The sequence below is a fragment of the Loxodonta africana genome, chromosome 10 (assembly GCF_030014295.1).
Source record: "Loxodonta africana isolate mLoxAfr1 chromosome 10, mLoxAfr1.hap2, whole genome shotgun sequence".
Lineage (NCBI taxonomy): Eukaryota > Metazoa > Chordata > Mammalia > Proboscidea > Elephantidae > Loxodonta > Loxodonta africana.
The window spans coordinates 30146844-30291022 of record NC_087351.1 but is presented as its reverse complement, the minus strand read 5'-3'; the positions used below and the strand labels follow the sequence as shown (position 1 = coordinate 30291022).

At 42.2% G+C, this 144179-nt stretch overlaps 5 protein-coding genes, 3 non-coding genes and 2 pseudogenes across 10 annotated transcripts; 2 read left to right on the top strand and 8 right to left on the bottom strand.

Annotated features, from left to right (window-relative positions):
- LOC100672674 (ribonuclease pancreatic-like) overlaps positions 1-228 on the top strand; it is a 1244-nt pseudogene extending 1016 nt beyond the window's left edge.
- Positions 229-22740: 22512 nt separating this feature from the next.
- LOC100672957 (ribonuclease K6) lies at positions 22741-23854 on the bottom strand. The gene is made up of 2 exons (XM_003421603.4): positions 23647-23854; positions 22741-23268 (listed from the first exon to the last, which is right to left on the bottom strand). Exon 2 carries the CDS (start codon positions 23261-23263, stop codon positions 22799-22801), a length of 465 nt encoding a protein of 154 aa, XP_003421651.1. The 5' UTR covers positions 23264-23268; positions 23647-23854; the 3' UTR covers positions 22741-22798.
- Positions 23855-49561: 25707 nt separating this feature from the next.
- On the top strand, positions 49562-51690 carry LOC135232594 (ribonuclease pancreatic-like; annotated as a pseudogene).
- A 27053-nt stretch (positions 51691-78743) lies between these two features.
- Positions 78744-80066, bottom strand: RNASE6 (ribonuclease A family member k6). The gene is made up of 2 exons (XM_023540619.2): positions 79935-80066; positions 78744-79559 (listed from the first exon to the last, which is right to left on the bottom strand). The coding sequence occupies exon 2, from the start codon at positions 79552-79554 to the stop codon at positions 79096-79098; it is 459 nt and encodes a 152-aa protein (XP_023396387.2). The 5' UTR covers positions 79555-79559; positions 79935-80066; the 3' UTR covers positions 78744-79095.
- A 6044-nt stretch (positions 80067-86110) lies between these two features.
- EDDM3B (epididymal protein 3B) lies at positions 86111-99317 on the bottom strand. The gene is made up of 2 exons (XM_064292265.1): positions 97539-99317; positions 86111-87490 (listed from the first exon to the last, which is right to left on the bottom strand). The coding sequence occupies exons 1-2, from the start codon at positions 97545-97547 to the stop codon at positions 87032-87034; spliced, it is 468 nt and encodes a 155-aa protein (XP_064148335.1). The 5' UTR covers positions 97548-99317; the 3' UTR covers positions 86111-87031.
- Positions 99318-99436: 119 nt separating this feature from the next.
- RNASE4 (ribonuclease A family member 4) lies at positions 99437-118574 on the bottom strand. 3 transcript variants are annotated; one of them, XM_023540654.2, is made up of 2 exons: positions 118467-118574; positions 99437-100028 (listed from the first exon to the last, which is right to left on the bottom strand). In XM_023540654.2, exon 2 carries the CDS (start codon positions 100009-100011, stop codon positions 99568-99570), a length of 444 nt encoding a protein of 147 aa, XP_023396422.1. In that variant the 5' UTR covers positions 100012-100028; positions 118467-118574; the 3' UTR covers positions 99437-99567. The 3 variants fall into 3 exon arrangements, with proteins under 3 accessions (XP_023396422.1, XP_023396421.1, XP_064148336.1); XM_023540653.2 differs by having other exon boundaries at positions 118406-118506; XM_064292266.1 differs by lacking the exon at positions 118467-118574 and adding an exon at positions 100701-100870.
- ANG (angiogenin) lies at positions 100918-118551 on the bottom strand. Its single transcript, XM_023540655.2, is given in 3 exon segments — positions 100918-106630; positions 107373-107652; positions 118467-118551. Coding segments are annotated over 2 exon segments (591 nt in total). The 5' UTR covers positions 107635-107652; positions 118467-118551; the 3' UTR covers positions 100918-106301.
- A 430-nt stretch (positions 118575-119004) lies between the features above and the next one.
- Positions 119005-119076, bottom strand: TRNAP-UGG (transfer RNA proline (anticodon UGG)). Its single transcript has one exon. It is a non-coding gene; the product is annotated as a tRNA-Pro (tRNA).
- A 1270-nt stretch (positions 119077-120346) lies between these two features.
- Positions 120347-120436, bottom strand: TRNAY-GUA (transfer RNA tyrosine (anticodon GUA)). Its single transcript is given in 2 exon segments — positions 120347-120382; positions 120400-120436. It is a non-coding gene; the product is annotated as a tRNA-Tyr (tRNA).
- A 1137-nt stretch (positions 120437-121573) lies between these two features.
- TRNAT-UGU (transfer RNA threonine (anticodon UGU)) lies at positions 121574-121646 on the bottom strand. The gene has a single exon. It is a non-coding gene; the product is annotated as a tRNA-Thr (tRNA).
- Between the last annotated feature and the right edge of the window lie 22533 nt (positions 121647-144179).

Sequence of the window (144179 nt, the reverse complement as noted above, 5' to 3'; positions counted from 1 at the left end):
GATAGGATCCCTGAGCCCTAAGGCTCAGATGGAGCTTCCTGGTTGGTGACCATGCATGGGAGAGGACAGGGCATCCCTCTTTGGGATATGGAAGCTTCACTCTGTGACCCCTCCCGGACCTCACCCTATATGTCTTTTTGTTTGTATCCTTTTTGGTTGTAATAAAGTTGTAGCCATAAGTATGGTATACTCTCCTGAAGGTTCTAAGATTAGTTCTAGCAAATTAACAAACCCACAGGGGTGGGAGCCAGGTGGTGTCTGCCTATTTGGCAATCTGAAAGACGGTGTCCTTCTAACCTTTAATTTCATACCTAGCTCTGAATGGCTAGAGTCCAAGACATGTTGCATGGGCAGCTGGTCTCAAAGATGATGTCCATTTAACTTGTGAGTTCTGACCCAGCTCTGGGTGGCTAGCATTGGAGAGGGAGTGTGCTATATGAGCTACTGGTGATGAGGATGGGGAAGTGGGATGGTGAGAATTGGACCCATTTCCACATTTGGGGGATTGGATTCATGTTAATCCTTACCACTCAGTTAGCAACAAAGGTGGGAGTTTCCCACTGTACCCCTTGCTTAGGGCAGTAGTGAATGGAATAATTAAATGCCTACGCTTCTTACTCTTAGTTTTTAGTGACCTGAAAGAATCCAATCTCTTTTGGATTCCTTGGTTTCAAGCATAACGCTGTTCAGGGTGGATGTTTTTGATAAAAGGGGGCATGGCCAAGACTCTGGCATGGAGGGAAGGATAGCATGACTTCGGGAAGACCCTGCCAGTCTCAGGGTGGGGAGGTAGAGTCTATAAAATTATGTTCCTCTTTTTAAATAAGCTATTACTGAATCAGAAAAATGGGCATATTGGCTCTAGTACGTGGAAAGTCAGAACCATACATTTTGGAGCTAGAGGAAACGTTAGAGAATTACGAGACAGCAAGTAGGTTTCAGCTTGTGTGTCAACCGATTGACAGGGCTGCTTAGAATGTTGCAGAAAAAAATTCTAAGCAGTAGTATGATCCAACGGTGGCCTCTACTGAAGGCACAAGAAGGGAAAGAGTGTGTGCGCCATATGTTTGCCATCCCTGAACCCTCACCTTACTCAGAAAGGTTGAGATTTGCTCACGGCCCACTGCTAGTGAATTGCACACCTGGGACTAGAACCCACTTTTCCTGAATTCCCAGTCATTCTTCTTTCTGCTACCAGAGTCTAAGTCTGATACGAAAATGCCCTAGTCTACCTCCATCAAGTTCTGTGGGTCCGTGGCTCTCTCCCTAAGCTCCTTGGTACTATCTCAGAGGTTCTCAGAATACTTGGCCTGTGGCTCTGTTTTTGGCTACCCTTCATTAAATCTGTTTAGAGGACTAGACGTAGGGCTTCAGTCATCACATAATCATTTCATTTGACCCCTTGTTCATAGTTGCTTCTGGCTCTAGACAAGGTCCCAAAACTAAAGAAAGGCCCTACTTTTAGCCAGTTTGATCAGCTCTGTCATTACAAGCCCTGGTGGTGCAGCGGTTAAGTGCTCGCCTGCTATCTGTGGGAGAAAAATGTGATAATCTCCATAAGGATTCAAACAAAAAGACCAAACCAATTGCTGTCAGGTCGAGTTCCTACTCAGAGCGACACTGTAGGAGAACAGAATAGAACTGCTCCATAGTTAGGGTTCCAAGGCTGTGAATTTTTACAGAAGGAGACTGCTACATCTTTCTCCTGCAGTGACTGGTGGGTTTAAAACACTGACCTTTGAGTTAGCAGCCAAGTGCTTAACCGTTATGCCATTGAGGTTCCTTTCTATAAAAGATTAGAACCTTAGAAAATTTATGGGGCAGTTCTACTCTGCCCTGTAGGGTCACTATGAGTCAGAATCAATTCAAAGGTAGAGGGTGATTTCCTTTTGTAAAGTGAACCCTTAGCCTGGGGACTTCCAGCTGAGGAAGGAGGCTTATAGATGATAGAGGGCTCAGAAATCCTTACATTTCTGTGGCAATGGAAATCTGATTCCTTATCAGGAAGTGAGGATGAAGAAGAAAAAAAGGAAACCTTAAGTTCTCAGTTAAGTCTCCTTTAGTCAAATTTTTCCTGTGTTCACTTCGATATTGTTCCCAGACCCAAAGCTCTTAACTTTCCCTCCAGCCACAGCTGCTAGCCAAAAGCTTGGCAGTTCAAATCCACCAGCCAGCCCTTGGAAACTGTATGGGGTAGTTCTACTCTATCCTATAGGGTCGCTATGAGTTGGAATCAACTCCACGGAAATTTTTTTTGGGGGGGAGGGGGTTTAGTGCCAAGTGAACACTTTGCATAAAACAGTTCTCAGGTGTGGGACAGCTGGACGTCTATCTTGGGAATAAGGTGAGAGGTGAAGATGGATAGTCTAGGTGCAGACTGTACACAACCAGGGAGCCCATGTGAAGGGAAAGTGCCCTAAATAGGAGGAAACAGGGAGAGGAAAGACTAAGGTTTGTGTCTTAATTACCTAGTGCTACTACAAATACCACAAGTAGGTGGCTTTAAAAAACAGAAAGTTATTTTTTCTCAGTTCTGGAGGCTAAAAGTCCAGGTCAGGGTCTTGACCAAGTCAATTCCTTCCTTGTTGGTGGCCCAGGGTATTCCTTGAATCCTTGCATCTCTTGCCTTGTGGCAACACTCACATGGCATCAGTCATACCTCATGTGTCTCTGTATCCATTCTGCTCTTTTTATAACTCACAAGTGTTAAGATTTAGAATGCACCCCAATTCCACCACACCTAGATGATGCCTACCTACCATGACTGACTGCTCTGACAGGTATCACAGTAGAGGGTCCTGGACAGAGCTAGAGAAAATATAGAGCAAAATTGAAACTCACAGAAAAAAGACCAAACTTACTGGTCTGACAGAGACTGGAGAAACCATAAGAGTATGGCCCCTGGACACCCTTTTACTCAGTACCAAAGTCTCCCCTGAGGCTCACTTTTCAGCCAAAGGTTAGGCAGGCCCATAAAACACAATGTACATTTAGCTCAACCAGGAATACAAGACTAAATGGGTACCAGTCAGGGGCAAGGACGAGAAGGCAGGAGGTGGCAGGAAAGCTGGTGGAATGGAAGCGGGGAACCCAAGGTCAAGAAGGGGAGAGTGTGAACACATAGCTGGGTTGGTGACCAGTGTCACTGAACAATATGTGTATTAATTGTTTAACAAGTGTCTTAGTCATCTACTTCTGCTATAACAAAAATACAAGTGGATGGCTTCAACAGACAGAAGCTTATTCTCTCACAGTCTAGTAGGCTAGAAGTCCAAATTCAGGGCGTCAGCTCCAGGGGAAGGCTTTCTCTGTCAGCTCTGATCCTTGTCATCAATCTTCCCCTGGACTAGGAGCTCCTCCGCACAGGAACCCTGTGTCCAAAGGACATGGTCTGCTCCTGGCACTGCTTTCTTGGTGGTATGAGGTCCCACTGTCTCTCTGCTTGCTTCTCCCCTTCATATCCCAAGAGAAAATGGCTCAAGACACAATCCAATCTTATAGATGAAGTCCTGCCTCATTAACATAACTGCCACCTATCCCACCTCATTAACATGATAGAGGGAGGATTTACAACACAGAGGAAAATCACATCAGATGACAAAATGGTACACAATCACACAATACTGGGTATCCTGGCCTAGCCAAATTGATTCACATATTTTGGGGGAGACATAATTCAATCCATGACAATAAGAAACTAATTTGTTCTGTAAAACTTCATCAAAAGCAAAATAAAAAAAAAAAGTAATTCTAACGCCTATGGGGAAGAAAAAGAATCCACCCTACTCAGGGATGTGCCCTGGTGGAGCAGTGGTTAAGCGTTTGGATACCAACCAAAAGTTTGGCAGTTTTAGTCCACAAGCTGCTCCTTGGAAACTCTATGGGGCTGTTCTACTGGGTCCTACAGGGTCAGTCTGAGTCAAAATCGACTCAGTGGCAACGAGTTCGGTTTTTTTTTTATATTCAGGTGTTATCTACTATAACAAAGAAAACCTTATTTCCAAACAGGATTGTATTTACAGGAATAATAAAAAAAAACGGCTGCAATCAAGTGGATTCCCACTCATGGTGCCCCTATGCATATCAGAATAAAACTGTGCTCCATAAGGTTTTCAATGGCTGTTTTTTTCAGAAATAAATCACCAGGCATTTCTTCTGAGGTATCTCTGGGTGAACTTGAACCTCCAACCTTTCAGTTAGCTGTTGAACATCTTAATCATTTGAAACCAGGGACTCCATTTACAGGTGTAGGACCCAGGATTTCAGTACATATTTTTAGGGGACACAATTCAATCCATGAAGATGGTTATCTACTTAAAGACAGAAATGCCTGTATCCAGTAATTCTTCTAAGAAGGTGTCTTAGGCTGTGTTCTCTAGAGAAGTGAAACCAGTAAAGTATATAAATGTATATATTCAGAGAGAGATTTATATCAAGGCAATGGCTCATGTGGTTGTAGAGGCTAGAACTTCCCAAGTCTGGGTCAGGATAGAGACTTCTCCTCATTCACATAGACACAGGGGCTGGCGATCCCAAAATCAGCAGGTTAGAGAGCAGGGCTCTTACAGACTGAAGACTGATTGATCCCAAGATCAGCAGGCAAGACCAAAGGTAAGCTGCTAGTTCCAGTCCCAAGAACCAGAGGTCAGGTGAACAGGAGCCAGCCAGTGGATCCAGCGTGAGCTAAAAGCGCCCAAGCCTTGCCAGAATGTCCACTTATATTCAATGCAGTCCACATGGCCAAGGAAACTCCATTTCAACTGATTGGCTATTCATAGCAGATCCCATCACGGGGGTGATCACACATCAAATCTCAGCGTGGAAGTGATCACAACATTATGCAACTGCCAAAACACTGAGAATCATGGCCCAGCCAAGTTGACATACAATCTTAACCATCACAAAAGGATAGTGTTAACTTTCAAGAATCCTCAAAGCAAATGAGCTTCAAGAATTATGCATTCTCAATGGACATGTAAACACATCTCCGCATCCCAGCTCCTCACCGTTAACAGCTTTAAGTGTACTGATAAAATTATACTGTCTTCTGCTTCTTCTCTCCTCACTCTTCTCATCCCTCCTCCTCCCCTCCTCCTCTGTGTTGTGAATTCTTCCTTCAACTCTGGCAGCCAATAGACCCCCAGCCAAGCATTATCCCACATCAAAACTGATCAGTCATCTACATCTAAAATGAACCCCTCAGTTAACAGGGTACCTGATAATCACATCCAGCTCTTTCTATGTGCTGCTTCAGTCAGGATTTGCACTTTACTTTGACTGTTCTAATTAGGAAATGAAAGGCTGTTCCCAGTCTCCACTCTTGCCTGCTTAGTCTGATCCAGACCTCACAGAGCAAACGGGAACACTAAGGTGGCTCATGGTTGGCATCTCTGGCGAAGCCAACTTCAACACTGCTTTAGCGGATCATCATGAATGTGGGAAAGCTCTCCATGCGTGATGACTCATGATGGAGGTCCTAATAGAGGGAAAAAAAATGAAAGTGTACCTGTCTGCAACTAGCCAGTGACATACCTGGCAGCATCTCAAATCTGTTTCCCAGGAGCAACTTTCTAGAGGAACAAATTGCACAGTACTTCTGTAAATCGTTCAATAATTCTGCATGGACTAGGGGTTTCTTTGTGGCTCGCGGTAAGTATAGGTAGGAAGATGCCTTCTCAGCTTCTTCCATGCTTACCTATTTTTCCCACTCCCTTACTATCTTCTTAATTAACAACAACAAAAAAAGAGTTGCTAATCTGAATGGACAGAGAGTCATGGGGCAAGTTTTACCAGTGAGCATAGTGACTTCCTTAAAGCTCATCACTCCCATTGTCATTCTTTCTATGGTTTCTTCTTGCTACAAGCCTGGGGATCACCTACACTCAGGATCAGTTTCCTTCTTCCCTTTCCTCCTTCCCTGAGTATGCATCGGGGTGGATAACTGGACCAAGAAATCCTTGTTTAGTCGTAGCCCTACTATTAGCTCACTGAAGTAAATCTTTTTTTCCCCTCTGGACCCCAGCTTCCTAACCTATAAAACCAGGGCGATAGGCTTGGTCATCCCGAAGTCCCTTTACATTTATGACTGTCTCAACGAGTTTTCACCCTGTTCAGCGGTGTTAGGCAGTGGGATGAAGTTTCCGGCTATGTGTGGGTGGGCACCCCTAAGAAAGTCATGTCACTGAGATCTGATTTAGCTCACATCTATCCTCTCAACACAAAACTATGTTTGGACATCTGGCTCATCCTATCGGACTTCAAACACACTTCTAGGGCAGATTTTCCTCTTGAAACTTTAGGCAGCCTCTGAGAAGCAATGCTGGCAACTAGCCTCCACCAGGCCTTCTTCTGCTTCCTTGCCCCAGAGAGCTCATGGGATTTTTATCTTGGCTTAGAACCCACAGAGGGGAGAAGCTGATGTGGAGGCAAGAACAGGCCAGCAAGGAGAGAATGCAGGAGTGGGTCAGAAATTTTCTTAGTTTCCTTGGAAACAGATGCGTAATGTAGGTGAAGGGCTAGGTTCTGCATCAGGCCTGCATGTTTGGCAGCCTCTCTTCCTCAGCACCCTCAGACTTCCTCTTCCCCTCCCACAAGCATCATGGAACAATTATGATAGTGCACTCTTATCTGCAGGGGATGCTTCTAAGAATTCCAGTGGATGCCTGAAACCACATATAACACTGAACCTTACATCAACCCAAAACAAAAAAACCCATTGCCCTCAATTCTAATGCATAGCAACCCTACATATACAATGTTTTTTCAATACATACATATCTATGATAAAGTTTAATTTATAAGTTAGAGACAGTAAGAGATTAACAATTGTAACTAAGAACAAAATAGAATGATTATGAAGTAAAATAAGGGTTATGTGAACACAAGCACACGAGGACATTCAATCTGATAACCAAGATGGCTGCTAAATGACTGATGGGCTTGGTAGTGTATACAGCGTGGATACTGGATTAAGGGATGATTCACCTGCTTGGCGGGAGGGAAAGGGACACTGCAAGATTCATCACACTATTCAGAACTGCATGCAATTTAAAAGTTATGAATTGTTTATTTCTGGAATTTTCCATTTAATATTTTCAGACCACAGTTGATGGTGGGTAACTGAAACCAGAGAACATGACACCATGGATAAGGAGGGACTAGGCTGTACTTATAGCCTCCAAGTACCCTTGTGATTCCTTCTGTCAATGAAGACACTGGGAGATGTAAGACCATCAATTCTTCCCTCAATAAAGCATTTCTTTTTCTAGTTATTGTCTGTAAAATCCCCAAGACTACTGGTAGACACTGAAATTCTTGTCATAAGAGTAGGTTGCAGGTTAACTTTCTCTGTTGTATCCTCACCTGAGAAAAGTAGCCAACTGGAAATTACAGAGACTCATGTGTATGGATGGCCCACACCATTGCTTGGGTCATTGGACCTCTTACAAACCTTCTCATTATACTCTCTAACTAATTCTTTCACATCTCTTGAATGGAGTCTTCTCAGTTATTAAATCAATGCTGTATGTGCCATGCCTCATCTCCTAGACCCCAAAATCACTCAGCATCCCATCGCACATCTTGGACTAGTGCATTGGAGTTTGGTATTAGTGAAGGTAGAAGGGAAGCCTCCATCCTTTACCTCTTCATTCCACGAATGGAAAGAAACTGATCAGGACCACTTATTTTACGACTTTCAGAATAGAATTATTGCAATCTCAATGAAAAGGGAAGAAAGGTGTGGATCCAGTTTCCTGGAATCAGGAAATGAGGGAGACTCAGTGCTCCAAGTGCCCTATAAGTATCATTGAGGCGAATCTCCCACAATTCCCTGCAATAAACAGTTTAGTTCATCATTTTAAAGTTTACCATTGTTGCCACTGTCATTACAGGCTTGTCTAGATGAGTGTTTTTCCCTCTGCTATTTTTGAGACTTTCAGAGAACTAACGATCAGGAAGATGGCACAGGACCGGGCAATGTTTCATTTTGCTATCCATAAAGTCACCATGAGTCAGAGTCAATTCATCAGCAACTATAAACAAGAGAAGTCTTCTGTAAATATCCAGCTGTCCCACATTGTATTACTAACCTTCCTTCATGCCCAAACTTTAGTTCAAGAGTCTTGGACCATATCTGGTAACTCTGTCTTTTCCTCCTAGTGGTAGGATGGGTAAAATGGAATAAGATAAAAACCAAGGAATTATGAAAATGTGTCATGGCAAAATAAAGGATAGAAAAAATAGCTTTTACATTTTATCCTACTGTTAATTGTGTCTGATTTTCTCCAGGGCTTTTAAGAAGCATAATCTTCAAGTTAGAGATCAATATTGTCAGTTGTGAAAAAACAGTGTGGGGACGGCATCTGACCTCAGCTTAGTTCATAAGGGGGAGGGAGAATCAAGAACCCAAGGCTGATTCTATGAGGCGAAGATCAGACATGCCTCCTCTCTCCATCATCTTTACCAATTCTGATACCAACCATCCCTCCCGTGACACTCTGCTTCTCTGCTGGGTTCGATCATTCATTTCAATGGCTACATAAAACTTACAGATAATACTCAGGATTATGGGATTTATTACGGAAGTAACAAGTTACAATTCAGGTTCAGGATATAGTTCTCCCATCAGGACAGGTTCTTCTTAGCTGTGCCTGCAGGGCACACCTCTCTCTGGCCCTCGGCCTCTGCCCTGCTCAGGCAAATGTTACAAAGCTCTTTAATCTGTGCCCATTAAGTGCCCAAATACACCCCACTCTGCCAGTAAGCTTCGGCCCAAGGGCACTCACCTTTCTCGCTCCTGGCAGATCTCTTTTGCGGGTTTCTTTGCCACCCGTTCTCAATATCTTGTGTTAAAGCTCTCTCTCCCTTTCTCAGTCTCCTGGTTCCTGAAGCTTCTCAGTGCAGGGATCCTAGGCCCAGAGGACTCGCTCTACTCTTGGCTGTCCTTCCTTGGTGATGGTGGGATTCTCTCTTTCCCGCCTCTGGGATGGCTCATTTTAAGCCCAATGGAATGGAAAACTGACCAATCCCCTTGGTGGGCCACAGTTACCCTATTCACACAGTCCCATCGAATCGCTTGCACAAGAGCCACAAGACCATTTCGAGAAAGCTCATATAAAAGCTATCCATCGCCCTGCACACTAGAACAGAAAAACCATCAGAAGTCAAGAAAATAAATGAAAAATGGGGGGAAATTTTAGTCCTAGATTTATTGAAGGCGGTGGGTACCTCACATTCCCAGTGTTAATGGCTATATTGAGCCATTAATAAAATGTGCCTGTGACTGAGCACAAGCTTGTTTCTGGGGCCCTCTGGCTGCACAGTAGAGACACCCTGAGGAACGCTAAGGGTCTCTACTGGTTCTGTCTGAGGATGGGGTTAGATGCATAGAGTGGAGGGGCAGAAAAGGAAGAGCAGGGAAAATGCCTTCTGCTTTATTGGCAGAAAGGAGCCCTCGTGGCGCAGTGGTTAAGGGCTTGGCTGTTAAAGGAAAGGTCGGTGGTTCAAACCCACCAGCAGCTCCAGGGGAGAAAGATGTGGCAGTCTGCTTCCGTATAGATTATAGCCTTGGAAACCCTATGGGGCAATTCTACTGTGAGTCAACAACTAGCACAGAGCTACAGCTCTTGCTCTTTCTGGCCTTACAGAAGCTGGTCCAGAGTTATGAATCAGCAGTTATATTGCCCTGTGGCTTAAGCTCTTGGTTTCAAAGGCTAAGGCTGAAGCTGAAGAGCAGATTTTGGCTGAATTCTGGGTCTGTAGCTACACTTTTATGCTTCCCTGTGGAGGTCTGACCTCCACTGGATGCCACAGTGGGGGGGACTGGGAGACTGCAGAAAGAAAAGGAGGGTTTGAGTGCACAGCCGGGCGTCTGCCCTCCCTGGGACACCTGGGAAGGATGAAGGACTTCAGAAACTGTAAACAGAGCTGAGGAAGTTGGTCCTGCCTCCCTGCGGAGGTTCTTGTGGAGAAAACCAGGTGAGTCACTTGCAAGTATCAAATCAAGATTGCAGCTAAAGGGAGCAGTATTAACCATGTGTCACTGCAGGGTCAAGTGGTCTTAGTTATCTAGTACTGCTATAACAGATTACACCTCGAATGAGTGACTTTAACCATTAGCAATTTATTTTCTCACCACTTAGAAGTCCAAATTCAGGGTGATGGCTATAGAGGAAGACTTTCTCTCTCTGATAGCTCTGGAGGAAGGTCCTTGTCATCTTCTAGTCCTTGGCTATAATGTGCCTTGACATCTATCTTCTCCCATCTCTGCTTGTGTAATCCTTACTTAATCTGCTCTTTTATAGCTTGATTTAAGGCATATTTTTTTTTCTACACTAATACAGCCTCATTAACACAACAAAGAAAACCCCTTTCGGAACTGAGATTATAACCACAGGTACAAACCCATTGCTAAGGAGTTGATTCCAACTCATAGTGACCGTATAGGACAGAGTGGAACTGCCCCATAGGGTTTCTAAGCCTGTAATCTTTACAGAAGCAGACTGCTACATCTCTCTCCCATGGAGCTGCTGGTGGGTTCCAACTGCCTACCTTTCAGTTAGCAGCCAAGTACTTAAACCACTGCCCCACTAGGGCTCCACCACAGGTATAGAGGTTAGGATTTATAACACATATTTTTGGAGGACACAATTCAATGCATAACACCAGTGTTTATAATTCAGTGTGCCAACATATGATCTTCGTTTTCCTGAGGGCTGTACATGAAAGGGGCCATGAACATTAGAACAGAAGCTGGAAGAGTGTGTGTTCTGTCAGCTCTAGAGAGGGCAGAATCTGAAATCTAGACAGCCTAGAAGATCAGGCAGAGGCCTCTGCATGATTTCACGAACATGGTCAAAGAAGTGAGTACAGAATCAGAGTAAAGGCCAAGTACAAATCTGAAAAGGATGGATTTGAAGACAGAAGGGACCATCAGGATGCTGAAGTAGAGATGATCAAGTTAGGGCCCTTGAAATGTGTATTTTATTTTATGTCAATTCTACTTCAACAAAGCTTTTAAAATGTGCTTCGTCCTCTCCCTTGATCGGGGGCAGTGTTGGGGGTGGGGTGTTCCTCTATATGTATGAAGGCCTTTCACAGTTGCCCTGAGTTGGGCCAACAGCAAAACTACAAATGATCATAAATAAATGTGGAGAACTCCATTTTTCTAGTTAAGAGGAACTTTTAAATGCCCTTAGTCACCACAAAGGGTTTCCTTAGGTGATGCCAATGGTTTGCACTCGACTACTAACCTAAAAGTTGGCAGTACTAACTCACTGAACAGTACCCTGGAAGAAAAACCTGGCATTTGCTTCCGTTAGAATTACAGCCAAGAAAGATCTATGGAGCAGTTCTACCCTGTAACACATGGAGTCACCATGAGTCAGAATCACCTCAGTGGCAACTGGTTTGGTTAGTCACCACTGCAGTTTTGTCAAAGGCACAGTAGATCAAACTCAGGGAGAAGGGGCCTGCAATTACTGGCTGAAAAGCCTGACCTTCTCCTCTTCCCTCTTTTCAAATGACTCTGGCTGACTCCCCAGCCCTATACCCTGGCTCCATACCTGCCACACCAGGATCCCCAGTGTTGTCATTCAGCTCTCTGCTTGAAGACAGGGCAGGAATTGTTGTGGTACCTTGGCATCCAGTCAGCATCCAGGGCATGGAACTGTTCTAATCCCTCTTGAAGGGCGTAAAACAACAATTGCAACCCCAGTATTCAATAAATATCTACTGAAGGACTGTTGTGGCCAGTTACTGTCCCAGGATGAAAGACAGGAAATTGGGAGCAAGCCAATAGAGGGGCTCTTAGAGGAGGCCTTGTTTTAGAGGAAGAAAAAAAAGATTCTTAAAGTTTTTAAATAATTACCTGGCGACACGGAGAGAACTAACCGTATTCTGTACCAGAAATTTTATTAAGCCTTGTTTATATGCATGTTTATATTTATTCTATTTTATTTAGGAGATGAAACCACTCTGAAAGTAACACTAATCACCTTGTATTGCAAAATCTGGTTTTTTTGTGTGTCTTTCCCACTCAACTGAGTGGGAAGGCAAAGGGCAGAAACCAGTTCTTGTTTACCTTTGTATCTGTGGTGGCTTGCAGAGTAGCAAACAAAACAGAGCTCGGTAGGTTTTTTAGATGAATGTGAGCAGGTATAACTTCCTGAGCTTAGTACATAAGGCAACTGAGTATCTGCAAAGCTAAGCATCTTGCATAGGTAGAATATGAATGTACTGAAATTGCCTTTTTAGTTTTTTATTTTGGCATAATTTCACATACACAGAACACTTGGAAAAATTGTACAAAAAAATTCCCATGTATGCTTCATTCAGATTCTCTAGGTTTCCACATTTGCTTTATTATTGTGTGTGTGTGTGTGTGTGAGAGAGAGAGAGAGAGTGTGTGTATTGTTGACTCTGCTTGCTACACAACTCACAGTGCCAAACTGGCAAGCCAAGGTCCAAGGTCCAGGATCATGAGCAAAAGCACAATTTACATACAGACATTGGATGGAACAACACTTTACTCACATAGAGAAGGAACAGAACAAGGTCAGCTTCGATGGCAGATAGTGGTGTTGGTCCCCCATGGCCAGTGGATCACTCCCTGCAGCCAACACAAGGCTGGTGTTCTGCTTGCACCCCTCTCATGCTGCAGGCAAGGGACCTCATTCCCTTCCTGCCAGGAACATATGTAGAAATGGGGCTGGCCAGGTGCCATATAACACACGCACTTAGCTATTAGACATTTATTTCAATTTCTATTGAAACAAAATTGTTATCTAATCAACAGGCCATATTTATATGTTGGCAGTTGTTTCATTAACATCCTTTATAACAGCAGAGGAAACCCTGGTGGTGTAGTGGTTAAGTGCTAGGACTGCTAACCAAAGGGTAAAAAAAAAGGGTAGGCAGTTCAAATTCCCTAGGCGTTCCTTGGAAACTCTATGGGGCAGTTGTACTCTGTCTTATAGGGTAGCTATGAGTCGGAATCGACCTGACGGCACTGGGTTTTGTTTTTTTTTTTTCTCTGTATAACAACAGAAAAAGAATTTTTTTTTTCTGGTCCAATAGCCAATCAGAATCACACAAGCCATTTAGTCATGTCTCTTTAGTCTCCCTTAATCGGGAAAAATCGGTCTTTCTGTGCTTTCATGATCTTGATACTATTGATGAGTATTGGCCTGTTACTTTGTGGAATGTTCCTCAGTTTGGATTTGTCTGGATTGTTTTTCCTCCTGATTAGGTTTAGGTTATGCATTTTTAGCAAGAATGCCACAGAAACAATGCAGAATCCTTCTCAGTGCATCATATCAAGAGGCACCTGATGTCTGTTTCCTTACTGGAGCTGTTAAACTTCAACTACTCGGTTAAAAAGGTGGTGTCTATTAGGTTTCTCCACTATAAATTTTTATGTTTCCATTTGTAATTAATGAATTCCTTGGGGGTGTGCTAGAATTTTTACCATTACACCACTTGATTGTCTTAAAATGTATTCCAATACTTACTTTTTCACCATCCTTCTGGATTCCTGTTATGTGATGATATAGTCAGCATGCCGTCAATGTCCTCAATTAAGTCACACACAAAAACATTGACCTGGACAAGAGGGTGTAACAGACATGTCCTTCGTCATACCTCCTGCCTAGAATTCACTAGTTTTTTCATACACATATCCAGCTTTTATTGCATAATTCTCATGGGAAATTCATGTTTTTATGTGCTTCCAATACAAAAATGAATTAGACATAATCTAGTCCTCCAAGTACCTTGCATTCTAATTGGAAACATGTATACATGTCTTAGTCATTTAGTGCTGCTGTAACAGAAATACTACAAGTGGATGGCTTTAACAAAGAGAAATTTATTTCCAAATTCAGGGTGACAGCTCTAGGAGAAGGCTTTCTGTTTTTGTCGTCTCTGGAGGAAGGTCCTTGTCATCAAGCTTCCCCCAGGAAGGAGCTTCTCGGCACAGGAACCCCGGGACCAGGGGACACACTCTATTCCGGCACTGCTTTCTTGGTGGTATGAGGTCCCCTACTCTCTGCTGGCCTCCCTATCCTTTTATATCTTCTAAGATAAAAGGTTTTGCAGGCCAAACCCCAGGGAAACTCCATTTACATAGAATCAAGGCTGTAAACTGAGCAAGGGTGTTACATCCCAGGCTAATCCTCTTCAGCATAACCCAATCTTGTCTCATTAACCACAGGCAGAGGTTAGGATTTACAATATATACATTTTTTGCTTTTTAAGAAAATTATATTAATTGCAAAATAGAAGACAACCACGCAAAACTGGGAATCATGGCCTAACCAAGTTGACACATATTTTTGGGGAACACAAGTCAATCCATGACAATATACAAGCATCTATAGTGTAAATGCTGACGATTGATTCTAAAGATAGATCAAGATCACATGCAGCCTAGTTACTGTTGTTTCTCCCGCTTCTACTAAGTAAATGTATCTCAATGTTTTTTTCCTTAATGCCTCCCCTAAGGAGCCACTTTAGATATTTTTTTCAAATTCTATCCTTCTCCCATGAATTCAAATACTGAGAAATAAGATTTTGTCCAATGGGTTGAGTTTTGAAAGGCCACAAGAACCAGTAGTGCTCCTGTTGAGAATGCACGCACAAAACACAGTTCCAAGAAAGTGCTCTTGTTATTCCTACTGCATATCTTCTCACCACAATAGTCAACTACTCCCCCATAACCTCGGGATAAATTCTGAATGCCTGGGCCTAACAGTTAATACCCCTGCTGAAGGAGAAGTTGATTGAAAAATACAGCAATTACATTCTACTAAATGCCTGACCGGTACTCCTCAAAACTACTAAGGTCATCAGAAACAAGAATAGTTGAGAAACTATCACAGCCAAGCGGAACCTAAGAAGATGTGACAACAAAATGTTATGTGATGTCCTTTTTGGGACACTGGAACAGAAAAAGTAAATTAGGTACAAAGTAAGGAAATCTGAATAAAGTATGGATTTCAGTTAATAATAACCAAAAATAAAAGAGAACACTCTCTGCCCTATGTCCTTGGGAGTGAACACTCTGGGATTCTCTCATGGTGAGTTCCTTTGATTAAAAGAGTTAGTAGCTCAAGCCACAGCCTTAGTGATTCCAGAAAGAACTTATTTACTTAGCACAACAACCTGTACTGAGATAGGGGCTAATGTTATTTCATCAACTGTCATGAGCTGTCGTTAAGAGGGCGTTTTAAAACACAACCCCAGAACGGGAAAAATTTCTCCATCTGTCATAAAAACTGTTATTTGTTATGTTGCTCAATATCTCCCTTCTAAAAATTTGTGTGAGAAGCTTCTTTCCCTTGGGATTTTTATGTCGTAAACTCGAAAAATATTTGAATTTTTAAATCATTCTGATTAGGTTTCAAATCATGGGTCTGCCCTTTACCAGTTTTGTTCTTCAGGTAAATTCATTTCTGAATCTCAGTGTCTTCATTGTCTTAGTCAGGATTCTCTAGAAACATAACCTGTGGTATACATATTGCCTGAGTTATCTAGTGCTGCTATAACAGGAATACCAGAGGTGGGTGGCTTTAACAATCATAAATTTATTTTCTCACAGTTTAGGAGGCTAGAAGTCCCAAATTCAGGGCACCAGCTCTAGGAGAAGTCTTCATCGCTCTGTTGGCTCTGGGGAAGGGTCTTATCTCTTTATAGCTTCTGTTTGTTCTTTGGTCATCTTCATGTGCTATGGCATCTATCTTTCTCCGACTCTGCTTCCTTGTTTAGTCTACTCTTTTATATCTCAAAATAGATTGATTTAAGATAGATGTTACACTGATACTGCCTTATTAACGTATCTAAGAAAACAATTTCCAAATGAGAGTCTCACAACAGGTATAGGGGTTTGGATTTACAACACATAATTTTCGGGGACACAATTCAATGCATAATAGTCCAGCCTTTGGATTCCCAAAATATATGTCCTTCCCACATACAAAACACCTTTACCCTATCAGAAAATCCCAGACGTCTTAAATCAACTCCAAGTCCAAAATTTCATTTTCTGAATCATCTAAATCAAATATGGATGAGACTTTTGGCTTATTACACCCTGGGGCAAAATTTCTTTTCATCTGTGAACCTGTGAAATCTAAAAGTTATCTGCTTCCAAATTACAATGGTGGAAAAAGCACAAGTTAGACATTTCTATTACAAATGGGAGAAATTGGAGGAAAAGAACAACTAACAGGCACCATGCAAGTCTAAAACCCAGCAGAACAAATAACATTAGCTCTCAAGTCTTGAAAATAATCCTCTATACTCTGAGACCATCTAGGCAATGATTCTGCCCTCCAGGCTCCGGGTGTTGGCAGTGCTCTCCGGATTCTGGGTGTAGGCCCTTTGGCCTGGGGGAAGGCCCTACCTTCTAGGCCCAGGGCATGGAAACCTCACCCCCTTGGCTTTAGGTAGCCCAGTTCTCCTCGTGCATTTCACTGGCGACTCCACATCCTCAGCTTTGGGTGGGAACCCCATTATCTTGGCCTTTGGGCATGGCAGCCCCACCCCCTCAGCTTTGGGTGACAGTCGCATCCTATTGGCTCACCTGAACGGCAGCCAAACACTCTGGAACCAAGTTGGTGGAATTCTGACTTTTTGAAACATGGGAGGCTGTGACTCCCCGCTTTGAAATCCAGGAGGCTCCACTCTTTGAGACCTAGGAGGCTGTGGCTTTCCCTTTAAAACCTAGTCAGCCCTGCTTCCAGTGTTTCTTCCAACATTTCTGCTGATCTCCAGGCTGTTCCTGGGATAGTTCTTTACTTTTCTTGGAGGGAAACAGATATAGCTTCTTTGACCTGTTTCCTGCCTGTAGAATTCCAAGACATAGACAGCTTTCCTTCCTTTTGTCCTGTCTGTTCCCTTCAGTCTGATTTTTCTGGTGTGATAGCTGGTTAGATCCATTGGTCACAGGCTTAATCTCTTTAACAAAAAATTGAGTCACCGAGTCCTTGGTGGGAGTTTTAGGGCACATGTTCTTAGTTTGTACAGCTCTGATTTCATCGTGCACAGTTCATTTTTAAATCCATCTCTTTCCTCCCACATTTTACTCTAAGCATCAAGGAGAAACCATGCTGTTCCTTTAAGATCTTGCTTAGAAATCTCCTCAGTCAAATACCTGAGTTGATCACTTACAAGTTCTATTTTACACCAGATATTTGAACATAATTCAGACAAGTTCTTTGCCACTGCATAAAAAGCACCATCTTCCTTCCAATGTCCAATCACCTGTTCACCATTTCCTTTTCAAGTCTCACCAGAAGCACATTTAACATCCACATGCCTAGCAACATTCTGTTGATGATAGAAAGTCTCATCACAACTCCCAATTCTTTCTGACCCCTCATCAGAATCGCCTTTGACGTCCTCAATTCTACAAACAGTCCCTTCAAGGTGAGCTAGGATTTACTAATTTTCACCTTAAAACTCTTCCAGCCTCCACCCATTACTCAATTCCAAAACCACTTCCACATTTTAGGTATTTGTTAGAGTAGCATCCCACTCTCTGGATCTTAGTGATCTAGCTCTGCTATAACAGAAATGCCACAAGTGGGTGACTTTAAGAAATAGACATTTATTTTCCCACAGCATAGGAGGCTGGAATTCCAAATTCAGGGCACCGGCTTTAAGAGACTGCTTTCTTTCTCTGTCAACTCTGGGGGAAGGTCCTTGTCTATTTACAGCTTCTATTCCCTGGCTCATTGGTGATCTTCATGTGACCTGGCAGCCATTTGCCTCCATTTCTGCTTACTTTCTTAATCTGATTTTATATCTCAAAAAACATTGACTTAATATACACTCTACATTAATACATGCTTATTAGCAAAACAAAGAAAACCCATTCCCAAATGGCGTTATGGGACTATAACCACAGGTAAGCATGGGGTTAGGATTTACAAAATGTATTTTGGGGGACACTTTTCAACCCATGGATACACGCATAGTGGTTACTTGGTACAGCTGCTAACCAAAAGGTCAGCAGTTCGAATCCACCAGCCGATCCTTAAAAACTCTATGGGGCAGCTCCACTCTGTCCTATAGGGAAGCTAGGAGTCAGAATCGACTGGAAGGAATGTTTTTGTCTTTTATTCAACCTATAGTATATATATACATATGTATGTACACAGAGAGAGAGAAGAGATGTTTACTTCAAGGCATTGGCTCACAAGATTCTAGGGGATTGGCAAGTCCAAGATCCATAGATCAGGCAAAAGGTGGAGACTTCTGCAGGCTTGTGCCCAAAAATCCAAAGGTTAGGCAACAAGAAGAATGAATAATAAGAGTGTTCTGACAAAGTATCTATTTATAGTCTGAAGGCAGAATATACCGAAGAGAAACATTCTTTTTGCTTTTAAGGTTTTCAACTGTTTCATCGTGATTGTGATGCCATTGATATATAGAAGACGATCTGCTTTGAGGCCAACTCATTTAATCATATGTCGTTACAATCACATGTAATTACTTTGGAACAGCAACCAGGTTCATGTTTTACCAAAAAACCCTGAACCATAGGCTAGCCAAGTTGATGCATAAAATTAACCATCACATTTGTCTATAAATTGATAATAATTACCTTGCAACAGTGCTGATTCTTTACTTCTCAATTAATCAGCATGATTTCCTCAGTAAAATCATCCCTTATCCCCTAAACTTACTCAAATTTCTTGTTAATAGTCTTATAACTCTGTATGCTCTTTATTGATAGCATTAAACTAGTTTGTCATTATACATCAAATCAGGTGATTATTTGATTACTATCTGTTCCCTGAATTAAGCCTTAGATTCTCCTACTTCTCCTTTCCAGTGAGGGCTTTTTGGTCACGCAACTGCCATCCCCACACTGGGGGTTTCCTTTGTAACCTTACCTCAAATATGAAAAAACAAGACTTCCCCTATTTTAATTAACACTGACTTAGGTAGGCTGGATTTTGAAAAAGAACTTGACAAAAATATGATTATTAGTTAAAAAAAAAATATTCACAGTATTAAAAGAGTCAATAGAATTGTTTTTAGATTGTATAATTTTTTTCTTCAGAAGGAACTAAGCAAATATAAATCTAAGACAATAAGTAAAGCTGTAAGAATAATATGATGTTCTACTGGCCCTATGTCTTAGGCTGAATTCTCTAGAAAAGCAAAACCAGTGAAGTGTCTGTCTCTATGTATATATACATAGAGACAGAGAGAGAAAGAGACATTTATATTAAGGAAATGGCTCACAAGGTTGTAGGGGCTAGAAAGTCCCAAGTCTGTGGGTCAGGCCAAAAGCTTCTCCTGACTCATGTAGCTGCAAGGGCAAGATCTGCAGGTTAGACAACAGGCCTTTGGATTATAGGCAGCGGAGGCTAACAAATCCCAAAATCTGCAGGTAAGTTGCTAGCTCAAGTTCCAAGAACCAGAGGTCATAGGAACATCCCAGAGGCCTCCAGGACAGGAGTCATCTTGGAAAGCTGCTGCATGGGCACTGCAGTTAATATATCCCCACCTATGTCTGTGAATTAACATGAATCTTTTCCCACCCAAGAACTTTTAAAATCCGAGGCTAGTCTTTTGTTCTGTAAGCTGGGGGTAAGCATTGCCTTAGGCCCTCCTCCTCTCCCCTTGGAAGCCTCTTCAATAAAGCTTTGCTCCTGTGAAAAATTCTGCTTGCCTTACCTACTCGGTCCTGTCCAGTGCGAGACAAGAACATTATTCCAGTAACAAAAGCTCCCCAGGAATGCCAGTTGCCTTATATGTCTTAGTTTGCTGGTATTGATGTCACACAAATACCCCAGGTAGATGGTCTTAAAGAAAAGAAACATGTTTTCTCACAGTTGTGGAGACTAAAATTTCAAATCAGAGTCTCAGCTGTGTTGATTCCTTCCTTGTAGGTGGTCTTGGGTCTTCTCTGGTTCTGTGACTTGCAGACAATCCTTACATGGTTTCTGTCTCCCCCCGCCTCTGTGTGTATGAGTTTCTGTGTCTAATCTGCTCTTTTTATAACATCAAATTAACCACAGTTCAATCTATAACAGACGGGATTGAAGCACTGGTGTTTTCTCAAAACTCCTGTCAAAGAAAAAATTGCACCACACAATGTTAAAACAGTCAAGGACACTTTCATTCAAAAGGATTATTTCACAGGAAGGGAAAGGACTAAGGAAAGGGAGAGAAGTAGCACTACAGTATGATGTGGGGAGAAAAACCAACTCCTACTCTGCTGGTGACAGCCAAGGCAGCCAGGAGCTGCTCCCCTGCTCCTCCTGTCCATCAGCAAATAAAACCTTAGGTGATGGCAATGGGTGTGGCTCAGCTGGGAGCTGTTCAGACCAAGCAGAATTTGCCCCTTCCTGACCATCCTCCTCAAAGTGCTGGGCGTGGTTCAAGCCAGTCAAACCCAGGTTACTAGCCTAAATGCCAAAGAAAAAAAATGCAATTGTCTTATGGTGTGCACAATGTTTGTATGTACTTCCTTGTGAGAACCCAGTGCCCTCGAGTGGATTCCGACTCATAGGGAGAAGTGAGAGAAGGTATAAAAGGTTCTGCCTCCCTTTGTTTGGGGAGTTTTATTTGAGGTATACGCCTCCTTGCTCCTTGCCTGTGCAGTTTTGATGCTCTTCCTCCTCACAGTCTGTGTGTCTTTGTTGATAGAGGAATCACACTGAGCAGGACCAGCTTTGGGTAACACTGGGGAAAAAACTTGGAGGTTTTGAAAAGAAAGTTAAGGGGGATCAGTTACTGGAATGACAGAGTGATTTACTAAGATTATCATCGGGGCCATTTTGTTTGGAATGCTTTCTTTTCTTATGATAAGTCTGTGTGAATCATGGGAGACTCAGGGCAAGGAGTGGGTGGGGATAGGGATCAAGCCCTGGAATGTGAAGATTGAAGGAGAGAGGAAGGTTGGGGAGATAACAAAGGAAAAGCCTATCTAAAGTTTTATTATACAAAAGAGATCTTAAAGCTTTCTAGGTCAGTAGTTTATTGTAAACCATTCTCTGCAACAAAAGGGTTCTGGGGGTGGGGGAGGCTCAAACAATTGTTGCTCTCCAGGATCCTAGGGCTCCAGTAAAATTTCACTTTGCCATTCCCATGTAAATCTAGTACGAAGCTAAAGTTAAGAACACCTGGATCATTTTCTGAATCCATTTCTAAGCTTAGACTACTTTTGAATCATCTATAATGATGCCAGATGATTAAAAAAAAAAAAAAAAATTTTTTTTTTTTTTAGGGATATCCAACACCACAGGGATATATCTAAGGAACTTTGGACTTAGTGGATCATCTTGGCTTCTTCCACAATAGATAATTGCATGCAGAACAGGAAAAGAAAACCGGGGGAGTTCCCACCTCAGACTAGTCCACTTCTAAGGATTTGGGCATAAAGGATGGTCCAAAAGTTATGCCCATCCTTGTTTCCTCCCTGATCAGAGACAAAAAAATGACTCAAATTGTTTGGAGGGCATTGGTGTGGGAAGGTGAGAGAAGGATTAGGTATTGTTGCTACAATCCTTGCCTAAAGATGGCACTAATATTTGTATTTTTTGTCTTTAACCTTCTGTATTGACAAAATACTTACAATTTTAAGGTCATAGGAAAAAAATGAGATAGAATGCACACCTCAGAATTTATCTAGCTAATTTTAAGTAATATTTCATATTTCTTACTATTTCTGACTGTTCAAAAATTTCTGTAGCCCAGATCCAGCAGATTCTTCAACCCATGAGGCCCCTTGAGTGTCCAAATGTAGTCGTTTGGGCAACTGAGTTATTGACTAACAGAAGTACAATCATTTATTAGGTTGCCTTCTCCAAGAGTTTCTGGAAATTTCCAGGTACTACTTAAATGCTACATAAATCTATTCTGGAGGCCAATGCATGTTATCTGAAGATCCCCTTCCCTGAGGCTTCTGCTACTTTCCTACCCTGGTTCATACCAAATGCTATCACAGACCCTTCCCTTCACTCCCCCACAGACTTTACTTCAAGACTTTGACACTATAAAATGTAAATGCAACACAGTTTAAAGCTGAATAGTATTGAGATCCTCTGGGTGAGTTTGAACTACCCACCTTTCGGTTATTCCCGAGTGTTGAATCGTTGCACCACCAGGGTTCCCTTGGTGCTACTTCTGCCTTCTATTTAAAATAATACCTGATTAAATATAGAAACAAACAGAAAAGATCTGGGACCCTTTGGTTGCCAGTGGCAGAATCTGTGTGAAAATTTTCATCAGATCCCTATAAGGGATCAGTGCCACCTCCATACAAAGACAGTGGTTTCAAGGGAAATGTGTAAATCTGTGAGCAGAGTTGAAGGAGCAGAGGACTGTCTTGCTCCAAAGTCCCAGAAGAGGCAGGGGTGAGGAAGTGGCAGAGACCCCGGGGAATTAATGAAATTCAAAATTTGTCTAAGGACCTAAGACCAAAATAGTTTCTCTTTGAGTATTGGCAAATGCAAGCCTAGATAAGAAAGTAGCAGCATGAAAAGATTCCAAACACACTCTCGCTCCTTAGAATGCAGCAGAAAAAGGTTTTATTGCTGTGAATACAGTGTAACAAAGCTTGCCCTCTTTCTATTGCCTTCCTTCAAAACACACAGAGATCCAAAAGAGAGAGAAATTATTTCTCTTGGTCCCAACTTTGGTCTGGTATCCTGAGCACTCTAATTCTTCCAATACATTTCTTCTTCTTCTGTAGGAACCAGGGAAAGAGAGAGAAGAAAAGAAAAAGCAGAAGAGATCCTAAGAGCACCTGTGCCAAGTGAGAGGAAAACTGATAGAAAACTTAAATGATCTTATCTAAGTGCACAGGAACTAACGGATAGGGAGGGTCTCCCGTCTGAGGGGGATCACAGGCAACAATGAAGGACTTGTATAGGGCAGCATTCTTGTAGGTGCATTTAGGATACTTTCCTGCAGTGAGTCTGCAATGAGTAATGTTAACAGGGTTTTGGCTCTGGTGACAGTTGTTCAGTCCATTCTTGCAGGTGATGTTTGTCAAGTTACAGACAGCAGTCACGTTCTGGAAGGAGTCATGCAGAAAGGTATTTACAGGCTTACAGTGCTGGATATAATTGTTTACACCCCGCATTCCTTGATTGCATAGGAGAGGACTTGGCTGTAAATGCTGGATTTCAAACCATTCAGCCTTGGTCAAATTCTGAGGTACAGCAAAAAGCGGATGCATCGGCCCCCATAATCCCAGCAGCAATAGGAGGTGAGGAAAGTGTCCCAGAAGATCTAGCACCATCTTTCCTGGGTAGAGAAAAGGAAGATAATATTAATAGTAGAAGTAATAAGAGGAAAACGATTAATTGTAACCACTTGGATGTTAGTATTTGTCTTTAAGATTTTATAGCTCTTTTTTTTCTAAGCCATCTTCTTTCTCACTTGAGTCTCACAATACTATGAAGAACCTGAAGCCCAGTGAGGAGGAATAGGAGATAAACAGACCTTTCCTCTGATTGGCAGACTCCCTTTTTCTCTTTGTCCTGTATTCACATATTCAGTGGCCTCTGTGCCAAAACCCTGGTCCCTTCCCTCTTCACGTTCTGAGGTGTTCACCTTTGATCTAGCTGACCTTGATCGCCCACCTTGCCTTTCTCTCCCCAGCCTAGAGCCTTCTCCACTCACCAGGTCTCTGTGTTGGGGTCCTACTGAGGATGGAAGCAGTCCTTAGTCTCAGGCTCAGAGGCCTTTGTGTGTCTTTCTTCTCTACGACCTGTCAGAGCTACCCATGTAGGGCAGAGGAAGAAGGGTTTTAAGCCTCTGGAAAGAGAAACCCAGGGCGTGGCAGAGGAACTTCTTGTGCAGAGCATAGAAAAGACTTTCCGACTTTCAAAACTGCTTTCTTAAGTGGTATCAACATTACTGTAACATCAGAAAAATAAGCCCATTTTAAGAAACCACATGACCCAAAACTCACAATTTTAAGGAACAAATGACTTCCTGATATCGGTTGAGTGCTTCCTTCATAACATCAGGCTTTTGTTCTTTAAAGCTCTATGATTTCACTTCCTTAGGAGAAAATATACCATGCTACTCTTATGTAATAACTGCCACCTCCTTGTCAATGTTGTGAGTTCAACAATAGACTTGAGTGAGTTATTCATTTATGCATACATTTATTGGGTCTGGTACTGGCCTACTCAGATTTAGGCATTCAAGATTTGATGAGACAGGTAAGTAGACAATTACAATGTACACGAATAAATATAGATAGAAGGTACAGTCATGATAGAGGAAATCCCAGGTGACGAGGTGGAGGGGAAGGCTTATCAGAGGGCACACAACACCTGCACTAAGTTTTGAGGAAATCAGAAAGAAGCTAGCCAGTGAAGAGGGTGATGAGTGCACTCTAAAACGAAGGGACTATATGTGAAGAGACCCAGAAACATGAAGAAGAGCAAATTTAAGGGATGTGGCTCTTGAACCTGTTCCTAACTTTCCATTAATACTGCTAATCCTTGTATTTAGAACCTCATCACCTCATGAGGGGTCCCTGGTACCTCAGTGCTTAAGTCTTTGGCTGCTAACCAAAAGGTCAGCAGTTCTAATCCACCAGCCGCTCCTTGGAAACTCTATGGGGCAGTTTTACTCTGTCCTTTTTTTTTTATAGAGTAGCTCGGAGTTGGAATCCACTCACTGGCAAACTTTTTTTTTTTTTGCTGGAGGTACCTCATGAGAGCTCACATAAAAGTCTCCTATGTGGACTCCCTGACTCTAGCCTTTTTGCTTCCAATCCATTTTACATATTACTTCAAGACTAGTCTTCCCAGAGCATAGATTTGAACATAGGACAAAGTGGAGACTTTATCCCAGGTATCAGGTAGAAGCCTAGCCTTGGAAATTAGGGCATTTTGCCAAAATGCTTTTAATGGCTCCAATTATCTACAGGATAAAAGTTGATGGCTGTTAGCCTGGCACTCATATACCCTATGCTACAGTCACAGTCAGGTGTAGTAGGTCAGTCCCTCCTCTCTGCAGTTCCACAACTTGATAGTACCTCAAGTCCGCTACAACAGAAAAACATTATCAAGTTTGCCATGCCCCTGGGCAAGGATCCTCAACCCTGGTCTCACACCAGAAATTGCCTACGGAACTTAGAAAATGTCAGTATGCCTCCCAGACCTACTGAATCAGAATCTTGGGGAGCGAGGTATTTGCATGTCTCTGTATAATAAGCTCCACAGGTGATTCTGTGGTTGAGAACCATTGTTCTTGGCTGACACTGGCTATCACTAGATGCCCTAGTTTCCAAGGGTGGGCTTCTACCTGATACCTGGGATAAAGTCTCCACTTTGTCCTGGTTCAAGTAGGTGGATTCCTGCTTTGTTTCCCTGAGTTAGGAGTAGGGCAGATGGAGGAGGGCATGAACAAGGGAGCCTATCTCTCATCTCTCTCTGAAATTTTCCCCAACTCAGAATCTCCTGAGTAGGGAATGGACTCTGTTGGTTGACTTGGTCCTTGTTCTAGCACTACAGTACTGAAGCAAGTTAAGGGCATCTGGGATGTGTGTCTTATAGGATATCTGTTCAGACACACTGCTTCCCTTCCAAATCCTGTTAAGGATTTAGGCCTAAGTCCTACTTTTTGATCTATACCTTTTCCTAGACCTTTTATATGTTTGCTGACTGCATATCAGAATATACCCTTTTCTGGCCTGCTGAGCTTCTTCTGTGTCTAGCAGCTGGCCAGTGAGTGGCCAGAACAGTGACTCAGAGGCTGGCACTATGTGATGAACTACAAGTTTCTTTGTGAGGTTTAGTTTCTGCAGAGCTGAAGCACTGATACTCCAAAGGGCCCCACTGGTCAATTTAGGAATGGGATATCTTTGTGTATGTGTGTGTGTGTGTGTGCGCGCGCTTTAGGTGAAAGTTACAGCTGAAGTTAATTTCTCCTAGAAAAATATATACGCATGCTCTTCTGTGACACTAGTTGCAATCTCCGGATTTCTCCCCCTTTCCAATCTGGGCTTCCTGTGTCCATCCAACCAGTTGCTGTCCCTTCCTGCCTTCTCATCCTGCCTCTGGACCGGAGCTGCCCCTTTGGTCTTCTGTATAAGCTTGAACTAAGAAGCACACTCTTTATGAGTATTATTTTATGTTTTATAGTCCTGTCTGATCTTTGTGAAGAGCGGGCTTTGGGAATGATTTTAGTTCTGTGTTGACAGAGCATCCATCTTCTAGGGTTCTTACAGTCTCAGCCAGACCATTAAGTCTAGTCTTTTTATGTGAATTTGAGTTCTCCTCCACGGTTTTCTTCTGCTCCTTCAGGGACTCTCTGTTGTGTTCCCTGTCACGGCAGTCATTGGTGGTAGCTGGGCACCAGATTGTTCTTCTCGTGTCAGGCCAATGGAGTCTCTGGTTTATGTGGCCCTTTTGTCTCTTGGGCTAAGATTTTCCTTGTGTCTTTGGTGTTCTTCATTCTCCTTTGCTCCAAGTGGGTTGGGACAAATTCATGCATCTTAGACGGCCTTTCACAAGCTTTTAAGACTCCAGATGCCAATCACCAAAGTGGGATGTAGAACATTTTCTTCATAAACTTTGGTATTCCAATTGACCTAGATGTGCCCTGTGATAATCATTTTTTGTCCAATTGCTAGGTCATGCTAATTCTTACCACTCCCTCCTTCCTTTCCACAATAATCTTGAGAAGCTACATGTAGTTCCTTGTAGAAATCATAATTTTCCATCTTCTGAGGGGAAAAATTATCCAAGACTTGTAAATGAGGAAAAGTAATTACCAGTTGTCCTTTCATCTGGAGTGCTGGGGGTAGTCTAGCAGACCACTGGGGATTAACAGACTCTGTAGAGGTATGCATCCTTTTTTTTTTTAAATTGCGGTAAATATATACGTAACAAAACATTTGTCGTTTCAACATTCTTTACATGTACAATTCAGTGACATTAATGATGCTTACCATGTTCTTCAACCATCACCAATACCTGTTTCCAATTTTTTTTTATCACCCTTAACAGAAGCTCAGTATCTCCTAAGCAATAAGTCCTCCTTTCCCCTTCCTCCTCCTCACCCCTGGAAACCATTAATAAACTTAAGTCTCTTTACCAAAAAAAAAAAAAAATCCATTGCAGTCGAATCAATTCCGACTGATAGTGACCCTAGAGGACAGAGTAGGACTGTCCCATAGGGTTTTCAAGGAGCTGCTGGTAGATTCAAACTGCCCACCTTCTTGTTAGCAGCCATAGCTCTTAACTACTGTGCCACCAGAGCTCTGAGTCTCTATACACTTGTCTATTCTAGGTATTTCATAGAAGTGGGATCATACAATATTTGCCCCTTTCTGACTGAATTATTTCACTCAGCATAATGTTTTAAAGGTTTATCCATGTTGTAACATGTATCAGGGTTTCATGTGTGTTTTATGGCTAATATTCCATTGTCATGCTGAATAGGCTTAGTGGAGCTTCCAGGAGATGGAGTAGGAAGAAAGGCTTGGTGATCTACTTCTGAAAATTATTCATTGAAAACCCTATGACTCACAACTGTCTGATGAGCAACTGATTATGGGGATGGCACAGGACCAGGCAGGGATCATTCCATTATGCATGGGGTTGCCATGATTTGGGGACAACTTGACAGCAACTGGTTAAAGAACTTTCATGTTTCATTTAGAATAGGCACCTAGTGTGGATTGCAGATCTCAAAAAATTGGATGGTGTCATTTTTTGGCATGATCATACTGCTCATCCTGAGAATCACAAACATTGCAATTATATTAGGGAATGTTGGTCGCAAGCAACCCACGCTAGTTTGAGTTAATTTAAGGAGAAAAATTTTAAGTGGTTCTGGAAGTGGGAGAGATTACACTATGAAAAAATAGAGATGAATAATCAGTTTCTCGAAATAAGTGAAAGTCAAGAAGCTTGGGCACTTGAGCTGAAGAGCAGGGCCTCATGGGCATGAATCTGCTTGAACTGTTATTTTTGGGTTTGTTTGCTTATTTTTTTGTCTATCCTTGCATCACTGCTTCGGATTCAGACTCCCAGGAGTGAGTCTAGTTAGTCCCTCTTGGGTCTCTTGGCCACCGCTTGGCTCAGTAGACCAGACTGAGAACCTTGACGGCAGCCCCCCCAATACTGCACACAAAAAAGGAAAGAAAGATGGTTCCTCAAGTGAAACAAATAGGTATCTGAATAAGTGGAAGTGGATGCTGGGAAGGTCGCGGTAACACAAAGCTATTACATGGATTGTCCTTGAAATACGTACATCCTCCTATACTGTTTTGAGCCACCTGCTAACCCTGTAATAAAAAACAACTTTTAAAAAGTTTTCAAAATGAGCTATTTTTGGAAACCTACATTTTGAAGCAATATTTGCTAAGTGAGAAAAACAGTCAGTATTCCCTACATGTAAATTGATAATTGATGGAAAATTACTGGATTATCATCAATCTCTTGTGAGTTTGTTTGGTTATAGATGACTTCTGCTTATCCCCAGGTGCTCTAAGAAATCTCAAAGCTGAGGAACCATCCTTGGAATGTGATGGCCCAACCTAGATTCACTGGCCAGAGTTTTATAAAGATGTGCCACCACCTAAATGCAAGTATTAATATTTTGGTCCTGTTTGTAATTATTTCAAGGCTAGAGTCATTCAACATTGCAGGAGGCTGAAGAACACAAGGGATTTTAATGTTTAACATTTTCCCGCCCCCTACCTGCCCTGCCCTAGGCAAAATTATAAGAATCGAGTGTTTCTCTGAATTCTCCACTCTCTTGATCCTTCTCTCCGCCCATCGTTATGGGTTAATTTTTGTCCCTAAAAAGATACATTCAAGTCCTAAGCTCTGGTACCTGTGAATGTAACCTTATTTGGAAATAGTCTTTGCAGAGGCAATTAGCTAACATGAAGTCACAGTAGAGAGTGCCTGAATCCAAAATGCCGGGTGTCCTTATAAAAAGAAGAGAGGAGGACTGACACACAGAGACAGACAGACAGAGAAGACAGCCATGTGAAGGCAGAAGACAGAAGCCATGGAACGCCCGGGACCACTAGAAGCTAAAGAGGCAAGAAAGGATTCTTCCTCTAGAGCCTACAGAGAGATCATATCCTTGCAGGCACCTTGTTTTCAGACTGCTATCCTCCAGAACTAAGAGAGAATAAATTTCTACTGTTTTCAACCACCCAGTTTGTGGTACTATGTTATGGTAACCCAAGGAAACGAATACAACCACTTAGCAAACAAAATTTTCGCTATCTCTATTTAATTGCCTTCAGAGCCTTTCCTTCTATTTAGTTCCTCTTCCCTCCAACAATATTAACAACTTGAAGTCCCATTCTTGAGGAGTGTTGAATTGTAAAGTACTCCCACCCTACAATATTGCCCTCCCAAGTGAAAATGGATATTACCAGATGAATTCATTTGTGCTCTTGACTTCTACTTTATGTTTTCACCCCCAGAAAACATAATGCCTTAAATCATCTAAAATGCATGTGGCTCCTTAGAGAGGTTTTAATGAAACAGTTCAGTAGGGAGCTCTGCCCTTCTGTGGCTGCTGGAAAAGGGGCTCTTTTTGACTCTGGAAGTTTATAGCTTCCTCACAGAATAACAGCCTACTGTTTTTTATATTAGAAATTCCTACGCTCTTAAACCAGAGAGAACAGATGAGGGGTGGACACTTGCCATGTTTCTTTTTTCAAAAGCCAAAATTAAAGTATCAAGTCAAAGGATGGGAAAAGAAGAAAACCAATTTTGACTAAGCACCTACTATGAACCAGGAACTAAGCTACATATTGCACACTCGATCAGCTCTGCCCAATCCCAACCTCAATCTAAATGGAACTCAGCATGTCCCCACAATCTATGCCTAGCACACTACCTGGTCACAACTTGTGCCCAGCTTAGCACATAAACATTCACATACTCGTCATAAACATAAAATATATCACACACAGTAGAAACACGCATATAACACACCTTAAAGCTACACAGAGCACAACTCACATCCAAGCATAATCTATAGCACACCCATAGCACCTATACCAATAACACAACACATACTCTCACTTATCACATACAAATGTCACACATATTGGGATGGTAAAGTTTTTACAAGGAAGAGAAGATTATGTGACTTGGGTAGGCATAAGTAGAGTTAACATTAGGAAATGTCCTGGGCTAGTCAAGAAGAGATGCCATGAGTTGAATCTTGAAAAAAAATGTAGGACTAAATCAGGCCAAAGAGGACAGAAGGGTATTTCAGGGAAATTTATGCTGTAAAGAAACAGTGTGATGCATAACTCTAAGTACTTTGAAAATGTTGATAAGTAAATCACAAAGTGGAGAGTGGCAAGGGCTATTGGTGTAGGCAGGGCCCACCACTTGGGCCCAGATCCACTTACTAAAACCTAGGGAGGTGGGTAGACTTTCTAGGGATCAATAAACTCTAGCACCCGCATGTCCTCTATGCTGTCAACACACCCTTTCATGCTACAATGGAATTCAATGTGGCTGTAGCTCCTTTTCACTCTGTAGCTATAACTGAAATTCTTCCTTTTACAACTGAGTATTTTGAAGGGTTGCTGGGTCCAAAAATACACATTTCCGTACTCTTCTCTCCAGGTCTTAAAACAAGTATTCTCACTTTTGTGCTATGTGTGTAGAGGAAGATGTGAGGGTTCTTTTCTTTCAGGCCCTCTATTTCCCTCATGAGGACATCACATCTGTAATGCTTGAATTCCAGGCTTGGCCTCAGGTGGTGCTGTTTCATGAACTGCTTCCGGGAGAGGTTCTGGCCATGCATGAGCTGCCCCCACAGAAGGAATAGTAGGAGCAAGATAGGGCCCACGATGTTTACAGAAGATGCCATCTCAGTCACCAGGGCCACCTGCAGGTGTACAAGGAAGAGAGAAGAAAGCATTATCTAGACACTGCCCTGAGAGCCCAGCTCCACCTTAAAATCCCTTTCCCTGCCAAGACAGACCCTTGGGCCCAATTCCACTATTTGGTTCCCAGCCTAGAACATGCAAAGTCTCATTAGAAAGTCAAGTCTTTGAGAACTGAAAGCAGGCTGTAGTCTGAGTCAGCCAAGCACAACATTGTAAAAAACAGATATTTATTTTGAGAATTGCAAACATTTCCTGCCTGTCCTCTCTTGCACCTGACCAATTGCCCTCCAGCTAGCGCCTTTTAACCCTCCAGATCAACTCCCAGCAGAGTGTGTGTCCAAAAGAGAATGGCATTTTAAGCTTTGTGTTTTTGAAGTGCAAAGGCTTGTCAACTTTTAAGGGAAACAGCCCACTAAACCCACTGCCCTCAAGTAGATTCCAACTTATACCGAGCCTATAGGACAGAGTAGAACTGCCCTATAGAGTTTTCAAGGAGCGCGTGGTGGATTCGAACAGCTGATCTGTTGGTTAGCAGCCATAGCACTTAACTACTATGCCACCAGGGTTTCCAAGGGAAATAGAAGATGAGTAAATGTTTGGTATATGTTTTCTGGGCCAGAAGATTTCAGTTCCCTGCAATCACATCCCAGGTTGCAATTACACTACTCTGCATAATTGTGGTTAGCCACTCTCAACTTCCTTCTATCACTTCCCCAAAGCATATGAATAATGAAACACAGTGTCACTTCTAACTACTCACATCCCTTCTCAGGGTCCATTTTCCCTGATTATCATCGTTATAAATGATCTTGGCTTCTCGGAGGTGTCTGTTGAGAATGCCTTCATGAAAGACTGTAGTTTTGGAATATCACTCTGACCAGTCAAGTGCCAAGACTGCAACTGCCCTCACAGGAGCTGCTCTAGCAGAAGTGTGGCCTGTAAAGTTGTTGCCAAAAGCCTTCCCTTAGACCAGCCCCTCTGTGCTACTATGTGAAGTGTACCGAGCTCTAGGGAAACTCTAACCTGAGTCTCAAATCTCTGAGCATCAGTGCCCTCAAATGGGCCTAATCATCGCTCCCTCAGAGACCTGTGAGAATCTAATGAGATGCATCTATGTCAGGCACAGAAACAGGGGTAGGCACTTTCTCCTTTGTGAAATCCTGCCCCTGGTCATTAAGGGCCCAAACAGGAAGAGGACAACAGAATTCAGGCTGCTCCACTGAAGGCTGTAGGGAGTGCCTGTACCAGTAGGATTAATGCTGGATTACATTCAGTCCTTTGCTTCCTACCAGTTGGATTATTTTCCATTCTTAAGTTTACCATCTAAAAGTTAAGTCAAGACCCTGGTTGCTTTCCAGTATTCCTGAGTCTTTCCCTCAAGCATCTTTAGCATCAAATTTTCCAACTTACCCTATTCAGATTTTCAAGTCACTGATCCTTGTGGGGATTAGTACATAAATCTGAAGAATAGAGTCTTTTTCTGTTTCCTCTTTTTAGAACCCAAGAGGTCTGCAGAAGTGAAGAAAGGAATAACAGTGGGAGCAGAGAGCTCCAGCTGATTGAAGTGAGTGCCTGGGAAATGGAGAGAGCAGTCTCCCTATGTGAACCCATTCCTATACCTTCTCATGTAGAACAGGTCTGTTCACTCTGATAATAGCCCGGGGCAAGGGTGTCAGACATCAAAGATTGACTCCTGGGCACAAAAGAGTTGCAACACTTTAGGAAATGGTGATCCTGAAGAGGGCCTATCTGGACTTGTTAGGAGAGAATTAAAGATCTGGCTGCTAAGCTTACTTCCTGACAAAATTCTCCAAGTCCATCTGAGTGGCAACTCCACCCTTGAGACCAAGGTAGCTCTGCTTTCTGTGTTCCTTGTCTCTTCAGCTTCTGTTTCCTACCTCCTTGGCCTCTAGGCCCCTCAGGCCTCTCCACCTGTCTGCCCTGCTGGGGCAAGTGTTCCAAAGCTCTGTAGCTCTGCCAATAAGTGCCTGGAGGCACCCACTCTGCCAGTGAACTTTGGCTGAAAGGCACTCACTTTCCTTCTCCATAGGCTGGCAATCCCAGCTCTACCAATAAGTGCCCAGAGGTATGCCACTCTGCCAGGAAGCCTCCTGCTCAAAGGCATTCAGCCCTCTTGCTCCTGGATCTGCTCCAGCACTGTCTGGTGCTGGTCTCCTGGTTCTGCTGACTTGGCTGGTGCCTATTATCCCTTTTTTCCCTCCAGTTTCTTCCATTTCTAATGGAAATGTCTAGCTTCTGCCTGTTCCAACATTGTACTTTGAAAGCAGATAACTTGTATTCTATATTTGACAGATGAAGAGGAAGTTTTGGATTTTGGACTTGGCGTTAAGACTTCTGCTATGATATGATGAGGTGAATAGTTTTTACATTATTCAAGGACATGAATTTTGTGAGGCCAAGGGGTGGAATATCATGGATTGAATTGTATTCCCCCAAAATATGTGTCAAATTGGCTAGTCCATGATTCCCAGTATTTTGTGACTCTCCACCCTTTTGTCACCTGAGGTGATTTTCCTATGTGTTGTAAATCCTGCCTCTATGATGTTAACGAGGGGGGATTGGCAGCAGTTATGTTAATGAGGCAGGGCTCAATCTACAAGATTAGGTTCTGTTTTAAACAGATCTTTTCTGAGATATCAAAGACAGAAGCAAGCAGAGAGGCTGGGTGTGGGGGGAAGGCAGGAGGGCAAACTTCATTACCAGGAAGAAAGCAGGGCCAGTGTTTCCTGAGCCAAGAAGCCCCCAGAGAAGGGGAAGATTGATGACAAGATCTTCCTCCAGAGCTCACAGAGAGAGAAAGCCTTCTGCTAGAGATAGCACCCTCAGTTTGGACTTCTAGACTAGATAGTATAAATTTGTTTCTTTGAGCCATTCACTTATGGTAATTTTGTTATAGCAGCAATAGATGACTAAGACAGGGCCATACTCTAGTCTCTTAGAACCTTTTCCTTTTTTTTATCTGTCACCCAAAATTGAGCACAGCAGTCACAGAACTCTAGGAGTTAGTGGTTCTGAACAATTTATTTAGAGTAAATAAATTTCTTATTATCGCTTCACCCCTATTGGCCATTGGTCTTTTCCTTCCTTCTGAAAAGTAAAACTTTACAGTGCAAAGGTTCAAAAAATCATGGCTAGGCCATGATTCCCAGTATTGTGTGATTGTCCACCATTTTGTCATCTGATGTCACTTTCTTATGTGCTGTAAAACCTACCTCTAGGTATATTGATACATGTAAGCTGGGCTTATAAAAACTTCACATTTTCCACCACATCAAAGATTCTGCTTTAGGTATGGCTAACATCTGTCTCTCTCCCAACCCCACAGCATCTTCCTACAGAGTCAAATTCCCTTTTCAAATTTAGAATTCCTGACAGGGGCAGATTACCCAGTAAGAAAGGGAAGCACAGGCTTATTTGTGCTTACTCATTAACATGTAGTGCACAACTTCACATGGATTTCACCATATTTTCAATGATCTTTGATGTGGTAAACCCATGTGAAACTGTTTGCTACAGGTTAGCAAATAAGTACAATAAGCCCATGCCTATCTTCTTTATTGGATAATGCACCCCTGCCTTGTGCGAACCAAGAAGACATATAGGCATGAGTAAAAGTAAGTTTAGCCTTGGGCATTAGGGAGCAGCAGAAAGTCCTGGAAGCTCTCAAAATTAGTGAGATATATCCCCATCTCCTTTCACATGGAAGCTAGTTAGCTGTTTATAATTAAGAAAACTAGATGGATAAGGTTGACTGTACTTTGAGGAGGCAGCGCTTCCCCAGTCATCTTTTCAGTGCCTTCCATCCTGGGGGGGCTCATCTTCCACCACTATATCAGACAAAGTTCTGCTGCTATTCATAAGGTTTTCACTGGCTAATGCTTTTCAGAAGTAGGCTGCCAGGTCCTTCTTCCTAGTCTGTCTTAGTCTGCCTCCTAAAAGTAGAGTTGACCTTAATGAGATGGATGGAGTAAGCTTTCAGGATCTTCATTTGCTGATGCGGCATGACTCAAAATGAGAAGAAACAGCTGCAAACATCCATTAATAATCGGAACCTGGAATGTAGGAAGTATGAACCTAGAAAAATTGGAAATCGTCAAAAATGAAATGGAAAGCATAAACATCAATATCTTAGGCATTAGTGAGCTGAAATGGACTAATATTGGCCATTTTGAATAGGACAATCATATAGTCTACTATGCTGGGAATGACAGCTTGAAGAGGTATGGTGTATTCATCCTCAAAAAGAACTTTTCAAGGTCTGTCCTGAAGTACAAAGCTGTCAGTGATAGGATAATATCTCTAGGCCCACAAGGAAGACCAGTTAATACGACTATTATTCAAATTTACACACCAAACACTAGGGCCAAAGATGAAGAAATAGAAGATTTTTATCAGCAGCTACAGTCTGAAATTGACCGAACATGCAGTCAAGATGCATTGATAATTACTGGTGATTGGAATGCGAAAGTTGCAAACAAAGAAGAAGGATCAGTAGTTGGATAATATGCCCATGGTGATAGAAACAATGAGGGAGATCCAAGGATAGAATTTTGCAAGACCAATGACTTCTTCATTGCAAATACCTTCTTTCACGAGCAGAAATGGCAACTATACACGTGGACCTCGCCAGATGGAACACACAGAACTCAAATTGACTACGTCTGTGGAAAGAAACGATAGAAAAGCTCAATATCATCAGTCAGAACAAGGCCAGGGGCCAACTGTGGAGCAGACCATCAATTGCTCATATGCAAGTTCAAGCTGAAACTGAAGAAAATCAGAGCAAGTCCACGAGAGCCAAAATATGACCTTGAGTATATCCCACCTGGATTTACATACCATTTCAAGAACATATTTGACGCATTGAACACGAGTGACCGAAGACCAGACAAGTTGTGGAATGACATCAAGTACATCATACATGAAGAAAGCAAGAGGTCACTGAAAAGAAAGGAAAGAAAGAAAAGACCAAGATGGATGGCAGAGGAGACTCTGAAACTTGCTCTTGAGCATCGAGCAGCGAAACCAAAAGGAAGAACTGATGAAGTAAAAGAACCGAACAGAAGATTTCAAAGGGTATCTCCAGAAGATAAAGTAAAGTTTTATAATGACATATGCAAAGAGCTGGAGATGGAAAACCAAAAGGGAAGAACACGCTCGGAGTTTCTCAAGCTGAAAGAACTGAAGACAAAATTCAAGCCTAGAGTTGCAATAGTGAAGGATTCCGTGGGGAAAATATTAAAGGACGCAGGAAGCATCGGAAAAAAAAGGAAGGAATACACAGAGTCATTATACCATAAAGAATTAGTCGATGTTCAACCATTTCAAGAGGTGGCATATGATCAGGAACCGATGGTGCTGAAGGAAGAAGTCCAAGCTGCTCTGAAGACATTGGTGAAAAACAAGGCTCCAGGAATTGATGGAGTATCCACTGAGATGTTTCAACAAACAGATGCAGCACTGGAGGTACTCACTTGTCTATGCCAAGAAATATGGAAGACAGCTTCCTGGCCAACTGACTGGAAGAGATCCATATTTATGCCTATTCCCAAGAAAGGTGATCCAACCGAATGTGGAAACTATAGAACAATATCATTAATATCATGCACAAGCAAAATTTTGTGAAGATCATTCAAAATCTGCTGCAACAGTATATCAACAGGGAACTGCCAGAAATTCAGGCCAGTTTCAGAAGAGGATGTGGAACCAGGGATATCATTGCTGATGTCAGATGGATCCTGGCTCAAAGCAGAGAATACCACAAGGATGTTTACCTGCATTTTATTGACTATGCAAAGGCATTTGACGGTGTGGATCGTAACAAACTATGAATAACATTGCGAAGAATGGGAATTCCAGAACACTTAATTGTGGTCATGAGGAATCTTTCCACAGATCAAGAGGCAGTTGTTCAGACAGAACAAGGGCATACTGATTGGTTTGAAGTCAGGAAAGGTGTGCGTCAGGGTTGTGTTCTTTCACCGTACCTATTCAATCTGTATGCTGAGGAAATAATCCAAGAAGCTGGACTATAAGAAGAAGAACGGGGGATCAGGATCGGGTGAAGATTCATTAACAACCTGAGTTATGCAGATGACACAACCTCGCTTGCTGAAAATGAAGAGGACTCGAAGCACTTACTAATGAAGATGAAAGACCATCGCCTTAAGTATGGATTGTACCTTGACATAAAGAAAACAAAAGCCCTCACAACTGGACCAATGAGCAACATCATTAGAAGCAGAGAAAAGATGGAAGTTGTCAAGGGTTTCATTTTACTTGGATCCAAAATCAACAGCCATAGAAACAGCAGTCAAGAAATCAAAAGAAGCATTGCTTTGGGTAAATCTGATGCAAAGGACCTCTTGAAAGTGTTGAAGAGCCAAGATGTCACCCTGAAGACTAAGGTGTACCTGACTCAAGCCATGGTATTTTCAATGGCATCATATGCGTGTGAAGGCTGGACAATGAATAAGGAAGACCGAAGACTGGACGCTTTTGAATTGTGGTCTTGCTGAAGAATATTGAATATACCACGGACTGCCAAAAGAACAAACAAACCTGTCTTAGAAGAAGGGCATTGAGAATGCTCCTTAGAGGCAAGGATGGCGAGACTGCGTCTTACATACTTTGGACATGCTGTCAGCAGGGATCAGTCCCTGGAGAAGGACATCATGCTGGGCAGAGTACAGGGTCAGCGGAAAAAAGAAAGACCCTCAAGGAGGTGGATTGACCCAGTAACTTCAACAATGAGCTCAAGCATAACAACAATTGTAAGGATGGCCCAGGACCAAGCAGTGTTTCGTTCTGTTGTGCATACGGTCGCTATGAGTCGGAAGGAACTGGAGGGCACCTAACAACAACAACAACAACAGATGGGTAAGATGCCTAGAAGCTGTGAGAGCTCTTTGTAGAAGCTGTGTGCTGTTGTGAAATGTTAAAAAGAAAAAATAAAACAAAACAAAAAGACCAACCTTATCACTTACTACTTGTGTGATTCAGAGCAAATTACTTATGCTCTGTCTGGGCTCAGATTCTCCACTGATACACCAGAAATAGGTTCTCACTCCAGGTTTTGTAGATGTATGTAAAGCTCTGGCAGCACAGTAGATGCTCACTACTCACCCAACCCCCATATCTTCCTTGGCAGCTACTACAACATAAGCACCTCAACGTAACAGGTGAAATTGACCCAAGGATCTAAGGGTCAGAAACCTTGATTTTTTTGTAAGCTGACAATTTTATAGTGATTATATCCCTCATGTTTATTACCTTGTTGTTTCCTCAGCAGTTATAGCAGTCTTGGAAAGAGCCAGCCCTTCTCAGCTTTGTCAAGAAGAATCAAGAGAAAAAAATCTCCTGTCATTTCGGCCCCCTGAGTCTAGGCGGCCCAGCGCCCTCTGCCGGCCAGTGTGATGGAGGCCAGGGGAACCGGGCCCAGGAGGCAAAGCCGCCAAGGCAGGAGGGTGGTGGAGGGAGCGGGGGTCCTGGATTTGCCCCTCCTCCGTGACCCCAACCTCCCGAAAGCAGCTCCTTCCCACAAGGATCTACATAACGACCTTCTTTCCTCCATCCCCGGTCGTACCCGTGTGTTTTTCCAACTAATTACTTTAGAATTCTGCTAATCACCTAGCTCTTTCTTGCCTAGAGGTATGGGTTGCCTTGTAGTGAAAACCCAGAGCCCTCTGGTATATGAAAGTTAAATAGTCTGAGCTCTTCAAAGCAAAATGCCAAACTCTTTCCAAAACTCTGGGTCTGAAGTGGGCAGATGTAATAAGCAATGACTATAAAATAGAAGAGAAGATAAAAAGGATGACAGGACCCCAGGAAAAGCTTTCCTCCTGCGGAGAGGAGGGATTTCTGTACAAACCAGCACCAAATGTCATACTTTGAGATGAGGTTACCTTGTTCTGAGTTTGCCTTTGTTTTTTAGGAAGTTCCTGGGACTTCCTAAAGGCTAAAGAATTGGTAGATAATGTATGTTAATCAGATGCTACTTGCATTATTTTTATCAAGGGGGGACCTCATACCAAGTGTCATCAACACCATTTAGCCCTACGCAGTGAGAATACAATTTCAGACACCGTTATCAAGCTATTGTCTCAAAGGAGGAGGACAATCAATATTTAGACTGATCGAAGCCAAAGCTTTCTCCCACTACATTTCACAACAGGAAGAGCTGCGGGAGAACTCCAGGAAGAAAGCCAGAGCTAGAAGAAGAGGAGACAATTTCAGCATGAGAGATGCAACCCTTTGGGTGCAGTATCAGAGCCATGGTTTCCCCAACCGTGGCACACCTGGCAGTACCTTGAACACTGCACTGGAAGTGGGAGACCTGAGGCTGCTTTCTGCTTCTGCAACCAATACTGTCTGACCTTGGGACCGCTTTGGTCCTCAGTCTCCTCATGTGTGTAATGGGAGGACTGGACAAAGATGGAAGCTCTTCTCCATTGCTTGTGTCCTTCCATTCCCTGAGTTCAAGGAAAATATCTATATCTTTTCCATGTTGATGTTCCATGTCGTTTGCGTGACATTCAAAGCACTTCTATTCTGGCCAAAATTTTTCTGTGTCGTCCTCTGCCTCTTCCTAGTAAAAGCCACATAAAGAAACTTGATGTTTTCCAAACACACAATGCTTTGTGATGTGTCTGGTTCTCCTATGGATTGCCCTTTCTCCATCCAGAATGGGGGAAAAAAACTATTTAGCCTTATATGTCGTCCGCAAGGTGATTTTTTTCTGTGAAAACTCTGATTTCCCCCATCCCACACCTTTCCGCCTATTGTTTCCTAACAGTTCTGTCTTTTCCTCTAAAACCTAACCAAACCCACTGCTGTCGAGTCGATTCCAACTCATAGCGAGCCTATAGGACAGAGTAGAACTGCCCAACAGGGTTTCCAAGGAGCGCCTGGGGGATTTGAACTGCTGGCCCTTTGGTTAGCAGCTGTAGCACTTAACCAGTATGCTACCAGGCTTTCCATTTCATGCTACCCAGTGCCGTGGAGTTGATTCCGACTCATAACGACCCTAAAAGACAGAGGTGAACTGCCCCATAGAGTTTCCAAGGAGTGCCTGGTGGATTCAAACTGCCAACTCTTTGGTTAGCAGCTGTAGCACTTAACCAGTCTGCCACCAGGGTTTCCATTTGCATGCTAGAGGGTGGGAAATTAGCCTAATAAAAAATCAGGCACTTGCTACTTCGGTTTAGTGGCTGTGTTAAATATGGCCCCTCCTATAACTAAAAAAGAGGCAAAATGCCCGGTTTGCCTCTGGATTTTGGAGGCAACATATCCCTCATTTGAGTGTGCTACTCTGGCCTGTTTTTCAAGTGACTGGAAAAGCTGCTAATTTTGAGTGAATCCTAGAACAAGAGAAGGCTCTGCAATAGGTTCATGCTTCTGTGCAAGACTCTTGGCCACTTAGGCCATACGATCAGGCTGATCCAATGGCTCCTGAAGTGTCAGTGACAATAAATATGCAGTTTGGAGTCCTTGGCAGGCCCCTATTGGTGAATCATAGTGCAAACCGTCACAGTTTGGGAGAAAAGCTCTGCCATCCTCTGAAGATAACTAGTCTGCTTCTGAGAAAGAGGTTTTGGCTTGTTCCTGGGCCTTAGTAGAGATTGAACGCTTAACCATGGGATACCATGTCACTATGCGGTCTGGGCTGCCCATCATGAACTGGGTGTTGTCTGATCCACAGAGTCACAAAGGTGGATGTGCAGAGCACAACTCCATTATTAAATGGAAGTGGTATATACAAGATCAAGCTGGAGCAGGCCCTGAATGCACAAGTAAGTTACATTATGAAGTGGCCCAAATGCCCATGGTCCCCACTCCTGTCACATTACCTTCTGTCATGGGTTGAATTGTGTCCTCCAAAAATATCCGTCAACTGAGTTGTATCAAGATTCTCAGTATTGTGTGGTTGTCCACCATTTCATGTGCTTGTCCACCGTTTTATGTGATTTGTCTATGTGTTGTAAATCCTATTGCTATGATGAAATGAGATGGATGAGTGGCAGTTATATTGATGATATATATAAGATTAGATAGTGTCTTAAGCCAATCTCTTTGAGATATAAAAGAAAGAAGAGAGCAGAGAGACAGAGGGTCCTCATACCACCAAGAAAGCAGTGCCAGGAGCAGAGGGCATCCTTCGGACCTGAGGTTCCTGTGATGAGATGCTCCCAGACCAAGGGAAGACTAATGACAAGGACCTTCCTTCAAAGCCAACAGAGAAAGCATTCCCCTGGAGCTGACAGCCTGAATTTGGGCTTGTAGCCTATGACATTATGAGAGAGTAAACTTCTCTTTGTTAAAGGCATCCACTTGTGGGATTTGTGTTATAGCGGCAGTAGATGATTCAGACACCTTCTTTCAGTCTGCACCTGTGACCTCATGGGGACTTCCTTAATATCAGTTGGCTGAGGAGGACAACACTCATGCCCGTTTTACAGGCGGTTCTGCATGCTATGCAAACACCACTCAGAAGTGTACAGTGACAGCAAAGCAGCCCTATCCTGGTATCTCCCTGAAGGAAAGTGGTGAAGCGAAATCCTCCCAACGGGCAGAACTTCAAGCAGAGTGCCTAGTTGTTTCTTTTGCTTGGAAGGTGAGATGACCAGATGTGGGATTGTGTACTGATTCATGGGCTGTGGCCAAAGATCTGGCTGGATGATCAAGGACTTGGGTGGAACATAATTGGAAAATTGGTGATGAGGAGGTATGGGAAGAGGAATGTGGATAGAGCTCTCTGAATGGGCCATAGACGTGAAGATATTTGTGTCTCATGTGAAAGCTCACCAAAGGATGACCTCAGCAGACAAGGGTTTTAACAATCGAGTGGTTAGGAAGACAAGCTCTGTGGATACTAGTAAGCATTATTCTCCTGCCACTCCCGTCATTGCCCAATGGGCTCATGAACAAAGTGGCCATGGTGCCAGGCACATAGGTTATGCATGCACTCAACAACATGGACTTCCACTCACCAAGGCCAGCTTGGCTACAGCTGCTGCTGTGTGCCCAATGTGCCAGCACCAGAGGCTAACACTGAGTCTTCGATATAGTAGTAATCCTAGAGGGAACCATCCAGCAACCTGGTAGAAGGTTGATTTTACTGGATCACTTCCATTATGGAAAGGGCAGTGTTTTGTTCTTCCTGGAATAGACACTTACTCTGGATACAAAGTTGCCTTCCTGCATGCAATGCTTCTGTCAAAACTGCCATCTGTGGGTTTGTAGAATGCCTTATCCATCGTCAATGTATGCTACACATCATTGCCTCAGATCAAGAAACTTAGTTCACAGCCAACGAAGTGCAGCAATGGGTCCATATCATGGAATTCACTGGTTGTACCATGTTCCGCATCATCCTGAAGCAGCTGGGTTGATAGAACAATGGAATGGCTTCCTGAAGATACAATTACACTGCGCCGTAGGTGGCAATACCTTCCAGGGTTGGAGAAATGTTGTCCTGGAGGCTCTATATGCTCTAAACCAGTGTCCAACATATGGTACTGTTTCTCACATAGCCAGAATTCAGAGTTCCAGAAATCAAGTGGTATAAATGGGAGTGGCACCACTCACTACTACCCCTAGTGACCTGTTCACAAGATTTTTGCTTCCTGTCCCCTTGACCTTATGCTCTTCAGGTCTAGAGGTCTTAGCACCAAAGGGAGGAATGCTCCCACCAGAAGACACAACACTGATTCCGTTGAAATGGAAGTTAAGAACACTACCCAGCCGCTTTGGGCTCCTCATGCCTCTGGCAAAGAAGGGAGTTACTGTATTGGCTGGTGTGATTGATCCTGATAAGCGAGGGGAAATTGGGTTGATATTTCCTAAGGGAGGTAAAGAAAGTATGTGTGCAATGCAGGAGGTCCCTTATGACATCTCTTAGTACTACCATGCCCTGTGATTAAAGTCAGTGAAAAATTACAACAACTCAATTCTGACATGACTACTAATGGCCCAGTCTCTTTAGGAATGAAGGCTTGGGTCACCCCACTAGGCAAACAACCATGACCTGCTGAAATGGCTGCTGAGGGCAAAGGGAATATGGAATGTGTGTTGGAAGATAGTGTGAATACAGGGTATGATCACGTGACCAGCAGCAGAAACAAGAATTGTGATTTTTTTTATTTCTTCCATGTTTTTGTATATGTGTATGAATGCATGTATATATATGAATGCATGTTATATACTATATATACAGCAAATATCTTTGTTTTCTTCCTTCCTTTATTTCATTACTTAGTATAAAATATGTTAACACAGTTAGTACATTTGCGGTTGTATGCATGTTAGTTGTGTCATATTGGGCACAAGTATGACTTTATAGTTGTCTTTATTTAGAGATTATGTACAGTTCAAGGAGATGTGCACATATGCCAAGTTGACAAAGGGTGTACTGTGATGATTAGGGCTATGTATAACTTGGCTAGGCCATGATTCCCAGTGGTTGGGCAGATATGCAATCATCCTTCATTTTGCAATATCATGTGAGCAGCCAATCAGTTGAAAAAGGCATTTCCTTGGGTGTGTGGTCTGCATCCAATATATGCAAATGTTCTGGCAGAGCTCGCCCTCTCTGGGTCCTGTTTTGGACTCGTCATCCTCTGACCTCCAGTTCATGGGACTTGAGATAGGAGCCTGCCTTCTGACCCCCACAACCACATGATTTGGGAGAAGCCTCCAGCTTGATGTCTGACCCACAAATTTGAGACTTCTCAGCCTCCATAACTGAGTGAGCCATTTCCTTGAAATCTCTCTCTCTCTCTGTTTCACTGGTATTGCTTCTCTGGGGAACTCAGCCTAAGACAACCTGTAATAGGTCAGTTTTAACCAGGGAGTGGCCTAAGTGCAGGAAAGCAGTAGGCCAACTATGAGCTGCTTGCAAGGAAGGAAGAGCTAGAGGTGGTGAAAAGTGGTGTTCATTTCTTCAGCTTAACCATTGCCCTGGCCCCTTTCACTTCCTATATAAATCAGACTTTAAAAGTTTATCTTATTAAAAAAAAATTGGAACCGTCCTCCATTGCTGGTGAGATTGTGAAATGGCACAACTACCATGGAAAACAATTTGGCAGTTCCTCAAAAAGTTAAATATAGATTTACTGTATGATCCAGCAATTCCACTCCTAGGTATATATCCAAAAGAACTGAAAGCAAGAATGCAAACAGAACCTTGTATACCAAGGTTCGTTGTAGCAGTATTCACAATAGCCAAAAGCTAAAAACTACCTAAATGTTCATCAATGAGTGAATGGATAAAGAAAATGTGGTACGTTTTACTCAGACATAAAGAGAAATGAAGCCCTACTACATGCTACATCATGGATGAACCCTGAAAACATTATGCTGATTGAAATAAGTCAGTCATAATGGGACAAATAGCATATGGTTCCATTTATATGAAACATCTAGCATCAGCAAGGGTATAGAGACCAAATTTTTTAGTGGTTACCAGAGGCAGGGAGAAGGGGCGGGAAAAGGGGACTCATGGCTTAGGGGACACTGAACTTCTGTTAAGGGTAATGGGAAATTTGGGGAATGGTGATGGTTGGACAACATGATAAACATAACTAATTCCACTAAATTGTACGCCTGAACAATGTTGAAACTGCAAATGATTTATTACATATATATTTACAACAATAACAAAAAAAATTGCAAAAAGAAAAGTCTATCTTATATACTGGGTTTAGATTCACATTTTGGATTTCTGGATGGAAATGGGAGTCCTTGTGGTGCAGTGGTAAGAGCTCAGCTGCTAACTGAAGGAGTGGCAGTTCAAATCCACCAGTTGCTCCTTGGAAACCCTATGAGGGCAGTTCTTTCTCTGTCCTGTAGGGTCCTTATGAGTTTGGTTTTTTGTTTTTGGAGGAAATGGATGTGTTGAGAGATGTTGTCCTGCCTTTTACCCTATTTCAGGAGGAGGAGGAAGTCAGGGCAGCACTGACTTTGGATAATCCTCTTGGCTGTTTCATCCTTTCCCCTCTCTTCTCTCCTCTTTCAATCACTGCTCACCTTAAGGCAGGGCTAGAGCCACAGAGCCAGTTTTTCTTAGCCTCAAGACAGCCCCTCACCCTGCCCATTTCCTGGAGTTCTCTCTTTTCCTCCTTAGAACTTCTTCGAAGAGAAACAACCATAAAAAAAAAAAAAAAAATAGGCTGGCCAAAACCAGCTAAAACCGGTCCTGCCCCCATCTTGGCATTTTAGATCACCTTTAGCTCATTAACTGCCTTGTGCATGGTAGCTATGAGTCAGAATCCACTCCACAGCAATCTTGGTTTATGTTTTAAGGTGGAGAGCTAACATACTACTGACCAAAAAGGGCTAACTTCCTCCTGCACTGAGAATGGAACCCAGGCCTTAGAAAATATTTACTCATTCTGAAATGCCCTGCACCTGCCCACATGCCGTTTTGTATTCTGAAACTGATCCTGCCTATACAAACCAGGCTCAACAAGCTGCCTTCAAGGCAGTCTTGGATAGCACGCAGCCCTACTGTCTTCTTGCTTGGGTCTACCAATAAAGTTGCCTTTCGTTCTTCCCAGCCCGGTCTCTGTCTTTTTGGCTCTGGTGGAGTTGCACTGAGCAGAACCTGGAGTTCCCAGCAACAACCTCGCTCTGCCTGACTCACATTTCTTTTTCTGTTCTAATTTGCTCTGCTTGCTCACTTTCTCAGTTTGACAAGGGACCACAGAATACTATTTTGTGTGTGTGTGTGTGTGTTTGAGGGGCCGTGCTGGGCTTTTGGAGTCCACCTAATGACTGGTCATCCCTAGATGTAAAACATAAGACAAAAAAAAAAATCCTTAGTCTGTACATTCCTCCCGTCCTTGTTCTTTTAAAGATCTGAACTGTGATCCTGAAATCTTCTTGTTGGACCAGATCCTTGAAATTCTTCTTGCTCTGGGAAGGTACCAAAAGAATGACCACTTTCATGCAGTCATGCTCACCGCCTTGGTGGAATCTTATGGACTAAATCAGACCATTCCACCAGGCACCTTTATATCAGACCCTGTGCCATAATTATCCCTGCCCCACTCCTGCTGTTTAATGAACTAATTCTAAATTGGCCCCCCAAGATGATCTAAGTATTATCTAGGCACCCTGAGCCAAATAAAACTTGGTTGGGTTTGGAGTGTTGGACAAATTAGGATAACATGAAACTAATCTCATGGGACATCAGCTCTACCTTACCTCCACTTCCTCGTCCAAATTCATACCCATCAGCAAGTACGTCTATTTTAATAATGATTACTTGAATACTACGTGGCAAAGATTGTAAGGATGGCACAGGACCCGCCAGTGTTTCGTTCTGTTGTACCTAGGGTCGCTGGGAGTTGGAACCTGTTCGATGGCACCTAATGACAACAACATTGCAAAAACAATTTAAAATTCTTAAAGAATTTGTTCTTCCCATCCAATTTCCTCTCTGCTTCCCCCTTCTTTCTTTCCCTCCCCAGGGCTTCAAAACTGCCAGCTATGTTAAGCCCAAGTTTTTAGCGAAACAAAAATCTGGCAGATGGTTGAGTCCATTCCCCTTAGACAGCAATTCAGAGGTCATCTGGTATTATTTCACCGTGCTCCTTGGGGAGAGGGAGCCTCAACCCCACCCTGAGTGAACAAGAGCTAACATTTCTTAAAGTTGTCCTTATGCCAGATGGTGCTCTACTTCTTGTACACATCTTACCTTATTTTGTCCTAAAAACAAATCTAAGAGGTACATACTATTATTATCCCCATTTTAGAGAGGAGCAAACCAAGGAACAGGGAAATTAAATTCTATAACTTGTGTAAGGCCAAATACAAACTGAAAAGGAGGGAAGAGGAACCACTCCCCTGTTCTTTCAGGATTCACTATATATAACTTCTAAGGTTATCTCAACTTTGCCTCTTTGAAAAGTCTCTAAATCAAGGATGTTTCCTGGAGGACCTGGGAAGTAACACTTTTGCAATGTAATCTCCTGGAAGGAGATTAGCATAATTTTGGGTATCTTGCCCAAAAGATACAAGAAAATTAGCAATTTTATCTTGAAAACATGAATGTAGTGAGTTGTACTCACTTAGCTCTATAAAGGGTCAGATTCCTTCCTGTCTTTGGGATCTCTTTAGCTCATTGCCAGTGATGTATCACATTCTGGTTTTATGTTTATTGAATAATAAAACTTTTCTTTCTCTTCTCTTTTAGTGCAGAGGTTTTCTGGGTTGGGAGTAGATTTTGTTTTAAGTAACTTTTCTCCAACACTTGCCCAGCTCTTCAGGTGCTGAGCCAGGCTTTTGGCTGAGGCAGTCTGCATCCAGAGCGTGGATGAATATTTTGGTGATTCTCACTCTAGAGAGATCAGTTATTGCCCAGCAAAAGCAAGTCTCTTTCCAGGAGGGAATTCTGCTGTTAAGAAAGATAATGTTCTCTGCATTTTGTCTTCTCCAAAAAGCATTCTGGGTGCTTTAGTTTTCTTTAGTTCCTCTACTCAACTTTTACCTACATGATGAGTTTTCACTGTGGATAAGCACACACCCTAATTACTCCAGGATTAAGGTCGACGGTGGGCAGGAAGTCACCCGAATTGGGTGAGGTCATTGTAGAGGCCTTCTTCTCTTCCCAACCCAGGCCCTTTCTCTCTCCTTCTCCATAGCCAGGAAGTCTGCCTGCTGGGGACATCAGAAGCCCCCACCCAGGAGGTGTGCACTTGGGAGATGTGGAATTCTGGCCAGGGCACTCCAGAACTCCTGGGGAGAGAAAGGGAGAGCCCTCTCCTGAGATCCCTTTACCTGCTGTTCTAGGGGACAAAAATCTCCAAGTTTAGTAAAGCAAAAAGAAAGTTTTATTAGGCATATATTCAAAAGGACAAAAGCTGAGAAGCAGACAAGCATGTTCCCAGAGCTTTGTCTGCCTGAGTCCAAGGAAATATTACAGGGTAAGCAAGAATGGCAAATCAGAGAAGCATGCTGCCACAGCCATGTCTGCCCGAGTCCAAGGAAATTATAGACAAAAGTGGGAAAACGGACAAGCATACTGCCACAGCCATGTCTGACTGAGTCCACCCACGGAAGGTTACAGAGTCCTCAGTATATATTAATATTACAAATGGGCAAAACCATTGAAAACTTCACCTTTTCACAGATTGGCTAGAAACTGTTATCCTGCATTTTGAATTATCTTTCTTAACAATCGTTGGTACAGGTTTCAGTAAGGACAGTCAGGAGGGTCTTCGTTAGTCCAACAAATTTCTATTCACTAAATGTTAATAGAAAGATAAAAGTAGAAAATCTTTTGTGTTCTGGCTTAAGTGACAGTTTCCCTAGAAGAAAGATATTTTCCAAGATTATTCTATCTATTGTCTTTATACCTAAGGGCCCAGTTGATGTGTCCTTGTGAGCCCTTGTGAGCCCAGCTCCAGCTGGGTCACACTCTCTGTACTCAAGGACAGGAAATAATGACTCCAATATAATTTCCTAAAGCAGTGCCCTTGTTAAGCTCCAAAGGGTACTTGGTGAAAATTAGCCCCTAAGTGATAACAAAGGTTTTGCTGTGATTCATGAAGTCTGGGTGCCAGCAGCCCGAGTGACTTTCTCCACTGTTCCAAGGGAATCAGTAGAGAGATGAGGCTCACAAGGTAAGAAAGACTCCTAGAAGCAAAGACACACTTTCCCCAGCAACACTGAGATGGGGGTGGTCTGAGTGATTCCCCATCTTTTTCACTCAGTCCTTGCTTCTGTGTGGACTGATCCCAACAGACTCCTCCACCTTTCGCTTCTTGTAAGCCAAGCCCCTTTGCAATTTGTATAAGGTTCACATCCTGGGGACAAGTGATAGCAGAAACTCCATCTGCTCTCTCCTGGAGACCAAGGTAAGCTGCTCAAAAGATATTCTCAGAATGTGCTTCTGCTCAGTGGTTGGAGAAGAGGTAGGCAACGGTGGGTAAGGCTATCAAAGAGAAAGCTTGGGCCAGGTAATCATCACTCAGGGGAAGAGCTGGGGTGGGGAGTGGAAAATTAGGGCTCTAGAGAACCTACAGGCTGGAGAAGGGGGAGCCTCCAAGTTAGGAAAGGGAGCATATCTCTTTAGAATACCGTGGAACCGCTTTTTCAGTGCCTGTATCAGGCAGTGCGTTGAGGTTCCCTTGTGTTGTAGGGCAACAAGGCTCCATCAACCATGATCCTAAACATCATGGTGGACCTCAGGGATATAACTGGGCTCATGGTTTATTCAAAATGATCTTCTAATGAGCCAGTTGAGCACTAGGTACAAATGTTTATTTTTCAAATATATTTTAGAGCAAAAAAACTATAGGATCCAGACAGGACTGCCAGGATTTTATGTCGCTTCTTAAATTTTTGTTAGTACTGTGAAGTAGCGCCAGGGTTAGGTCAGGTTAGAGGAGAAGAAGGCCTTCCTCTACCTCGTTGTTGTTGATAGTGGCTGTTGAGACAATTCCGACTCATGGAGACCCTATGTGTGCAGAGTAGAGCTCTTCCACAGGGCTTTCAAGGCTGTGAACTTTTGGAAGCAGATTGTCAGGCCTGTCTTCTGAAGTACCTCTGGGTGGGTTCAAACCACCAACTTTTGTACTAGTACTTAGGCACTTTACCATTTGTACCACTCAGGAGCTCTTTCTCTATCTAGTGAGATTAAAATGCTCCTGAAGAGGAATATATGTAAGTGTCTTTTTACTTGCAAAATCAGGAAGAGTGGCTTCTATCTGGCTGACCTAAAAGGGAGACTATAAGCCAGGGAAGCCACAAGAGGAAGCTGGGGTTCTTTCTAAGAGGTTACTTTTCCATCTCTCTGCCTTTCTTGGGCAGGCTCCCCCAGGTAAGTGAGACAAGCATGACTCTGGAGAAGTCCTTTGTCTTGTTCCCCCTGCTAGCCCTGATACTGTTTGTGCTGGGGTAGGCCCACCTTCCCTGGGCAAGGAATCCCCAGCCAGGAAGTTCCAGCAGCAACACATGGATTCAGACAGCAATCCTAGCAACAGCTCTAGCTACTGCAACCTAATGATGAGGCGCCATAATATGATGAAGGGATATTGCAAGTCAGTGAACACATTTGTGCACAATCCCCTAGTAGATGTCCAGGCCATCTGCCTCCAGGAGAACATCATCTATAAGAATGGGCAGCCCAACTGCCACCGGAGCAACTCAAGCATTCGTATCACAGACTGCTGCCTGACAGGCAGCTCCAGTACCCCAACTGTGCGTACCAGACCAGCAACAAGATGAGACATATCATCGTGGCCTGTAAGGGGAACCCCTATGTGCCTGTTCAATCTGATGGTTGAGTGGAGGTCTCCTCCTTAGGTCAGAGCACAGATGCCCCCACCACCTCATGATTGTGACATCTAGGTCACAACACACATATGGGTCTGGGTCTTGCCCCTCAGTGGTTTTGGTGGTTAGGGGTGGAGATTTGGGGATTCTGTTAACATCTTTAATGCTTCTGTTTATATAATATAGTTGCAAACACTTGGATTCCTGAAGCTGTCCCTACCCAGGCAGTGTTTCTGTAATTGCTTTCCTGCAAAGGGCAAGAAGTATAAAATTAACTAAATCTGTGAGCAGTTGTGAGGTGTGAGATCACTTTGCAGAAAGCAACTTTGGCCTTCCTTATCTGTTCTTTTGAGCCATACTAAAACCTGAGGCTAATGAATGGGGGGCTGACCAGCACAAGAGGGATCAACCTGGGAGCCTGATGCTAACTAAGCCTCAGGAGGCCTTATGTAATCTATCCTGGCCATGGGATGAAGCTGATAAGAGCCCTGAGCTCTAAGGCTCAGATGGAGCTTCCTGGTTGGTGACCATGCATGGGAGGGAATAGTGCATCCCTCTTTGGGATATGGAAGCTTCAATCTGACCCCTCCCAGACCTCACCCTATATGCCCTTTTGTTTGTATACTTTTTGGTTGTAATAAAGTTGTAGCCATAAATATGGTATACTCTCCTGAAGTTTCTAAGATTAGTTCTAGCAAATTAACAAACCCACAGGGGTAGTGAGAGCCAGGAGGGGCTGGTGTCTGCCTATTTGGCAATCTGAAAGATGGTGTCCTTCTAACTTTTAATCTCATACCTAGCTCTGAATGGCTAGAGTCCAAGAAATGTTGCACGGGCAGCTGGTCTGAAAGATGATGTCCTTTTAACTTGTGAGTTCTGACCCAGCTCTGGGTGGCTAGCATTGGAGAGGAAGTGGGCTATAGGAGCTACTGGTGATGAGGATTGAGAAGTGGGGTGGTGAGGATTGGACCCATTTCCACATTTGGGAGATTGGATTCATGCTAATCCTTACCACTCAGTTAGCAATGAAGGTGAGAGTTTCCCACTGTACCCCTTGCTTAGGGCAGTAGTGAATGGAATAATTAAATGCCTACACTTCTTACTTTTAGTTTTTAGTGACCTGAAAGGATCCCATCTCTTTTGGATTCCTTGATTTCAAGCATAACGCTGTTCAGCGTGGATGTTTTTGATAAAAGGGGGCCATGGCCAAGACTCTGGCACGGAGGGAAGGATAGCATGACTTCAGGAAGACCCTGTCAGTCTCAGGGTGGGGAGATAGAGGCTATAAAATTATGATCCTCTTTTTAAATAAGGTATTACTGAATCAGAAAAATGGGCACACTGGCTCTATTACTTGAAAAGTCAGAACCATACATTTTAGAACTGGAAGAAACATTAGAGAATTGCGAGATAGGAAGCAGGTTTCAGCTTGTGTGTCAAAGGATTAATTGACAGGGCTGCTTAGAATGTCGCAGAAAAAAAATTCTTAGTAGTGATGTGATTGAACAGTAGCCTCTACTGAAGGCACAAGAAGGGAAGGAGTGTGTGTGCAATATGTTTGCCATCCCTGAACCCTCGCCTTACTCAGAAAGGTTGAGATTTGCTCACGGCCCACTGCTAGTGAATTGCACACCTGGGACTAGAACCCACTTTTCCTGAATTCCCAGTCATTGTTCTTTCTGCTACCAGAGAGTCTAAGTCTGATAGGAAAATGCCCCAGTCTACTTCCATCAAGTTCTGTGGATCCATGGCTGTCTCGCTGAGCTCTTTGGTACTCTCTATCTCAGAGGTTCTCAGAATACTTGGCCTGTGGCTCAGTTTTTGGCTACCCTTCATTAAAACTGTTTAAAGGACTAGACGTAGGGCTTCAGTCATCACATAATCATTTCATTTGACCCCTTGTTCGTAGTTGCTTCTGGCTCTAGGCAAGGTCACAGAACTAAAGAAAGGCCGTGCTTCTAGCCAGTTTGACCAGTTCTGTCATTACAAGCCCTGGTGGTGCAGCAGTTAAGTGCTCAGTTGCTATCTGAAAGGTCGGTGTTTCCAATCCACCAGCCCCTCTGCAGGCGAAAAATGTGATAATGTCCACGGAGATTGAAACAAAAAAACCAAATCCATTGATGTCAAGTCGAATTCCTACTCATAGCAACACTATAGGAGAACAGAATAGAACTGCTCCATAGTTAGGGTTCCAAGGCTGTGAATTTTTACAGAAGGAGACTGCTACATCTTTCTCCTGCAGTGACTGGTGGGTTTGAAACACTGGCCTTTCAGTTAGCAGCCAAGTGCTTAACCATTACGCCATTGAGGTTCCTTTCTATAAAAGATTATAACCTTGGAAACTTCATGGGGCAGTTCTACTCTGCCCTATAGGGTCCCTATGAGTCAGAATCAACTCAAGGGTAGAGGGTGATTTCCTTTTGAAAAGTGAACCCTTACCCTGGGGACTTCCAGCTGTGGAAGGAGGCTTATAGATGATAGAGGGCCCAGAAATCCTTGCATTTCTGTGGTAATGGAAATCTCATTCCTTACCAGGAAGTGAGGATAAGGAAGAAAAAAAGGAAACCTTAAGTTCTCAGGTAAGTCTCCTTTAGTCAAATTTTTCTTGTGTTCACCACGACATTGTCCCCAGACCCAAAGCTCCTAACTTTCCCTTCAGCTACAGCTGCTAGCCAAAAGCTTGGCAGTTCAAATCCACCAGCCACCCCTTGGAAACTATGGGGCAGTTCTACTCTGTCCTATAAGGTCGCTATGAGTTGGAATCGACGCCACAGAAATTTTTATTTTTGGGGCGGAGGGGGCTTAGTGCCAAGTGAACACTACATAAAATAGTTCCTAGGTGTGGGACAGCTGGACCTCTATCTTGGGAATAAAGTGAGAGGTGAAGATGGATAGTCCAGGTGCAGATCGTGCACAGTCAGGGAGCCTGAGGGAAGGGAAAGTGCCCTAAATAGGAGGAAAAAGGGAGAGGAAAGACTAAGCCTTGTATTGGAGAAGATCAGGTACAATCAAGTAGAGACACAGCCATCTAGGGGCAAATAAGAGGTCTTGTTCCTTGGGGCAAATGTTGGGAGAGCATTGCCATCCCACAAATAAAGGCTTTGTAGGAGAAGAGTCTGTGCAGATTAATCTTCACTATTTCCCTCTTCGGTTCTGTGCCCTGGAGCAGTCAGGCCAGCAAAATGTACTCTAAGTCAGAAAGAGAGAGAAAGTTTATTTAGGAGGTGGCACGAACAAAAAGTCTGACAGCAATGTAGGCTGTCTTTATGGAGTCCCGAAAGGTACTTTTACATTAGAGCTTATATATGGCTCTTGCAAGTGTTAGAAGTGACTTTTTGGCACATGGCCTATAGATAGCATGACTAGATGAGTTATTCATTATAAGATATTTACAAGAGACTCTTTATCAGACTAAAGAGATACATACCAGACATCTCCTTATCAGGCTAAAGATACACATCTGGACTCTAATCTTCATGTGGGCGGTAGTAAGTTACAAGTGGCCAGACAGAACAAAATAAAGTTGTTAACAAAGACATCTGGAAAGGAGAAGGCAGGCAGAAAAAAACTTACAGGTTCATCACAACATTAGTTATGTCAAGCTCTTAAAGGCCCATTTTGAAAAAGAGAAAACATGTGGACTATTAGGGTTACATTAACCCTCAGGAGCTAGACTGTTAAGATGTTAATTACCTAGTGCTACTGTAACACAAATACCACAAGTAGGTGGCTTTAAAAAACAGAAAGTTATTTTTTCTCAGTTCTGGAGGCTAAAAGTCCAAATCAGGGTCTAGACCAAGTCAATTCCTTCCTTGTTGATGGCCCCGGGTATTCCTTGGATCCTTGGCATCCCTTACCTTGTGGCAACCCTCACATGGCATCAGTCTTACCTCATGTGTCTCTGTATCCATTCTGCTCTTTTTATAACTCACAAGTGTTAAGATTTAGAATCCACCCCAATTCCAGCACAACTAGATGATGCCTAGCTACCATCACTGACTGCTCTGACAGGGATCACAATAGAGGGTCCCGGACAGAGCTGGAGAAAATATAGAGCAAAATTGAAACTCACAGAAAAAAGACCAAACTTATTGGTCTGACAGAGACTGGAGAAACCATAAGAGTATGGCCCCTGGACACCCTTTTACTCAGTACCGAAGTCATTCCTGAGGCTCACTTTTCAGCCAAAGGTTAGGCAGGCCCATAAAACAATAATACACTTAGCTCAACCAGGTATACAAGACTCACTGGGCACCAGTCAGGGGCAAGGACGAGAAGGCAGGAGATGGCAGGAAAGCTGGAGGAATGGAAGTGGGGAACCCAAGGTCAAGAAGGGGAGGGTGTGAACACATAGCTGGGTTGGTGGCCAATGTCACTGAACAATATGTGTATTAATTGTTTAATGAGTTTCTTAGTGGTCTAGTTCTGCTATAACAAAAATACAACAGGTGCATGGCTTCACAGAAGCTTATTCTCTCACAGTCTAGTAGGCTAGAAGTCCAAATTCAGGCTGTCAGCTCCAGGGGAAGGCTTTCTCTGTCAGCTCTGATCCTTGTCATCAATCTTCCCGTGGACTAGGAGCTCCTCCACACAGGAACCCTGTGTCCAAAGGACAGGGTCTGCTCCTGGCACTACTTTCTTGGTGGCATGATAAAGATTTCCTTTATGCAGTCCCACTGTCTCTCTGCTTGCTTCTCCCCTTCATATCCCAAGAGAAAATGTCTCAAGACACAATCCAATCTTATAGATGAAGTCCTGCCTCATTAACATAACTGCCACCTATCTCACCTCATTAACATCATAGAGGGAGGATTTACAACACACAGGAAAATCACATCAGATGACAAAATGGTGCACAATCACCCAATACTGGGTATCCTGGCCTAGGCAAATTGATTCACATATTTTGGGGGGGACACAATTCAACCCATGACAATGAGAAACTAATTTGTTCTGTAAACCTTCACCAAAAGCAAAATTGAAAAAAAGAAAAGTAATCCTAAAGCCTAGGGGGAAGAAAAAGAACCCACCCTACACAGGGGGGTGCCCTGGTGGAACAATGTTTAAGCCCTTGGATACTAACCAAAAGTTCGGCAGGTTTAGTCCACAAGCTGCTCCTTGGAAACTCTATGGGGCAGTTCTACTGAGTCCTACAGGGTCAGTATGAGTCAAAATCGACTCAGTGGCAACGAGTTTGGTTTTTGTTTTTTTATACTCAGGTGTTATCTAATATAAAAAAGAAAACCCTATTTCCAAACGGATTGTATTTACAGGAATAAAAAAACCAGCTGTAGTCAAGTGGATTCCCACTCATGGTGCCCCTATGCATATCAGAATAAAACTGGACTCCATAAGGTTTTCAATGGCTGTTTTTTCAGAAATAGATCACCAGGCATTTCTTCTGAGGTACCTCTGGGTGAACTTGAACCTCCAACCTTTCAGTTAGCTGTTGAATATATTAATCATTTGCACCCAGGGTCTCCATTTACAGGTGTAGGACCCAGGATTTCAATACCTATTTTTAGGGGACACAATTCAATCCATAAAGATGGTTATCTGCTTGAAGACAGAAATGACCGTATCCAGTAATTCTTCTAAGAAGGTGTCTTAGGCTGTGTTCTCTAGAGAAGTGAAACCAGTAAAGTATATAAATGTAAATATTCAGAGAGAGATTTATATCAAGGCAATGGTTCATGTGGTTGTAGAGGCTAGAACGTCCCAAGTCTGGGTCAGGATAGAGACTTCTCATTCACATAGACACAGGGGCTGGCAAGCCCAAGATCAGTAGTTTAGAGAGCAGGGCTCTTACAGACTGTGAAGACTGATAGATCCCAGACCAGCAGGCAAGACCAAAGGTAAGCTGCTAGTTCCAGTCCCAAGAACCAGAGGTCAGGTGAACAGGGGCCAGCCAGTGGATCCAGCGTGAGCTAAAAGCGCCCAAGCCTTGCCAGAATGTCCACTTATATTCAGTGCAGTCCACATGGCCAAGGAAACTCCACTGCAACTGATTGGCAGATCCCAACACGGGGTTGATCACACATCAGATCTCAACATGGAAGTGATCACAACATTATGTAACTGCCAAAACACTGAGAATCATGGCCCAGCCAAGTTGACATACAATCTTAACCATCACAAAAGGATAGTGTTAACTTTCAAGAATCCTCAAAGCAAATGAGCTTCAAGAATTATGCATTCTCAATGGACATGTAAACACATCTCAGCATCCCACCTCCTTCTCACCACTAGCAGCTTTAAGTGTACTAATAAAATTATAGTGTTATCTGCTTCTTCTCTCTTCACTCTTCTCATCCCTCCGCCTCCCCTCCTCCTCACTATTGTGAATTCTTCCTTCAACTCTGGGAACCAATAGTCCCCCAGCCAAGCATTATCCCACATCAAAACTGATCAGTCATCTACATCTGAAATGAACCCCTCAATTAACAGGGTAACTGATAATCACATCCAGCTCTTTCTATGTGCTGCTTCAGTCAGGATTTGCACTTTACTTTGACTTTTCTAATTATGAAATGAAAGGCTGTTCCCAGTCTCCACTCTTGCCTGCTTAGTCTGATCCAGACCTCACAGAGCAAACGGGAACACTAAGGTGGCTCATGGTTGGCATCTCTGGGGAAGCCGACTTCAATACTGCTTTAGCGGATCATCATGAATGTGGGAAAGCTCTCCATGCGTGATGACTCATGATGGAGGTCCTAAATAGGGGGGAAAAAATGAAACTGTACCTGTCTGCAACTAGCCAGTGACATACCTGGGATCATCTCAAATCTGTTTCCCAGGAGCAACTTTCTAGGGGAACAAATTGCACAGTACTTCTGTAAATCGTTCAATAATTCTGCATGGACTAGGCATTTCTTTGTGGCTGGCAGTAAGTGTAGGTAGGAAGAGACCTTCTCAGCTTCTTCCTTCCATGCTCACCTGTCCTTCCCACTCCCTTACTATCTTCTTAATTAACAATTAACAACAACAACAAAAAAGAGTTGCTAATCTGAATGGACAGAGAGTCATGGGGTAAATTTTACTAGTGAGCATGGTGACTTCCTTAAAGCTCATCACTCCCATTGTCATTCTTTCTCTGGTTTCTTCTTGCTACAAGCTTGGGGAGCACCTACACTCAGGTTCACTTTCCTTCTTCCCTTTCCTCCTTCCCTGAGTATGCATCGGGGTGGATAACTGGACCAAGGCATCCTTGGTTAGTCGTAGCCCTACTATGAGCTCACTGAAGTAAATCTTTTTCTCTCTGGACCCCAGCTTCCTAACCTATAAAACCAGGGAGATAGGCTTGGTCATCCCAGAGTCCCTTTACATTTATGACTATCTCAATAAGTTTTCACCCTGTTTAATGGTGTTCGGCAGTGGCACGCAGTTTCTTTCTATGTGTGGGTGGGCACCCCTAAAAAAGTCACGTCACTGAGATCTGATTTAGCTCAGATCTATCCTCTCAACACAAAACCATGTTTGGAGATCTGGTTCAACCTATCAGACTTCAAACACACTTCTAGGGCAGATTTTCCTCTTGAAACTTTAGGCTGCCTCTGAGAATCAAAGCTGGCAACTAGCCTCCACCAGGGCTTGTTCTGCTTCCTGGCCTCTGAGAGCCCATGGGATTTTTATCTTGGCTTAGAACCCACAGAGGGGAGAAGCTGATGTGGAGGCAAGAACAGGCCAGCAAGGAGAGAATGCAGGAGTGGGTCAGAAATTTCCTTAGTTTCTTTGGAAACATATGCGTAATATAGGTGAAGGGCTAGGTGCTGCTTCAGGCCAGCATGTTTGGCAGCCTCTCTTCCCCAACACCCTCAGACTTCCTCTTCCCCTCCCACAAGCATCATGGAACAATTATGATAGCGCACTCTTATCTGCAGGGGATACTTCCAAGAAGTCCAGTGGATGCCTGAAGCCACATATAATACTGAACCTTACATAAACCAAAAACAAAAAAACCCATTGCCGTCAGTTCCAATGCATAGCAACCCTACATATACAATGTTTTTTCTTATACATACATATCTATGATCAAGTTTAATTTATATGTTAGAGAAAGTAAGAGATTAACAATTATAACTAAGAACAAAATAGAATGATTATGAAGTAAAATAAGGGTTACTTGAACACAAGCGCACAAGGACATTCGATCTGATAACCAACATGGCTCCTAAGTGACTGATGGGCCGGTAGTATATATAGCGTGGATACTGGATTAAGGGATCATTCACCCCGTCGGCGGGAGGAAGTGTGACACTGCAAGATTCATCACACTATTCAGAACTGTATGAAATTTAAAAGTTATGAATCGTTTATTTCTGGAATTTTCCATTTAATATTTTCAGACCACAGTTGATGGTGGGTAACTGAAACCGGAGACCATGGAACCATGGATAAGGAGGGACTAGGCTGTACTTATAGCCCCCAAGTACCCTTGTGATTCATTCTGTCAATGAAGACACTGGGAGATGTAAGACCGTCAATTCTTCCCTCAATGAAGCATTTCTTTATCTAGTTATTGTCTATAAAATCCCCAAGACTACTGGTAGACACTAAAGATTCTTGTCATAAGAGTAGGTTGCAGGTTAACTTCATCTGTTGTATGCTCACCTGAGAAAAGTAGCCAACTGGAAATTACAGAGACTTATGTGTATGGATGGCCCACACCATTGCTTGGGTCATTGGACCTCTTATGAACCTTCTCATTATGCTAATTCTTCCACATCTCTTGAATGGAGTCTTCTCAGTTATTAAATCAATGCTGTATGTGCCATCCCTCACCTCCTAGACCCCAAAATCACACATCATCCCATCGTACATCTTGGACTAGTGCATTGGATTTGGTGTTAGTGAAGGTAGAAGGGAAGCCTCCATCCTTTACTTCTTCATTCCAGGAATGGAAACAAACTGATCAGGACCACTTATTTTACGGCTTTCAGTGTAGAATTCTGGCAATCTCAATGGAAAGGGAAGAAAGGTGTGGATCCAGTTTCCTGGAATCAGGAAATGATGGAGACTCAGTGCTCCAAGTGCCCTGTAAGTATCATTGAGGCGAATCTCCCACAATTCCCTGCAATAAACAGTTTAGTTCATCATTTTAAAGTTTACCATTGTTGCCACTGTCATTACAGGCTGGTCTAGATGAGTGTTTTTCCCTCTGCTATTTTTGAGATTTCAAGAGAACTAATGATCAGGAAGAAGACACAGGACCAGGCAACGTTTCATTTTGCTATCCATAAAGTCACCATGACTCAGAGTCAATTCATCAGTAACTATAAACAAGAGAAGTCTTCTGTAAATACCCAGCTGTCCCACATTGTATTACTAACCTTCCTTCATGCCCAAACTTTAGTTCAAGAGTCTTGGACCATATCTGGTAACTCTGTCTTTCCCTCCTAGTGGTAGGATGGGTAAAATGGAATAAGATGAAAAGCAAGGAATTATGAAAATGTGTCATGGCAAAATAAAGGATAGAAAAAAGTACTTTTACATTTTATCCTACTGTTAATTGTGTCTGATTTTCTCCAGGGCTTTTAAGAATCATAATCTTCAAGTTAGAAAGAGATCAATATTGTCAGTTGTGAAAAAATGGCGCGGGGACGGCATCTGACCTCAGCTTACTTTACGAGAGGGAAGGAGAATCAACAGCCCAAACCTGATTCTACGAGGGGAAGATCAGACATGCCTCCTCTCTCCATCGTCTTTATCAATTCTGACACCAACCATCCGTCCCGTGGCACTCTACTTCTCTACTCGATTCGATCATTCATTTCAATGGCTACATAAAACTTACAGATAATACTCAGGATTGTGGGATTTATTAGGGAAGAACAAGTTACAATTCAGGTTCAGGATATAGTTCTTCCATCAGCACAGGCTCTTCTCAGCCGAGCCTGCAGGGCACACCTTGCTCTGGCCCTAGGCCTCTGCCCTGCTCAGGCAAATGTTACAAAGCTATTTTATCTCTGCCCATTAAGTGCCCAAATACACCCCACTCTGCCAGTAAGCTTCAGCCCCAAGGTACTCAGCTCCTGGCAGGTCTCTTTTGCAGGTTTATTTGCCACCCCTAATTACCACCTTGTGTTAAAGCTCTCTCCCTTTCTCAGTCTCCTGGTTCCTGAAGCTTCTCAGTGCAGGGATCCTAGGTCCAGAGGACACACTCTACTCTTGGCCGTCCTTCCTGGGTGATGGTGGGATCCTCTCTTTCTTGCCTCCGGGATGGCTCATTTTAAGCCCAGTGGAATGGAAAACTGACCAATCCCCTTGGTGGGCCACAGTTACCCTATTCACACAGTCCCACCCAATCACTTGCACAAGAGCCACAAGACCATTTCGAGAAAGCTCATATAAAAGCTATCCATCACCCTGCACACTAGAAGAGAAAAACCATCAGAAGTCAGAAAAGCAAATGAGAAAGGGGGGAAATTTTAGTCCTAGATTTATTGAAGGTGGTGGGTACCTCACATTCCCAGTGTTAATGGCTATTTTGAGCCATTAATAAAATGTGCCTGTGACTGAGCACAAGCTTGTTTCTGGGGCCCTCTGGCTGCATAGTAGAGACGCCCTGAGGAACGCTAAGGGTCTCTAATGGTTCTGTCTGAGGATGGGGTTAGATGCATAGAGTGGAGGGGCAGAAAAGGAAGAGCAGGGAAAATGCATTCTCCTTTATTGGCAGAAAGGAGCCCTCATGGTGCAATGGTTAAGGGCTTGGCTGTAAAAGGAAAGGTCGGTGGTTCAAACCCACCAGCAGCTTCAGGGGAGGAAGATGTGGCAGTCTGCTTCCATATAGATTATAGCCTTGAAAATCCTGTGGGGCAATTCTATTGTGAGTCAACAACTAGCACAGAGCTACAGCTCTTGCTCTTTCTGGCCTTAGAGAAGCTGGTCCAGAGTTATGAATCAGCAGCTACATTGCCCTGTGGCTTAAGCTCTTGGTTTCAAAGGCTAAGGCTGAAGCTGAAGAGCAGATTTTGGCTGAATTCTGGGTCTGTTAGCTACACTTTTGTGCTTCCCTGTGGAGGTCTGACCTAGATTGGATGCCACAGTGCTGGGAACTGGGAGATTGTAGAAAGAAAAGGAGGGTCTGAGTAAACAGCTGGGTATCTGCCATCCCTGGGCAGGATGGGGGAGTTCAGAAAGTGTAAACATGGCTAAGGAAATTGGCTGGGCCTCCCTTGCAGAGGTTCTTGTAGAACAAACCAGGGGAGGCAATTGCAAGTATCAAATCAAGTTTGCAGCTAAAGGGAGCAGTATTAACCATGTCTCTCTACAGTGTCAAGATGTCTTAGTTATAACACATATACCACAAGTGAGTGACTTTAACAACTAGCAATTTATTTTCTCACCACTTAGAAGTCCAATTTCAGAGTGCTGGCTATAGAGGAAGACTTTCTCTCTTTGGTAGCTCTGGGGGAAGGTCCTCATCATCTTCTAGTCCTTGGCTATAATGTGCCTTGACATCTATCTTCTCCCATCTCTACTTGTATAATCCTTGCTTAATCTGCTCTTTTATAGCTTGATTTAAGGCATACCCTACACTAATACAGCCTCATTAACACAACAAAGAAAACCCATTCCCAAATGAGATTGTAACCACAGGTACAAACCCATTGCCAAGGAGTTGATTCCAACTCATAGTGACCGTATAGGACAGAGTGGAACTGCCCCATAGGGTTTCTAAGCCTTTAATCTTTACAGAAGCAGACTGCTACATCTCTCTCCCATGGAGGTGCTGGTGGGTTCCAACTATCTACCTTTCAGTTAGCAGCCAAGTTCTTAAACCTCTGCCCTACTAGGGCTCCACCACAGGTATAGGGGTTAGGATTTATAACACCTATTTTTGGAGCACTCAATTCAATCCATAACACCAGTGTTTATAATTCAATGTACCAACATATGATCTTCTTTTTCCTGAGGGCTGTACATGAAAGGGTCTATGAAGATTAGAACAGAAGCTGGAGGAGTATGTGTTCTGTCAGCTCAAGAGAGGGCAGAATCAGAAATATAAACAGCCTAGAAAATCAGGCAGAGGCCTGAGCATGATTTCATGAACATGGTCAAAGAAGTGAATACAGAATCAGAGTAAAGGCCAGTGTAAATCTGAAAAGGATGGATTTGAAGACAGCAGGGACCATCAGGATGCTGAAGTAAAGATGATCAAGTTAGGGCACTTGAAATGTGTATTTTATTGTATGTCAATCATACTTCAAGAAAACTTTTAAAAATGTGCTTCCTCCTCTCCCTTGATCGGGGACAGTGTTGGGGGATGGGGTGTTCCTCTATATATATGAAGGCCTTTCACAGTTGCCCTGAGTTGGGCCAAGAGCAAAACTAGAATTGATCATAAGTAAATGTGGAGAATTCCATTTTTCTAGTTAAGAGGAAAACATTCTTTAGGAGGAACTTATTAAATGCCCTTAGTCACCACAAAGTGTTTCCTTAGGTGAGGCCAATGGTTTGCACTCAACTACTAACGTAAAAGTTGGCAGTTCTAACCCATCCAAGAGTACCCTTGAAGAAAAGCCTGGCATTTTCTTCCATTAGAATTACAGCCAAGAAATATCTATGCAACAGTTCTACCGTGTAAAACACATGGAGTCACCATGATTCGGAATCACACCAATGGCAACTGGTTTGGTTAGTCACCACTGCAGTTTTGGTGACTAAGTAGATCAAACTCAGGCAGAAGGGGCCTGCAATTACTGGCTAAAATGCCTGACCTTCTCCTCTTCCTTCTTTTCAAATGACTCTGGCTGACTCCCCAGCCTTATACCCTGGCTCCATGCTTGCCACACCAGGATCCCCAGTGTTGTCATTCAGCTCTCTGCTTGAAGACAGGGCAGGAATTGTTGTGGTACATTGGCATCCAGTCAGCATCCAGGGCACGGAACTGTTCTAATCCCTCTTGAAGGGTGTAAAACAACAATTGCAACCCCAGTATTCAATAAATATCTACTGAAGGACTGTTGTGGCCAGTTACTGTCCCAGGATGAAAGACAGGAAATTGGGAGGGAGCCAATAGACGGGCTCTTCGAGGAGGCCTTGTTTTAGAGGAAGAAAAATATTTTTTCTTGAAGTTTTTAATAATTCACCGGCAACACAGAGGGAACTAACTTTATTTCTGTACCAGAAATTTTATTAAGCCTTGTGTATATGCATGTTTATATTTATTTTATTTGGGTGTTGAAATCACCCTTAGAAGTAACACTAATCACCTTTTATTGCAAAATCTGGTTTTCTTGTGTGTTTTTCCCACTCAACTGAGTGGGAAGTCAAAGGGCAGAAACAAGTTCTTGTTTACCTTTGTATCTCTGACTTGCAGTGCACCAAATAAAACAGAGCTCAGTAGGTTTTATAGATGAATGCGAGCAGGTATAACTCCCTGAACATAGTACATAAGACAACTGAATATGTGCAAAGCTAAGCATCTTGCATAGGTAGAATATGAATGTACTGAAATTGCTTTTGTAATTTTTTATTTTGACATAATTCCAGATACACAGAACACTTGCAAAAATTGTACAAAAAATTCCCATGTATCCTTCATTCAGATTCTCCAGCTTTCCACATTTGCTTTATTATTGTGTGTGTGTGTGAGAGAGAGCGTGTGTATTGTTGACCCTGCTTGCTACACCAACTCACAGTGCCAAACTGTCAAGCCAAGGTCCAAGGTTCAGGATCATGAACAAAAGCACAATTTTCATGCAGATGTTGGATGGAACAACACTTTACTCACGTAGAACAGGAACAGAACAAGGTCAGCTTCAATACCAGATAGTGGTGTTGGTCCCCCATGGCCAGGGGATCACTCCCTGCAGCCAACACAAGGCTGGTGTTCTGCTTGCACCCCTCTCATGCTGCAGGTGAGGGACCTGCCAGGAGCATATGTAGAAATGGGGCTGGCTAGGTGCACTTAGCTGTTATACGCCTATTTCACTTTTTATTGAAACAAAATTGTTATCTAATCTATAGACCATATTTAAATATTGGCAGTTGTTTCATTAACATCCTTTATAACAGCAGAGGAAACCCTGGTGGTGTAGTGGTTAAGTACTACGGCTGCTAACCAAAGGGTCTGCAGTTTAAATCTCCTAGGCACTCCTTGGAAACTCTATGGGGCACTGCTACTCTGTCCTATAGGGTCGCTATGAGTCGGAATCCACTTGACGGCACTCGGTTTGGTTTTTTTTTCTGGGTATAACAACAGAAAAAAAAAATTTTTTCTTGTCCAATAGCCAATCAGAATCACACAAGGCATTTAATTATGTGTCTTTTGTCTTCCTTAATTCTTCAGTCTTTCTGGGTCTTTCCTGATCTTGATACTGTTGATGAGTATTGGCCTGTTCCTCTGTGGAATGTTCCTTAATTTGGATTTGTCTGGATTGTTTTTCCTTCTGATTAGGTTTAGGTTATGCATTTTTAGCAAGAATGCCTCAGAAACCATGTAGTAGCCTTCTCAGTGCATCATATCAAGAGGCACCTGATGTCTGTTTCATTGCTGGAGCTGTTAAACTTCAACTACTCGGTTAAGGTGATGTCCGTTAGGTTTCTCCACTATAAATTTTTATGTTGCCATTTGTAATTAATGAATTCCTTGGGGGTGTGCTAGAATTCTTACTATTACAACACTTCATTGTCTTAAAATGTATTCCAATACTCACTTTTTCACCAACCTTCTGGATTCCTGTTTTATGATAATATAGTCATTATGCTGTCAATGTCCTCAGTTCAGTCACACACAAAAACATTGACCTGGACAAGAGGCTGTAAAAGAGATGTCCCTTGTCATACCTCCTGCCTAGAATTCACTAGTTTTGCATACACATATCCAGCTTTTATTGCATAATTCTCATGGAAAATGCATGTTTTTATGTGCTTCCAATACAAAAATGAATTAGACATAATCTAGTCCTCCATGTACCTTGCATTCTAACTGGAAAGATGTATATGTGTCTTAGTCATCTAGTGTACCATAACAGAAATACTACAAGTGGATGCCTTTAACAAAGAGAAATTTAATCTCTCATAGTCTAGAAGTCCAAATTCAGGGTGACAGCTCTAGGAGAAGGCTTTCTGTTGCTGTCGTCTCTGGAGGGAGGTCCTTGTCATCAAGCTTCCCCCAGGAAGGAGCTTCTTGACACAGGAACCCCGGATCCAAGGGACACACTCTGGTCCCGGCACTGCTTTCTTGGTGGTATGAGGTCCCGTACTCTCTGCTGGCTTCCCTATCCTTTTATATCTTATAAAATAAAGGGTGGTGCAGACCACACCCCAGGGAAACTCCCTTTACCTTGAATCAAGGGTGTGACCTGAACAAGGGTGTTACATCCGAGCCCAATCCTCTTCAGCATAACCCAATCTTGTCTCATTAACCACAGGCAGCGGTTAGGACTTACAACATATAAGAAAATCATATTAACTGCAAAATGGAAGACAACCACTCAGTACTGGGAATCATGGCCTAACAAATTGACACATATTTTTGGGGGACACAAGTCAATACATGACAATATACAAGCATCTATAGCATAAATGCTGATGAAAAATTTCTAAAGAGAGATCAAGATTACATGCAGCCTATTTACTGTTGTTTTTCCTGCTTCTACTAAGTAAATGTGTCTCAATGTTTTTTTCCTTATTGCCTCTCCTAAGGAGCCATTTTAGATACTTTTTTCAAATTCTGTCCCTCTCCTATGAATTTGAAGACTGAGGAATAACATTCTGTCAGGATGGGTTGAGCTTTGAAGTGCCACAAGAACCAGTATTGCTCCTGTTGAGAATGCACGCACAAAACACAGTTCCAAGAAGATGTTCTTGTTATTCCTACTGCATATCTTCTCACCACAATCGTCAACTACTCCCTTTTAACCTCAGGATAAATTCTGAATGCCTGGGCCTAACAGTTAATACCCCTGTTGAAGGGGAAGTTGATCGAAAAATACAGCAATTACATTCTACTAAATGCCTGACCGGTACTCCTCAAAACTACTAAGGTCATCAGAAACAGGAATGGTTGAGAAACTATCACAGCCAAGCGGAACCTAAGAAGATGTGACAACAAAATGTTATGTGATGTCCTTTTTGGGACACTGGAAGAGAAAAAGTAAATTAGGTACAAAGTAAGGAAATCTGAATAAAGTATGGATTTCAGTTAATAATAACCAAAAATAAAAGAGAACACTCTCTGCCCTATGTCCTTGGGAGTGAACACTCTGGGATTCTCTCATGGTGAGTTCCTTTGATTAAAAGAGTTAGTAGCTCAAGCCACAGCCTTAGTGATTCCAGAAAGAACTTATTTACTTAGCACAACAACCTGTACTGAGATAGGGGCTAATGTTATTTCATCAACTGTCATGAGCTGTCGTTAAGAGGACATTTTGAAACACAACCCCAGAACGGGAAAAATTTCTCCATCTGTCGTAAAAACTGTTATTTGTTATGCTGCTCAATATCTCCCTTCTAAAAATTTGTGTGAGAAGCTTCTTTCCCTTGGGATTTTTATGTCGTAAACTCGAAAAATATTTGAGTTTTTAAATCATTCTGATTAGGTTTCAAATCATGGGTCTGCCCTTTACCAGTTTTGTTCTTCAGGTAAATTCATTTCTGAATCTCAGTGTCTTCATTGTCTTAGTCAGGATTCTCTAGAAACATAACCTGTGGTATACATATTGCCTGAGTTATCTAGTGCTGCTATAACAGGAATACCACAGGTGGGTGGATTTAACAAACAGAAATTTATTTTCTCACAGTTTAGGAGGCTAGAAGTCCAAATTCAGGGCACCAGCTCTAGGAGAAGTCTTCATTGCTCTGTTGGCTCTGGGGAAGGGTCTTATCTCTTTATAGCTTCTGCTTGTTCCTTGGTGATCTTCATGTGCTATGGCATCTATCTTTCTCCGACTCTGCTTCCTTGTTTAGTCTACTCTTTTATATCTCAAAATAGATTGATTTAAGATAGACCCTACACTAACACTACCTTATTAACATATCAAAGAGAGCCATTTCCAAATTGGAGTCTCGCAAGAGGTACAGGGGTTAGGATTTACAACACATATTTTTGGGGTACAAAATTCAATGCATAATAGTCCACCCTTTCGATTCCCAAAATATATGTCCTTCCCACACACAAAACACCTTTACCCTGTCATAAAATCCCAAACATCTTAAACCAACTCCAAGTCAAAAATTTCATCTTTTGAATCGTCTAAATCAAATACGGGTGAGACTTTCGGCTTATTACACCCTGGGGCAAAATCCCCCTTCGTCTGTAAACCTGTGAAATCTAAAACTTATCTGCTTCGAAATTACAGTGGTGGAACAAGTGCAAGTTAGACATTTCCATTACAATATGGAGAAATTGGAGAAAAAGAACAACTAACAGGCACCAAGCTAGTCTAAAACGCAGCAGTACAAATTACATTAGCTCTCAAGTCTTGAAAATAATCTTCTATTCTCTGAGACCATCTAAGCAATGATTCTGCCCTCCAGACTCTGGGTGTTGGCCTTGCTCTCAGGATTCTGGCCGTAGGCCCTTCAGTCTGGGTGAAGGTCCTACCTTTCAGGCCCACTGCACGGAAACCTCACCCTCTTGGCTTTGGGTGGCCCAGTTCTCCTAGTGCATTTGACTGGTGACTTTACACTCTCAGCTTTGGGTGGTGACCCCATTATCTTGGTCTTTGGGCATGGCAGCCCCACCCCCTCAGCTTTGGGTGACAGTCCCATCCTCTTGGCTCACCTGAGTGGCAACCACACATTCTGGAACCTAGCTGGTGGAGATCTGACTTTTTGAAACATGGGAGGCTGTGACTCCCCCCTTTGAAATCCAGGAGGCTCCACTCTTTGAGACCTAGGAGGCTGTGGCTTTCCCTTTAAAACCTAGTCAGCCCTGCTTCCAGTGTTTCTTCCAACATTTCTGCTGATCTCCAGGCTGTTCCTGGGATAGTTCTTTACTTTTCTTGGAGGAAAACAGATATAGCTTCTTTGACCTGTTTCCTGACTGTAGAATTCCAAGAAGCAGACAGCCTTCCCTCCTTTTGTCCTGTCTGCTCCCTTCAGTCTAAGCTGATGTTTTTTCTGCTGTGGTAGTTGGTTAGATCCATTGGCCACAGGCTTAATCTCTTTAACAAAAAATTGCATCACTGAGTCCTTGGTGAGAGTTTTAGGGCACATGTACAGCTCTGATTTCATTTTGCACAGTTCATTTTTTTAAATAATATTTATTGTGCTTTAAGTGAAAGTGTACAAATCTTCAGTCTCTCACACAAAAATCCATATACACCTTTCTGCACATTCCCAATTGCTCTTCCCCTAATGAGACAGCCCACTCTCTCCCTCCACTCTCTCTTTTCGAGTCCCCCTCCACCCTCTCATCTCCTCTCTAGGCAGGAGATGCCAACATAGTCTCAAGTGTCCACCTGATCCAAGAAGCTCACTCCTCACCAGCATCCCTCTCCAACCCATTGTCCAGTCCAATCCATGTCTGAAGAATTGGCTTTGGGAATGGTTCCTGTCCTGGGCCAATAGAAGGTCTGGGGGCCATGACCACTGGGGTACTTCTAGTCTCAGTCAGACCATTAAGTCTGGTCTTATGAGAATTTGGGGTGTGCATCCCACTGCTCTCCTGATCCCTCAGGGGTGCTCTATTGTGTTCCCTGTCAGGACAGTCCTTGGTTGTAGCCGGGCACCATCTAGTTCTTCTGGTCTCACGATGATGTAGTCCTTGGTTCATGTGGTTCTTTCTGTCTCTTGGGCTTATAATCACCTTGTGTCCTTGGTGTTCTTTATTTTCCTTTGAACCAGGTGGGTTGATTCCAATTGATGCATCTTCAGTGGCTGCTTGCTATTGTTTAAAACCCCAGACGCTACTCTTCAAAAGGGATGCTGAATGTTTTCTTAATAGATTTTATTACGCCAATTGACTTAGATGTCCCCTGAAACCATGGTCCCCAGACCCCTGCCCTTGCTACACTGGCCTTCAAAGCATTCAGCTTATTCAGGAAACTTCTTTGCTTTTGTTTTAGTCCAATTGTGCTGACCTCCCCTGTGTTGTGCTGCACAGTTCATTTTTAAGTCCATCTCTTTCCTCCCACATTTTACTGTAAGCATCGAGGAGAAACCATGCTGTCCCTTAAAGATCTTGCTTAGAAATCTCCTCAGTCAAATACCTGAGTTGATCACTTACAAGTTCTATTTTCCACCAAATATTTGGACATAATTCAGACAAGTTCTTTGCCACTACATAAAAAGCACCATCTTCCTTCCAATGTCCAATCACGTGTTCTTCATTTCCTTTTAAAGCCTCACCAGAAGAACATTTAACATCCACATGTCTAGCAACATTCTGTTGATGATACTCTCATCACAATTGTCAATTCTTTCTGAGCCCTCATCAGAGTTGCCTTTCACAACTGTAATGCTACTAACAGTTTCTTCAAGGTGATCTAGGATTTACTAAATGGCACCTTAAAACTCTTCCGGCCTCCATCCATTACTCAATTTCAAAAGCACTTCCACTTTTTAGGTATTTGTTAGAGTATCACTCCACTCTCCAGTACCAAATTTTGTCTTAGTAATTTAGCGCTGCTTTAATACAAATGCCACAAGTAGGTGACTCTAACAAACAGAAATTTATTTTCCCACAGCATAGGAGGCTAGAAGTCCAAATTCAGGGCACCGGATTTAAGAGACAGCTTTCTCTCTCTGACAACTCTGGGGGAAGATTCTTGTGTATTTACAGCTTCTGTTCCTTGGCTCATTGGTGATCTTCATATGACATGGCAGCTATTGTCCCCCATTTTTGCTTACTTGCTTAATCTGATTTTATATCTCAAAAAAGATTGATTTAAAATACACTCTACATTAATACATCCTTATTAGCATAACAAAGAAAACCCATTCCCAAATGGGATTATGTGACTATAACCACAAGTATATATTGGGGTTAGGGTTTACAAAATGTATTTTTGGGGACACTTTTCAACCCATGGAAACCCACGTATTGGTTAAGTGTTACAGCTGCTAACCAAAAGTCAGCATTTCGAATCCACCAGGCAATTCTTGAAAACTCTAGGGGGCAGCTGTACTCTTTCCTATAGGGTTGCTAGGAGTCGGAATCGACTCGAAGGCAAAGTTTTTTTTTTTTTTGCTATTGAACATATTGTATATATATACATATGTATATATATGCACATACACACACGTAGAGAGAGAGAGAGAGAAGAGATATTTACTTCAAGGCATTGGCTCACAAGATTCTAAGCAATTGGCAATTAAAGATCCATAGATCAGGCAAAAGGTTGGAGACTGCTCCAGGCTTGTGTCCAAAATCCAAAGGTCAGGCAACAAGAAGAATGAATATAAAAGTGTTCTGGAAAAATATCTATTTATAGTCTGGAGGCAGAATACACCCAAGAGAAACATCCTTTTTGCTTTTAAGATCTTCAACTGTTTGATTGTTATTGTCATGCCATTCACATATGGAAGATAATCTGCTTTATTTTAGGCCAACTAATTTAATCATATGTCATTACAATCACATGTAATTACTTTAGAACAGCAAATAGGTTCATGTTTTACCAAACAACCCTGAACCATAGGCTAGCCAAGTTGATGCATAAAGTTAATCATCATATTTGTCTATAAATTGATAATAATTACCTTGCAACAGTGCTGATTCTTTACTTCTCAATTAATCAGCATGATTTCCTCAGTAAAATCATCCCTTATCCCATAAACTTACTCAAATTTCTTTTTTTTTTTAGTCTTATAACTCTGTATGCTCTTTATTGATAGCATTAAACTAGTTTGTCATTATACAGCAAATCAGGTGATTATTTGATTAATATCTATTCCCTGAATTAAACCTTAGATTCTCCTACTTCTTCTTCCCAGTGAAGGCTTTTTGGCCCCGCAACTGCCATCCCCACACTGGGGGGTTTCCTTTGTAACCTTACCTCAAATGTGAAAAAACAAGACTTTCCCTGTTTTAGTTAACACTGCCTAGGTAGGCTGGATTTTGAAAAAGAACTTGACAAAAAGATAAATGTTAAATAAAAATATTCACAATATTAGAAGAGTCAATAGAATTGGTTTTAGATTGTATAATTTTTTTCTTCAGAAGGAACTAAGCAAATATAAATCTAAGACAATAAGTAAAGCTATAAGAGTAATATAATGTTCTACCAGCCCTATGTCTTAGGCTGGCTTCTCTAGAAAAAAAAAACCAGTGAAGTGTCTATATATATGTATATATACATAGGGACAGAGAGAGGAAGAGAGATTTATATTAAGGAAATGGCTCACGAGGTTGTAGGGGCTAGAAAGTCCCAAGTCTGTGGGTCAGGCCAGAAGCTTCTCCTGATTCACGTAGCTGCAAGAGCAAGATCTGCAGGTCAGACAACAGGCCTCTGGCTTATAGGCAGCATAGGCTAACAGACACCAAAATCAGCAGGTAAGTTGCTACCTCAAGTTCCAAGAACCAGAGGTCGTAAGAACAGGAGTCAGCTGCAGGATCTAGAGTGAGCAAAAGCCCGTGAGCCTTGCCAGAAAGCCTCCTAAATTGGATGCAGGCCACACCCTAAGGCAACTCTCTTTCAGCTGATTGGCTACTCACAGCAGATCCCATCACAAAGGTGATCACATTATATTAAGTATCATCACGGAGGTGATGTCACAGTAAGACTGACAAACTATATCATAACTGCCTAGCCACTCAGAACCATGGCCCAGCCAAGTTGGCATACAACCTTAGCCATCACACCCTATATGCTCTTATCTGAATATAAGCTTTCCTCTGTTGCTTGAGAGTTCCGTGTAATCTGACCTTATACCCAAATTCTGTTTCCACACTGCGTGGGTAGAGAAAAGATATTAAATTCCCACTGAGCATATTTTCTCTGGTAACTATGACATCTCCAACCAGGGCCAACCCTCCTGAAAAATGGACCCAGTCCCAGGGAACTGAGATGATACTATGATATCTAAAGTAAGACAGGGAACAGAGGGCCCCCGCATCTGCAAACAAATTACAGTAAATGGGCCCAGGCGCAGGAACAAAGCCATTCCCCAGAACAAGGCAGGGTGTCATAAAATAGCCCGCAAACTTGTTTAAAGTTGTCTTTCAGAAGCAGCTAGAGGGACATGTGCAGAGCATCCACCAGTGACCTGTGACCGCTGTGTGACCTTCCACCAGTGGCAGTGAGGGTCAGCAGCAGCAGCCAGGAGACTGCGAAAATGCAACACCCCAGAATAAGTCCTGCTACAAATCCCAGATGCCTCTGGGACAGGAGTCATCTTGGAAAGCTGCTGCATGGGCACCGCAGTTAATATATCTCCGCCTATGTCTGTGAATTTCCAACTACTGATCCTTCTTCTTTATTTTCAACTTTTGCATTCCAACTACCAGCAATTATCAATGCATCTTCATTGCATATTCGATCAGTTTCAGACTGCAGCAGCTGATAAAAATCTTCTATTTCTTCATCTTTGGCCCTAGTGTTTGTTGTGTATATTTGAATAATAGTCCTATTAACTGGTCTTCCTTGTAGGCGTATGGATATTATCCTATCACTGACAGGGTTGTACTTCAGGATAGATCTTGAAACGTTCTTTTTTACAATGAATGTAACACCATTCCTCTTCAAGTTGTCATTCCTGGCACAGTAGACCATACAATTCTCCAATTCAAAGTGGCCAGTACCAGTCCATTTCAGCTAACTAACGCCCAGGATATCGAGGTTTATGTGTTCCATTTCATTTTTGACGATTATCAATTTTCCTAGATTCATACTTTGTACATTCCAGGTTCCAATTATTAATGGATGTTTGCAGCTGTTTCTTCTCATTTTGACTCGTGCCACATCAGCAAATGAAGGTCCCGAAAGCTTTATTCCATTCACATCATTAAGGTCGACTCTACTTTGAGGAGGCAGCTCTTCCCCAGTCAACCTGGGGGGCTCATATTCCAGCACTATAACAGACAATGTTCTGATGCTATTCATAAGGTTTTCACTGGCTAATGCTTTTCAGAAGTAGACCACTGGGTAATTCTTCCTAGCCTGTTTTAGTCTGGGAGCTCAGCTGAAACCTGTCCTCCATGAGTGACCCTGCTGATATCTGAATACAGGTGGCATAGCTTCCAGCTTCACAGCAACACACAAGCCCCCACAGTACCACAAACTGACAGACACATGGAAAATAAGGCCGTGGTGACAGAAACAATGCCGGATATCGAATGATATAATTTTGCAAGACCAACGACTTCTTCATTGCAAATATCTTTTTTTACTAACATAAACGGTGACTATACAAATGGTCCTCACCAGATGAAATGCACAGAAATCAAACTGACTACATCTGTGGAAAGAGACAATGGAAAAGCTCACTATCATCAGTCAGAACAAGGCCAGGGGCCGACTGTGGAACATACCATCAATTGCTCCTATGGAAGTTCAAGCTGAAACAGAAGAAAATCAGAGCAAGTCCACGAGAGTCAAAATATGACATTGAGTATATCCCTCCTGAATTTAGAGACCATCAGAAGAATAGATTTGACACATTGAACACTAGTGACCGAAGACCAGATGAGTTGTGGAATGACATCAAGTACATCATCCATGAAGAAAGCAAGAGTCACTGAAAAGAGAGGAAAGAAAGAAAAGACCAAGATGGATGTCCGAGGAGACTCTGAAACTTGTTCTTGAGCATCGAGCAGCTAAAGCAAAAGGAAGAATTGATGAAGTAAAGGATCTGAACAGAAGATTTCAAAGGGCCTCTCGGGAAGATGAAGTAAAGTATTATAATGACATGTGCCAAGAGCTGGAGATGGAAAACCAAACGGAAAGAACATGCTCAGTGTTTCTCAAGCTAGAAGAACTGAAGAAAAAATTCAAGCCTAGAGTTGCAATAGTGACGGATTCCATGGGGAAAATATTAAACAATGCAGGAAGCATCAAGAGAAGATGGAAGGAATACACAGAGCCATTATACCAAAAAGAATTAGTCGATGTTCAACCATTTCAAGAGGTGGCATGTGATCAGGAGCCAATGGTGCTGAAGGAAGTAGTCCAAGGTGCTCTGAAGGCATTGGTGAAAAACGAGGCTCCAGGAATTGATGGAATATCAACTGAGATGTTTCAACAAACAGATCCAGCGCTGGAGGTGCTCACTCATCTATGCCAAGAAATATGGAAGACAGCTTCCTGGCCAACTGACTGGAAGAGATCCATATTTATGCCTATTCCCAAGAAAGGTGATCCAACCGAATGTGGGAATTATAGAACAATATCATTAATATCACACACAAACAACATTTTGCTGAAGATCATTCAAAATCTGCTACAGCAGTGTAGCGACCAGGAACTGCCAGAAATTCAGGCTGGTTTCAGATGAGGACGTGAAACCAGGGATAGCATTGCTGACGTCAGATGGATCCTGGCTCAAAGCAGAGAATACCACAAGGATGTTTACCTGTGTTTTACTGACTATGCAAAGCATTCGACTGTGGGGATCATAACAAACTATGGATAACATTGCGAAGAATGGGAATTCCAGAACACTTAATTGTGGTCATGAGGAACCTTTACATAGATCAAGAGGCAGTTATTCATACAGAACAAAGACATATTGATTGCTTTAATGCCAGGAAAGGTGTGCGTCAGGGTTGGATTCTTTCACCATACCTATTTAATCTCTATGCTGAATAAATAATACGAGAAGCTGGACAATATGAAGAAGAACAGGGTAAGGACTGGAGGAAGACTCATTAACAACCTGCGTTATGCAGATGACACAACCTTGCTTGCTGAAAGCGAAGAGGACTTGAAGCACTTCCTAATGAAGATCGAAGACCCTAGCCTTCAGTATGGATTGCACCTCAACATAAAGAAAACAAAAAACCTCACAAATGGACCAATGAGCAACATCATGATAAACGGAGAAAAGATTGAAGTTTTCAAGCATTTCATTTTACTTGGATCCACAATCAACAGCCATGGAAGCAACAGTCAAGAAATCAAAAGACGCATTGCATTGGGCAAATCTGCTGCAAAGGACCTCTTCAAAGTGTTGAAGAGCAAAGACGTCACCCTGAAGACTAAGGTGCGCCTGACCCAAGCCATGGTATTTTCAATCACATCATATGCATGTGAAAGGTGGACAATGAATAAGGAAGACAAAAGAAGAATTGATGCCTTTGAATTGTGGTGTTGGCGAAGAATATTGAATATACCACGGACTGCCAAAAGTATGCATAAATCTGTCATGGAAGAATTGCAGCCAGAATGCTCCTTAGAGGCAAGGATGGCGAGACTGCGTCTTACATTTTTTGGACATATTGTCCGGAGGGATCAGTTCCTGGAGAAAGACATCATGCTTGGCAGAGTACAGGGTCAGTGGAAAGAGGAAGACCCTCAACAAGTTGGATTGACACAGTGACTGCAAAAATGAGCTCAAGTATAACAATGGGTAGTGTTTCCTTCTCTTGTGCATAGGGTCACTATGAGTCAGAACGGACTCGACGACACCTAACAACAACAACATGTCTGTGAATTAATATGAATCTTTTCCACCCAAGAACATTTAAAAGCCCAGGCTAGTCTTCTGTTCTGTGAGATGAGGGAAGCGTTGCTTTAGATACTCCTCATCTCCGCTTGCAAGCGTCTTCAATAAAGCTTTGCTCCTGTGAAGAATTCTGCTTGCCTTACCTGCTCATTCTTGACCAGTGAGAGACAAGAACCTTATTTCAGTAACAAAAGCTCCTCAGGAATGCCAGTTGCCCTATAGCTTGCTAGTGTTGCTGTAACACAAATACCACAGGTAGATGACTTAAAAGAAAAATATATTTTCTCACAGTTGTGCAGGCTAAAATTTCAAATCAGAGTCTGAGCTGTGTTGATTCCTTCCTTGTAGGTGGTCTTGGGTCTTCTCTGGTTCTGTGACTTGCAGACAATCCTTATATGGCTTCTGTCTCCCCCCGCCTCTGTATGTATGAATTTCTGTGTCTAATCTGCTCTTTTTATAACATCAAATTAACCACAGTTCAATCTATAACAGACGGGATTGAAGCACTGGTGTTTTCTAAAAACTCCTGTCAAAGAAAAAATTGCACCGCACAATGTTAAAACAGTCAAGGACAATTTTATTCAAAAGGATTATTTCACAGGAAGGGAAAGGACTAAGGAAAGGGAGAGAAGTAGCACTACAGTATGATGTGGGGAGAAAAACCAACTCCTACTCTGCTGGTGACAGCCAAGGCAGCCAGGAGCTGCTCCCCTGCTCCTCCTGTCCATCAGCAAATAAAATCTTAGGTGACGGCAATGGGTGTGGCTCAGCTGGGAGCTGTTCAGGCCAAGCAGAATTTGCCCCTTCCTGTCCATTGTCCTCAAAGTGCTGAGTGTAGTTCAAGCCAGTGGAACCCAGGTTACTAGCCTAAATGCCAAAGAAGAAATGGAATTGTTTTATGGTGTGCACACTGTGATAACCTATGTGTCCATGTTTGTATGTACTTCCTTGTGAGAGAAGGTATAAAAGTTTCTGCTTCCCTTTGCTCGGGGAGCTTGATTTGAGGTATGCACCTCCTTGCTCCTTGCCTACCCACTTTTGATGCTCTTCCTCCTCACACTCTGTGTGTCTTTGTTGATGGAGGAGTCATACAGAGCATGACAAGCTTTGGGTAACACTGGGAAAAAGAACTTGGAGGTTTTGAAAAGAAAGTTAATGGGGATCAATTTCTGGAATGAGTGAGTGATTTAGTAAGATTACAATTAGAGCCGTTTAGTTTCCAATGCTTTCTTATGAGAAGGCTATGTGAATCGTGGGAAACTCAGGGCAGGGAGGGGGTAGGGATAGGGATCAAGCCCTGGAAGGTGAAGGTTGAGGGAGAGAGGAAGGTTGGGAAGATAACAAAGGAAAAGCCTATTCTAAAGTTTTATTATACAAAAGAGATGTTAAATTTTCTAGGTCAGTTGTTTACAGTACACTATTCTCCTTAACAAAAGGGTTATAGAGGGTGGGGGAGGCTCAAACAATCGTTGCTGTCCAGGATCCTAGGGCTCCAGTAAAATTTAACTTTGCCATTCCCGTGTAAATCTACTATGAAGCTAGAGCTGAGAACCCCTAGAACATTTTCTGAATCCATTTCTAAGCTTTGACTACTCTTGAATCACTGTATAATGATACCAGATGATTAAGCTGATCTTTAGGGATATATCTGGAAACGCTGGTGGCATTGTGGTTAACTGCTATGGCTGCTAACCAACGGATGGGCAGTTCGAATCCGCCAAGTGCTCCTTGGAAACTCTATGGGGCAATTCTAAGCTGCTTTATAGGGTCAGTACGAGTCAGAATTGACTGGACAGCACTGGGCTTGGTTGTTTTTTTTATTTGTTTGTTTGTTTAGGGATATAGCTAAGGAACTTTGGACGTAGTGGATCATCTTGGTTTCTTCCACAATACATAATTGCATGCAGAACAGGAAAAGAAAACTGGGGTAGTTCCCACCTCAGTCTATTCCACTTCTAAGTATTTGGGCATAAAGGGTGGTCCAAAAGTTATGCCCATCTTTGCTTCCTTCCTGATCAGAGAAAAAATGATTAAAATTGTTGGGGGACGTTGGTGTGGGAAGGTGGAGAAGGATTAGATATTGTTGCTGCGATCCTTGCCAAAAGACGGCACTGATATTTGTATTTTTGTCTTTAACCTTCTATTTTGACAAAATATTTACAATTTTTAAGGTCATAGCAAAGAAATGAGTTAGAATGCACACCTCAGAATTACTTCATATTTCTTGCTGTTTCTGACTGTTCAAAAATTGCTGTAGCCCAGATCCAGCAGATTTCTTCAGCCCATGGGGCCCCTTTAATGTCCAAACACAGCAGTTTGGGCAACTGAGTCATTTGACTAACAGAAGTACAGTCATTTATTAGGTTGCCCTCTCCAAGAATTTCTGGAAATTTCATAAATCTATTCTGGAGGCCAATGCATGTTATCTGAAGATCCCCTTCCCTGAGGCTTCTGCTACTTTCCTACACTGGTTCAAACCAAATGCTATCACAGACCCTTCCCTTCACTCCCCCACAGACTTTACTTCAAGACTTTGACAGTATAAAATGTAAATACAACACAGTTTAAAGCTGAATAGTATTGAGATCCTCTGGGTGAGTTTGAACCACCCACCTTTCGGTTATTCCCGAGTGTTGAATCATTGCACCACCAGGGTTCCCTTGGTGCTACTTATGCCTTCTATTTAAAGTAATACCTGATTAAATATAGAAACAAACAGAAAAGATCTGGGACCCTTTGGTTGCCAGTGGCAGAATCTGTGTGAAAATTTTCATCAGATCCCTATAAGGGATCAGTGCCACCTCCATACAAAGACTGTGGTTTCAAGGGAAATGTGTAAATCTGTGAGCAGAGATGAAGGAGCGGAGGACTGTCTTGCTCCAAAGTCCCAGAAGAGGCAGGAGTGAGGAAGTGGCAGAGACCCCAGGGAGCTAAAGAAACTCAAAGTTTGTCTAAGAACCTAAGACCAAAATATTTCCTCTTTGAATATTGGCAAATGCAACCCTAGATAAGACAGTAGCAGCAATAAAAGATTTCAAACACACTGTCACTCAATAGAATGCGGCAGAAAGAGGTTTTATTGCTGTGAATACAGTGTAACAAAGCTTGCAAAGCCCCAAAGTTAAAAATCTGGAGGACTGGACTCTTCTTTGCCTTCTTTCCTATTGCCTTCCTTCAAAACACACAGAGATCCAAAAGAGAGAGAAATTATTTCTCTTGGTCTCAACTTTGGTCTAGTATCCTAGGCACTCTAATTCTTCCATTACCTTTCTTCTTCTTCGTAGGAACCAGGGAAATCGAGAGTAGAAAAGAAAAAGCAGAAGAGATCATAGGAGAACCTGTGCCATGTGAGAGGAAAAGTGGTAGAAAACTTGAATGGTCTAATCCAAGTGCACGGGAACTAATAATGGATAGGGAGGGTCTCCCCTCTGACGGGGATCACAGGCAACAATGAAGGACTTGCGTAGGGCAGCATTCCCGTAGATGCAGTTAGAATAGTTTCCTGAAGTGAGGGTGCACTTAGTCATGTTAACAGGGTTTTGGCTCCGGTGGCAGTTATTCCGTCCACTCCTACATTTGATGTTTGTCAAGTTACAGACAGCAGCCACGTTCTGGAAGGAGTCATGCAGGAAGGTATTTACATCCTTACAGTTCTGGGTATAATTGTTGACACCTCTCATTGCCTGATTGCATTGGGAAGGACTTGGCAGTAAATGCTGGATTTGAAACCATTGAGCCTTGGTGAAATTCGGAGGCACAGCAAAAAGCGGATACATTGGTCCCCATAATCCCAGCAGCAATAGGAGGTGAGGAAAGCGTCCCAGAAGATCTAGCACCATCTTTCCTAGGTAGAGAAAAGGAAGATAATATTTATAGTAGAAGTAATAAGAGCAAAACGATTAATTGTAACCACTTAGATTTTAGTGTGTCTTTAAGATTTCATAGCTCTTTTTTTTTAAGCCACTTTCTTTCTCACTTGAGTCTCTCAATGCTATGAAGAACCTGAAGCCCAGTGAGGAGGAATAGGAGATAAACAGATCTTTCCTCTGATTGGCAGGCTCCTTTTTTCTCTTTGTCCTGTGTTCACATATTCCTTGACCCCTGAGCTAAAACCCTGGTCCCTTCCCTCTTCACCTTCTGAGGTGTTCACCTTTGATCTGTTTGACCTTGATCGCCCACCTTGCCTTTCTCTCCCCAGCCTGGAGCCTTCTCCACTCACCAGGTCTCTGTGTTGGGGTCCTACTGAGGATGGAAGCAGTCCTTAGTCTCAGGCTCAGAGACCTTTGAATGTCTTTCTTCTCTGCATCCTCTCAGAGCTGCCCATGTGGAGCAGAGGAAGAAGGGTTTTAAGCCTGCAGAAAGGGAAACCCAGGGCGTGGCAGAGGAACTTCTTGTGCAGAACATAGATAAGAGTTTGAGACTTTCAAAACTGCTTTCTTAAGTGGTATCAACATAACTGTAACTTCAGAAAAATAAGCTGATTTTAAGAAACCACATGACCCAAAACTCACAATTTTGAGGAACAAATGGCTTCCTGATATCCCTTGAGTGCTTCCTTCATAATGTGACCCTAATACCACCCAGCATGTTTTCTCCTTTTTCAAAATGGGCAACTGAGAGCTTAACATAACCAAGGCCATGATAAACCTATAAGTTGTCCTTCCTCTGCCTGCCTCCTCACATACCTCTGTTAATGACTTTGTTTGACCAAATGTTAAGGACTTTGTTCTTTGCTTTAAACTGATGCAAATAATCTTTTGCTCTGGCTGGACTACCTGTGGCACAGGACCCCCACAGGAAAGTTGGAGCCCAGGTATCAGATATGTATGTCTTTAGTCTAATAAAGAAATGTCTGGCAAGGGACTACAGACACTTGTAACCCTTCTAAGACTCCATATAAGCTCTAATGGAAAACTGCCCTTTGGGACTCCATAGACATGGCCTGTGTTGCTGCCGAGTCCAGGTGATGCACGCATCTCCTTAATAAACTTTCTCACTCTTTCTGACTTGGAGTATGTTTCATTGGCTCCACTGCTCCGGGGCAGGGATCCTAATCGGGTAACAATAATAAGAGGCTTCAATTCTTTAAAGCTCTACGATTTCAGTTCCTTAGGAGAAAATATACCCTATAACTCTTATGTAATAACTGCCACCTGCTTGGCAATGTTGTGAGTTCAACAAGACTTGAATGAGTTATTCATTTATGCAGACATTTATTGGGTCTGGTACTGGCCTACTCAGATTTAGGAGTTCAAGATCTAATGAGACACGTAAGTAGACAATTACAATGTACACAAATAAATATAAATAGAAGGTACAGTTGTCATAGAGGAAATCCCAGGTGAGGAGGTGGAGGGGAAGGCTTATTGGAGGGCACACAACACCTGAACTGAGTTTTGAGGAAATCAGAAGCTAGCTAGGTGAAGAGGGTCGTAAGTGCACTCTAAAAAGCAGGGAATATATGTGAAGAGACCCAGAAACATGAAGAAGAAGAGCAAATTTAAGAGATGTGGCTCTTGAGCTTGTTTCTATCTTTCCATTAGTACTGCTAATCCTTGTATTTAGAACCTCATGCCTCATGAGGGGGCCCTGGTAGCTCAGTGTTTAAGTCTTCAGCTGCTCTCCAGAAGATCCTCAGTTCTAATCCACCAGCAGCTCCTTGGAAACCCTATGGGGCGGTTTTACTCTGTCCTATAGAGTCACTTTGATTTGGAATCCACTGGATGACAGCCTTTTTTTTTTGCTGGATGTACTTCATGAGAGCTCACATAAAAGTCTCCTATGTGGACTCCCTGATTCTAGGCTTTTTGCTTCCAATCCATTTTACATATTACTTCAAGACTAGTCTTCCCTGAGCATAGATTTGAACATGGGACAAAGTGGAGACTTTATCCCAGGTATCAGGTAGAGGCCTAGTCTTGGGAACTAGGGCATTTTTCCCAAATGCTTTTAATGGCTCCAATTATCTACAGGATAAAAGTTGATGGCTATTAGCCTGGCACTCATATACCCTATGCTACAGTCAAATGTAGTAGGTCAGTCCCTCCTCTCTGCAGTTCCACAACTTGATAGTACCTCAAGTCCACTACAACAGAAAAACATGATCAAGTTTGCCATGCCCATAGGCAGGGATCCTCAACCCAGGCCTCACCTCGGAAATTTCCTATGAAAATTTAAAAATGTCAGGATGCCTTCCAGACCTACTGAATCAGAATCTTGGGGAGTGAGGTATTTGCATGTCTCTGTTTAATAAGCTCCACAGGTGATTCTGTAGTTGAGATCCATTGTTCTCGGCTGACACTGACTCTCACTAGATGCCCTAGTTTCCAAGACTGGGCTTCTACTTGATACCTGGGATAAAGTCTCCACTTTGTCCTGATTCATGTAGGTGGATTCCTGATTTGCTTCCCTGAGTTAGGGGTAGGGCAGATGGAGAAGGGCATTAACAAGGGATCCTATCTCTCATTTCTTTCTTAAATTATCCCAAACTTAGAATCTCCTGAGTAGGGAATGGACTCCGTTGGTTGACATAGTCCTCGTTCTAGCACTACAGTACTGAAGCAAGTTAAGGGCATCTGGGAGGTGTATCTTATAGGGCATCTGTTCAGACACTACTTCCCCTCCAAACTCCTGTTAAGGGATTAGGTCTAAGTCCTACCATTTGATCTATACCTTTTCCTAGACCTTTATATGTTTGTTGACTGCCTATCAGAATATGGCCACTTCCGGGCTACTGAGCTTCTTCTGTGCCTAGCAGCTGGCTAGTGAGTAGCCAGGACATTGAGTCAGAGTCTGGCAGTATGTGATGAACTACAAGTTTCTTTGTGAGGTTTAGTTTCTGCAGAGCTGAAGCACTGATACTCCAAAGGGCCCCACTGGTCAATTTAGGAATGTTCTATCATTGTGTGTGTATCTGTGTATGCTTTAGGTGAAAGTTAAAGCTCAAGTTAACGTCTCATACAAAAATTTATACACATACTGTTACGTGACACTAGTTGCAATCTCCAGATTTCTCTCCCTTTCCACTCTAGGTTTCCTGTGTCCATCCAACCAGTTCCTGTCCCTTCCTGCCTTCTCATCCTGCCTCCGGACCAGAGCTGCCCATTTGGTCTCGTGTATCTGCTTGAACTAAGAAGCACACTCTTTACAAGTATTATTTTATGTTTTATAATCCCATCTAATCTTTGTCTGAAGAGTGGGCTTCGGGAATGGTTTTAGTTCTGGGTTGACAGAGCATCCAGCTTTTAGGGTTCTTACAGTCTCAGCCAGACCACTAAGTCTGGCCTTTTTATATAAATTTGAGTTCTGCTGCACACTTTTTTCCTGCTCAGTCAGGGACTCTCTGTTGTGTTTCCTGTCGGGGCAGTCACTGGTGGTAGCTGGGCACCAGATTGTTCTTCTGGTTTCAGGCCAGTGGAGTCTCTGGTTTATGTGGCCCTTTTGTCTCTTGGGCTAAGATTTGCCTTTTGTCTTTGGTGTTCTTCATTCTCCTTTGCTCCAAGTGGGTTGGGACCAATTGATGCATCTTAGATGGCCACTCGCCACCTTTTAAGACCCCAGATGTTAATGACCAAAGTGGGATGCAGAACATTTTCTTCATAAGCTTTTTAATGCCAAATGACCTAGATATCCATCTTCAGAAGGGAAAAATTATCCAAGACTTGTAAATGGGAAAAATAATTAAAAGGTGTCCTTTCATTTGGAGTGCTGGGGGTTGTCTAGCAGACCACTGGGGATTAACAGACTCTGTAGAGGTATGCATCCTTTTTTTTTTTTTTTTAAATTGCGGTAAATACATATGTAACAAAACATTTGTCATTTCAACATTCTTTACATGTACAATTCAGTAACATTAATGATGCTTACCATGTTGTTCAACCATCACCATTATCTGTTTCCAAATGTTTTTATCGCCCTTAAAAGAAGCTCAGTATCTTCTAAGAAATAAGTCCTCCTTTCCCCTTCCTCCCGCTCATTTCTGGAAACCATTAATAAACATAAGTCTCTTTACCAAAAAAAAACCCAACTCCATTGTAGTCAAATCAATTCCGACTGATAGTGACCCTAGAGGACAGAGTAGAACTGCCCCATAGGGTTTTCAAGGAGCTGCTGGTAGATTCAAACTGCCCACCTTCTGGTTAGCAGCCATAGCTCTTAACTACTGTGCCACCAGAGCTCTGAGTCTCTATACACTTGTCTATTCTAGGTATTTCATAGAAGTGGGATCATACTGTATTTGCCCCTTTCTGACTGAATTATTTCACCCAGCATAATGTTTTAAATGTTTATCCATGTTGTAACATGTATCAGGATTTCATGTATGTTTTATGGCTAATATTCCATTGTCATGGTGAACAGGCTTAGTGGAGCTTCCAGGAGATGGAGTAGAAAGAAAGGCCTGGTGATCTACTTCTGAAAATTATTCATTGAAAACCCTATGACTCACAACTGTCTGATGAGCAACTGATTATGGGGATGGCACAGGACCAGGCAGGGTTCATTCCATTATGCATGGGGTTGCCATGATTTGGGGACAATTTGACAGCAACTGGTTAAAGAAGTTTGATGTTTCATGTAGGATAGGCACCTAGTGTGGGTAGCGGATCTCAAAAATTGGATGGTGTCATTTTTTGGCATGATCACACTGCTGATCATGAGAATCTCAAATATTCCAATTATATTAGGGTAGGTTGGTTGCAAGCAACCCACGCTAGTTTGAGGTAACTTAAGGAGAAAAAATTTAAGTGGTGGTAGAATTCGGAGAGATTAAAAAAATAAAGATGAATAATCAGTTGCTCTAAATAGGTGAAAGTCAAGAAGCTTGGGCACTTGAGCTGAAGAGCAGGGCCTCATGGGCATGAATCAGCTTGAACTGTTATTGTTGGGTTTGTTGCTTGTTTTATTATTTATCGTTGCATCACTGCTTCAGATTCAGACTCCCAGGAGTAAGTCTAGTTAGCCTCTCTTGGGTCTCTTGACCACTACTTGGCTCAGTAGACCAGACTGAGAACCTTGATGGCAGTCCCCCCAGTACTGCACACAAAAGAGGAAAGAATGATGGTTCCTCACGTGAAACAAATAGGTATCTGAATAAGTGGAAGTGGATGCTGGGAAGGTCGAGGTAACACAAAGCTATTGTATGGATTGTCCTTGAAATATGTACATCCTCCTATACTGTTTTGAGCCATCTGCTAACCCTTTAATAAAAACAACTTTTAAAAGTTTTCAAAATGAAGTATTTGTGTAAACCTACATTTTGAAGCAATATTTGCCAAGTGAGAAAAACAACCAGTATTCCCTACATGTAAATCGATAATTGATGGAAAATTACTGGATTATCATCAATCTCTTGTGAGTTTGGGTGGTTATAGATGACTTCTGGTTATCCCCAGGTGCTCTAAGAAATCTCAAAGCTGAGGAACCGCCCTTGGAATCTGATGGCCCAACCTAGGCTCACTGGCCAGAGTTCTATAAAGATGTGCCACCACCTAAATGAAAGTGTTAATATTTTAGTCCTGTTTGTAATTATTTCAAGGCTAGCATCATTCAACATTGCAGGAGGCTGAAGAACACAAGGAATTTTAATGTTTAACATTTTCCCGCCCCCCACCTGCCGTAGGCAAAATTATAAGAAGCAAGTGTTTCTCTTAACTCTCTACTCTCTTGATCCTTCTCTCTGCCTGTTGTTATGGGTTAGTTTTTGTCCCTAAAAAGATATGTTCAAGTCCTAAGCCCTGGTACCTGTGAATGTAACCTTACTTGGAAATAGTCCTTGCAGAGGCAATTAGCTAACATGCAGTCATAGTAGAGTAGGGCGAGCCTCAATCCAATATGCCTGGTGTCCTTATAAAAAGGAGAGAGGAGGAGTGACACACAGGGAGGACAGCCATGTGAAAGCAGAAGACAGAAGCCAAGGAATGCCTGGGACCACTAGAAGCTAAAGAGGCAAGAAAGGATTCTTCCTCTAGAGCCTCCAGAGAGATCAAGTCCTTGCAGGCACCTTGCTTTCAGACTTCTAGCCTCCAACACTGTGAAAGAATACATTTCTGCTGTTTTCAACCACTCAGTTTGTGGTACTTTGTTATGGTAACCCAAGGAAAGGAATACAACCACTTACCAAACAAAATTCTCCAGCTCTCTACCTACTTGCCTTCAGGGCCTTTCCTTCTATTTAGTTCCTCTTCCTTCCAACAATATTAACAACTTGAAGCCCCATTCTTGAGGAGTGTTGAATTGTAAAGTACTCCCACCCTACATTATTCCCCTCCCAAGTGAAAATGGATGTTACCAGATGAATTCATTTGTGCTCTTGTCTTCTACTTTATGTTTTCACCCCCAGAAAACATAATGCCTTAAATCACTTAAAATGCATGTGGCTCCTTAAAAAAAAAAAAAAGAAACAGTTCCGTAGGGAGCTCTGCCAGTCTGTGGCTGATGGAGGAAGGGCTCTTTTTTACTCTGCAAATTTAGAGCTTCCTCACAGAATAACAGCCTACTGTTTTTTATATTAGAAACTCCTACCTTCTTAAGCCAGAGAGAACAGGTGGTGGGTGGACACTTGTCATGTTTCTTTTTTCAAAAGCCAAGATTAAAGTATCAAGCCAAAGGATGGGAAAAGAAGAAAACCAATTTTGTCTAAGTATCTACTATGAGCCAGGAATTAAGCTACATATTGCGCACTCAGTCAACTCTGCCCGTTCCCACCCTCATTCTAAATGGAACTCAGCATGTCCCCACAACCAATGCCTAGCACAATACCTGGTCACAAGTTGTGCCCAGCTTAGCACATAAACATTCACACGCTTGTCATAAACATAAAACATATCATACACAGTAGACACACGCATATAACACACCTTAAAGCTACACAGCACAAATCACATCCAAGCAAAATCTATATCACACCCATAGCACCTATAACACAACACATGCTCTGCACTTATCAGATACAAATGTCACACATATTGGGATAATAAAGTTTTTTACAAGGAAGGGAAAATTATGTGACTTGGGTAGGCATAAGTAGAGCCAATATTAGGAAAAGTCCTGGGTTAGTCAAGAGAAGATGCCATATGAGTTGAATGTTGAAAAATTGTAGGAGTAAATCAGGCCAATGGGACAAAAGGGTATTTCAGACACAAACAGCTTAGGTAAATTTATGGTATCAAGAAACACTGTGATGCATAATTCTAAGTAGTTTGAAACTGTTGATATGTAAATCACAAAGTGGAGAGTGGCAAGATCTATTGGTGTAGGTAGGGCCCACCACTTGGGCACAGATCCATTTACTAAAACCTAGGTAGGCGGGTAGACCTTCTAGGTATCAATATACTCTAGCACTCGCATGTCCTCTATGCTATCAACATACCCTTTCACGCTACAATGGAATTCAATGTGGCTGTAGCTCCTTTTCTCTGTGTAGCTATAATTGAAATTCTTCCTTTTACAGCTGAGTATTTTGAAGGGTTGATGGGCCCATACGTACATATTTCTGTACCGCTCTCTCCAGGTCTTAAAACAAATATTTGCAATTTGGTGCCATGCGATATAGAGGAAGATGTGAGAGTTCTTCTCTTTCAGACCCTCTATTTCCCTCATGAGGACATCACACTTGTATTGGTTGAATTCCAGGCTTGGCCTCAGGTGGTGCTGTTTCATGAACTGCTTCCGGGAGAGGTTCTGGCCATGCATGAGCTGTCCCCACAGGGGGAACAGTAGGAGCAAGACAGGCCCCAGGATGTTTACAGAAGATGCCATCTCAGTCACCAGGGCCACCTGCAGGTGTACAAGGAAGAGAGAGGAAAGCATTATCTAGACACTGCCCTGAGAGCCCAGCTCCACCTTAAAATCCCTTTCCCTGCCAAGACAGATCCTTGGGCCCAATTCCACTATTTGGTTCCCAGCCTAGAACATGCAAAATCTCATTAGAATATCAGCTTGTTGAGAACTGAAAATCGGCTGTAGTCTGAGTGACCCAAGCACAACATTGTAAAAAACAGATGTTTATTTTGAGTATTGCAAACATTTCCTGCCTGTCCTCTCTTGTACCTGACCAATTGCCCTCCAGGTAGCTCCTTTTTACCCTCTGGATCAACTCCCAGGATAGTGTGTGTCCAAAAGAGAATGGCATTTTAAGCTTTGTGTGTTTGAAGTGCAAAGGCTTGTCAACTTTTAAGGGAAATAGCCCACTAAACCCACTGCCCTCAAGTAGATTCCGACTCATAGGGAGCCTATAGGACAGAGTAGACCTGCCCTGTAGAGTTTCCAAGGAGTGCCTGGTGGATTCGAACTGCCGACCTTTTGGTTAGGAGCCATAGCAATTAAGCATTATGCCACCAGGTTTTCCAAGGGAAATAGAAGATGAATAAATATTTGGGAGATATTTTCTGGGTAGGAAGATTTCAGTTTCCTGCAAATCACATCTCAGGTTGCAATTACACTACTCTGCATAACTGTGCTTATCCAGTCTCAACTTCCTTCTATCACTTACCCAAAGCATATGGATAGTGAAACACATTATCACTTCTAACTACTCACATCCCATCTCAGGGTCCATTTCCCTAATTCTTATTGTTATAAATGATCTTGGCTTGTCTAAGCTATGTGTTGAGAAACCCTTCATGAAAGACTGCAGTTTTGAAATATTACTCTGATCACTTAAGTGCCCAGACAGAAACTGCCCTCACAGGGGCTTCTCTAGCAAAAGTGTGGCCTGTAAAGTTGTTACAAAAAGCCTTCCCTTAGACCAGCCCCTCTGTGCTACTATGTGAAGTGTACCGAGCTCTAGTGAAACTCTAACCTGAGTCTCAAATTTCTGAGCATCAGTGCCCTCAAATGGGCCTAATCATCGCTCCCTCAGAGACCTGTGAGAATCTAATGAGATGCATCTATGTCAGGCACAGAAACAGGGGTGGGCACTTTCTCTTTTGTGAAATCCTGTCCCTGGTCATTAAGGGCCCAAACAGGATGAGGACAACAGAATTCAGGCTGCTCCATTGAAGGCTGTAGGGAGTGCCTGTACCAGTAGGATTAATGCTGGGTTGAATTCAGTCCTTTGCTTCCTACCAGTTGGATCATTTTCCATTCTTAATTTTACCATCTAAAAGTTAAGTCAAGACCCAGGTTGCTTTCCAGTATTCCTGGGTCTTCCCCCCAAGCATCTTTAGCATCAACTTTTCTAACTTACCTATTCAGATTTTCAAGTCACTGATTGTTGTGGGGATAAGTACATAGATCTGAAGAACAGAGAGTCTTTGTTTCCTCTTCTTAGAGCCCGAGAGGTCCGCAGCAGTGGGAAAGGAATAGCAGTGGGAGCAGAGAGCTCCAGCTAATTGAAGTGAGTTTGTGGGAAGTAGAGAGAGCAGTCTCTTTATGTGAACCCATTCTTATATCTTCTCATGTAGAACACGTCTGTTCACTCTGATAATAGCCTGGGGCAAGGGTGTCAGACATCAAAGATTGACTCCTGGGCACAAAGGAGTTGCAACACTCTGGGGAGAGATGTTCCTGAAGAGGGGCTATCTGGACTTAGGAGAGAATTAAAGATATGGCTGCTAAGTTTACTTCCTGACAAAATTCTCCTAGTCCATCTGAGTGGCAACTCCACACTTGGCAACTCCAGAGGCCATGGCTCCACCCTTGAGACCAAGGTAGCTCTGCTTTCTGTGTTCCTTGTCTCTTCAGCTTCTGCTTCCTGGTTCCTTGGCTTCTAGGCCCCTCAGGCCTCTCCGCCTGTCTGCCCTGCTAGGGCAAGTGTTCCACAGCTCTGTAGCTCCACCAATAAGTGCCTGGAGGCACCCACTTTGCCAGCGAACTTTGGCTGGAAGGCACTCCCTTTGTTTCTCTGTGGGTTGGCAATCCTAGCTCTTACCATAAGTGCCCAGAGGCACGCCACTCTGCCAAGAAGCCTCCTGCACAAAGACACTCAGTTCCCTTGCTCCTGGATCTTCTCTAGCACTGTCTGGTGCTGGTTTCCTGGTTCTGCTGACTTGGCTGGTGCCTATTATCCCTTTTTCCCTCCAGTTTCTTCCATTTATAATGGAAATGTCTAGCTTGTGCCTGTTCCAACATTGTACTTCGAAAGCTGATAACTTGTATTCTAGATTTGATAGATGAAGAGGAATTTTTGGATTTTGGACTTGGAGTTAAGACTCTGCTATGATATGATGAGGTGAATATATTTTATATGCGGCAAGTACATGAATTTTGGGGGGCCACAGGGTGGAATGTCATGGATTAAATTGTGTCCCCCAAAGATATGTGTATCGATTTGGCTAGGCCATGATTCTCGGTATTGTGTGATTGTACACCATTTTGTCACCTGATGTGATTTTTCTATGTGTTGTAAATCCTGCCTCTATGATGTTAATGAGGTGGGATAGGCAGCAGTTATATTAATGAGGCAGGACTCAATCTAAAAGATTGGATTGTGTCTTGAGTCAATCTCTTTTGAGATGTAAAAAAGAGAAGCAAGCAGAGAGACACAGAGAACTCACACCTCCAAGAAAGCAGCTCCAGGAGCAGAGTGTGTCCTTTGGACCTGGGGTTCTTGCACAGAGATGCTCCTAGTTAGGGGGAAGATTGATGACAAGGATCTTCCTCCAGACCTGACAGAGAAAGCCTTCTCCTGGAGCTGATGCCCTGAATTTGGACTTCTAATCTATTAGACTGTGAGAGAATGAACTTCTGTTAAAGCCATCCACTTATGGTATTTCTGTTATAGCAGCACTAAATGACTAAGACAGGGCCCAAGAGGTCTGAAGCAGTGGAGAAAGGAATAGCAGTGGGGCCACAGAGCTTCCAGCTGATTGATATGGGGGCGTGGGGAGTGGAAGGAACAGTCTTGTTATGTGAACCCATTCCTTTATCTTCTCATGTGGAACACTTTTGTTCACTCTGATAATAGCCTGGAGCAAAGGTTTCAGACATCAAAGATTGACTCCTGGACACAAAAGAGTTGCAACACCCTGGGGAGAGGTGACCCTGAAGAGAAGTTATTTGGACTTATTAGGACAGAATTAAAGATCTGGCTGCTAACCTCACTTCCTGACAAAATTCTGGGAAAAATTTTCCTAGGCAGTTAAGTTTTATGGGAACTTCAGGGAAGGAAACCAATTCTGGAGTTGTGAACCACGTGACCCTCATTGGGGGGTGAAAGACTACCTAGTCAAAGATGCAATTTAAGGATAAAGTGAAATACTTGAATATATTTTCTACCAATACTTTCAAGGGCCGCTCCTAGTTAAGCCATTTTGGTTGAGTTCCTCACTGGGCCACCTTGTTATCAGAAAGTTCTGTTTATGTCCAGAATTTATCTTCAAAGCATGTTAGCAACGCCACTGTGCTTTGTAGTCTCCTGATCTTCATTTTGGTTGGGAAATAAGTCACCATGATTAGATAAAGCATATTGGCCAGAGGAGAACTGCCCCAGAGGTTCTCCAAGGAGCAGCCAGTAGATTTGAACTGCCAACCTTTGGAGCCCTGTTGTTAAAAGCTCAGCTGCTAACTAAAAGGTTGGCAGTTCAAATCCACCAGCTGCTCTTTGGAAATCCTATGGGGCAGTTCTACTCTGTCCTATAGGGTCTCCATGAGATGGAATCTATGAGATGGAATCAACTTGAAGACATCAGGTTTGTTTTTTTTTTTGGAAGGGGGGGTTGGGGAGCTTGGATGACTTGAGAGGTGACAGTGAGAAAATATAAGAAGGCTATTGAGTTGCACCCCCCAAAATGTTACATTGAAATTCTAACCCCTGTACCTGTGAATGTGACCCAGTTTGGGAATCGGGGTTTTATTTTGTTATGTTCTTTATGTCTTTTGTTATGCTCTTCATAGCCACCATCTTGTGATATTTTTTGTTACAGCAGCATCAGATAACTAAGACAGAATTTGATGCCAGGAGTGGGGTGTTGATCCATCAAATACCTAAAAGGTGGAAGTGATTTTTACATTGAGTAATGTGTAGAGGCTGGAGGAGTTTTAATGCGGTTGATGGTAAGAGCCTAGATTGCCTTGAAGAGACTGTAGAAATGTAGACGTTAAGCATGGTTTGATAAGGGCTCAGAAAGAAACGAGGAATATGAAAAAAGAAAAATGCAAAGTGGCTGTGAAAAAGGGAGAGCTAAGGAACATGTTAGTTTATCTTTCTATGCCATAGAGAAAATGCTGTTTAGGAAAAAAGTGCTAAAATGACCTCTCTACCACCATGATTACGGCCACTAAAAAATGTATCCACAAATGTACCAAATGCACCAAGCCTCTTGTCTTATGAAACTATTTTGTTTCTGTGGGAAAAGAGATTGCAACACAGTAGGGGAAGATGGCAATATGAGCACCAGTCAAAGGTATTACTTTGAGATGCTGAAGGAATTTACTGACTTGAAACCATTATGCTTAAGGGATTACTTCAGCCCCAGGCGCATTATAACTCTTTCCAGCAGTCCCCATGGCCTTATAATGGTAATCGATTAGAGAGTTTTTTTTTTTTTTTGTATTTGGGAATTTATCCCAATTTCAGGATCAATTCTCCGGCATGTTAAAATTTCCTTTTTATAAAGTGGGCAAACTGCCCACTGGACACAAAAATCTATCTCTTGGTTTTTCATGGTAATAGATTTGTAGCTGGGCATGTGGCTGTCCAGCCAGGCTACGTTTCCCAGGCTCCCTGGGTATTAGACGTGGCCATATAAGTATATTCTCACTGATGGAGTGGGAGGAAATGTGATGTGTGCCCTTTTCTAGGCTGATCCTTAAAATTTCAGATGCACAACTGTCCATTCAAAGAAGCCCTGGTGACGCGGTGGTTAAAGCATTTGGCTGCTAGCTGAAAGGTCAGCTGTTCAAACCCAACAGCTGCTCTGCAGGAGAAAGATGTGGCCACCAGCCACTCTGCAGGAGATGTAACAGTCTGCTTCCATAAAGATTTATAGCCTTGGAAACCGTACTGGGCAGTTCTACTCTGTTTTATAGGGTTGCTATGAGTCAGAATCGACTCAAGGGCAGTGAGTAGGACTATCCACTCTCTCTCCCCTTCCAGCTGCTAGAAGCAGAGCCAGATGATGTTTTAGGTTGTCTCAAGTAGATGATGATGATATTTCAGAGGGTCTTAACCTGGGCTGCATGGCCCTCCAAAGAGTCTATGGATAGAATTCAGAGGGTCTGTGGGCTGATATAGTGGAAAAAAATTGCATCTTTGTTTTCACAAACCTGCAACTGAAATTTAGCAATGCCTTCACTTATTAATATAGAAATGAAACCACAGAAGGATTAAAAGTAATGTGACTTGGTCACAAATAGAAATCACAATTATTTTTATGTTTCTTTATAGTTGTTGCAGATATATCAAAATATCATTTTATATTGATTACGACCTCAAATTACAGTAGCAATCAGACCAAGCAATTACAGTAGCATTTAAATTTTGTTATTTAATGTGTGCGTGTATATATGTGGTACTGGGTTTTGTGTGTGTGTGTGTGTGTGTATATGTATATACACATACATGCATGTCTTTGTTATCTAGTGCAGCTATAACAGAAATACCACAAGTGGATGGCTTTAACAAACAGAAATTTATTCTTTCTTAGTTTAGGAGTCTAGAAGTCAGAATTCAGTGCTCCAGCTCCAGGGGAAGTCTTCTTTCTTTGTCGGTTCTGGGGGAAGGGCCTTGTTATCATCTTCCCCTGGTCTAGAAACTTCTCAGCACAGGAGCCCCGAGTCCAAAGGATGTGCTCTGCTCCTGGCTTTTCTTGATTGGTGATAACGAGGTCTCTCTCCTTTCTACTTGATTCCGTCTTTTATATCTCAAAAGAGATTGACTGAAGATACAACCTAGTCCTGTAGTTTGAGTCCTGTTTCATTGACATAACTACCTCCAATCCTGCCTCATTCACATCATGTTGTTGTTGTTGTTAGGTGTCTTTGAGTCAGTTCTGACTCATAGCAACCTCATGCACAACAAAATGAAACACTGCTGAGTCCTGCACGATTCTCACAATCTTTGTTATACTTGAGGCCGTTATTGTGGCCACCATGTCAATCTATCTTATTGAGGGTCTTGCTCTTTTTTGCTGACCTTCCACTTTACCAAGCATAATGTCCTTCTCCAGGGTTTGATCCCTCCTGATAACATGTCCAAAGTAAGTGAGATGAAGTCTTGCCATCATTGCTTCTAAGGAGTATTCTTGCTGTATTTTGTCCAAGACAGAGTTGTTCATTCTTTTTTCAGTCCATGGTATATTCGATATTATTCACCAACACCAAAATTCAAAGGCAACAATTCTTCTTTGACCTTCCTTATTCATTGCCCAGGTTTCCCATGCACATGAGGCAATTGGAAACACCACGGTATTGGTCAGGTACACTTTAGTCCCTGAAGTGACATCTTTGCTTTTTAACACGTTAAAGAGATCTCTTGCAGCAGATTTTCCCAATGCAACGTGTCCTTTAATTCTTTGACTGCTGCTTCTATGGGTGTTGATTGTGGATCCAGGTAAAATGAAGTCCTTGACAACTTTAATCTTTTCTCCATTTATCATGATATTGCTTATTGGTCTATTCATGAGGATTTTTGCTTTCTTTGTGTTGTGGTATAATCCACACTGGAGGCTGTGATATTTGATCTTTACCAGTAAGTGCTTCAAGCCCTCTTCACTTTCAGCAAGCAAGGTTGTGTCATCGGCATAATGCAGGTTGTTAATGAGTCTTCCTCCAATCCTGATGCCTTGTTCTTCTTCATACTGTCCAACTTCTTGGATTATTTGCTGAGCATACAGATTGAATAAGTATGGTGAAAGGATATAACCCTGATGCACACTTTTCCTCGCTTTAAAACAAGAAGTATCCCCTTGTTCTGTTTGAAAGACTGCCTCTTGGTCTAAGTACAGGTTCTTCATGAGCACAATAAAGTTTTCTGGAATTCTTATTCTTCACAATGTGTTATGATCCGCACAGTCAAATACCCTTGCACAGTCAATAAAACACAGATAAACATCTTTCTGGTATTCTCTGCTTTCAGCCAGGATCCATCTGACGTCAGCAGTGATATTCCTGGTTCTATTTACTTACTCTTCTGAATCTGGCTTGGATTTCTGGCATTCCCCTGTCAATATACTGCTGCATCCACTTTTGATGATCTTCAAAGTATTGCTTGCTTGTGATATTAATGATATTGTTCGATAATTTCCTCATTCTGTTAGATCACCTTTCTTTGAATTAGGCATGAATATGGATCTCTTCCAGTAGATTAGCCAGGTAGCTGTCTTCCAAATTTCTTGGCATAGATGAGTGAGCACTTCCATTGCTGTATTTCTTTGTTGAAACATCTCAAATGGTATTCTTTCAATTCCTGGAGCCTTTTTTTTTCTCCAATATCTTCAGGGCAGCTTGGACTTCTTCTTTCATTACCATTGGTTCTTGATCATATATTCCCTCCTGAAATGGTTGAACATCAATCAATTATTTTTGGCACAGTGACTCTGTGTATTCTTTCAGTCTTCTTTTGATGGTTCCTGCATCGTTCAGTATTTTGTCCATAGAATCCACTATCACAAATCAAGACTTGAATTTTTTTTTTCCGTTCTTTCAGCTTGAGAAATGTGGAGACTGTTCTTCCCTTTTGGTTTCCTAACTCCAGGTCTTTGCACATATCATTATAATACTTTGTCTTCTCAAGCTGCCCTTCGAAATCTTCTGTTCAGCTCTCTTACTTTATCATTTCTCCCTTTTGCTTTAGCTACTCCACATTCAAAAGCAAGTTTCAGAGTCTCTTCTGACATCCATTTTGGGTTTTTTTTCCTGTCTTTTTGATGACCTCTTGCTTTCTTTATGTATGATGTCTTTGATGTCCCTGTACAACTAGTCTGGTCTTCAGTCATTAGTGTTCAATGCATCATATCTATTCTTGCGATGGTCTCTAAATTCAGGTGGAATATATTCAAGGTCGCACATTGGCTGTCGTGGACTTATTCTAATTTTCTGCAGCTTCAGCTTGAACTTGCATATGAACAATTAATGGTCTGTTCTGCAGTTGGGCCCTGTCTTTCTTCTGACTGATGATATTGAGCTTTTTTGTCGTCTATTTCCAATTTCCAAAGATGTAGTTGATTTGGTTTCTGTGTATTCCATCTGGCAAGGTCCAAGTGTATAGTAGCTGTTTATGTTGTTGAAAAAGGTATTTGCAATGAAGAAGTCAATGGTCTTGCAAAATTCTATCATGCAATCTCTGGCATCATTTCTATCACCAAGGCCATATTTTCCAACTACTGGGCCTTCCCTGTGTTTCCCACTTTTGCATTTCAATCACCAGTAATTATCAATGCATCCCAGTTGCACATTTGATCAATTTCAGACAGCAGAAGTAGGTAAAAATCTTCAATTTCTTCTTTTTTGGCTTTAGTAGTTGATGCATACTTTTGAATAATAGTCGCATTAACTGGTCATCCTTCTAGGCGAATGAATATTATTGAATTACTGACAGTGTGTACTACAGGATATCAAAACCCGCTGCTGTCGAGTTGATTCTGACTCATAGTGACCCTATAGGACAGAGTAGAACTGCCCCATAGAGTTTCCAAGGAGCGCCTGGCGGATTTGAACTGCAACCTCTTGGTTAGCAGCCATAGCACTTAACCATATCCTTGAAATATTCTTTTTGACAATGAATGCAGCGACATTCCTCTTCAACTTGCCATTCCCAGCATAATAGGCCCTTGGACTATATGACGAAGAATACAGCATCAGGCTTGGAGGAAAACTCATTAACAACTTACATCACGCAGATGACACAACCTTGCTTGCTGAAAGCGAAGAGGACTCGAAGCACTTACTAACCACAGCCTTCGGTGTGGGGTATGCCTCAACATAAAGAAAACAGAAGTCCTCACACCTGGACCAATAAGCAACATCATGATAAATGGAAAAAAGATTGAGATTGTCAAGGATTTCATTTTACATCGATCCACAATCAACATCCACAAAAGCAGCAGTCAAGAAATCAAAAGATGCATTGTGTTGGGCAAATCTGCTGCAAAAGACTCTTTCAAGTGTTGAAAGGCAAAAATGTTACCTTGAAGACTAACGTGTGTCTGACCCAAGCCATGGTATTTTCAATTGTCTCATATGTATGCAAAAGCTGGATGATGAACAAGGAAGACCAAAAAAACATTGATGCTTTTGAATTATGGTGTTGGTGAAGAATACACCAAAGAACTAACAAATCTGTCTTGGACGAAGTACAACCAGAGTGCTCCTTGGAAGCAAAGATGGTGGGACTATATCTCACATACTTTGGACATGTTATCAGGAGGGACTAGTCCCTGTAGAAGGACATCATGCTTGATAAAGTAGAAGCAGATCCTCAATGGGATGGACTGACACAGTGGCTGCAACAATGGGCTTGAGCATAACAACGATTATGAGGATGGCACAGGACAGGGCAGTGTTTCGTTCTGTTGTGCATAGGGTCACTATGATTTGGAACTGACTTGATGGCACCTAACAAAAACAACAACAACATTTGCAGATGATATGATACTATACATAAAAAACCCAAAGAACTCTACAGGAAAACTAGTGGAACTAGTAGAAAGATTCGGCAGAGTAGCAGGATACAAGATAAACATACAAATATCAGTTGGATTCCTATACACCAATAAAGAGAACTACAAAAAGGAAATCAGGAAAACAATACCAATTATAATAGCCCCTAAAAAAATAAAATACTGAGGAATAAATCTAACCAGAGATGTAAAAGACCTATACAAAAAAAACTACAGAACAGTACTGCAAGAAAGGAAAAGAGACCTACGTAATTGGAAAAACATACCATGCCCATGGATAGGTAGACTCAACCTTGTGAAAATGTCAATTCTACAAAAAAAGAAAAAAAATACAAATACCACTTTAGTGCAAGAAAAGGGGTTATATGGGATTATAATTGCAGGCATACAGGTTAGAATTTACAAGACATGCTTTTGGGGTTGTACCCAACCCCAAAATTCAACCAATAACATACATTCAGGCAGAAATGTACCCTAATAATTCTCCAACCTCCAAGTCTGACTCTAGCACTCTTTTCTCTCTCCTCTCCTCTTCCCTTCCCTCCCCTCCCCTCTCCATTGCTGAAGTCGAACACTTAGGAGGAAGTTAAGGAAAGGACATAACCACAGACTTTCTATCTAAATTAGATATCAAGAAAAGGTTACTGTATGATCACAGAAAATCAAAATAGCACGTGGAAATCAAACAATAAAAAAAAAAAATCTGAGGGTACAAATATTCCAGTTATGCTATCTACATAATGGAAGGAATGATACGGAACAACAACCTCACCAAAATGGATCTGGTACATTAAACACGTTTGTATCTAATCTGTCAGCAACCATGCAGTTCTACTTGAAGCAGTCAGTGAAATGTTTAAATTTCCATTTCAGATCCAATCAACAACTTTATACAAGTCTTGGCTACATTACAATGAAAACTGAAGAGATGATCCCTTGGGAAAAAAAGAAGAGGTAATACAGGGCCTGGGACATATTTGGGGGATAAAAGTCAGTAGACTATGGGCAAAGGGCATAGAGACAGGAACAGAAGATGAATTCCATCACAAGTGAGACTATGTGCCCACCTATTCCTTTAGTTACCAACTTTCATGATTACCTGGACAGTATCAAGGACAGAATTCCCCTCCCATCCTTCTTCCTTATCCCAATTACACAGGCACAGATACACACACACACACACACACATCCCTTCTCTAGGATCTAAGGTCTTCATGTATCGCTGTTCCCAAATTGGTTTGTTTTTCCAAGGAAGGCCAGGGGAAGGGAAAGGTTTTAGAAGAGTCTTCCGGGAAATTGTTCCTCTGGTGTAAAGGACACAAAAGTTTCTGTGTTGTGGTCATGGATCTGACAAGCTTTTGGTTTTGACCAGAGTTTATGAGGGTGGTATGATGAGCGCATGTTTAAAAACTCAAGAACTAAAAGAGGAGAGAAAAGAAGCAATTACACACTCAAGAACCATAGCACAGTCTTCTCAGATACCTGCAGTTTAAGTCTTTTATTACAAGAAAAACTTGAAAAGTTTCTAAGTCAGGAAGAGTGAAAGAGTCTTAATGATCCAGTATACTTCCAATACACTGACTTGGTAGGGTGATTCAAAAGCTTGGAAAGAGAAAGCCCTTATATCATTTCTTGATCTTATCAGACCCAAACATAACAATGATACCAAAGTACACACGTAGAACTCTCATGTTGCCAGTATATATTTCAAATTTTTGAAAGCTTAGCCCAACATATCAGCTGACTTTGGTGATGACAGAAAGCAGATAATTTTAAAACACTCCTTGTGATAAAGCAGAAAGTGTCCTGGATGAATAGCCTGCCAAACTGGGCTCTTGTCTCAGCTTTTCCATTAACTTTATGGTCTTCTGCAAATCAGTAATAACTTCTAGCTTCTAGATATACTAGTATCACTAGCATCACAGGAGCGCTGTGGTGTTAAAATGAGATAACTGAGATGTAATCACTTTGAAATGTTTGGAATGTGGAAGATTAAATGTTTGAAATGCTATATAAATACATACAATTATGAAGTTCTAGGGTATAGGATCTGAGAGAGCTAAGCTGGCCAGTTTTACATAGGAAGCTTATTACAGAAAAGCCCAGGCTCATGATAGTTTTGTGTCTGCATTTCTCTTTGATGTAATGCATTTAACAGAATGGGTTATATAGAGAAAAAGAGTGAGAAGTAAGCAGAGGAGGCAGAGCCTGGGACAGCACAAATACATTACTCACTGCTATTCAAGGAGTAATTTGAAGACGAAATGCTGTGTCCTAACCACTTCAGGGTGGCATCTATTTGTCAAAGTGCACAGGTACCTCTGGATTACCCTCACAGGCAATGACAACCCGCCTAGTGCTGGTCTTGGCCCGATATCTGCAGTTAGGGGCCCTGGAACTTCCTGTCTCCTTGCAGTCTGTGACCTTCACTACACCCTCGTGGCAGTTCATACTGCCATTCTTGCACTGGATATTGGTGGTGCTGCAGATACTACGGATGTTCCAGATGTCTTCATGGATGAAGGTGTTGAAGGGCTTGCACCAGCTCGTAGTCATCTTCCGTCTTTGCATCAGCAAGTTGCAGTAGCCATCATTGCCACCCGAGCCCTCAGGATCCATGTGTTGCCTCAGGAATCGTTGGTACTTGCTCTCTCGGCCATAGGAGGGCTGCACCAGCCCCAGCCCCAGCAGGGTCAGCAGCAAGAGCAGAAACAATGAACCGGTCCTCTGTAGAGTCATCACTACCTTAGGGGTGCCTGGAGAGTGACAAAGTGAAATTTTACTGGAGGCCAAAGGTCCTCAGAGAGCAACAATAGTTAAAGATATCCCCCACCTGTTTGTTCCAGAGAATGGCTTACTGCCAACAATGGACTTAATAATTTCCTTTGTTTAATTAAACTTTAGAATAGGCTTTTCCTTTTTATCTTCCCAACCTTGCTCTCTCCTTCAGTCTTTAAAACCTATAACCTAAGAATACCTAATCCTTAACCTCTTCCTCTCTTGCCCTGGGTCCTCTGGGATCCCTGTGAACTATCATCAGGAAAGAAAACATTCCAAACAAAACGGCCTTAATTGCAACCTTAGTAAACCATTCACCCAACCTGGTGATCAACCCCCCTTAACACTTTTTAAAATCTCATGGTCCCTGGAGCCCTGGTGGTGCAGTGGTTAAGAACTCTGCTGCTAACCCAAAAGGTCAGCAGTTTGAATTCACCATCTGCTCCTTGGAAACCCTGATGGATAGTTCTACTTTGTCCTATAGGGTCACTGTGAGTCACGTTCAACTGTTGGCAATAGGCTTGTAGATCTTTTTTTCTAGCATAGTAAGGAGCTGAACTCTCCCCATTGCCCTGTTGAGGTGCTTCTCTGATTTTTCTTACTCCATTCCCCTCCCTCACAACAACCCTTTTGAATAAAGTGAACCTTGCCTGTTTTAACGTTATCTGGTGCAATTTTTTTCTTTGACAAGAGAAAGCAAGGGGCAGGAAAAAGGAAGTTAGTAGAGTATGGGCAGAGGGCCTAGAGACAGGAATAGGAGATAAATTCCATCATAAGTGACATTATGTGTTGGGAGTTGACTATTTTCTCTAGTTGCTGGATCATTGCGCGGCCACGTCTCGGCAGCTACAAACAAACATAAATTTAACACAGATTTAAAAAACAAAAACTTAAGAGCAACAACAAAGACAGTCATGCAGTTTCAGAACTAATTGTTTTTGTTGACTGAAGACGGCATCCAGTTCTATCTGATTCCAAAGCCTGTGCTGTTTCCATCATGTTTTACTGGCCTCTCTCCTCCCACTCCGTAAATATTCAGGGTATTACAGACCGTTTATGCTCAGAGCTAGTTCCTCTCTAGCTCAGTTTAAAGGGCTGAGGGTGGAGGGGGAAATCACGCGCCAATCATGGCTATTCAGACACTGCCATCTGGCGCTCACTCTTGGCATTGACATAAACTGTAAATACACTTGCTTCTTGGCAATGCGGAAACCCTGGTGGCATAGTGGTTAGGCGCTGCTGCTAACCAAAAAGGTCGGCAGTTCGAGACCACCAGGCTCTCCTTGGAAACTCTACGGGGCAGTTCTACTCTGTCCTATAGGGTCGCTATGAGTCAGAATTGACTCGACGGCAATGGGTTCTCGCAAGGAGGCAGGGCTGACTCACTAGAGCAAAGAAAAATCATCCCTGATTTAATAGGAAGTGAACAATCATCTCAACTTGTGCTGTCCAAGGGCAGGCCACCCTGAACCCCGGGACCGATGTATATGGGCGCTACTGCCCTTCGTTTTCAAAGATGCTGCTTCACAATAGCAGAGTGTACTGCGTGGGTGGATAGAGCTGAAATGAACTGCAATTCATTCCACCTTAAGCCTATCCTTTGATTAGTAATAATTATCACCATCAAGCATTGCTATCATTCTTTCAAACCCCACGTCTTAGATTCATAGCATTTTTTCTTTGCACAGAAAGATATAAAGCTTTATGTCATAGTCCTGTGTCTGCATTTGTAGATACAAGATATGATGTTAGGAAGAAAGGGAAGTGAAAGGAAGAAGATTGGTGGGTTTGGACAATCTTCATTTACTCCTCACCCCAAGACAAGCGGATAAAACTTCTGAAGGTACACTCATTACCTGGATATAGTTTTAGCTGAGCAATTTACTTTGAGCTGTTTTCCCAGCCTCTTCACTAATCTTACGTGATCTTACCTACTTTCTCTCATGCTGTGTCTTGTGACCAAGAACATGGTCTAGCAAGATAACTGGTTGCACAGAAGAGTTAAACTATTCATGGGAGATCAAACCCCTGGCTTCAGCCACACTAACTGTCATGGATTGAACTGTGTCCCCCAAAAATGTGTGTCAACTTGGCTAGGCCATAATTCCCAGTATTGTGTGATTGTCCACTATTTTGCCATCTGATGTGATTTTCCTGTGTGTTATGAATCCTATCTCTATGATGTTGAGGAGATGGGATTGGTGGCAGTCATGTTAATGAGGCAGGACTCAATCTACAAGATTGAATTGTGTCTTGAGCCCACCTCTTTTGAGATATGAAAGAGGGAAGTGAGCAGAAAGACAGGTGAACCTCATACCACCAAGAAAGCAGCACCCAGAGCAGAGTGTGTCCTTTGGGCCTTGGGGTTCCTACCTTAAAAAGCTCCTAGACCAGGGAAGATTGAGGACAAGGACCTTCCTCCAGAGCCAACAGAGAGAGAGATCCTTCCCCCCCTGGAGCTGGCACCCTGAATTTGAACTTCTAGCCTACTAAACTGTGAGAGAATAAATTTCTCTTCGTTAAAGCCATTCACTTGTGGTATTTCTGTTATACCCACACTAGATAACTAAGATGTTAACCAACCAAGTTAACAAGCCACAGAAAAATATTTGAGAACAGAGGTCCAATGCAGAGATCCACGGGTGCATCTCAAGGCTCCAGCTAGAAGAGAAAATGAAATGATACCCAAAGTGTCCTCCAACACATACTTTCCGGTCAGGGCTTGCCCCAAGGCTTTCTCACTGTACCACACTGACTCCCAATAAGAACTTCTTTTGATGCTGTGATCTCAAAGATCTACCTCTGCCACACCAGCTTTGTGACACTGGGGAAATTATTCAACTTCTCTCAGTATATTTATTCATAAGTAAAATGAGCATAACAATAATAACCTACCCCCTATGGATGTTATGAAGACTAAAGGAGAAAATCAACGTAAAGTGTTTATCACAATGGCTAATATGTGGTATGTAAGTACTCAGGAAATGTTGGCAATATAATTTTATCATCATCATTTGTCTTCGTTTCCCTGGCTTCCTCCCATCTAGAAAAAATAACGGTTGACTCTGCTGTGTTGTTTTCACTGGCCAATTTTTTCAGAAGTAGACTGCCAAGTCCTTCTTCCTAATCTGTCTTAATCTGGAAGCTCCACTGAAACCTGTCCAAGGGTGACCCTGCTGGAATTTGAAATACCGATGACAAAGCTTCCAGTATCATCACAGCCACACGCAAGCCACCACAGTACGACAAACCCACAGATGCGTGGTGGAATTGATGTCTTTGAATGATAGTGTTATCGAAGAATACTAAATACACCATGAACTGCCAGGGGAACAAACAAGTCTGTCTTGGAAGAAATACAGGCAGAGTACTCCTTGGAGGCGAGGATGACAAGACTTCATCTCACGTACTTTGGACATGTTATCAGGAGGGACCAGTCCCTGGAAAAGAACACCATGCTTGGTAAAGTAGAGGATCAGCTAAGAAGAGGAGGAGCCTCAATGCGATAGATTGATACACTGGAACAATGAGCTCAAACATAGCAACGATTATGAGGATGGCACATGACTAGGCAGTGTTTGGTTTTGTTGTATATAGAGTCACTATGAGTTGGAACTGATTCGAGGGCACCTAACATCAACAACAAAGCTGTGTTGACTCTCTCTCTATTCTGTAGGTTACTTGTATCCCAAGAAATTGGAAGGCCACTTGTAAACTATGAGATGTTAGTTATTGAAATTTATGTTGTGTTCCTGGAAAATTTTTTGTTCTCTAAGTTGTACAGAATTTTCTTCCTTGGATGTCACCATTCTTTAAGGCACTTGACATTTTTGGAGTTTTTCTTCTCTTTTCCTTGTGAAGTCAACAAAGCACAGCTGATACCGACTTCAATTCCTTAAACGATTTGCTTAAGATAAATGATTTGCCTGACACTTGACTCTTCATTCCAAACAGCTTTTAGTTGTGATAGTACAGGAGATTCAGATTGAAAGTACTAAGATTAGCTACTCAGCTGCTATCTCCACCCAGGAGATCAGGAAGCACCCTCATCCCATGGCCATGTGATTTCCTGTGAAGCAGTCATTTCCCCTAACACCAGAGCAAGGTATGTAAGCATAATGCTCTCAGTGGATGTTTGAAGAGGACGTGAGTTTTCACAGCTATGACATGGTCAATATAATAATGGTTGTCTTAGTTTTTTAGTGCTACTATACCAGAAATACTACAAGTGGGTAGCCTTAAAGAACATGAATTTATTTTCTCACAGTTTAGGAGATTAGAATCTGGAATTTAGGGCATCTGCTTTGGGGGAGGTCTCTCTCTGTCCGCTCTGAGAGAAACCCTTGTCTCCACTTCTCTGGGATTCTTCCCGGTGTTCCTTGGAGATCTCCACGTGGTATCTATCTTCCCCTATTTGTCCTTTCTTGCTTCTGTGCCTAATCTCTTCCTGTTATATCTCAAAGTGATTCACTTAAGACACACCCTACAGCAGTATGACCTCATTAACATAATAAAGAAAGACCTATTCCCAAATGAGATTACATCCGTAGGTCTAGGGCTTATGGTCTAAAACACATATTTTCAGGGGACGCAATTCAATCCACAGTGGTCCACCCATATCTTTGACTTTCCCCGTCAATACCATGAGTGGAGCACTGACCGATAGGAAGTCACTTTGCCTCTCTTCAGCGAGATATACTGATTAGGAGACTTGAGAAAAGGGTACAAGTTTTCTACTAAAAGCTGTGACTTCCTCACTTCCTAATAGGTTTTTGAGATTTTATAACAAGTCAAATGTTCTAATAAGAGGTTTGGAAAACTTTTTTTCTCTCTATTTTCTTAGGAAATGACAGTGCTTTATGGCTAACAGATGGTGGAGAGATTTCTGTGGTGAAAGTGTACCAGCAGCCTACTTCTCCTTCCTCCATAAGTCTGAGTACTTTCAGTGAGTCTACCTTCTCCCAGATGACACCTGGACATTGGGTAATCAGGTCTTTTGACCCATTTCAAGGCAATGCAGACATCAGGAGAGGCCACCATAGGCAATACTGTGACCACTAGTCATAAATTCACAAGACAGCTAAACTAAAAAAAAAAAAAAATTTTTTTTTTTAAACTAGTGACCTATAATTGTAGTTTATTAACAATTACTTTCTAAATACCACCACCCATCTGTCAGTTTGTTGTATTGTGGTGTGCTTGAATGTTGCTAGGATGCTGGAACCTATGCCACCAGTATTTCAAATACCAGCAGGGTCAGCCACGGTGGTTGCTAGACTAAGACAGACTAGGAAGAAAGGCCTGTTGATCTACTTCTGAAAATCAGCTAATGAAAACTCTACGGATCCAAACAGAATATTACCTAACATAGTGCTGGAAGATGGTACAGGACCAGGCAATGTTTCTTTCTGCTGTATATGGGGTTGCCATGAGTTGGAGCTGACTCAGTGATGACTAACAACAACACATTCTAAATAAAATATCCAGGTATCTGTTGATAGAAATTAGGTAGTGAAGGGAACCATTGAACCTGTGGATTGATTAGTGAGTTTTACAAAGAAAGTGTTTGTTAACCTAAGTTTATGTTTACTTGAAAACAAATCTAGTTGAAGAAAAATAAGTGATAAGTTCAGAATCTTTCTGTAACTTTTCTAAGACCTCACAGTTGCCAGACATCATGACGTAAAACAGTAAAAAGAAAACAATGTAATAAAAAAAATTAAAGTTTATATTAAATAACCATGACAAAAGAACATCCTGGGAGCATTCCACTCAAACCAATATCAAAAGTAACTCCTGCTTAAGACAAGAGATGGCTACCCTGAATGGATTTTGGTATTCATGCAGGATATTTAAGTGTGCGTGTTTGTGTGTGTTACAGAGAGACTGTAATTAATCTGTTGCTCCTTACTCCCAGACTCTTCTCCCCATGGTCTCCTATTTAGAAAAGTAATACTGACTTACTATTTGATAGCAAAAATAATTTGCTTCACCTGAAAATTATTCTCAGGGGCTACGAGCCATGGAATTTTCCCAGCTCGCTCTGTAAAATCAACTTATTATCATTACCTTCATGAAAGGTAAAGCCTACCTCCCTACTATGCCTAGAGCTGACTGATAAGGGAAAAGGCATTTCTAGTTCATCCCATTCTCTTGGGGGAGTATCTGAATAGAGAACTTGGGGAAAGCTCAATATGTCATCAATCAGTGAGAAGGCTTTGATTCTTACTGATTTCAGACATTTTGATTTATTAAATGTGTTGTAAAACAGGAAACAAAAGATCTAGGTAGCACATTTTCTGAGCTTCTGGCAATGAATGTTGCCCCCACCATTCTGGGCTGTGGAGGGGAAGCGCCACAGAAAGATGGCAGCCCCAGCTCTGGGCTAGTGGCCTATTGGTTGTGGACAGAAAAAAAGACTTGTTAAAGTGGACAGGTGAGTCACTTCTGCAGGCAACAACAATGTCTCTGAACTCTTGTGTAGCTCTGTACCAGCATGGCAGCCAGAGGAACCCTTCTACATGCCTGCAAGTGGTGATCTGGAAAGAAGATTTGCTTATTCTTAAATTTTCTGTGTGAGAGATTCCATTATTTTTTATTGTACTTTAGATGAAGGTTTACAGAACAAACTAGTTTCTCATCAAACAGTTAGTACACATATTGTTTTATGACATTGGTTAACAACCCCATGACATGTCAACACTCTCCCTTCTCAACCTTGTGTTCCCTATTACCAGGTTTTCTGTCCCTTCCTGCCTTCTAGTCCTTGCCCCAGGGCTGGTGTGCCCCTTTAGTCTCATTTTGTTTTATGGGCCTGTCCACTCTTTGGCTGAACGGTGAACCTCAGGAGTGACTTCACTACTGAGCTGAAAGGGTGTCTGTGGGCTGTACTCTCAGGGTTTCCCCAGACTCTGTCAGGCCAGCAAGTCTGGTCTTTCTTTTTGAGTCAGAATTTTGTTCTACACTTTTCTCCAGCTCTGTATGGGATCCTCTACTTTTATCGCAGTCAGAGCAGTCAGTGGTGGTAGCTGGGCACCATCTAGGTGTACTGGGCTCAGTCTGGTAGAGACCGTGGTAGATGTGGTCCATTAGTCTTTAGACTAATCTTTCCCTTGTATCCTTAGTTTTCTTCATTATTCCTTCTCCCGAAGGGGTGAGACCAGTGGCGTATCCTAGATGGCCACTCACAGGCTTTTAAGACCCCAGATGCTACTCACAAAAGTAGAAAAACAAACAAACAAAAAAAAGTAGAGCATGCAGAACATTTTCTTTATAAGCTGTGTTATGCCAATTGAGCTAGATGTTCCCTGAGATAATGGGAGGGATTCCATTCCAATTTCCACAGATGGCCTTGATGTTCCCCTTGTTGCCATGAATGAAGGAATTGGTGCCTTTGCAGGGTGTGGTCAAGCCTCATTTCCCCATTACGCTTTCAGAATATCTCTCATTCCAGCCCCTTGGTTTGGCATCATAGTGCTGGGTCAGGAAGTGTTTGTAACTGGAGCCGTCTTGAGTCAGGGTTGGTGGGGTCAGACCCAGGCCCAGCATGAAGACCAACAACAGGGAGCCCAGGCCCATCACCATCTCTTCCAACAGAGGCCCCTGCCAAGAGCAAAAAGAGGCATAGCAGGGGCACAGAACAGCATTGCCAAATTAGGCTGAAAGAACAGGGGCTTTTCTGACAGGGCATCATGAATCAGAATCCTCAGTCACCTAATTTTATTTTTTCTTTTCCCTTCTTCATTAATCTCCAGATTTTGTCAATCTATTCCTCTGGAAAGTCTATTTAATGGTTTCTTGAATACGACTTCCAGCCCCAACCATTCTTTTTTACCCCTAGGATCGCTGAGTATTTACTTTTCCATCAGTCTTAGCATTACAAAATCACAATTACAAAATTCATGTTCTTTAATTAATTAAGTAACAAATATTACATAAGCCCTACTGAGTACTAAGCACTGTGCTAGGTCCTGGGAACACAAAGACCATGAAGACATACCAAATGCCTCCTCAAAAGGAGCATGTGCCATCCATGGGAAAGGGGAGCTCCAATTTACTGAGATGAGATAGTTATGTAAAAGGTGAGAACTGTGAAGAAGAGGGGTTTTAGGAATTCTGAACATAGGGAAGCATAAAGCAGAGGATTGTTGAAGACAGGGTTCCAGGACAAATCAATTAGCCAGCTGTGAAGGGAAGAGTTTCCCCCTGAGGTGAAGGGAGGCAGACCTACTTCCCCCAAAAGCAGGTGGTTCATCCCCAAATGTGGAAGTATTACGTACTATTTGGTAAGAACAGAAGAAGGGCTTGGAAGAAGCCATGTAATGCTTAGGAGTAGGTCTGGGGTCAACTCTTAACAGGGGGTTGGAGGAAGAATTCCAGCCTATTCTATTGCTATGGGAGCTTCTCACATCAGGAACAATTTGGATTATTCCCAGAGAATATTTTCTATAGTTTCCCTGAATATGTACATACATTGTCACACAGCAGGCAAAGGATGCCACCAGGGGTAAGAGGAAAACAACTCCTTAGACTTTTTCATCAAATCAAAGGCCTTCCAATATGCACTTATGTTTCTTAAATGTCATCCTCAAAAGAAGAAGAAAAAAGATTCCTGCCATCATTGTTCAAGAACTGTCAAATGGTAGAATGCATACATTCCAAGGTGGTGTGTCACAGACACTCAAACATAGGGTCAAAAGGGTGCTTCTTCCATAATTTTAACTCAGTGATGGATAATTTAAAATAGAATCAAACAAATATGAAGTATAGTGAAATAGAAAACCACCTTTAAGATTAGATTCCTTATGAAATTTGAAGATTTGAGAATTGAAAAGTATTTGGTGCTTGCAGCAGGTAGATTCTGATTATACCTTTAGTTCCCCTAGGAAGGACATGTTTACCGTTCTGTACCCTTAGAAGCATGTTGGTGACAATTTTAAAGAACATACCAAACCCACTGCTCTCCAGTCCATTCTGACTCATGCTGACCCCATAGGGCAGAGTAGAACTGCTCCATAGAATTTCCAAGGAGTGCCTGGAGGATTCAGTCTGCAGACTTTTTGGTTAGCAGTCATAGCTCTTAACCACTACTCCACCAGTGTTTCCAAACAGAGCCTTTAAAAACCATCTTAGGTCTGCTCCATGTTACACCAAACATATGTGACTGCACCCACATCTTACAATAAATACAATTTTTAGCCATAAATTTTTAATAGTTTTGATTTTAAAATTGTCTAGGAGTAACTCATTTAATTTATGATTGGCTACGATTTCCTGGCACTCATCACACACATGAAGAAAATCTTCTAAAAGGAGAAAAACCTGCCCTTGAAATGATTCTTAAATATGATGGAATTCTTATGAATCCTAAGTTTAAAAGGTAAACGGTACACTTTCGTAGACACTTCATTATTATTTATTTAATTTGTACCTTGTCCCTTTGTGTGTGTAGAGTCAATAAATGCTATTTTTCGTATCTCAAATATTTTTGTAGCCCTTAAAAAGGCCATGGGCCCTGGCAGCACTGGGAGTAAGTATCACTGTGAGTCTAGAGAGATGAGGAAATCCTTGGTCACATAGGGAGGCAGATGATAGAGTGAGCTTTCTTTCTAACCAGCATTTGGCATTGCTCCACCTTGTCTGTTGGATCTTAATAAACATAGACAAATTTGGTATACTACTGAAGAATACTAAATTATGATCTAAGGGGATTTTTTGGTCATTTCACAACACTGAACTAAAATAGCAGCTGGAAAAGTTTCCACTAAACACACAGATTATAATTTTGTAATAAAATCAAGTCAAATTGTGTCCATGGAAGCTGAACGAGAAAGCGCTTTGTGATTGCAGAGGGGTGAGCCACGGCTAAAACAGTATTTATTCATACACTGTCGCTGCTCCAACTAGCGGGCTGGGCTGCCACGCTGCCCATGTGCCAAGCTCTTCACATTGACATTGTGCTTTTCATTCTCCTGAGTGTGTTTTCTCTTTCTAGTTTTTTGGAAAACCTCATCAAAATTTTATTGATTTGTAACCAGTTAAGTCTGTTGCTTTGCGTGGACAAATACTGGCTTCTCTAATGTCAAAGGCAGTTGTAGAATGACAGGCTCTTGGGATTAGATGGGACCTTAGAGGTCACGCAGCCTACATCCCTTGCCTGGTGCCAGAGTCCCAGACTACAAAAATCAGGAAGTAGAACCAGAGCTGGTGGTACCCATAAGAGTCATTAGGTGGCAGTGGTAGACAAGAATGCGGCTGACGTCTTCCACGCTGTCTCAGAGTTTGTTGGTCTTAGTAGGAGATGCCAGTGTTGCACACATCGTGGGGATACCACTGGTCACAGAAGAGAGTCTGAGCTAGCAGACCTGTCTAGAGTCTGCATCCCAACTCTCTGCGATTTAGATTTTAAGACCAAGGACACCTCATTAGACACAAATGTCAAAGTAAAAGCAATAAACCTCAGAATCTGCCAACAGGATATCACAAAATATTTACCTGTTGTCAGGTTTCAGGGGAGCCATTTCCAAGCATGCCATTATTCATGTGATCTTGGGCAAACAGTTGTCTATTTACTTGTCAATGTTGCCTACTGGTGTGTAATCTACAGGAGGGCAGAGCCCATTTTATTCACCCTTGAATCACAGCGCCTGCCTCATAGTAAAAAACGGTGCTGCCAAGTTGATTCCAACTCATAGTGACCCTATAGGACGCAGTAGAACAGCCCCATAGGGTTTCCAAAGCTGTAATCTTTATGAAAGCAAGATTACCACATCTTTCTTCCGCAGAACGACTGGCGGGTTCCCTTAATAATTTTTTTTTTAATGGTTGACTTCATTTTCCTCTCCAGATCTAGTTTGTTCATCTGTAAAATAACAGAGTTGCTAGCTCTAAAGTCTGGAACTCTGTGGGTCTCATGAAAGATAAGAGACCCTTTCCTAGTTTCACCAGTAAAAGACCAGTGACCATGGAATCATAGAGTTAAGTTTGTTTTAGTTGGTGGCACAACCCACCAGCTGGAGGAAGTGGACGACCAGGTGACGCGTGGTCCAATCTCATAGAGATGCATCATCCCTTAAGACTCAACGCGTAAGCCAAGCCCATACATCACCACTAGTTAAGGCACTGGAATGACACTCCAGGGGGGCTTGGCCTCCTAAAAAGCCACTTGCTCTTTGGAGGTTGAAGGCCTTCCCATCCCACTCCGGAGAGGTAAAGAGTATTTTTTTTTCTGATTTGCATAATTTGCACATTCATCCCATAACAACTCAGTGAAGGTTTCCCTTAGGTTTATTGTCATCTTGACTCCTTAAGACACCCAGAACCCAAATCTCAGAAAACACACATTGCGGCCACAAATATCTAACATCTATTCCCTCACTCACAAATTCCTCACTCTTATATTCAACTCTAAATTTCCCCAAAAAATGGAACTGGAAGAAAATTAAAAGAGACATTATTTGTGGTGCAGAAGTGAATCTTTCTAGGCCAGAGGTGTAGACCCTCACATTTTGGTGATGAAACTCTTTATGTACATATCCTGTCAGTCAGCTTTTCATCAGTGAATTTGTCACATCTGTTCTTTGGACTAACTTTGTCCTCTGTCTCAAACCAATTCCCTAGTCCTCACCAAAACCAAGAAACCAAACCCACTGCTGTCGAGTCAATTCTGACTCATAGTGACCCTACAGGACAGAATAGAACTGCCCCATAGCGTTTCCAAGGAGCACCTGGTGGATTTGAACTGCTGACCTTTTGGTTAGCAGCTGTAACTCTTAACCACTACGCCACCAGGTTTTCCCTAGTCCTCACAGGAATTAATAATTCCCTTCTTCTCCCCCTAGGCAATGGTTTATTTTCAAGAGATCCATCAAACTTTGTGCACCAGGGAGTTAACTTCACTGCTAATGGCTATAATTTACATAGATAGAGATTCACATTCTTGTGTAGTCTAGAGCCACAGACCCAAAAGTGAAAGCATAACATATTTCTCTTACCTCTTTTCCTTCTTCCCTCCCTTCAACTTGCCAGTTTACCTTCTTTTGAATCTTGGCATGTGTTCAACTTTACTTTTAAAGAGCTTCCAAAAATTTTTTAAGGAAAGAAATTAATAGGAAAGGTGAGAAGGAAACTGCTAAAAGCATATTTTCTGTTTCTTTTCTTGTTAACAAACCAAAACCAAACCCAGTGCCATCAAGTCAATTCTGACTCATAGCGACACTGTAGGACAGAGTAGAACTGCCCCACAGAGTTTCCAAGGAGCACCTGGAGGATTCAAACTGCCAACCCTTTGGTTAGCAGGCGCAGCACTTAACCACTATGCCACCAGGGTTTCCCTTCCCTTGTTAAGCCACATATAATGCCTGTGCCCAGGGGCTCCAATGCCCATCCGTAAATGGCATCCCCAGACCTTTTGGGACTTTATCACAATTCAGGATTCCTTTCTAAACCTCCATTTACTCTCAGTCTCACTAATTTCCCTTTGTCCACACATACAAACCAAAACCCACAGCTGTCGGGTCGACTCCAACTCGTAGTGACTCTACAGGACAGAGTAAAACTGCCCCACAGGGTTTCTAAAGCTATAAATCTTTATGGAAGAAGACTGCCACATCTTTCTCCTGAGGAGCAGCTGGTGGGTTCAAACCACCTACCTTTCAGTTAGCAGCCAATTGCTTTAACCACTGCACCACCAGGGCTCCTTTGTCCACATATACCAAACCAAAAAAATACAAACCCATTGCCATGGAGCACATTACCATTCATAAAACCAAAAAACCAAACCCGTTGCTGTCAAGTCAGTTCCTTCCGACTCATAGTGACCCTATAGGACAGGGGTAGAACTGCCCCATAGAGTTTCCAAGGAGCTCCTGGTGGATTTGAACTGCTGACCCTTTGGTTAGCAGCCATAGCACTTAACCACTATGCCACCAGGGTTTCCTCCCATTCATAGCAACCCTATAAAAAACCATTACTGTCAAATCAATTCCAATTTATAGTGACCCTGTAGGACAGAGTAAAACTGTCCCACAAGGTTTCCAAGGAGCAGCTGGTGGGTTAGAACTGCCAACCTTTTGATTAGCAGCCAGGTTCTAAACCACTGAGATACCAAGGCTCCATGTATAAAAAAAAAAAAAAAAGTATAGCCCACCCCAAAAGAAACCTGTTCCCATTTTAAATTTTAGAATCTGATTTGGTTTTTTCTTAGCTCATGAGCTTGGGTCCAGAGGTTTTGAAGGGGATAAAAATGCCTTCACTGAAATGCATAGAAGGCTAGAAACAGTATCTGTATAAACAACTGAACAGTAGATTACCCAGGAGAAGAATCTTAAAAAATTCTGGCCGTTTCCCTCCAACTGGAGATGAGTTCCAGCTGTTTGTTCCAGGAGATGGATTCCAGCTGTGTGGACCTGGAGGCCCCCTCCTGTTCAGATTATATAGTGTTCAGATAACAGGGTGGGGAGAATAGAACTGATGATCTCTAATCCCTGGCAGAGACATGAAAACCAAGGGCACTGCTCTTGGACAAACGAGGGGAGTCATTCACCTTTTCTCTGGGTATGACTGGGGCAAATATTAACCCATCTAAATGGGTTAGAGATTTGTTCTGAGAGGCAGTCTGATAAACACAGCCTTTTGTCAGAAGTTGCCTTCTTTTGATGTCTGTGGTTCTTACTCTTGCCCATGGCAGGAGGACCAAGGTTTCATCTAGACATGCAATAGTCTGGATCCATGAGTTATTGTCTCTGATCTAATGAGCCAACTCCCAAGAACTGAAGAAGCCTGCAAAGTAAGATACAGTCTCCCAGCAGGATGGCTCCTCCTGTATTTTCTACTTATCCACATAACCTGGTTGCATAAAAAGACGCTAAGCTAGGAAAGCATTTCTAGAGAAGCTGTGTGACAGCTGTTAGCCCTCTGCCCTTCCTCTCAACTTCCCAGCTACCAACCCCCAGAAATATCTCTGCCCTATTCCTTGAGCTCCTCTTTCCTTTCATCCTTACCTGTCCACAAGAGACTAACCTTGAGCACTGAATCTTCTGTTCCTTAAACACAGTAAAATTGATAATCTCCACCATCAATGCAATACTGATGCTAAAACCCCATAAAGTGGATTTGTTGCTCACATGGAAAAAATAGGGGGCCAAAGACACCAGAATTACTTTATAGAACCTACAGATGAGTATTATGTAAATCTATTTTTCTTGTGAGGAAGCTCCAGGATCAAACAGCCGATGAATAATAATCAGACCACAAACCCCTCATCTGCAGGGAGAGTATCTGCTCATCATCTTTCCAGGCTAATCTCGAGCAACACCTCCTCTACGAGGCCTTGCTGACCATCCTCAATCCCACCCTATCCTGGGGTGAGTTGTCCACTTCTTTCTTGGTGGATTCACTGTGCTCAGTACAGGAGTCCCAAGTCCCATTGACTAATTTTTAGACGTGTCTGGGTGTGTCTGAAAAGCTGGGTGAGTCAGCTTGTTTTTGTAAGAGTCTGTGATGTTCCTGGGAAAGGATTCACTTTAGAAGAAGAAAACGATGAGGGGGTAGGAGAAAGATACAAAGGCAGTGTCAGGTAGGGTATAGAGTATGCCATTCAAATTCCTTTCTAATCCAGCTCCTGGGTCCTAGGAAGAGGCCACGGCAATAAAAGTGAATAAAAATAAAGGTTGTTTCTTGAACTCCAGGATTCTGCCAGCACATAACAAACCAGTATAAAGCAGAACACTACAATGTTGGCAGGCAAAGTACATTTCCCCATTTGAGGATCCTATTGGGATAAACTTGAGGCAAGCCAGGATACATTAGCAGGAGCATCAAATCAGACCATTTACGGTCCAAAGAAGAAAAGAACGCTGTGTATTGGCATTTTCAGATATTCTCAGTAGTGCTGTCCCTTTGTATGACAGTGATAGACCTCATACAGAGAACTGGGGCAGGAAAGGAGCAAAAAGGCAGCCTCCTTGTGTAGGTTATAAGGGCTATTTTGCAAGCATGTTTATACCCCCTGGAAACTTCCTGAATGCTCAGAGAAGAATGTGAGCTGATCTGAAGTTCCCCATAGGTGGGATGGATCTCATTTTACTTCAGGCTGCTGTTAACCAGGGAAATATAAGCTGTTAACAATCATTTCTCTGATGGTTAATTGATCTCATCCATGTACTTGTAGCTCTCCATTAGATGGAACTCTTTGAGAGAAGAATTGTCCTATTTGTCTCTACATTCTTAGCATTTAAAACAGTGCCTGACACCTAGGAATTGAGCATTAGTTGTTTGTGAAATAGAAGAATCTCTTTTTCTGACCATAGGTCCCAAGTTCTTTTTGTTATCCCTCCTTGTTTCTGATCTCACTTTGGAGACCCCCAACAGTGCAGACTCTCCCCACTTTTCTTAATGTTTACAAACATGATTAGTTTGGGCAGTGGTTACCAACAAGGTTGGCCTGATTCCCAGGTACAGCCAGAGGGCTTCAAGGTTCCCAAGAAAGCTCTGCATCTAGCTTACTGGATAATTCCTGAAATCCTACTGGATGATTCCTGAAATCCCACTAATATGATGTTATGGATTGAATTGTGTCCCCCCAAAAATGTATGTCAACTTGGCAAGGCCATGATTCCCAGTATCACGTGATTGTCCACCATTTTGTTATCTGATGTGACTTTCCCATATGTTGTGAACCTACCTCCCTGATGTTGATGAGGTGGGATTATCGGCAGTTATGTTAATGAGGCAGGACGCAATCTACAAGATTAGGTTGCACTTTAAACCAGTCTGTTTTGAGACACTAAAGAGAGAAGCGAGCAGATTTTGGAGTTATGCAGTTGTGCTGGGGAGCAGCCTCCAGCCTCTTGACCACTGCCAGGTCCCTTCTCTGCCTCTGGGCTTTCACCTGCCAGCCTTTGAGGGATTCACAACCTGCCCACATAGTTGACAATGCAAAAAGCCAGTTAGATGATGGTGAAGGGTTGTTTTTTTTTCTCATCTTGGCACAGTAAGGTTACGTTGAAACAGAAAATAGGGTTTTGAAAAAAAAAATTTTTTTTCATTAAAATGCATTTAGTGTTTACACAGTTACATTTCAAAATGCCACAAAGAATTGTAGTCTGATTAATGAACATTATATTTTGGTCAGAAATATTAATACGTGTAAAGCAATTGCCAGTTCAAAAAAAATACATCTTTTAAAATGTTCTGACAGCTTGAACTTGAAAGTCATTCCCCTTACCCTGGATTTTTTTCTATGTCTCTTCCTCAAGTCAATACCGTCCCCTCACATAGACACAGGAAACATAAGTTTGCCTTCTCAGGACTCCAGTGTTGGTGCACTTTCCCTTTCTATGGCACATGTATGTTTAATGCTGTCTTTGGGATAACTATACAGTTACGTAATGGAGTGGGTAGACTAGAAAATCTCTAAGTTTCTTTCTAACTGTACCATTTTTTGACTCTATAAGCATGGAGCTTATTCAGTAACAGAACGAAACCAAAAACCAAACCCATTGCCAACTCATAGAGACCCTATAGGACAGAGTAGACCTGCCCCATAGAGTTTCCACGGAGTGTCTGGTAGATTCAAACTGCTGATCTTTTGGTTAGCAGCCATAGCTCTTTACCACCAAGCCACCACAGTTTCCTTTAGTAACAGAAATAGTAGTTAAACAAGGATGAAACTCTCATGAAAAGGATCACTGATGGCTCCAGGAAGCAGGGACACTATTGATTCAGGCAAAACGGGGACAAAGTCCTGCTGACAGGCCTGTATTTCCAAACAAAGATAAAGATTAAACATTCACCTTTCTACAGACTCTGGGCTTTGCACCCACCGTCTCTTTCCCAGGTATTTCAAGGTGTTCTTTTGAGAATAATTGTTTACAGAGATTGCTCTTTGTTCAAAAGCAGATTAAAAGAAAATTCCAAAAGAGGGGTTTCACCACCCTTCACTGGTTCATTTTCTTATCCATCTATTTCATGAATCACACCATCAAGTACTTCCAACACTAACCTGACAAACCTCTTACTGTGCCTGCAAATTCTGACATATTTGGACAATAGCACAAGTCACTTCTCTTTTCCTGGGATACTTTTTCCCACCCGCTCTGCCAAACTACAGTCCTTTTCCACATTACTGGAGTACCTTCTTTTATATAACAGCCATGTTACTACCAGTTAACCCTCCCCCAAACAGTTACAACATCAGAGAGGGAGAGAATTTGGAAATCATCTGCCAGCCCCTCATTTCACAGATAAAGAAACTGAGGAACAAAGAAAGAGAACATAATTTGCCGAAGGTCACAATGGTGTTCCTGGGACTGTAAGTTTTCCAGTGTGCCACATGGCTTTTATATTCCATATCAGTAATGTCTAGAAAAATCAAAGCTAATTTTAAAAGTGCCACTGAAAGTTGCTGTTTAAAGGAAACCTACACAGAATACTTGCAGGAATTCAAAAAATATTTTACTCTCCTTTTTATCTACTTTGTAAAAGTTTGTTTGAATTAAAGTGTGTCTGTAAACACAATCACCTTCCTGCACTAACTAGCTAGTAGCTATTTAGTTAGGTAGGTCTTTGAATAACCGAGGCTGCTTCTGGGAAGTTGGCCATGTACTGTTCAGATAATTATGTCACTTGGGTTTCCAGTGATTATATTTACCACCTGAGTATAAGGTTCTTAATGTCAGGAACGAAGGGTCTTGGCTCACTTGAAATTTCCCTGGACCCCAACATGGTGCTGAAATGGTTGTTACTGTCCTTCCTAAATAAAGATTCTCTGTTTTACCCACGTGCTGTTTCCATTTGATATGCTGTCTCAGAGTAGGAAAGCTGAGGATCCCAGCGTTGTCAGTAAGAAAGCTTTGAGAAAAAAACTGTTGGTAAAGCGCCTGGAAGAATTTCACAACACTGGCTGAGGGTGGGTTAAGGGTGAGGAGAAACAGGAGACTAAGGAACAGAAAACGAAAACACCAGTTTCCAAATGTCAGTTATGTCTGCAAAAACTGGACAAGGCCTAGCTTCTTAAATCTGGGGACAAACCTGGGTTCGAAGCAAAGAATCGTTGGTTTCGCGAAGTGCAGGGCTCCCCCGGCCTCCCTTCGGTTCCCTGATTCTGTGGGCTCCCTCTGAGCCTGGGTTCTAGACACTAGAGCGTTCACGCTGGCATCTTTGCCGAGCCGCGGAAAGCAAACATTGGGGTGGGGAAGTAGACTCACTAACTTGTACAAGAACTAGACTTTTACCTCTCTCTCCATTCCTCAGCTCCATCAGTCCGGTCCCCCAACCCTGCCTCTGCTAGAAGGGGCCTCCGCGGCCAAAAACCTCCTGTCAAAGTTACCACCGAGGAGAAGGACTGTGAACCCACCTCGGTCACAGAGCAAGGCGGCAGAAACAGGCAGCACCGTGGAGAGAGAAGTTTTTCTCACCTGCTTCTTCCGTGTACGATGCTGCGGAGCTGGTAGATGTTCTTTTGAATCCTTCTCTGGATCCGAGTGGGGTGGGCGTGGTTCGTGTCGTGTGTGTGTGTGTGTGTGTGCGCGCGTACTCGGGCGGGTGTTGGGGTGCAGTGAGCAGGCGAGGCTCGGCGTGCAAGCCTCTGTGGGACCGCGCCCCGTTTGTCTTGGCCCGCCTCCAGCTCAGGCTTGGCTGGGCTTCGGACGGGTGGGAGCGGGCGGAGAGATCAGCACCCCCGCCCCAGCCCGAACCGGCCTCCCGGAGCCTTAGACGGAGGAAAACCCGCCCCAGATTCGAAGAGTGAGCCCGCTTTCCGGAGCCTTGGACTGGGAGGCGTCCAGGAACCCCGGCAGTTTCGTCCCGACACAGGTCATAAGCCTGGTCTGCCAAGAGTAAATTTAGCTCTACTCATTTTTGCAGGAGTGTCCAAAAACATAAGAATGTTTATACAGAACTCTTCTAAAGAACTTTCGCTCACAGTTGCCAATAGAAAAACAAAAAGTAAAAACTGGGCTCGTCCGGGATTTGAACCCGGGACCTCTCGCACCCAAAGCGAGAATCATACCCCTAGACCAACGAGCCACCGTTGCTGAAGAGCCTGTTGTGTTTCCTCTGAACTTCATTTTCTAACCAGCTATTGGCCGCCTATTTCGGGTTTTGTTTCTGGTTGGGACGTTTCCCCTTCTCCGCCCTTAGTTCTTCCTTCCATCTTTTGCGAGTTATATGTTCTGACTCCGGCCCTAGTCTCGTTTGCTCTCCGCATGCACTTTCTGAACCTCTCTAGACCCATGGTTGGGGCCCGGGAGGGCAGTTTTTCAGACTTCAAGCCACAGGGTTGGACTCCACCGAACCCCACCCGACTGGTCTAGCTGCGTACTCGAGCCCGGAGGAACCCTGGAGCGAGCTGGGGTGGAGCCTGAGGGCTGGCGCAGAACTCGTTTGCAAGGGTACCGCGGTCCTGATCTCCAGTTCAGACGCGCGGGAAGTGGATCTGTCGGTCTGTTACTATCTCGCACGAACATAAAATCCTAGAGGCAGGACTGGTGGGCATCAAAATACCAGGAGCCAGAGTTGGCTGGGAGTGAACCAAACTGGCGTATGTCTAAATGTTCCCCAAACCAGACCCGTCACAGCTTCCCTGAATGTGAGTGAAGTTTTGCATGTCCCCACAGTATGCATGTCCCCTCGGTCTGGAATTCTCTCTCCCAGTCTCATTCGAACTCACGTCAAATCTTATTCCTCCTTCCTGCTCTGGCACCACATCTTTTTGTGATCTGTATAAAATATAGTTTACCCAACCCCAGTGCCGTGGTATATATATTTAAACAGATACATAAATTAAAAGCCCCATGGAAGGGCCTCCCTAGAATGCATTAAAAGCCCCATGGAAGGGCCTCCCTAGAATGCAATTTAGATCTTCAGCCTAGGGGTCCGACCCCAGTGGGGTCGGACCCCTAGGCTGAAGATCTAAATTACGGGATTTGTTCCGCAAATCACAGCCCCTCACTCCGCAAGGCCCAGACACACAATGTTCGGCACCAATCAAAGGTACCCGACCTTTGGACCTCATACTCTGACCTTAGATCAACTGGAAGCCAAAAGAAAAGGCACCTTGGATAAGGTAACCCACAACCTGATCCCATTGGCTGGAAGATTTGGTCAGCGTTCTTTCTCACAGTTCCAGAAACATGTTTAAGATGAATAAATTTTTCAAGCTGGAAGAAGGCGAAACTCAAATTCTTGGGAAGAGAGCGAGGTTTGGAGTAAGGCTTCAGAATAGATAGAGATACTCCAGAGGAACTTACAGAACAGTTTCTCAGTGGGTGGTCACGAAACCCAAAACAGGGGCTCTTCCTTCGAGCCGGAATCGAACCAGCGACCTAAGGATAACCACGCCAGGAAGCACTACAGTCCTCCGCTCTACCAGCTGAGCTATCGAAGGGAGCACGTATTTTTATTCTCTGGAATTCCCTTTTCAGGACATCAATTAACAGAGGTGTGCATAAAATGATCTGGTTGCTGGGGACTGCACTGCAGGGTCTCAAGGCCATCCCATGTGAAAGCCGTGTATTCGCAGTTTAGGGGACAAACCTTCTAGAGCAGGAGTCTCCTGTTTCACTGAAGGGCTTCCATGCAGAGCGAACCCGTGGGCTCTTTACAGGCACCTTACAGCCCACGCATCCCGAGGCTTCACATTGCCTGTTCGCCCAGGGTGGTGTTGGCGTCACTAAGGGCGCGGGGCCAGGGGCGCAAATCAAATTGGGTAGAGGGACCGGGGCTCAGGCCCGAGGTCTTCTTACCCTCACTTTTGCTTTCCTCGTAAGCCCGGCGCGTCTACACAGGAGAGCTGCATTTCTTGCATTTACACGTCCACAGACGACGGGAAGGGAGAGGGGGGAAGAACCCAGATACTAAAAGTAGATATGGCACATACTGCATGTGCTTAAGCCCAATGTTTCTGTGAGAATTCACTTTGGAGAAAATAGTTTGTTTTTCCAAAGGGGAAACCACAATGTTTTAAATAAGTATCAAACTTAGTGAGCCAAGTCCCGCCCCCAAAGTGGGCCCTCAATTTTCCCGCTGAGATACTGAAGTGTCTGGAAACTCACCGAAAAAAGACAAATCTTGCGGGACAGCCTATATTCCTTAGGAAGCCTAACCGACGGCTGTCACCGGCTCCTCCTTTGGGAAGGAGGACTTCGCTGTCTTCCTGGAATCCTCCCAGAGAGGGTACCTGCGTTTTCAATCCCACTCGCTTCGGCGGTTGCCCTCATCCCTGCGCCGGAGCACCGGGTTGGAGGAACCGGTTCCCGCCGCCAACAGGGCTCTCCGCGCGGGTGCACACAGGCAGGGAGGCAGCGGAGCCTGGCAGTGTTTCTTGCAGCTCGTAATGGTCGCCGCCGCCTCCCGGGTAGTAAAAGCAGCATTTGAGCGCAAATCCTGGAACGAAAAAACAAACCGGTACTGCTGCGTGAGTGGTTTCTTCGAGAGAACTGAACGACGGTGAGAAGCCGTACTAAGCAGAATTTTTTGAGGAGTGAAGGGTAATGAGGGGAAAAGTATAAGGAGAGACGCTCCTAGGCCCCAGCGAGATTTGAACTCGCGACCCCTGGTTTACAAGACCAGTGCTCTAACCCCTGAGCTATAGGGCCTCTCGTGGTGGTGATTTCTTTCTTCATCAGAAAAGGACGGTTTTGTGTGCTAGTTGGGCGTTTGTTCCACTATCTGAGTAGAGCAAGCAAACAAGACTAGGATGTCATTTCAATCCATTCCCCGACTATCGCAACTCAGTGTGCAGGTTCTTTCTGGTCTTGCTGGGGATGGCGCAATATGGAGGCCAGTAACAGAGACCACGCTTGAAGAAAGCTGCCAACCCGACACAGTCTAACTCAGAGAAAGATTTTTCCGCCAGTAATTTTTTTTTTATCCTGAAAACGGAAACTCTGGTGGCGTAGTGGTTAAGTGCTGGGGCTGCTAACCTTAAGCGGCGGCAGTTCAAATCCGCCAGGCGCTCCTTAGAAACTATGAGGCAGTTCTATCCTGTTCTATAGGGCCGCGTTGAGTCGGAACCGACTCGATGTCATCGGGTTTGGTTTTTTGGATCCTGAAAGTTAAGGCAAACCTGGCATAAAGGGAGGGCCCTACCGCAGATCTCTCAGCTGAAACTGGGACATCCGCACTTGCATTCTCCTTAACTCAGAACACCCACGGACCTGCAACTGGCTGTCTCATTCAAGTTCCTTAGACACAGTGACCTTTCTCACAGCTCCGAGCCTCAGCGCGAGAGCAAGCATTGGCTAATTTAGTATTCATTTATTCCTTCATGCAACAAACACGGAACTCTAGTTCTGTGCTAGCCTCTGCGCTAGGAACTAGGGATCCAGCTATGGTCTTTACTCTGAAGCCACTGTCATAATCTTGTGGGACAAAAGGATTTTGTTTTCATGAAAGAGAACAATGAAAAGTGCCAGGTGCCAAAGGGCGGTAGACAGTGCCAAGGTCCACGGATTTGGAGAGGACTGATCGACTCATCCCTGAGGCAGGCTTTTAGGAAGGGAAGGGACTTCAGCTGCACTTCGAAGGGAGGGTAAGACTTAGACAAGTTTAGGGGAGGGCCGATCCCTGGTAGAAGAAAATTTACGAGCAAAGTCTAAGAGAAAGCCTGAAGCGTTGAAGCGGCTACACAGAACCCTAGCTGAGGCCGGGGCCGGCCCTCCTGGAAGTGAGGGAAGGAGAGAAGACAGGTTAGCTGCTGCTCAGTGGCCCCCGACTCATGGCGACACCATGCACAATGGGATTGGACTGGTGTGATTAATGGGGTTTTCACTGGCTGATTTTTTGGAAGTAGATTGCCAGGCCTGTCTTCCCAGTTGCTGTTATTAGGTGACCTCGAGTCAGTTCCGACTCATAGCGACCCTGTGTACAACACGACGAAACACTGCCCAGTCCTGCGCCACCCTCACAGTCATTGTTGCAGCCACTGTGTCAATTCATCTTGTTGAGGGTCTTCTTTGTCTCTGACACTCTACCAAGCCTGATGTCCTTCTCCAGGGACTATTAGAGTTGCACTAGATAACTAAGACAGTCGATTTACTTTGGTTAAAGCGTACATTTCAATTCTAAGAGTTTTATTTGATTCATTTTACGAACTTGCTAGGCCAAATTTTGTAATTTCCTGCTCCTTGCAGATATTTGCCACCTTGTCTTTTATTTCTTTAAACATGGTAATTATAGTTGTGTTAATATCTCTAACTGATAATCCCAATATCTGAATTTTATGCCATCTGTTGTTTTTGCTAATCCATACTCATGTTGCTTTGTTTCCTTGTGCAATTGGTCATCTTTGAGTGTGTACAACTCAATACTTCTGCAAAATTACATGCATTGAATTTTTAAGGCCAAGATGAAGGTGTCTTCCTTCCCCCCAAAATGCTTTTGTTTCTCTCAGGCACCTGGGAAAACTATCAGCCCAAGAAGACCCTAAACGCAGTTCACAGCTGGACATTCCCTGGACCTCCAAGATGGTGTAAACCTAAACCCCAAATCCGGGAATGCTGACCTGTGGCCACAACTTCTTGGGAAAATTTCTCATCCTTTTCTATTTTCCGTTGTTAAACTCAGCTGATTTCTGTTGAGCTTCATGACAATTACTGGAAGTTGGGGTGTAGAGGCAGATTTACTTCTTGTTCACCCTTACCTTATGGGAATAGCTCTTTGGAATCCTAGCTTAATCTTGGGAGGGTGTCTTACTAGACTTCCAAATGTTGGTGGGTGCTTGGTTTTGACATCTGTCCCATTTGTTCCCCCCACTCAAACAGGTAGCCTGATTTTGCAGGAATTACCAAATGTCTCCAGAGCCACCAGGCTCGATTCTCAGGTATTTCTCTTAACCTCTATGGGCTCCCTTAGATTCTGGCCTATGAGCTGTTTACTACCATGCCAGCAGTTTGATGCTTTTAAGTAGATTTGGTAAAATTTTACCCAATATTTTTCTCATTTTTTCTCAAGAGGGTTGGTCCAAATCAGTTATCCCACCAGTACTAGAAAGGAAATTGGAGATGTAGGAGCTTTAACACAATCACACTTCACTCCATGGACTTATAAGTAGAGAAATCATTGCTATAGAAAAAGCCTGAGGGAGAGAGTGCCAAGCACAAAAAGGAAGAAAGGGACTAGCTGGACAGGGAGCCGGAGTACTCTCCAAAGTCTCTAGTTCCAATCTATTCCAGAGACCTGGCTGAATCCCATTCCTGGATTCTACAATCTTAGAGAAATCCCCCCTTTATTTTAGCAATATCTATTTTCAACTTAGAGACTCTTAATACTGAAGGTACTCTTGGTATATGCCTCTCAGCCTTACTGCCTTTCTCTTCTATCCAGATCAACATTTATTAAATGACAGTTAAATATGGGCAATAGATTGCCCTGTATAGATCATTATTCTAGTCAAGATGGTATACCTGTAATTCCCCAAATATAATTCACACTTTTTCAGTTTTGATCATTTGCTTATGGTTTCTTCAACTAGAATGATTTCCCTTCTCTCCACACTTACCAAAAGCTACTTACCCTAGAAGGACAATCTCAATGTCATTCTTATTCACAATGCCTTTGTTGTTTTCCTAAGAAGACTCCATTTCTTCTCTCCTCTGACACCCCATGACACATATTTATCCTTGTTATTCATTCTTTTCACTCCCACTCTCAAGATACTCTACAGGACACTTGAAATGGAGGGGATCATCACACCCAGAAGTAAGTGTTCAGGCTGACATCACCCATTCAATATCACACTTTCCGTATGTATGTTCCATCATTTACAAAATTATCAAATTGTCCTGTTCTCCTCCCAATACTTCTTCATCTTACGTGAAAGGTCATCAAAAGATAATTCACATTTAATTTTATTTTTTAACTTTCCAGGACTATTTTTGAATTATGATTTTCCATCTTCTTCCATGTCCATCCTTTTGAATATGCTACAAAAGATACAAAGGAAGAACTGAATGAAAAGGTAAAGAAGAAGGGAAGGAGACTCTACTGCACATAATTATGAATAGCTTTATTTTGTTTTTAGAATTATGTGTATTAATACAGCATCCTCAGTTTATAACCATCCTTAGCTTTTGTATGGTTCATACTTCTGTGTCTCCAAAATACCCAACAGAGTGACAAGCACATATCAAGGCATTGATAAACATACCCAAAAGACTTGAGAGCAGTGACTCAAACACTGATGTTCATTGCAGCATTGTTCACAATAGCCAAAAGTTGGAAACAACAGAAGTGCCCATCAATGGATTAATGGATTAAAAAAAAAAAACTGTTATAGACATACAATGGAATATTATTCATCCATAAAAAGGAATGATACATGCTATGATGTGGATGAACCTTGAAAACGTTATGCTGAGCAAAATAAGTTAGTCACAAAAGGACAAATATTGTATATTCCATTTACCTGAAGTATCTAAAACAGGCAAACGCATAGAGATGGAAGTTTATTAGTGGTTACCAGGCATGGATAGGAGAGGGAAATGGGAAGCTATTGCTTAAGGGATGCTGAGTTTCCATTAAGGACAGGGACAGATTATCCGATAAGCAAGGTAGGCATGTCCTTAGGGCATCAGCAAAACAGGGGCACTAGTTTTCCAAAGCAAAGACCCATAGATGCCACGCAGACAGGACACAAGGAAAAGCAAGCACCACAGTGGAAAGAAACTGGAAGGGCAAATTAAATTAATAGCAGCTTCAGAGCATGAGAAAGAGCTGGCTGGAAATAAAGGTCACGCAGGATCACGAGGGCACTCACACACAGGGTTGTTTAAGCTATGAGGCCCCTACCACTTCAACACCTTGTTTGACATCTGTCTCCTACAGTCCCCTTCCATGTAATCGAAACTCCTTTTCTTGGCATGTTCCTTAGGAGTATACTATTTCTTTCTAATAAACAGTGGGGGTGGACTGCCCAGCCTAACACCTGCTCCATTCACCCAATAAGCACCTGGATCCAACATGAGCAGTTACTGGGCAAGGACAGATTATATTAATAGATAACAGGTCTCTGACTCATTTTGAGAGAACTGTCTTGTACATCCATATCTTCAAATATAAACTTCAGTATTAATGTCCAAATTGAAATGTAAATTGAATTTTGTAAATTTTGCTTGTTTTATAAATTTTATTTATTTTCAATTTCTCAAATCTACTTGCTACCATAGAACCAAATTTAAAAAGTGACATAATTTTACATCCAGACAAAATGAAATGGCAACGACTGAGTGCAAAAATGAAAGCTCACAGAAGATAAAAAGAAAAAGATTGTTGAATCCCTAAAGACAATTCCAAAATTAGCTTCCTTTTTTAAATGTAGTGAATCTGAAGAGACTTCTTTCATTGAACACTCAAGTTTCATGGATACAAACCCTTGTACTAGTACCTCTAGTGTTGAAATTACTAATAGTGATTTGAATTTAACAGAATTTGTTCCAAATTCTGCATCCATTCCTTGCTGTAGTAAAAACAGTAATAATAATGGTGTAGAACGTGAAACTGTTTTACAATTTGAAATTGTCACATCTGCAGACCCCATAAATAACAGAAAAACAAATCCTGCTTTGTGGAATAATTTCGCTTCTAATGATGTACATTATTGGATCAGAAGAGGGCCAAGTGATTATCAACATCACAGTGGACTACTTGACAATTCATGTTGAAAATTTCTGGGTAGTAAAAATCAAGGTTCTAACGGTGCAAATTATAAAGAGGGAGTGGCCACCATCGGTCAGCTCTGTATATTGTATTGTTTGCAAGCCATTCAGGCCTAAAACGTTTAATTCTCAATTTGCTACAAATGGATTTAGCAACTGGCACAACTTCAATATGATTGATATATATGAAAACAGTTCAATTCACAGAGATTCTATGTTGTCATGTTTAAACCAAAGACATGGTTTTGGCTTAACTCATGAACTGGAAACACAAATTAATGAAGAATGTCAGTATCGAAAAGCCATTTTGCAACACGTTGTAGCTGTCATAACAATTGATGAATGGTTGACATTCTTTTCAAGGAAGAAATGAAGTGTTTGGTCCCCACAAAATGGAAATTTTGGGGGTTTACTTGAACTTGTTGCTCAGTTTGATCAATTTTTAGCAGGTCACATCTCAAAATACAGTAACACAGGAAAGGGGAACCCATTGTATATGTTTGAAACAATGTGTGAAAAATTAATAAACTTAAGTTAGATCAACTATTTTCAGTGAAATAGGTATAGGTTGATATTTCAGTTTGTCTGTAGATGCCACTCCTGATTTTTCTTATACAGGTCAGCTAAATATTTATTTATTTATTGAATGGTGTCTTAATTATCTAGTGCTACTATAACAGAAATGCCACGAGTGGATGCCTTTAACAAAGAGAAGTTTATTCTCTCAGAGTCTAGCAGGCTAGAAGTCCAAATTCAGGGCGTCAGCTCCAGGTGAAGGCTTTCTATCTCTGTTGGCTCTGGAGTGAGGTTCTTGTCATCAGTCTTCCCTTGGTCTAGGAGCTTCTCTGCACAGCAAACCCGGGTCCAAAGGACATGCTCTGCTCCTGGTGCTGCTTTCTTGAGGGTATGAGGTCCCCACTCTCTGCACGTTTCTGTTGCCTTTTATCTCTTATAAGATAAGAGTTGCTAAAGGCCACACCCCAGGGAAACTCCCTTACACTGGATCAGGGATGTGACCTGAGCAACGGAGTTACACCCCATCCTAATCCTCTTTAACATAATCTAATCTTGCCTCGTTAACCACAGGCAGAGGTTAGGATTTATAAAACATAGGGAAATTGTATCAACCCAAAATGGAGGACAACCACATAATACTGGGAATCATGGCCTAACTAAGTTGACACATATTTTTGAGGGACACAATTCAATCCATGACAGATGGGATCTTAGATATTGTTAAATACGGTAAATAAAGCAATGATTCTGAATTTCTTAAGAATACAATATAATTATAATTTCATATTTTGTTTCAATAGTTGCATGAGAGTTTAATTTTTCAGTCTACCCTCAAGTTATATACATGAATTCACATATAGGATAAGAGCCTTCTAAAAGCATACTTTCAATTTTTTCTTCCCAGCCTTTGTACTGTGTTTTGTTTTTACACGTTTTTAAGCCAACACACATTCGTTGTTTTTGTTTTAAAAAATAACAGTAAATCTTTTAAAGAGATGTATGTGACGAGGGGCAAAAAAGTTTACTTACACAGTTTATTTACAGTGCTTTTCATTTCTTGGTGTAGATACAGATTTTCACCCAGCATTCTTTTTTTTTTCTGCTTGAAAGACTTCCTTTAACATTTCTTGTAGTGCAAATCTGCCTTCCTTTTTGACAGATTTTTTTCTAAATTTTATTTAACTTGTTGTTGAGAATATACACAGCATAACATGCAGCAATTCAACAGTTTCTACATGTACAATTCAGTGACACAGATTGCATTCTTTAAGTTGTGCAGCCATCCTCACCCTCCTTTTCTGAGTTGTTCCTCTTATTAACATAAACTTATTACCATAAACTCACTGCCCCCTAAGCTCTCTGTCTAATCTTTCGAGTTGCTATTGTCGACTTGACCCCATATTAAAAAAAAAAGACAACAAACCTGCTGCCATCCAGTCAATGCCGACTTATAGCGACTCTATAGAGATAGTTCTTAAAAGAGCATAATGCTCAAGGCAGACCTTTTTTACTAGTTAAGCTAAACTATTGTTTGGTTTTAGGATGAAGTTAAGTGTTGTTTTAAGATACGTATCTCCAACAGATGGAAAACCTGTTAGGCGATTTATCACGCTTACTAGACTAAAAAGTCATACCGGAGAAGAAATTGCAAATCATGTTACTTCGCTATTTATGTGAAGTTTACAAAATTGAGTTTTCTAAGCGCAGAGACCAGTCCTATGACAATGCTGCCAATATGTCAGGGCGTCATAAAAGGCACGCAACAGAAAATTTTAGAAAGTAATGAATGTGCCATTTTCAGACCACGTGTCGCACATTCACTTAAGCTTGTAGGCCATACTGCCGTACATTGTTGTCATAAAGCAGTTGGGTTTTTTTCCTACTGTTCAACTACTTCACGTATTTTTTAAAAAATTGTGTTTTAGGTGAAAGTTTACAGCTCAAGTTAGTTTATTCTACACCTTTTTTTGCCGCTTCTACTTACCAATGGGTAATTCTTAAAACATATTTAGGCAACGATCGAGTATTAAAATGTCTTTCTAATACGCGTTGGGAAGTGCACGCTGTAGCAATGAGTACGAGCCTGAAATTGTACACTCAGATTCCAAATGCCTTAGAAAATATTGCTGAAGACTGGACACAAAAAGGAGATACCGAAAGAGAAGCTGAAAACATTGCCAACAAAAGGCAAACACTAGAGTATGTATTTATGTTGGTTATGTGGAAGGATATATTGCAGCATTTTCATGGAATGAGCCACGCTTTCCAAGAGTCAGAAGTAAATTTAAAGACAGAAACACATCTCTATCAGTCATTAACAGGGTAATTGCATAATTCAAGAAAGATTTTGAAAACACAACAAAACAAATACTCCCAGATACTGATTATCAAGAAGTTCACTGTCACAGAAGCATTTGAAAGAAACAACTAAATGATGGAAGTGCTCCAGAAATACTGAGTACCAGAGATCAGTTTTGCATAACGATATGCTACACCGTGATTGACACACTTGAGTCTTGCATGAAAAGAAGAGCAAAAGTGTATGAAGTTCTTTCAAATAGATACAGAATGTGGATATAGCTGATGAAGAATGCATGAAGGTATCCAAGAATTTCGTGCAGGTTTATCTCGATGACTTAGATACAAACCTTTATGGAGAAGTGCGACAATTTCATTCTTACATGGGAACTGACTTTACAGATTCAGGAGGACAAATTTTACTCGTGTAGGCACGTATGATTCCATAACAGAAGATAAAATACAATGCATACTTCCCAGTGTTGAGATTGTTTTATGCATATTCCTAACCTTAATGATCACAGACTTCACAATGCAATGCTCTTGTTTGTCCCTAAAGAGACTCAAAATGCCTCAGCGGACAACAATGATTCAAGAAGGACTCTATTCCTTATCCTTATTAGGTATGGAAATAGATACTGTTCTGTAGCTTAATTGTGATGAAATCATTGAAGAATTTGTAAGAGCAAAGAAGAAAAAGAAACTTTTTTAATTATAATATGTTAGAGATGAAAGACCTATCTAAAAAGAAAATACAGCAATCTGTTGTAAAATTTGTTTTCTTTTATGGCATCTTTTCATCTGTTCATTTATAATTATAACATTTATTATGAAACAAGGATCAAAGTTGAAGTATGAGCTGTTGTCTTATTTATCGAGTGCGGCTATAACAGAAATACCACAAGTGGATGGCTTTAACAAACAGAAGTTTATTCTCTCACAGTCTAGGAGGCTAGATGTCCAAATTCAGGGCACTAGCTTCAGGGGAAGGCTTTCTTTCTCTGTCGGCTCTAGAGAAATGTCCTTGTCAGCGATTTTCCTCTGGTCTAGGAGTTTCTCAGAGCAGGGACCCCAAGTCCAAAGGAGCTTCTGGCACTACTTTCTTGGTGGTATGAGGTTCACCTGTCTCTCTGCTCCCTTCTCTCTTTTATATCTCAAAAGAGATTGACTGAAGATACAACCTAATCTTGTAGAATGAGTCCTGCCTCATTAACATAAAAAAATTAACATAGTTGCCTCTAATTCTGCCTCATTAACTTTGTAGAGGTAGGGTTTACAACATTTAGGAAAATCACATCAGATGACAAGATGGTGGACAGTAACACAATACTGGGAATCATGACCTAGCCAAGTTGACACACATTTTTGGGGGGATACAATTCAATCTATAATAGCCGTTTAAAGCCAAATAGGTGAAAGTCAGTTTTTTCTTGTGGGAGGTCAACAGAATTTTGCACTGATTACTGAAACAGCGAAGTTCATTGACTCATTTTCTTTGTTGTAGGATATGTGGAATATTCTTTTTGTAGAAAACGGGGCATATAGTAAAAATATTAGTACTCCGCAGCCACTAAAAATTCTATAATCCAGTTCTTCTCATTGCTCTAAAATGGCATACTCCACTTTTGAATTCAATTATAAAAAAAAAAAATATTATAGTGGTATTTAAAAGAAATTACATCGTGGATAGCTAACACACACACACATATACATGTATATATATATATATATGTTTTTTATATATGTAACTCAAGAAACCCTGGTGGAATGGTGGTTAAGAGCTACAGCTGCTAACCAAAAGGTCAGGCAGTCTGAGTCCCCCACATGGCACAGTTCTACCCTGTCCTATAGGGTGGCTTGGGATCGACTTGAGGGCAGTGGGTTTGGTTTTTTTGTTTTTGTATATAACTCCTGTAAACCCTGGTGCTATGGCTGCTAACCAAAAGATCCGCAGTTTGAATCCACCAGGTGCCCCTTGGAAACCCTATGGGGCAGTTCTACGCTGTCCTATAGGGTTGCTGTGAGTCAGAATCAACCAGCGGCAATGGGTTTTTATCCTGTTTCAATGCATGAGTAACAGAGGAGGGGGCATCACAGATTATCAGGGTTTAGGGCCCTCACTTGCCTTAATCCAGCCCTGGTTAGGGTGACAAAAATTGGGAACAGATAGTGGTGGTGGTTGCACGACTTGGTGAACACAATGAATGTGGCTGAATTGTACTCAAAAAATAGTTGGAATGGCAAAAGTTTTTTTTTTTATTAAATTTTTTTTTACCACAATTAAAAAAAATGATGGTTATGTTTGATAGTGGTCATTATCACTAATCAAAGGATAGGCTTTAGATGGAACGAATTGCAGGCGCCTCATCAGCCATTCTGCGGCACCTGCAGTTCGTTCGGAATCGATTCGACGGCACTGGGTTTGGTTTTTTGGGTTTCATCAGCCATTACAGCGCTATCCACTCACACAGTGTGATCCATCAACGTGAAGCAGCATCCTTGAAAACAAAGGACAGTAGCGCCTATATACATCAATCCCAGAGTTTAGGGGGGCCAGTCCTTGGACAGCACATGTAGAGATGAGTCTGTCTGACTCTCAAAAAATTGTCCTTGCTGCTTTGGGTTGCTCACTTCCCGTTGAATCAGAGATGGTTTTTCGTTGCTCTTTTGGAGCCCTGGTGACAAAGTGGTTAAGAGCTCAGGCTGCTAACCAAAATGTCGGCGGTTCTAATCCACCGGCTGCTCCTTGAAAGCCCTATGGAGCAGTTCTACTCTGTCCTATAGGGTCTCTATGAATCGGAATCGACCCCACCGCACACGAGAACAGTGAGTCGGCCCTGCAACTCCGCAAAAGGCGAGTGGGTTTAGTTTATGTCAATCCCAGCAGTGACCGCCAGACGGCAGGTCTGACTAGTCAGGGTTGGCGAGTGACCGCCCCCCTCCCCCCCCCCGCCCCGCACCACCGCATTAACCTTAGCTAGAGAGGAACTAACTTCGAGCATAAACTCTTTAATATCCTGAATATTTGGGGAGTGGGATGAGAGAGGCAGTAAATCATGATGGAAGAGCACAGGCTTTGGAGTCGGATGGGCCTGGATGCCTTTCTTCAATCAGTCAACAAAAACAATGATGTTCTGAAACCACATGACATTGCTTTCTATGTTGTTGCTCTAGAGGTTTTTTTTTTAAACCTGTGTTAAATCTGTATTTATTTTCCACTGTTTTTTTTTTTTTTTAGAGGTGGCGGCACCACGATCCAGCAACTAGAGAAGATAGACAGCTACTAACTTAATTTCACTTGTGATGGATTTATCCTCTAGTCCTGTCTTCATGCCCTCAGCCCACATACTATTTTAATCCCCTAATTAATCCTCTGTATTAACGTCCTTTTCAAGAGATCACCCCTTTCAGTTTTCATTGCAATGTAGTTGTTATGGATTGATTCATGTCCCCCGAAAATGTGTGTCAATTTGGCTAGGCCATGATTTCCACTAGTGTGTTATTGTCCACCGTTTTGTCATCTGATGTGATTTTCCTATATGTTGTAAACCTACTTCATGATGTTGATGAGGCAGGATTAGAAGCAGTTATGCTAATGAGGCAGGACTCAATCTACAAGATGAGGTTGTATCTTGAGTCAATCTCTTGAGATATAAGAGAGAGAAGTGAGTAGAGAGACAGGGGGACCTCATACCACCAAGAAAGTAGTGCCAGAGCACAGCCAAGCAAAGGAACCAGGATTCTAATGCAAAGCTAAGGGGCATGTTGAGCAAGCTGCTTGAGGCGGTGGAATTTCCTGGAGCCTGGGGGCCTCTGTCTTATTCTCACCTTTTCTTTTTGGACACTGATCGTTCAGGACCAGTGTCCATTCTAAACTATAGCTCAGCTCAGATTTGTTTGGCATGTTCTCAGGGAAGGGACAAATATTGTACATAAGCTTGAACAGTTGGCCTTTCATGGTGGCAACTGATCTACTCTTGAGGTATTATGGGTAGGCAGACCTCACAGTGGTGCATTAGACTCTGCCTAGGGCTTTGTTTTTTTAATTTACTAATTGAACCCCCTCTTCTTTTAGCCAGTAAATTGGATGGAGAGGTACAGAGATTATGGGTAATCCTTACCCTACATATGAAGTGGGGTGTGAACAAATCCAGCAATTGTTAGCCATGCAATACCATTTACAACTGCCTATTCACTAATTTTTTTTTTATTCACTAAATGCTGAAAGAAAAAGATAAGAGTGGCTTTTATGCTCTGCTTATGTGAATGTTTCCCTAAAAGATGTTTTCCAAGATTGTCCTAGCTATTGTCTTTATACCGCAGGGCCCATTTGATATATCCTTGTGAGTCTAGCTCCAGTTAGGTCACATTCTTTATGCTCAAGAATAGGGAATAATACCTCCAGTATTATCTCCTAAATCATTCTCTCCTTTTGATTGGAGATAACACATTGATGATCAATACCTGGACTTAGTTGAGCTCCTAGATGGAGGCCATGGCAGGCTCTTTAAACTCCTGGTGCTGGTTTTCCCCTGGACACGATCTGGTTCTTCGCCAGGATCATAAGTAAGAGCAACGTTCCCAGCAGTCTCATCGCTGAAGTGAGCAGACCCAATGTACATCAACATTTTAGCCCAAGGCCTTCTTAAGTGTGTAAGAACAGAAGAAAAGCTTTATTATGCCTAATACTATCCAGATGCAGACTAAGAATATTATTATTCCTTGTAACAGTGATCTACCCATGTATTTATTCCTGATGGTAACCAACCAAATAAATCTGGCGTTTGTAAGAGTGTTACAGTGTGTAACTAAGTGGCTTGCTGTCTAATTCTATGTATATCCTTGCTACTTCTCCTGTGTTATTTATCCAAATACAAGAGGTATTTGCTACAGCACACACTATAGTTTCTTGAACTAATAAAAAAAATATATAAGGCTGTTCTGTTATCTCATGTAATCTGGCTAATGAGGTCAGAGATCGCTGTTGTGTTTCCATCCTATTTGCAACTTTGTCTGATATTTGTCTCATTGTGATTGACAAATATCTTAAAGATTTCTTCAATTCAGCTATACCATAAGTAGGAATTAAAGCTACCAACCTTACCCTCAGTGTTAGACCGATGGATTTTCTTCTGACTCTCATTCTACAGTGCATAACAATTTAACATTACCTTCCCAATGTCATTACCATGAATATCTAAAAGTAATCTTAAAATTCCCAGAGTGTATTGCTCATGTATTTGCTAGGAATCTAAACAAGGAATTGCCCACATAAATTTACGGTCAGTTGGGAAGGGATCATCTAAACTAGTATAGCTGGATCCACCACACAAAAACATATATCCATAAGGAGCACACAAAATTTGTCTAGAGGAAACTGACCATATAAGATAATACAGGAGGGGCCTATCCTGTTTAGTATTTTTTTTTATAGTGCTATCAAGAGGTCTTCAATTAATCTATTTAAAACATAAATCTAATGCTACTCTATTTTGTAAAATCATAGCTCCAACTTCAGACACTTCTCTGGTTATGATAGTTATAACTTTGTTAAGTTTACCAACCAAAAAAAAACCAAACCCAGTGCCGTCGAGTAGACTCCGACTCATAGGGACCCTATAGGACAGAGTAGAACCGCCCCATAGAGTTTCCAAGGAGCTCCTGGTGGATTTGAACTGCTGACCTCTTGGTTAGCAGCCGTGGCACTTAGTGACTACGCCACTAGGGTTTACCAACAGGAACTTTTAATTTGAGAGTTACACTATCTAAACCCATTAGTTAGATAATTTAAGAGAAAGGAAAATGGTTTCTTACGTTCAGAAAGTAGGACATTAAAATATCAGCAATATTTCCACATAGAATCCATAGTAATCCTTTTGTTTACTCAGTCTTGTGTCGTTTCTTTCTGTTCCCAGTGATACTGGGTCAGCTGCAGCCTGTGAATCAGTCAGCTTCCACATATGAGTTCTGGATATCTTGATTCAGTCTAGTCACAGTCCTTTTCGTAAGTCCAATGTAGTACATCTTTTTCTTGAGATATTTTGGTCAAAAGTTTTTAGCAACTCAGCAAAGTAAGAACTTATCTGCAGATGACAAAACTTAATATGGTCATGATTAATTTATAAAAATAATACTCTTAAAAGTAAAAGACCGGATAGAAATTAATTACATGCCTAAAATAAAGCCAAATAAATTCAGTTTAAAAAAAAACTTTAGACAAAAACATTTCTAAATACAATGATTACCCTTATTTTCAAAGAGTTTCAGATACAATACATAATAGTCTTGAGACCTAATACCATATGGTCAGGATATACCAAGAATATACCAAGATGATCAAATCTCTAAATACCTGAATAGTAAAAAAGAAAAAAAAAAAAAAACTTCCTGGGTAAACAATTTGAATTCCCCCATCAAACCATTGGCTTTGATGATGCTAGATTCAAAAAAATAAAGATGCAACCAAATTAGCAATAAAGAAATAATAATAAAATTAGGACATAATATTATGCATTTCCTGTATAATATTAGGCAAAAACATAAGAGGAAATACTAACATATAAATTTTAACCCAAAGAGAATCAGGCGCCTCTTGTGATTTTGACAACACGTTCCATGTAATCTATAACATTAAATAAACCCTTTTTTTTTTTTTTTTTAGCACTTTTCATTATAAAATTTCGTGTGTGTGTGGCTTTCCATGAAGTTTCAAAGTTATCAGTTCATTATAGGTAGCTGAGAAATACTTATTTAACAAAAGCTTAAGGTAAAATCTTAGTCTTTTTTTTTTTTTTTAAACCATGAGGCTTGGTTTTTGACTCAAGAATCTTATTCTAAGGACAGACTGAATCTTTGCCTTTGAGGCAAATTACACAAAGAATAAATTAACCCTTCAACTCAGAAATCAAAGAAAATTTTGTTATTTTAACAGTGAGAAACCAAATTCTTTGTTTTATATGCCATTGAACATTGAAGCTCCTAAAAATCTCATAAATTAAACCATTAAACTTTAGTCAGACAGATAAATCCGCACACATCTGTCAGTTTGTTGTACTGTGGGAACTTGAGTGTTGCTGTGATGCTGGAAGCTATGCCACTGGTATTCAGATACTAGCAAGGTCACCCATGGCAGACAGGTTTTAGCTGAGCATCCAGGCTAACACAGACTAGGAAGAAGGATTCGGCAGTCTACTTCTGAAAAGAATTAGCTGGTGAAAACCTTATGATTAGCAGCAAAATATTGTCTGACATAGTGCCGGAAGATGAGCACAGGTTGGAAGGCACTCAAAAACCACTGGGGAAGAGCTGCTTCCTCAAAGTAAAGTCAACCTGAATGACATGGATGGAGTCAAGTTTTTGGGATTTTCATTCGCTGATGTGGCACGATTCAAAATAAGAAGAAACAGCTGCAAACATCCATTAATAATCAGAACATGGAATGTACAAAATCTGAATCTAAGAAAATTAGAAATCATCAAAAATGAAGTGGAACACATAAACATTGGTATCCTAGGCATTAGTGAGCTGATATGGACTGGTATTGGCCATTTTGAATAGGACCATCATATGGTCTGCTATGCTAGGAAAGACAACTTGAAGAGGAATGACGTTGCATTCATCGTCAAAAAGAACGTTTCAAGATCTATCCTGAAGTACAACGTTGTCAGTGATAGGATAATATTCATATGCCTACAAGGAAGACCAGTTAATACCACTATTATTCAAATATATCCACCAACCACTAACGCCAAAGATGAAGAAATTGAAGTTTTTACCAGCTTCTACAGTCTGAGATTGATTGAACATACAATCAGGATGCATTGATAATTACTGGTGATTGGAACATGAAAGCTAGAAATAAAGAAGAAGGATCTGTAGTTGGAAAATATGGCCTTGGTGATAGAAATGATGCCAGAGATGACATGATAGAATTTTGCAAGACCAGTGACTTCTTTATTGCAAATACCTTTTTTCACCAACATAATTAGTGACTATTCACATGGACCTCACCAGATGGAATACACAGGAATCAAATCAACTGCATATGTGGAAAGAGACAATGGAAAATCTCAATATCATCAGTCAGAACAAGGCCTGGGGCCGACTGTGGAACAGACCATCAATTGCTCATATGCAAGTTCAAGCTGAAACTGAAGAAAATTAGAAAAAGTCAATGAGAGCCAAAGTATGACCTTGAATGTATCCCACCTGAATTTAGAGACCACCTCAAGAATAGATTCGATGTTTTGAACACAAATGACCAAAGACCAGATGAGTTGTGGAATGACATTGAAGATATTATCCACGAAGAAAGCGAGAAGTCATTACAAAGACAGGAAAGAAAGAAAAGACCAAAATGGATGTCAGAAGAGACTCTGGAAATTTTCTCTTGAACATTGAGCAGCTAAAGCAAAAGGAAAAAATGATGAAGGAAAGGAACCGGAAGATTTCAAAGGGCAGCTCAAGAAGACAAAGTATTATAAATGACATGTGCAAAGAGCTGGAGATAGAAAACCAAAAGGGGAGAACATGCTTGCATGTCTCAAGCTGAAAGAGCTGAAAATAAAAATTCAAGCCTCGAGTTGCAATAGTGAAGGATTCTATGGGGGAAATACTAAACGACATGGAAAGTATCAAAAGATGATGCAAGGAATACACAGAGTCATTATACCAAAAAGAATTGGTCAACGTTCAACCATTTCAAGAAGTAGCATATGATCAGGAACTGATGTTTCTGAAGGAAGAAGTCCAAGCTGCACTGAAGGCACTGGCAAAAAACAAAGCTCCAGGAATAGAAGGAACATCAACTGAGGTGTTTCAACAAAAATATGCAGCACAGGCAGCACTCACTCATGTATGCCGAGAAATTTGGAAGACAGCTACCTGGCCAACCGGCTGGAAGAGATCCATATGTATGCCTATTCCCAGGAAAGGTGATCCAATCAAATGCAGAAATTATCAAACAATATCATTAATATCACATGCAAGCAAAATTTTGCTGAAGATCATTCAAAAGCAGCTACAACAGTATATCGACAGGGAACATCCACAAATTCAGGCCAGATTCAGAAGAGGACGTGGAACCAGGGATATCTTTGCTGATGTCAGACGGACCCTTGCTGAAAGCAGAGAATACCAGGAGAATGTTTACCTGTGTTTTATTGACTATGCAAAGGCATTCAACTGTGCGGATCATAACAAATTATGGGTAACACTGTGAAGAATGGGAATTCCAGAACATTAAATTGCGCTGATGAGGAAACTGTACATAGATCAAGAGGCAGTTGTTCAGAGAGAACAAGGGGATACTGCGTGGTTTAAAGTCAGGAGCGGTGTGAGTCAGGGGTGTATCCTTTCACCATACCTATTCAATCTGTATGCTGAGCAAATAATCCAAGCAGATGGACTATTGAAGAAGAAGGAGTCATCAGGATTGGAGGAAGACTCATCAAAAACCCTCATTATGCAGATGACACAACCTTACTTGCTAAAAGTAAAGAGGACTTGAAGCACTTACTGATGAAGATCAAAGACCACAGTCTTCAGCATGGGTTACACCTCTACATAAAGGAAACAAAAATCCTCACAACTGGACCAATATGCAACATCATGATAAATGGAGAAAAGATTGAAGTTGTCAAGGATTTCATTTTGCTTGGATCTACAATCAACACCCATGGAAGCATCAGTCAAGAAATCAAAAGATGCATTGCATTGGGAAAATATGCTGCAAAGGACCTCTTTAAAGTGTTCAAAAGCAAAGATGTCCCCTTGAAGACTAAGGTGTGCCTGACCGAAGCCACGGCATTTTCAATTGCATCACTTGCATGTGAAAGCTGGACAATGAATAAGGAAGACGGAAGAAGAACTGACACCTTTGAATTGTGATGTTGGCAAAAAATATTGAACATACTATGGACTGCCAAAGAACGAAAAAATCTGTCTTGGAAGAAGTACAACCAGAATGCTCCTGAGAAGTCTTACGTGCTTTGGTCATGCTGCCAGGAGGGATCAGTCCCTGGAGAAAGACATCATGCTTGGTAAAGTACAGGATCAGTAGAAAAGAGGAAGACCCTCAAAGAGATGGATTGACACAGTGGTTGCAACAATGAGCACAAGCATAACAACAATTGTGAGCATGGTGCAGAACGGGGCAGTGTTTCGTTCTGTGGTACATAGGGTCACTATGAGTCAGAACAAACTCGATGGCGCCGAACAACAACTACAACAGACAGATAAAACTTTTGACCATTATCAAATAAATTTCTTTTTAATAAACCTCTTAAACATTGTCTTTGTTGCACATGTCTTGTACTACATCCCTTTAAAATGACAAAAATGAAGACACTCATTACACATTCATTACCAAACTTTATATATATATATCTCCTTTCTCTTGTGGCATAAAAAGCAAAGGTATATAAAATAAAATTATGGTGACTATCTATTAACTCAAGTTAATATCAGTAAGTTACCTAAAAGGTCTTAAAAATTATTTTAATCCTGTATATCATAAAACATAGCTGTTGAAACAAAATTTCCTTAAATATTCTAAGTTTTTATTCAACTTTACTATTTGTCATATTTTTCTATGACAAATAGAATTTTAATTTTAGCCCTTAAAGATTTTACCAACTGGCTTTGGATATCACAAAGCCTCTGCTCAACTGACTAATTCATTGATACGAATATATCCTTAAGTCTCTGACTAGGGTTGGAAACATTTTTCCAGGCCATTTCAGGTGTGTCTCATTGTAATTCCTTTTTTTTTTTTGGCTTCTTAGAGTTCCTCTACAATAGATAGAACTTGTTTATAGTTCATGACTGGGATCCATCCAATTTTTGGTAACCGTAGTAAAGCAGCATTTTTTTTTTTTTCTCATTTTCTTTTGTCTTAAAAAAAGGTCTCCACCTCATTGGAAGGCATCTTTTAAAAGCTTCCCTGGAGCTATATGACCTCAGAAACTGGGGGCTGAGGAAGCCTGATTCTGCCCCGCTCTCTAATTTTTTGTTTTTAAACTCATGGTAGAATATGAGATTAGATCATTCTATTTCTTTTACATATGTTTAAATTGACCTAGGCATTTTGAAGGGCAAAAGATAACTAATATCTTTCCCTTTTCTTGGCTAGCCCTTTTCTCTCTCTCTCTCTCTCTCGGCTTGTCTTATGCCTCCCTTTTCCTACTCTGGAACTGCTAGTTTTACTTTAAGACAAAATTATCCCTCTTCCTTAAATAAAACACATTTCATGTAATATCTAGATTAAGTTACTTAGAATGATTTTGCTTCTAAGATTGACATAAACATTCCTTTTTAAAGCCTTGTTATATCAGTCGAAATAAACAACCTATCCTTCTTTTAGTGCACCTTATAAAGTGTACCAATTTATCTCAAGGTTTTTCCAAGTAGCTGCTAAAAGTCTAAATCCTGAGACAGACACAAGACACAGTTTTTCTTTGGATGAGGAGAGTTGAGGTTGTAATACAGCCTTACAAAGCACAGAAACTGTCAGCCATAGTCTCCAACCTGATACAACACAGAAACTAAAACACAACACTCTAGACCAGAATCAAGCTCTCAGGAAAAAAGGAGACAGAAAGACCACATAAACTCACTGGGAAATACCACATAAACTCACTGGGAAATACCACACAAAACAAGGCTATGGGGATCCTAGAGTCTTAAAGTGTATACAGCAATTTTTTTGTAAGATCAACTCAATTCAAGGGAAAAAAAAACAGGTTCTAGATAAAACTTATTAACTTGCCTCACATGGAGGAATATTACATCTTTTGTCAAAACCTGAGCATGAAGTAAAAGCTCCCTCAAAAGGGAAAAGAAAACACAAATGGAAGCCCATTTTTCCAAAGAGGTCACTGAAATTCCAAATTACTTCTAATATATTCAGTTGAAGATTGAAGTTGTCAAGGATTTCATTTTACTTGGATCCACAATCAACAGCCATGGAAGCAGCAGTCAAGAAATCAAAAGACGCATTGCATTGGGCAAATCTGCTGCAAAGGACCTCTTCAAAGTGTTGAAGAGCAAAGATGTCACCCAGAAGACTAAGGTGTGCCTGACCCAAGCCATGGTATTTTCAATCGCATCATATGCATGTGAAAGCTGGACAATGAATAAGGAAGACCTAAGAAGAGTTGAAGCCTTTGAATTGTGGTGTTGGCGAAGAATATTGAATATACCAGGAACTGCCAAAAGAACGAACAAATCTGTCTTGGAAGAAGTACAGCCAGAATGCTCCTTAGAAGCAAGGATGGCAAGAGTGCAACTTACATACTTTGGACATGCTGTCAGGAGGGATCAGTCCCTGGAGAAGGGCATCATGCTTGGCAGAGTACAGGGTCAGCAGAAAAGAGGAAGATCCTCAACGAGGTGGATTGACACAGTGGCTGCAACAACGAGCTCAAGCATAACAATGATTGTAAGGATGGCGCAGGACCGGGCAGTGTTTTGTTCTGTTGTGCCTAGGGTCGCTATGAGTCGGAACCAACTCCACGGCACCTAACAACAACAACAACATATTCAGTTTATAGCGTTTTTAATATGAACCTCAAACCACTGTCTTGGTAAAAAAAAAAAAAAAAAAGCAGGGAGGAAATCCAGGCTCATTTATCAAAGATGTCAAGCTCTAAGGTTCAGACTTTTGGCTTTCTTCTTTTTGAACTTAATTCTTTCTGCTGGCCAGAAACTTAGCCTCTTATTCTGGACCTTAAATATACCAGTTCCTTCAATTGGAAAGTAGCTACCGATAATTTTAATTTTAACATTGTGATTCTTTATTGAGAAACTATATAATAAAAGGTCTGGAGCTACCACTTCTCCCTTCGAATTTCATAAAACAGCTCAGGAGCTGCCACCTCCCCTGCAAATTTGGCAAGAGCACCATTTTTGGGTTTTCTCTGAGTCACAAAAAGAACTCTAATGAGGAACACTGCAGGGCTTTGACAGTGTTTTGCTTAGACCAACGTATACCTCCCTTGTGTGAGAGTTTGCTTGCGGGTAGCAAGCAGCCTAGTGCTCTAGCCTGTCTTGAAACCACGTCAGCCTGTCAGGGGAGTCTTTAACACTCATGATGAGCACTGGCAACTACTCTAATGGCTTTTACTGGTTGACCCATGCCCGAATTTTGCAGCTTATAGTGACCCAGAGTTCTTTGAAACTAGAATTACGTCTTTAATGTTTCAAACACCTGAACCTGGACCTAAACTGCAGCTCCCCAAAAGAGTTACTAGATATCACTCTTAACCAAATGATCAAGCAAAAATCTTAAGAAAGATTATCCTTAAACCACTGTCTTTTCAAACAGATATGCCAAACAAAACTTAAGAAAATGTGAGAAAGAGAACAAAAAAGAATAAGCAAAGGCTCATTTTCTGAGAGCACTTACCCCATCGGTGCTGAAGGGACATGGAGTATAAATGCGTGGGTCCAGAAGATAGGATCTCTCTTTGCTGGCTTGTGCTCCACAGTCCAGGTCTCCTTGATGTCGACTGGATTTGTGGGTTTAGAATTCCTGCAATGACTACGCCATTAACTGTTTTAGGGTAAAAACACCACAAAGTTTAGTAAAGGAAAAAGCAGGGTTTTATTTGGCATATGTTCAAAGAGGCAAAAATATGAAATGAATAACTGTGCTGCCAGAGCTATGTCTGTCTGAGTTCAAGGAAATATTACAGAATAGATAAAAATGAGAAAACGGACAAGCATGCTGTCAGAGCCATGTCTGCCTGTGTCCCTATTCCCAGTTTTGTGTGTGTGTGTGTGTGTGTGTGTACTCTAAGTGAAAGTTTACAAATCAAGTCAGTCTCCATACAAAAATTTATATACACCTTGCTATGTACTCCTAGTTGCTCTCCCCCACTCCCCGCCCAATGAGACAGCACACTCCTCCACTCCACCCTGTATTCCCAGTGTCCGTTCAGCCAGCTTCTCCCACTCTCTGCCTTCTCATCTCCCCTCCAGGCAGGAGGTGCCCACATAGTCTCATGTGTTTACTTGAGCCAAGAAGCTCACTCCTCACAGGTATCATTTTCTAGTCCAATCCTTGTCTGAAGAGTTGGCTATGGGAATGGTTTCAGTCTTGGGCTAACAGAAGGTCTGGGGACCATGACCTCCAGGATCCTTCTAGTCTCAGTCAGACCATTAAGTCTGGCCTCTTTATGAGAATTTGAGGCCTGCATCCCACTGCTGTCTTGCTCTATCAAGGATTCTCTGCTGTGTTCTCTGTCAGAGCAGTCATTGGTTGTAGCCAGGCACTATCTAGTTCTTTTGGTCTCGGGCTGATGTAGTGTTTGGTTTATGTGGTCCTTTCTGTCTCTTGGGCTTATAATTACCTTGTGTATTTGGTGTTCTTCATTCTCCTTTGCTCCAGGTGTGTTGAGACCAATTGATGCATCTTAGATGGCTGCTCCCTAGCTTTTAAGACCCAAGACACCACTCACCAAAGTGGAATGCAGAACATTTTCTTAATACACTTTGTTATGCCAATTGACCTAGATGTCCCCTGAAACCATGATCCCCAGACCCGCCCCCCTGCAACTCTGGCCTTCGAAATCTTCGGTTTATTCAGGAAACTTTCTTGCTTTTGGTTTAGTACAATTGTGCTGACCTCTCCTGTATTGTGTGTTGTCTTTCCCTTCACCT

Excerpts from the sequence above, each read along its gene's own strand:
- RNASE4 (XM_023540654.2), bottom strand. The coding sequence starts at position 100,011 with ATGACTCTACAGAGGACCGGTTCATTGTTTCTGCTCTTGCTGCTGACC.
- RNASE6 (XM_023540619.2), bottom strand. The coding sequence starts at position 79,554 with ATGGTGCTAGATCTTCTGGGACGCTTTCCTCACCTCCTATTGCTGCTG.
- LOC100672957 (XM_003421603.4), bottom strand. The coding sequence starts at position 23,263 with ATGGTGCTAGATCTTCTGGGACACTTTCCTCACCTCCTATTGCTGCTG.